Genomic DNA, 144,179 nt, shown 5'->3' with positions numbered 1-144,179 from the left:
AGCAGTCTCCTGGATTTGTCGTAATTGCCAGCACTGTAAATGAATATTCCATATGGTTGGCTACTTTCCAGGCCAAAAACATGATATTCTCATTAATTGGCCAAAATGTAGCCACCTTGGTTATAAACAAATCTTCTGACAAGGTCCAACACTTTCAATTTCCTAGTACTTTTCATCACTAAATGCCTTGGTAGCCGTATAAATCCCATTTCCTTCCACGTGTGACTTCTCCTTCCAATCTGTGTTTATTGAAACTATATTATAGAAACCGTTCATTGCTACCGACCTTCTGTTAACGGACATTCTGTTTTCAGTGGCTTGAAGAATTCACAAACTGCCGAGTATTTCTGCCCACTTGCATTGGGGACAAAATGAGTTTTCTTCAAACCTTTTCCATATTAAAATTTAAAATATTTCACGACGATTCTATTGTTTCATATTTTATTGTAACGCGGCTGGAATGCCTGTTTCTTTACACTGCTCTTATACAGTTTCCGAGGAATTTTAATACCATTGCACGTACAAGAGGTCACCAGACCTATAACAGTGCCGTGAGCAACATCCCTAGACAGTTTCGATCATCAGTCTCGTTTATCATTCCTCTGTCCCGTTCATTTTGATTAGTAATTTCTAGTTATAATTTCTTACAACGAATAAATATTTTAGACAAAGGAACTTATATTCTGAGGTCGCTGAAGATCTTTATCGTTGGTTCTGATCCGAGAATCTGAAGTCTGGGCATCTAATTTAAGACATTTGTTTTAAACTGGCATTCTCTGGTCGTTCAGTAAGGAAAAGAATCCGTTTAATTTCGTTGTCTTTACATAATACATAAAAAGGTTATAACTAAGAACATCATTCGCGCAGTTACTTTTACTAAATTTAACAGAAAACGAAACAACTATATTTCTTAACGGATACATTGATAACTACGACACGAGAATTTCATTAAAAATGGAAGAACGTCTGCCAAATATGAACCATAAAAGATGCATTATGCACTCACATCAGGATGAATCATCCATCTTGTTGACTAGCGGAAATCAATCACTCGTCTAAAGAACTGCTGTGAAGTTGACTTGGAAACGGAAAACGAAAATGACAGGCATATGCTCGAAATGATGAAATGATAGACTGTATTTTATCAGTTTGTCGTTGGCTATTACATCTGCCTAAAATAGCATTTTCGCATTCTTAAACTGTGTTGCGTTATTTTTATACCACAAGCGAAATGTAATTCAAATTCACAAAACACATGCAACCATTATAGTTCACACAGCATCAGCAAACTATGAATTTCAAAACGGAAAGTACGGTTGCTTACTTTTACTTTTAGATAGACATACACTCCGAAATAAAGTACGATAACGAAACAGTGAAAACGAATATTATATTGCAGATGAATAAGGTAAACACGAAGATTATCGTTTTTAGCTTCAAGGCACATCGTGATTCGAAGAATGATGTTAACAATGGATGCTTTTGAATAAATACTGAACTGTACATAGATCAGTTTATGTAGAACGAAGATTAAACTGAAAAAAGATAAGAAGAATGTATACTTTTGTATCAGCACTATAAGGTATTTGGGGGGGAGGAATGAAAACATATTATGAAGTTAAAAAGCAAGACCGGAAATAACGCATTCCTGAAATTATAGCATTGACTTTTACTTAAAAGTATTGCTAATATCTTATTATAAAACGATCTTGAGTTACTAAATTAAAAAAAAAGTTATAAACTAAAAAGAAGTTTATCAATAAATTAATGTGGATATCTAAAATGACACACACACACACACACACACACACACACACACACATAGCCTAGCCATCTGGGCATCAGTACAAACCGATACAGACTTCCTTGCTTCTGCGCTTTCATCAAGTCTGATAAAATCCAGCGACTAAACACTCAGAACAACCAAGAAGCTAAATATCGATGGAAGAAAATCAATGCCTTGGAGGAATGACGAACTAACAATCCTAAGAAAACGTGTACTCCGACGACTATATACCAAAGAACATACAAACAGAACTACTATAAAGCCAAATACAGCTATCAGTCCAAAATTACAAAGGCGAAACAGAATCATGGAAAAAATTCTGTACAGTTTCAACCGTATCGAATCCTTGGAATTGCATATATAAATTAGCGGCAAGTAAGAATATGACAACACCTATACTATCAACTATCAAGAAAACTGACGGCACCTACACTAAAAACTTAGCAGAAACTGCAGCTATTATGATCAACAACTTTATTCCCGATGACGATGAATCAACAGATGAAGAATTCCACATAACTTACAGACAAAGAATGAAAACAGACATAGACACTCCTGACGACGACTTATTTACATCTAATGAAATCGAGTCAGTATTAAGATCAATGGATCCAAGAAAATCCCCTGGAGAGAATGGAATAACCAGTAATATACTCCTAAAAACGTTGTCGAATTCCTCAAATTCATAACAACAGTTTACAACGAATGCTAAAAAGAGGAAACTAGGGAAAGAAACATCCGACGAAAATAACAAATACAGATGAACCAGTCTCATAAAGGTTGCTGGTAAGGTACTAGAAAAACTTCTGATAAACCGAATAATGCACTATGTCTACTCAAGATGCCTATTAAGCAGCAATCAAAATGCATTCATTTAGACCTCACTCCAGCACAGTAGACGCAATTATGGAGGTTAAAGAGTTCACTGAAGACAATCTACAGCAAAAAAAAAAAAAGACGTCCTACTGATCTCACACGATATGCAAGGAGCTTTCGATGCTGAATAGTGGCCAGCCATAATAGATTTTAAAATGTCCAGAAAAACCTATTCTACCTTATAAAAAATTATTTTACAGACAGAACAGCACCAAGACATTAAGAACCACAGCTATAACGAAAGATGTCAAACGAGGCTGTCCGCAGATTCCTGCTGTGGGCCAGGTTTCTGGAACATCCAGTGAGATCCCCTATTAAGATTTTGTTCACTACTGAAATAAAAATAATAGTTTTCGGCGATGATGCAATGATAATGATTCGGGGAAGCGACGGCTTACAGTTAGAAGTAAAGGCTAATGAAGAACTCTAAAAGTGCAGAGTTGGCACGCGAGAAAAAAGTTACCTTCAATAACACCAAGTCTAAAGTGCTCCACATCTCACGCAAAAAATCAAAACAGCCTGTAGCGGTCTTCCTAAATGGAGACGTTCTCGAGGTAGCCAGTGAGTTAAAATACCTAGGAGTGATAATAGATGAAAAATTTACCTTCAGTAAGCACATCTCATATGTTGCCGAAAAAAAGCTTACAAGTAGTAAACCTCCTAGCTACATCGACAAGGATTAAGTGGGGATTTGGGCAACGAGCGCTTAAAACAATATATACTGGTGCTATACTAACACTAATAATCTTATGCTGCACCTGCCTCGAAACATACACTAAAATCAAAGATAAACCGACGAAAACTAAACAGAGTTCAACTTATAGCCATACGTATAATTAAAGGATACAGGACAATATCTTTCGAGGCAGCTTGCGTTATTGCAGTTCTAACACCGATCTGCCTGAAAATACAAGAATTATCTCTTGCATATGACGTCACTTCTGGAAGATATAATGAAAGTTGCAACATCGATCCAAATTACTACGAAAGCCCGCTTCACCACAGTAGGTGGCCTCACCCAGCAAAGAGAACATATATTAAGGAGAAGGAAAGCTCTGAAAGCGACGATTTTCAAATATACACTGACGGAAGCAAAAACGAAGGGAACGTCGGTTGTTCTTTCATTGCATACAACAGACAGTCCATTATACAAGAACGCTTCTAGAGGCTGCATCCTCTCTGTTCCAACAACCAAGCAGAACCACTTGCTATAGTTCAGTCACTTACATATCTCCGGGAATTAGAACTCAACACCTCTCATCAAAAGACAGCAAACAATTTACAGCGATAGTAGAAGCACTATAGACGGTATAAAAAACCGAAACAACCATATTGCATTGATAGAACAGACAAGAAATCTGGTTTGGAATCTCACTCTAGACGGATGGGAAATCAAATTTTGCTGCCCATACGAATAGCAGGAAACGAGAGAGCGGATTAGTTGGCTAAAGAAGCAGCTAGAAACGAACGACTAGAAACAAGTTACTAAAAGTACTCGAAAGCTGCAATAAAAACACTTGCAGAAGAGAAAAGCCTAGACATGTGGGAAGAAGAATGGAAAATATCAAAAAACGGATCAACAACAAAAGAATTCTTGCCAAGCATCAGCAGCAGACTCCGGCTGCAAAGACACCATTTCTTCAGGTTTAACCACGCTACTAATGGAACATGAAAAACTAAGACACTACCTACACAGATTCCATATCCTGGAATCGCCATCATGCACTTGTAGACCATACCTCCAAACAGACTGTTGACCACATACTCTACGACTGTCAGCTACTGGACTCCATTCCGATGCCCCAATACAACATGTCATCACTTCCGGAGACAAGTGGCAAATATCAAAAGAGAGACTTATCGAAAAGTATTACTCAGAATTAATTATATTTGCCAATAAGCTCAACTTCCAGTGCTTGCAATCTAACATAAATTACTGATATTGTGCGAGTTATATGGTGTTAGTATATGGATATATAAAAATATAAATGTAAATGTTAATCAGTACTTGTAAGCTACACGTAATATAAGCATTGTATGCAGTGGAGCATGGAGGAATAAATTACCTCCTGGTAGGGTTACTATTAGGAGTAAAAAAAAAAAAAAAAAAAGGTTTATTATTAAACTTTGTAAAAATATACATTTTAATAACTGGAAAGAAAAAACTATTTACATTTTAAAACATATATATTACAAAGAAAAAGGATTATCAAAACATAAAGAAGACCAGAGGAAAGTAATAATAACAATAATAAAAGATCGATCTTCTTTGTAATGGATGAATCATTACATTTCTGGATTACTTTCTGCTGCATGAAGTATGCTGCCTTTTCCAATCCAAAGAATGGCATCAACTGGGTTCCAGTCTTCGTTGAAATGGAAAGAGTTCTTTTCTCGTGATAGTGATATTTAAGGGAAAGCCTGCTGTGTAGTTTTAGATGTAAGCTCCACATGAGACGTTGCTCCAACTCGGCGAAAGATATGTGTAGGCTGTAGATGGCGGCCTTGGAGCAAATAAAGAGGAAGTTGATATTCTCTGTCTCTTCTAATCTGTATGGAGTAGCTAAAAGTCTCCCAGTCTTCTTGGTTGTGTTAAGTGTGGTTGCAGATGCTAGAAGCAGTGTCCAGTGTATATATGATACTCGCATTGTTTGTAGGACTGTCAGACGTGTTTTCCAAGGTACCCGAAATGTTACAGAAGAAACAAAGATACGATTCTCTCAGCTGGAGCTACTTGATGCAGACAAGATATTGTCCCATTATCTCTATTGTAGTTGGCCTGGTTGGCCGAGTGGTGAGCGTATCCGCTCTCCAGCCGAGAGGATAACGATTTGCAGAGTGCTAATTAAGTTGTCTAGCGTTACGTGGTCAGGGTTGACGATCATGAGTTGCTTCACTCCTGCCTTCACCTTCATATATACGTTTATCCAGAAGGAAGAATCTGTATTTTTATATATTCCGTTTCCCTTTTTGGAGTATCACCCACTCTAGAGCTATGTGAGCGTGTCCTTATAGTTTATTTTATTTTATATTTAGTTTTAATATTCCTTCCAAAAGAATGCTAGGTTTGCTTTATAACGCCACTGCTTCTCTCTACTTATATTCTTGCTGGTTACTTGGATTCATTACCACCAGTAATCGCCTGCGAAGGATTACTCACCACAGCAACTGAACAGTAACTTTAATGCTCGAATAACCAACACTTTATAATCAACAGGCTAAAAACATAATACCAGGAGCGATAGTCGAGGACAGCAATTTATAATCATCCTATTTTCTAAATCTCAAATGTCTATGGGTACTTTATCCTTCGGTGCAAAAGGATATGTTTCTGCTTCATGCAATAATATACACTGCTCGACAAAATTAATAAAACACAGAAAATGCAATGTAACTCGAGTACTTTGCGATGAAGTAGGGCAAAATTTGTATGGTGGTGGTGGTGTACAATAGAAAATAACAGTGAAATGAGGGAAGCGAGGAAAGTCAGCCAAGCATCAGGAACATTAATATCAATATGGTGTATGATTTCCTGTAACTGTTAAACAGGCCTGACAACAGGTGACCATGATCAATATAAGGGTGTTTATAAGATTATATGGCAGCAGGTCCCATTCTTCTACTAGGGAAGACTAGCTCACCAAGTGACCGAGGCAATAGCTGTCAGTGTGCAACGGGAGGCACATGGGCGTCCCACATATGTTCGATCTGATTTAAGTCTGGTGATTGTATTGGCTGCGACAGTCAATGGATATTTTCAGTTTCAAGGATACTCCTCACCACTTGAGTTTTATGGGCAATGGCATTGTCATGCATGAAAATAAAATCTGGCCCAGCCTCACCGCTACAAAGTCGCACATAGGGCTCGAAGATCTGTTCTCGGTATTTCTGCACACATATGGCACTTATCAAAAACACGAAGAGTTTGCTGCCATTAATCATTATTAAACACGAGAGTGCTACCTCATCCACCATAAGTGTCCCCTTCTCTGATTTAGAGAGTTGGTACCACATTTCTTGTTCGCTTCAAATCGATTAATGCCTAGAATCCGTGTGTAGGGTAAAGCGGGACTCATCAGTGAACAGAATTGTAACTGATTTTTCAGAGCTCAAATTCATGTGTTTCTGATACTATTTTCGTCGTCAAACTCTGTAGTAGGGTGTCCTTAATGGGAAACAAACCACTGTTTCCTTGAGTAGACTCCAGTTTAATTGAGCCTTCTTAATATGATTGGAATGGAATTTTTTTCACCTGTGGCCACAGCAATTTCAAGAGAGAGAGAGGGTGACAGGATTCAGAAACTCTACAGAGTTTCTGAAATCCTACTATTAAAGCCAGATAGTGATCTATTGGCTAATGCCATGGAAACCGTGGCCAGCTCCTCTTGCAAATGGTTACCATCTCCTGCAACTGCCCATAGTGCCGAGTGAAACTTCATGACACAATTAAGCCAATCTGGCACCTTCGCGTGTGACTTCCCATCATCTCATGATATGATCTAAACGTTCAATAGGGTTTACCATTCTGAATGTACTGGAATGTGGCTAATTCACTGAGAAAGCAAAAAAAAAAAAAAGTGATGCGGTCACAACTCATGTTTTTATAGGCACGTCTTGTTTTTCTTGTTTTGTTTGTTTAATTTTGACCAAGACAGACCTATTGAGCGATAGATGAACTGATTTTGGATACTTAGAATTTGCAAGCCATAATACATCAAATATTCGCCTTCAGAGCGAATATTTGATGAACAACGTTTTGTTTAATTTTGCCGAAGAACGTGGTCCTTGACCAAACACAGAATTATTGTATAGGCTAATCTTTCTACCAGGAAGATTAGGTTTCTATTTTATCAGCAATGGATGGCATATTCTTGTAAATTTCATCCTTCCAACTCAAAAACAGTATGGAGAAGGGATCAGCTTAGGAATCCATCATCAATCCTCCTATAAACTAAAACTGATTGCCGACGAATTAGCACATTCCTTGTATTATTGCAGTGAAATATTCTGGAACACAAGATTATGGATATTTCCAATATTTACATACCACAGCAGGATGCTTTAGCAACAAAAATAATAGAATTAATCTTTCCAACATGTAGCAAGAGCCTCTCATTATAGCCAGGCTTTAACTGCACTTTTGACCAAGATAGACAAGCTGTAATGTGCTGACCATCCCATCTCATTAATAAAGAAACTTCATGCAGTGATACAGAATAAAGAATTCACTGAAGTCTTTGCACGACATCCAGAAAAGGGGCCTACGCCAGGAACTCATCTCTCTCTCTCTCTCGCTCTCTCTCTCTCTCTCTCTCTCTCGCTCTCTCTCTCTCTCTGACCCAATCAGATACACCCCCGAAATACGCTCTGCACCTCTAATTAGCAACATTATCGTATCACTTCCTACATTACTGAAAGCTGCTTCATTAAACAGTAATTTGTATTATCCACAAAGGCATCAAAATCAGAATTGGATTTTGAATGACTCTTTTGAAAGACCAAGATTATATACTCAACTTTGATTCTTTCATAACCTCACTCATTAAATCAAAAAAGAAAACAGAACCAATGAAACCATCGTGGCTTCATCTAAAATTACAACCAATATCCTTTTACACACCTCTATAATGAGAAAATCAAGACGAACATCAGAAAACAACTTTAATAGTGATCCCAACACGGACATTCAAAATTATATGCGAAAGGCACTTTACTTAGATCATGGTTTACATTTAAAAATATCTCACATCTTCAACAAAGTACTTTCTCCCCAAAAAAATCAGGGGCAAGAAATATATCTAAGATGGACTACAAGTTGGCAACATCACAGAAGATTCAAATATGTTTTAATAAGGAAATACCGTGAGAAGACATATGAATTCAAAAATATAATAACGGAACAAGTCACGTAAAATATTATTTATTAGTATAAATTTCCTAACTTAACTAATAGTTAAGTTAGGAAATTTATTGGCCTTTTTAGTTATCTTACATTAGCCACTTAGGTGGCGCCCTTTGGAATTGTCAGTTATCGTTCAATTAGCTTTATAAATGTAATGAAGATGCCTGCAATACACAGGCGAAAATTATACTAATAGCCTGTGTAGCTCAGTAGAAATGGTGTTTGCACTCTACGGCGCTTGACTGCACGAAGAAAGGATATTTGATGGTTCAAATCTAGTCGCCGACTACAGCAAATTTTTCTAAGCCTTTTTTCGACCGGTTTCCGAATTAGTCGATCTCTAGCAAGGGATAGCGAGTTTTTTCTCCCGGAAACCAGGGTTTTTCGTCCAGTAAACTCAAGAAAATCGACCGTCGAACCCACACTATTTTCAGACATTAAAAATATTGTGTTAGGGTTAGAGACCACGAGATGGTGTTACTAACCGCCTTCTTCACTGCGTACCGATGAATCAGTGATAGCCTTGGGCCAGCTATCTCTCTGATTGGCTACCAGTGGAGATTGAACTGCCCACTCAGTCTCCAAAAAGTTAAATAGGGTAAACGGCCCCCGCCTACTCCCTTACGGGAACAGATAGGCGTTAGCTGATTTTTTTTTGTTGATGATAATATTTTACGTGAGTTGTTCCGTTATTATATTTTTGAATTCAAGAATCAAATATCTTTTTTAATTAAAATAACAATCATATATAAACGTATCACAGAGCATTTCATTACAAGCTTTTCTCGCATCTAAGCAGAGATTTATAAGTGCAGTAATTAGATGTTTAATTGATCTAAACAGATGAAATATTTTACTTGTTCTATAAGTTCTCCACTGAGCACATAGTCGATGTTCTCCATGTAGCATTCCTGCCTATTTTAAGTTTTTTTTTTTTTTTTTGTGTATATCTTTTTCTTTCTTTTTTTTTTTTTTTTTGCTGATTTTCATGCGAAATTTGCGTACAGTCCCTTTCTCTCTTTGCTTCTTAAGACTTGAAATCTGGTACTGGATTTACTTAGAATCATGAAGAAAAGTAACATTAAACTTGATATCAAAATAGGAGAGCTGAGTTGAATATCTCCGGTTTTGAAATAAGGTTTAATGCACTTTACTTCAAAATGTGATCCATATAGATTAATGGAAATATTGGGGTCATTTTTGTCGAATACCTGATTCTGTCAAACTATCATACTGCTGACAACTGAAATACCGAATACGAGTGCGGCTGAAGATGGCTAAAATATTTAAATCATTGTTCTCTATTTAGAACAATCATCTTTTGTGAATGAAATTCAAAACCTATTGAACTTTTTTTAAAATATGTTTATTGAGCAAGAGTTGCAATGTTTTCAGGTTATTCTTCTCTAAGTCTTTCTGAGTTGCATGGTAGCACTTATAACTCTATTTCACTGTTTCTGATGTCTCGAAGATGCTCCAATCTGACTCCCAACTAACAAAGTGCCATCCTAGCTACTTCAAAATTCATGGAAGTCACTGTATGTATATAAAAATTAGAATAAAATTCGCATCTATCACTGCATCTCCTGATAATCCTTGAGAGTATACAATTTTCACGCTTATTTCATATTGCTTGGATGAGACTTCGAGGAAAAGAATTACAGTAATTCTATAAACCATGATTGGTCTACTAAATTCCTAGTATATTTTCACCCTTTCCTCTTTTCTTTCTCTCTCTCTCTCTCTCTCTCTCTCTCTCTCTCTCTCAGCTTCCTGAGTGCCTTTTTCTTGCACAGCTCCGCCATCAGCTAATTTTGTGTGGTCAATACATGTTTTGATTGAACATAATGATAGCGCGAAGCAATGTTTCGGATAACGATGGATACTTTTTGCCAAAAAGGATTGGATTGGCAAAAAGAGTCTGAATAGTAGAATGTTATGAGAAGTGTCACACTAGGGAGCCTAAATCCAAGTATATCTTTACTTTTTATGCCCTTCATAAGTAACTTTGATTTTCAAAATTAAAAGCACAGCAGTCAAAAATGGATAGGAGGCAAAGAGAATCTATCTACAAAAGCCCCCCCCCCCAAAAAAAACTCTCTCCCCAATAGCAAAAAAATGATTAAACACATACACTACTTGGATAAAAGTCAATGGACATTAAAGAGTCAGGAACAAACAGCCATAGCATCCATCTTAATAAGATGTAGGGCCTCCTTTCACTGCAATAACTGCAATCCCATGGGGACATACTGTCAACAAGCACATGGTAGTGATCAATGAAAATTTGGGACCATTCTTACTGTAGATAGATAATGAAGTCCTGGAGTGCTCAGGAGTGAATGTCCCTTGGCCTCACCTGACACTCCAGTTCACCCCAAAGATGTTCAACAGATTAGGGCTGTGTGGAGGCATCAACTGTGGTAACGTTCATGTGCATAAACCACACAATACAGCAGAAAACTTATGAGATGGTGTATTGTTTGCTGAAGAGACAATGCTCACTCCCATAGAAACGTCACAAAGTAGGAACATTGCATTGTTCAGAATGCTCAGATACCTCTGCCTCTCAGAGGTATCTGGCACTATAGAGGTCCGAGGCCAAACTAGGAAAAACAGGACCATACCATCACACCGCCACCTGCGAATTTCATAGTTGGGGTTACACACTCTAGCAAGACGTTTACCAGGAATCCATCCCACCTATCTATCTGCTGGGTAGAGGGTGCAGTGTGCTTCGTCGTCCATAACACAGCTTTCCAAGCTTCCATGTGCCACTGTACAGACTCTTTATACCACTGAAGACGACTCTGCATGTTGGTTCCAGTAATGTGGGACAGCATATTGCAGTCTTTCCATGGAAACCCATGTGATGAGCCTCGGTTCTGAATGTTTTGTGCAGATGTGTCCCAGTCAATGCCCGGAACTCCGCATTCAACGCGTCGGCCGACGAATGGGTTTTTACATATTATCTTTATAGCACCCTATGGTCATATTCGGTATTGTGGATCGTAGTTTTCAACAATTTGCTAAACAGATAGGATTGCAACATGGCATCTTATCAGCCCTTTCAAACTCCGTCAGTTCCCTTCTTGCAGCCATTTCACCTGGGCGCAGTCGCACAGACTTGGGAGCATCATATTGCTCCACTTTATACCAGACCAGCTACATACACCATACTCGTTACATGGCATGATGCACCTTGCCCATGGGGGGTGTATGTTACCTAAATTGCAACTAAACAAAGTTGTTCTGTAGACTTTAAAAACATATTTATTGTTCCACACCAAAACTCAACTTTCAGTTACTTACCATCCATCTACCTCAACATTCTTAAATATACTATGACTGCAAAACGTCGTTTTTAGCCAGTTTAATAATAGTAATAATGGAAAAAATAAGATTTTTCCTACCAGCATGTGAGGCGTGCAATGCAAGAAAATCGACCATTGAATTCATACTATTTCAGACGAGTTAGGGAACCTAAAATGGCAGCTGATGTTTGCCATACTCTTCTTCCCTGAGGGTGAAGTCTAATTTGGCCATCAATCGTCAAAAAAACTCAAATAGCCTCGCCTGTCCTGAGGAATAGAAGATCGATTTGTAATATGAGAATCTTTCAGTTGGGCTTATTATTGTTACATTATTTTACTTCTGTGAAGTATCAATTCATTAACATCACTTACTATGATGTCAATCATGTGTCGAATTGCCAACATCTGATTACATCAGAGATGTAGTCAGACGATTAGAAGCAACAGAAAAGCTAAGTAACAACAATGGACAAGTTTTTATGATAAGTCATGTATTTATTTGCAAAAATATAATCGGAATTACTGAATGTAGATTATGAGGATATATTGAGATTATGTGGGCTTCAAGCACTGGTAAACAAGAAAAAAAAAAAGGCATATAAATTTCTGGAAATGTACTTATTATAGGATATTGGTTGATGAAATTTATAAGGAAATTAAGAAATGGACAAATGAGACATCTGTAGAAATATGTGTATGGTTAAAAAAAGAGATAACAGCAACATTCTTTCACAGAGCAGCGATTAAGTGGAACACTGCTTGTTGAGGTGCTAAGTGCATGATGTATATGACAACTATTATGGGTGATGTATGGCTTCACTCGATGAATCCTACTCCCTGGAGGTCACAGATAATATATATATATATATATATATATAGTGCATTTTTATAGTGTATATTTATAGTGCATTTTGCAACAACTTTTTTCCTCCTCTTATTTTATAGTTATATATACATTACTATTTCACATAGTGAAGTAATAATGCGTTTATAACTATAAGATGTATCAAATTTAAACGCAGAAACGCCATAAGCGCAAATCTCAACTTGTGTCAAAATTGTAGTCATATTTTTGTGTGCTTGTTACTGTTTGCAACTTCTGTCCATTTCAGCCACAACTAGATCATTTGCCAGCAAACCTCTTGGCAGCATTTTACTTTAGAATGACTATTCAGGAAACGTGAAAAATCTCTTCTGCTGATAGAAACGTTTAATTTGCTTCAAGGGTTTTACAGGATTGATGCGGAAATTTTTCAGCATTTGACTGGAGGGGATCATCCCTGGAAGTTGAATAAAGGTGTGGTTAGTATGGGTGTGAGAACTAGATTTTTTTGCTTGGATTTGTGAATGAGTGGAATGGGTTGCCAGTCAGTTGTGCTTTGTATGTTAATTGATTCAAGGAGAGGTGTGATAGATTGTGTGGATCGTTTGAGTCTCCTGTGATGAGTCTTTGGACTCCATGGAGGCGCCCATACAATAATATCATTCACAAAGCAGACTAGAAATGAATATCTGTGAATTTGATATCAGGTTTAATGCCATATGCCTCAGTAAATAAGTTCATATAGATGATGAATAATTGTGGAGATAAATCGCCCTTCTTGTATGCCTGATTTTGCACCAAACTATTTTCCTGTAGCATCTTCAATTCAACCTGCTGACTTACAACTTAACTACCGACTGTATATTGCTCTATATGATATCCCATTTATACATATAATCATAGCATGTTCATCAACTTTTCGTGGTGCTTTCTCATATGCTTTCAAAATTCAACAAAACTAAACTAAAAATCCATCCATGTTATGATCATGATTTCTCAAGCATTTGTCTTAAAGTAAAAACATGACAGTGATAACCGTGATTCCGCCTAAACCAAGCTTGTCTTCCTCAAATCTCTCTTCCAGATTTATTCTTAGTCTCTTCTCAAATATTATTATTTACGGCATCTACATGGATTCCAGAGACTAACTGTGGAAGATCCAAATCAACCATAGACACACAAATTCGATCATACCTCTCCTTGAATCCACTCGCCATCAGGGAACTCACAACTAATTCTGGCAATCCATTGCGCTCACCAATCTCCACACAAAAAATGTGGTCTGCACACCTCTACTAACCACTCTTACACAACTTCCACAGACAGCCCCTAATTTTGTGTCACATATTGAAAAATTTCACTTACGATATTCAAGGGGTTTTATAAAACCCCTTGAATATCGTAAACGTTTCTAGCATGTCCTCTCTTTTCCGCCTATCAACTAAACTTAGTAACCCACAAACTTTCAACCTGTCCTTGTAGGGAGTATTCCACAGACCTGTCATCATCTTGGTCACTTGTCTCTGAATCTTTTCGACCACCTCCTGGTCCCCAAGAGACCAAATCTGTGCACAATAGTCAAGATGTGGCTGAATCATATCCTTATAAAGGATAACTTCCTTATCGTTACCTGTCGGGATGTTTTACCAACTTCTACAATTATGCCCTCTGGAATTCTTTCTGAATAGGTCTTTTGAAATGATGCAAGGTATCCCTTGTGTAAAACTTTATATCTTACTTGAGCATTTCTGGTCAAATATCTACTTTGTTATGATCTTGGTGCCTATCTTCAAGTTATGATGATGATGAGTCTAAAAAGTAAGCTGGTGGAACAAAGTCAATATTTGCTCTGGTTTCCTGATGAAACAACAATGCATGGCCTTGTTTAACTGGAAGAAAATGTAGCCACTATGTTTCATCATGTTGCACCATCATGTTTATTTGTGGTTTAAGCTAATATATAGTTTGATATCATCAAATTACACTGGTATACAGGGTGATCAAAATTAAAGCAACCCTGTTTAAGACTTGTGGAGCACCATCCAGTGATCCAAATGCTGTGAAACTTTGCAGAAATACATTGTGTATCATGCAGAAGCAAAATCAGAGGAAAAAAAAAAGTAGTCACAAATTTTACCACCAGTGGATGTTGTAAACTCCAAATGCAAGAAATTTGCATACTCAATTCAGCTGCCAGAAGGGTTGTAGAAAGATGGACATGGAATTTTTCCCTTCATTCAGGTTGTTAATGCTGTCCACAGCGATAACACTAACCTTGCCTCGTGCTTGCTTGTGAAGCTGTACTACCTAAACAATTTCAATGCTATTGCTGCACTCCAAAAATATCCACAAGGTCCACTATCTCCAGGTACTCTGCAATGAATGATTAGTCATTCTGAAGAAATGGGACTGTTCGGAGTTAGAGCTGGCAGAGGTCGCAAACCAATCAGTTCACAAGCTGCATCAAGAGACATGGATGTGCCTTACACAACTGTCTGGAAAATTCTATGGAAGATTCAGCATTTCTACCCATTCAAGATAACCCTGACAAAGGAGTTGCACTCACAGGAGTTTGAAAGCTGACATTCACTTCAACATTGCTTGCTCAAATGGAGTTGGCACTGCATGGCCATGGATGATTTTGAGGGGAGATGTGGCTCATTTTCACCTGAATGGAGCTGTGAAATCCACAACTGCATGCAATCCAACAAATTCCTCTGCATTCGCCCAAAGAAACTGTGTGCTGCAGATTTACAGCTTCTTGTAACATTGGACCATTTGCCTGCTGTGACTTGCTTAGTTACTGCCGAGATCTATCACATAAACAATTTTGCTGTGCCACTGCTCCATACTATCTGTGCATGGATTCAGTCATTTTCATGCAGGATAGGACTCCTCCATGCACGTTTTTTAATGAAATCACTATGGTCTGTACAGGAGTTCAAGAACATTTCACAGAAGCAAGAGTAATCAGCCATGTGCATGGCCACCTCATTCATCTGATCTGGCTTCAGTGAAATGTCTTCTGACTGGTGATTTCTCAACGACAGAATTTATTGGGATCATCCTGATAATGTGTCAGCACTAAAAGACAGCATAATGCAGCATGTGCACAATATGTTTACATAATCAATCCCAACCAGCTGTGTTCTGCCTTTGAACACACTGTGCAAAGGATGGTCTGTGGCATACTAGGAAAGGCAGCACATTGAGCAGTACAGCGTGTAAATGAATAATGAAAGAGAATAAAAATGTGGTATTTATGCTTCTGCGGCATTTCTCCTTACACATGCAAAAAAATTACATCCTCATTCGGTACATCGTACAGTGCCCCCTGGTGGTGAATTTAACTACTTTTTTTTTCTCTCTCTCTCAAATATTTGCTTCCTCATTAAGCACAATGCATTCCTGCAAAGTTTTGCAGCATTTGGATCACCCTGTAACAGCCAAAAAGGTTGGTCTTAAAATAAATGATTTTAATCATATACAGAAAATTCCACAAAGAAATTAAAACTGACCAACATGCAGTAAAAGAAAAAAGTTTAAAACTTTACATACTTAGAAGCTATTATTATATTAATAGGCAATATTATTATATAGATCAGAGACATGGAAACTGACTAAAAAACAGGAAGCCAAATTGAATAGCTTTCACACAATATGTAAACATATTGTGTGAAAATTATTTTGGCCTCAAAGTATAACAAATGATGATGAATTATATATATAGCAAGAAAGTATCAGCAGTGAAATAAAATCCAGTATAGGTGAATTAGACACATACTGACATAACAGACAGGAGAGATTCCAAGAGTGGCTTTAACATGGTTCCTGGAAGGAAAAAGTAAAAGGAGAAAGCCCTAAACAAACTTGGCCTTTGTTGAATACATAGTTGAGAGAAGAAGAATTAGTGGCACAAGATCAATTTCTTCCAGATATGTCTGGAAGAAATTGATCTCAGCCTTATATGCCATGGGGAACAAAGAGGATAAGTAAGCCAATACAGAATATAATTTAGTCAGATAAGTTCCAAACTGCTGACCAATCTTCATTTATTGGGTATTTAGGTTTCTGTCCAGTTATTTAGCTTTGACCCTTAAGCACTCTCAGTACATATTTTTAGGGTACTGTCTGTTTCCATAAGAAAGAAAAAAACTTTGTTTTTTTCTTTCTTATGGAAGTTTTAAAAAAAAAAAAAAATCAGCTAACGCCTTTTTATTCCCGTATACGGGAGTAGGCGAGGCCATTTAGCCCTATCTAACTTTTGGAGACTGAGTGGGCAGTTCAATCTCCACTGGTACCAATCAGAGATAGATGGCCCAAGGCTATCACTAATTAAGCGGTACTCAGTGAAGAGAGACGGCTCAAATGTGCCGCCATCTCGGGGTCCCTAACCCTAACACAATATATTTAATGTCTGAAATAATGTGGGTTCTACGGTCGATTTTCTTGAGTTTACAGGACGAAAAACCCGAGTTTCCGGGAGGAAAAACCTGCTTGCCCGTGCCAGAGATCGACTAACTCGGGAACCGGTCGAAAAAAGGCTTAGAAAAATTTCCTCTAGTCGCCGACTAGACTCGAAACCAAGACTTCCTTCGTGCGGCCAAGCGCCGTGGCTGGCAAACGCCACATCCACTGAGCTACACAGGCTCTTGGAAGTTTTTTAATCATTTAGAAAGTTAAGGAAGGGAAAAAAATGCCTTATGTGGAGCTCATATCCATCTACTCATTATGCAGTAGGGTTTAAACCATTTGACAGAAAACACATGCATACATACAATAAACTTGTAGTTTAAGCTACATAGATCTGTATGTTCATTTACCTACAACCTAATATTCTCTTTTAAATCATTCAATGGATGTTAACGATTTTACTATATTTCATGGATGGATGTCTTCATGCAAATTGAAATTACAATCTAAATCAGAACATGCTGTTCAGTGAACATTTTTGTGTAGGCCTCTCCATATATTTATCATTTCATGATGAACTCTGGGTTACTATATTCTACACTATAAAAGTAAATTTATATAAAATTTACACTTTCAATTTTTAGATTATTCAAAATTTTGTTTTTTAATGAAATCACTATGGTGTTTACTGTACATTACATAGAGATAGAAGATCCTTGATCTAAACTATTTAGCAGATTTTCATGAATTTGTAATGTGGGAAGGATTAATGAATTGATTTTGAAATCAAGAATTTAAGCCACATGCATATTTGCATGAAGACACACTAAAATGAAGTTTTCTGTTCATAAAAAGTTTAGGTTAGGTCTGATTTACTGGAGTAGTGTATGAATTCATGTGATGAATGGCTTCTTGGGGAGCATAGGTACATCCTGATTCCTAAAGATTAGATAAGATGAAAGCAGTGATTCTCATGATACTAATACCAAATCCCAGTGTTCTGGGTTGGCTTAACATCCTAAAAATGACTAATAGTCTAAGCCAGTGGTGCCAAAGGGGTCGATATGACATTGTTAGGGGTCGATTGGGGATGGACAGAAAAATATAAGACATCATTCTATGGGTAATATTTAATTCAGTTAACTTGGATTACCTCCATGACAAAAGACACGGAGGTAATGACAACGCAATTAAGAGTGAATCGTGGGATCAGTACCTCCATCTTACAGATCCATGAATAGGACCTGTAAGATGGAGTAAGGTCATGAAAATAGTTACTGAGGCCAATCAAGTAGGCCAAAATTACGTATTTACCAATAAATGGATGTTAGTTGTTCCTGCCGGCCGGTGCAGTGGGAGCGAGATTGCAACACGTGCGTGGTTTTTATTTACTGATACTTACAAGTATTCGATCCTAGTCTCATTTTTGCGCATCGACATACAAGTGAGCGTTAACGTTCTAAAATTCACCAACATACATATTATAATTCAATCGTTATTCATTCACGAACTAAACTTTTCTATGTTGAAGAGTTGAGCAGTGCTGGTAGTAATACCAGTGATATTAATACCAGTAGTATATTAATATCACTAATAATACCAGCGATATTACTCGTGATAGTAATAGTAGTAGTAATAGTAATATAATAATATATACTATATTATACATACAATAAACACTAGCAATAAAATAAACAATCTAAAAACTCACATAAGCGTCTTTTTTTGCTTGTCCTATTATAATTACGTAATAGTAAAATATAGGGGGGGGGGTCGATAACAAGTCAAGAAACTCTTGAAGGGGTCGACAGGCAAATAACTTTGGTGACCCCTGGTCTAAGCATATGTAAAAGATAAGACCTATTTTCAACTTATGTAATAAAATTAAACTGAAAAGAGCAGTAGCAAAACAAAATGAAACCTGATGCCAAATCAAATCACTCCCACTCAATAACAGTCTAAGGAGTCAATTAAGGCTTCTTAAACTGATCAGCTTTTAAGAGTTGCCAAAATATCGGTTTGGCAGTTGGATAACAAGTATACACTAATGGCAGAAACAACAGAAATAAAGCAAGGAGTTCCTTAGCATAAGTAAATGCAAATAGACTCAATAACTTTTCGGAGCAAGATCTGGTTGACAGAAGAGAAAATCCTCACAGGAATTTAATGTGATTCAGAAAGACAGAACAGGATGGAGGGATAGCCTTTAAAGGAATGCGGAGAACCGACCAGGGGTTCTAACCTAATGTCCAATCCTCACCTTCTCGTGGTGCACCCTGTTGGGTATCTACTTGGATACTGAACGAACGAGGATGGGCTGGAAATATGGGATTTAGCCGACCAAATTGTATTCTTATTGGTTAAACCAAAATAAAAAATGATGGTACAACATGACAAAATTTCATGCTTGCTGGGGCATCGCTCGGTTAAACAAGATCCCAGTTGTTTTTGCCAGGGAACCAGGGCGAACAGCGAAAAGTCAGCTACTGGAACAAATCTGAAAACAAACCCCAACTCAACATCACCTGAGTTAAAGATCGGTACTATCAACGTAAGAAGCCTGAATGGCAAAGAAATGGAGCTAGCTGAGGAATTAGATAAGTACCAAATCAAAATAATAGGGGTGACTGAAACAAAAAAGACCAAAACTGGTGAGATCTTTCTGAGCAATAAATACAAAATGTTATATTCAGGAAATGCCAATCAAGGAAAAGAAGGAGTAGCCATAGTATTCAACACAAAATACGAGGCTAATCTTCTTGAATGGTAGTCAGTCTCAAGTAGAGTAATGTGGGCAAATATGAGAATGGGGAACTGGACAATGAGACTTATTTGTGCAATGGGGAACGGGACAATGAGACTTTGAACCTACTGTGGGACCTATGGTACCACAGAAGGTTCTACTAAGGTAGAAGTGGAGGAATTTTTTGAGGCTTTAGAAAAAGCAACTGACACAATGAAAAAGGAAAAGTTAGTCCTTGTTGGGGATCTAAATAGGAGAGTAGGAAATGATTGTGAGACATACAAAAATATTTTCGGAAAATTTGGAGAAAAGAGCAAAGATAATAATAATGGCAAATATCTGTTGGATTTCTGCTCAGGTCATGGACTAGTTATTACTAACACCATGTTCCAACATAAAAATGTGCACAAATTCACATGGAGAGAAGAGGCTAGGAATAAGAAAAGTCTCATTGACCATGTTATTGTTGATAGTGATGTTTTCTCCCTGGTGCAGGACACCAGAGTGCACAGAGGATTTGAAATTGGAAGTGATCACTATTTAGTCTTCAGCAGGATAAAATTGAATTTCACATTGAAAAGAATAACATGTAAGAAAGTTTTAAAGCGAATAAAAGTTAAGCAGCTCTCACATGTGAACTGTAGACTAAAATACACAAAGGTTATTGAAGAAAAAATGAAAGAGTTTCGAGAACAGGAATCAAACCTTGGAGATTCAGTGGCAAGCCTTGAAGAAAGCCCTGATTGATTCAGCTAGAGAAGCATGTGGTGAAGTTGTCTGCAAGGAAAGAAAAATTAGAACTCCATAGTGGAGACAGGAAGTTAAAGAGGCAGTGAAGGAAAAGAAGAAAGCATATAAAAAGTTCATGGCAAATAAGTCAGCTTGTGCTCTTAGAGAATACAGAGATAAATGCAAGAATGCTAAACACTGTGTAAAACTAGCTAAACAAAAGTCATGGGAGGACTTTGGCAAGAATATAGAAAATAAATATCAAGAAGGTGGCAAAATATTCGGGAGGTTGTTGAAGAAGCTTAGGAATGGAGGAAAGAGTGCTGTAAAAGGAGTTAGAGATGATAACGGTGACGTGAAAACGGGAGAAAAAGATATCCTTGAAGTATGGAGTAATTACTTTGAAAAACTGCTAAATGAAACAAGCAGTGACGACAGCACAGTGGTAGAAAACACAGACCAGGCATGCAGTCAGGAATGCATATCCATACGTGAAGTAGAAAAAGCCATCAAAGGCTTGAAATGTGGAAAGGCAGCAGGAGTAGATGATATTCGACCAGAAATGGTGAAGTATGGTAGTATAAGAGTCTTATAGTGGCTGCACTGCATAGTTCAGAAAGCCGGGACGGAGGAACGAATTCCCGGTGATTGGAGTAGAGCTCTAATAGTACCCGGCTCAATTAAGTTTGAGCGCGGTTAGTAGTTGGAAGGGGACCAATCGTTCGATGCTGTTGGCACACTCCCTCGATGAGTCTTTGGACTCCCTGGAGGTGTCAAATAATAATAATAATATATAAAAAGGGAAATAAAACTGAATGTGAGAATTACAGAGGCATTTCCCTACTGAGTGTTCCTGGCAAGATCTATGCAAAAAAAGAAATGGTTAAGAAGAATTGTGGAAGAAAAGCTTGGTGAAGAACAAGCTGGATTCAGGCCAAATAGAGGCTATCAGGATCAGAACTTCACTTTACGACAAATAGTCGAGAAAGCATGGGAACATAACAAAGATCTGTATTTAAGTTTTGTCGATTTGGAAAAGGCATATGACAAGGTGCCAAGAGAGAAGCTATTCAATATGCTACAGTTATATGGTATAAATGGGGCATTATATCAAGCAATACTTAGTCTTTATTTGATTTGTAAGTCAGCAGTTAGAATTGAAGGAAGTACAGGAAGATGGTTTAATGTTAAATCTGGTGTGAAACAAGGATATACATTATCCCCTCTGTTATTCATTATCTATATGGATCAGATTATGAAGGAAATTGGTATTAATGATATCAAAATTGGAGATGTTAATGTCAGCTCTTTGCTTTATGCGGATGATGTTATACTTCTAAATAAATCTGTGAAACAAGTAAAACATTTCAGTTACTTAGGCACGATTTTTAGTGAAGATGGTAAATTAAATATAGAAATAGACAACAGAATCAGCAAAGCTGATATAGTGGGAAGTCAATTGAATAAATTCATATGGAATAAGAAAGAAATTAGTCGGAACACTAAATTAGCTGTATACAAGACAGTGTTCAAACCAGTTTTAATTATGGATTTGAGAGCTGGGTCAGAAGTAAAACACTTGACCAAAGACTAGAGACCACAGATATGAGAGTCCTGAGAATGATTAGAGGCGTGAACAGATGGCATCAATGGCAATATCATATTAAAAACGAGGATATTAGGAAAGAACTAGACATTGTCAGCATCCAGGAATGCATTAGCATAGCTAATCTCAGGTGGTATGGTCACTTAAACAGAATGGGCGAAGAAAGATTAGCAAAACAAGTGTTCTCTGCCAGGTTGGCAGCAAAACGACCCAGAGGAAGACCAAGATATAGGTGCATTGATATGGTACAAAGTGCTTTAGACGATAGAAATATAAGATCTGATAATATTGGAGTCTTGACAAGTAACAGACTGATTTGGAGGAAAATTGTAGATAGGAAGTTAGTAATGATGTAATTTTTTTCATGTAGTACTATCATATCCTGTACACCCCTTGAGGGTACATGGCAGGAATTTGATGATGATGATGAGAAATATAAGAGAACTAGAGCATGGTTCTGGAAATAGTAGTAGTAGATGCAGTGGATTTGAGGCTGGCATGCAGTGCAGATGAACATGACAAAATATGTAGTCGAGTTCTGCCTGCTAAAGACTAGAAAAATATCTCTCAAGAGGAATGTAAACTGATGATCCACTATGAGGATACAGACTGGAAGGAGAAAGCATGTAAAAGGAGGAAAAGAGAATTTCTAAAGTTACTGAAAAATAACTGACTCAAGCATCAAGTGATGAAAGAGAGTTGCAATGCAAGAATATTGGATATGATAACAGCATCTGAGAATCTATCTAGAAATGAGATGACTTATGCTTCTAATTGTTAAATGTGATCATGCAGTTTGACATGGCAGGGAAGTTCTGATTAATGTTAGATATACATGGAACTATAAGATGATTATGATAAACTGAGAAGGCAGCTTAAAGTAGTGTCCTGGTATGAGAAACCACATGGTAAAGAAATCAGAAGAGTATAGGATGTAGTTAAAGGATGTCTGAAGGATGCAATATCTGATTGTAACCCCACAAGTTGGGAGAATAAATTGCATGAGAATTAAATAGATGAACAATGCCGTAAAGAAAGAGCTACATAAAAGAAGAATATTTGGATCTGAAAAGGATGAGAACAAGGCTCAGGAGCAGTACAAAGATGAGGCAGGGAGAGTGATAGCCATGGTGAGTAAGGCCAAAATCAGATTTTGAAAAGAAGTCAGCTGAACAGGCCAAAGGAATTCCAATAGAATTTTATTGCTAGGTAGCAAGTAAAAGAAAGAATGACCACAGAAGAATATCCTCAAATGAATGCAGGAGAAGGAAAAGTGACAGAGATCCGTTAAAAATAACTAAGTTGTTAAATGCTCACTTCAGCAAAGTAATTTTGATGAAAACAAAGATGAAGAATAGGCAGGGTCCATGTGTCATATGTAAATTCTCCTTTGTACATGGATCAATATCAAAGAGTTGATCACAATAATTTTCAACAGAGCTTTCAAGGAGAATAACTGATGTTTTAAGAATACATGTTCTTGCAGCAATAGGAAACTACAGCAATGATGATTTCAGCTACCAACAAATTACAGAAGATTGTAGATCTAATGAATCAAAAGAATAGTGGAATTGTTCGCTATCTGAGAAGTTTTCACGAAGGCAGTAATACATCATTCCAGGTGGACACATTAGCTCTCTGAATGTTGAAGTGGATGAAAAAAAATAGAGGAAGAGGTATTAAAGCTTTTACAAGAGCTTGATTTGAATATAAAAGTTGGATTGCATGAGATATCATCACAAACGCTGAAAGAATGTGCAAAAGAGTTAGCTTGAGGAATTATGCATATGTCTCGACATGTGCATAATTCCTAACAATATACAAAGATGGGGCTAGCAATGATGAAAAATTAAAGACTACTCAGTATCTCTGTTATGGTCACCAATTTTTTGGAGAGGATGATTAGGAATCCCATCCAGTGAAGGTGAGTAACAAGGATCCTCTACAGAAAACAGTATGGATTTGTTGAAGGTAAGTCTTTAATGATGCTTTTGAATCCTGGAAAGAAACATGACAGGATTCCACATGCGAGGTTGTTATACAAACTCAAAGGGATGTGAATGAAAATAAATTTGTGATATAACTGACTGACAGGTATCAGAAAGTCAAAGGGTGCATGGAGTGCTGGGTCTAAGAGAATTAAGGTGTACCACACAGTGTTCTGTACTCAGGCCATCATTATTTTAACTTATATGTTAATGACTAAAGGAATATATCCAGTTGATTAAAGTAAATTATACTTGACAAGAAATTATATTCTTGTTTAATACTTTATCGAAGTGTAAGCAAACAAAGTTGAGAAGTGAAGTATCTTCATGATTAAGCTAAGCAATTTGTATATACACCCTCTGTCCAAAAAGAAACCGAACGTTTTGAAAATAGAAGAAACTAGTGGCACCACCTGTTATACCTTTTTGTTGTCGAAAGCAGCAACCTTCATAAGTATTGTGTCAACTGTTTATGACATTTGTTTCATTAGAAGCCGAGTTATAGTGCCAAGAGTGACAGTGTGTTTTGACAAACGATCGGAAAATGAGTTTCAGACAGAAAGCTGCGATTGACTTTTGTGTTAAACTCGGTAAACGTTTTACTGAAATGCATCAAATGCTTCAAAAAGCATATGATGATGACGAAAAGAAGCTGTGCCATCCAAAAACTGGACTAAGCGAAGTTAACATCCAAAAAGTGTTGATTTCATTAAAGAAAACCCGAAATCGTCTGTGAGATTGAAGATGAATTGGGGATTCCAAAATCAACTGTGCACAACATTTTGACCGAGAGTTTGGGCCTTCGTAAATTGAATTCGTGATTTGTTCCCCACAAGTTGACCGACGACCAAAAAACGTATCAAATTGAACATTGCAGGGACCTCATTAAAATTGCTCGTAAGGGGACTCAAACTTCCTTGAAACGATCGTTACTGGTGATGATTTGTTCCCCACAAGTTGACCGACGACCAAAAAATGTATTGAATTGAACACTGCAAGGACCTAATTAAAATTGTTCGTAAGGACTCAAACTTCCTTGAAACGATCGTTACTGGTGACGAAACATGGTGTTTTGAGTATGAGCCCGAAACAAAGTGTCAGAGTGCTGAGTGGAGACCACCAGAAGAGGGGCATCCGAAAAAAAGTTGCTTGGAGAAGTGAAAAGTAAAGACAATGCTAATTTGTTTCTACGATTCCAAGGGCATTATCCACAAAGAATATCTTCCGCCAGGCCAAACGGTCAATGGTGATTTTATCTCGAAGTTTTGAAGCGATTGATAGTGAGAATTCGTCGTGCACGACATGAATATTGTGATGACCGGCCGTTCATCAAAACACACTGTCACTCTTGGCACTATAACTTGGCTTCTAATGAAACAAATGTCATAAACAGTTGACACAACACTAATGAAGGGTGCCGCTTTCGACAACAAAAAGATACAACAGGTGGCACCACTATTTTCTTCTATTTTTGAAAAGTTTGGTTTCTTGTTGGACAGAGGGTGTAGATGTTGATTTCACATCAATTGCCTTAGTATCCCATACTATATTCAGTTATTTGCTCATGATGCTGGAGGGTGGGTGATAAGGGACATATATATGATACAGAATCCCTGGGCCGACTTGAAGAGTAATTTTATGGGCAAATATTAATGAGTGTCAGTTTCATGTCTCTAAATGTAACATTATGTATTATGGATGATGGACATTGTAGACAAAGTATTATATATAATGGGAATTTTCTGAAAGTAATCGATGAAAACTTGGGGATTATAGTGGACTATGAGTTAAAGTTTAGGGATGGCACTGCTAAGGTGGTTAAGTTATCTCATAACTGCATAGTTAAAGAGAATGCTAACTAGTAAAAATAAAAGAAATTAAAAGATATGGCCCCAAATTGGCCAAATATGGCCAATTTGGGGCCATATCTAAGATCCAGAGGCAAGTGACCTATAGTGCACATATGAGATTAATCTGAAGGAATATGGTCTTCAAGTGTGAGAAATATACATTAAAAATAAAATAAAATAAAATAAAAAAAAAAAGTTTTCAAATTAATCTGCCCACCTTGCCTCAAACATCCTCCACATTTCCTAACCCCCGCCCCCTTCAACAGCCTAACAGCAGAAGTATGGAGAACGAAGACATCCTAACATCCAAACAAGGTATGTGCAAAATTCTTCCTCTATTAGTCTGCATATATTTACCCTTAGCACGTTGACCGCCATAATGTTAAAAAATTTTGTGATCCCCAGGCCAACTTCTTTTTGTTTTACAATTTGCTGAAAGTAACATAAAATAATCATATTTTATGACTTTTTATCTATTTCATGCAGCTAAATAGATTTGTTAAGTGCGAATCACATGTGCACTGCGCGGCCTGAGAAGAATTTTTTTATTGACTGCACATGTGATTCGCACTTCACACAAGGTCAAACTTGCATATCTATGATGCATACGAACAGTTATATGCATTTAGTGTTTTGCACAGTGGAATAAATTTGTTATAGTGATAAATATTGTTATAAATTGCCCTAATATGGGAGACTACGAAAAAGAGCAACGTCATTTAGAAGACTTCATAAATGAAGTTCTATCTGATGACGAACCATACGAATATTAGTCAGAAAGTTACAATGGAAGTGATCTTAGTTCTGTGTCTTCAGATTCTGATTCTCTCATTGCTAGAAAGAGAATAAAAGAATACAACTGGTAATACCGAAGTTTTCGCTCCTAGTACATCTCAGTTTACTGCTGCTCATTCTGTAGAACAAACAATTGATGATGTTATAAGAAATCTGCATTTGACTAATGATTCTTCCTCAGATGAAATACTTGGAAATGTGAATTCAACCGACCTACAATGGAATGAAATTACATGTGATAATCTAAAACAGTTTCAGTTTGTGGATAATAATTTTGGAATAAAACAAAATGTTATTGTTTGTTGATGAAGGACTGCTGGATCTAATGGTGCAAGAAACTAACAGATATGCTCTTCAAAAACTCAGACAATTTTACCAAAAGCAAGGATAAGAAAGTGGAAAAACACAAATCCCAATGAAATGAAGATATTTTGGGGTCTGCAATTTGGTTCAGTTTAGTGCAGATGCCAAAATTAGAGTGTTATTGGTCGAATAACATCCTCTATTCTACAGAAATCAAAAAAGTTATGTCAAGGAATTGGTTCGATCTTCTTCTCAGTAACTGGCACTTCACAGACAAGGGTGGAAATACTTCTGAAATGCTTTATAAAATTACACCTCTCATAAATCATATAAGAAAAAATTTCCAGAAAAATAATGACGTCTTTGAGTAATATTTGTGTAGATGAAACTTTAGTTCCTTTCCGAGGTCGTCTTGCCTTTAGTTCAGTACATCAAGAATAAATGACACAAATTTGGTATAAAACTATTCAAATTGTGTATTGAAGATGGATATACATATGATTTCAAGATATACTGTGGTGCAGAAAAGACCAATACCACTAATAGTGTTCCAACTTCAATTGTTATGGGACTTTGTGAGAATCTACTTGACCATGGATGCACAATATATGTAGATAATTATTATACCAGTATTGAATTAGTGCACAAACTTTTGAATAGACAAACACACTTTGTAGGCACTTTGAGAAAAAATCGAAAGGGAATTCCACAGGATGTTACCCAGAAGAAATTGAAAAAGGGCGAAATAATTGGTAAAGAAAGTGACACAAGGGTGGTGGTGGTAATAAAATGGTGCGATAAACGTGGTGCTTATGTTATCAATAAAACACACAAACAAAATGAAATCTCTTACAGCAAGAAATGGTAATGAAGCGCAAAAGCCAGACGCTATTATAGACTATAACAAAAGCAAAAGTTTTATTGATCTATCCGATCAGGTAAAAGACTATGCTTCTTGTCTTCGAAGAAGTGTGAAATGGTACCGAAAACTTGCAGTTGAAATTCTTTTAGGTTCTGCTGTGGTGAACGCTTTTATAGTATATAAGCGAGTTACTGATAAAAACATTAGCATCACAGAATTTAGAGAAAAAATCGCAAAAGAGTTATTAGGAATTACACCAAAAGAAAATAATGTCACTTTGACTTCAGACAAGGAAAAACATATTTTAGAAGAGGTTGGTACCAGTAATAGGAGAAGATGTACATCTTGCTACAAAAAGTTAACCGAAGAACATAATAGAAAATATGCAACATCTAAGGCCACACAAACACGGTGGAAATGTGTTCAGTGCAAAAAATTTTACTGTGTTCACTGTTTTACTATTGTGCATACTTTGTAATTGTTTAGTAATAATTTCACCTAATTATTTTTTTTCATATCTATTTGTCTATTGTTTGTCATTTTTTGTTTATTAGTTTTTCAATTTTTTAGAAGAAAAATTTATGATTTGACACATTTATAATGACATATATTATAAATATTTAGCACCATTGTTATTGTTTTATTCAACTTTAGAAATTTGCCTAAATCAGGTAAAAATCTCTATAATAGGCCACCTGTTGTACATTTAGTTGAAATTCTACCGTGCTAACTATATAAACCTGTTTCTGTTTACCAGGCCCCACATTTCCATTACCCATAAGCATTTCATTTAGATATAAATCACGGGTGAACTACGAGGCCTGAAAGAAAAATCTTTATGCAAAGCAAATATGATTCACGCAATGCATTGAAAAAATATAGTGCGAATCGCATTTGATTCATACGGTGGTAAACATGTTAAAATACACTTATAATATCCTATGAATTCTTGAGTAAAAAGCCAATGTATTTAAAAAAAGGGACACTCCTAAATGAAAACAAGCAAAAATAGCTGTAAAAATAATAGACAGTTCAGTGAGATTCTACACCTGCCACTACATTGTCAGTCCAGATTCATTTCACTGTGAGTACCAAATGTGCACAAGAGATACCACTAGATGTTGTGAGACTGTCTATATATTCAAAGAAAGGAATGATAGGTACTTGAAGAAGGAATGATTAAAATGGCATTCCTTAATGAATTCCATCTCCATAATAACTATTAATAAAAAAGGTAAATTGACATTAAGCATAATTTTTTTTTTATTAATCATACCAGTTACCATATCCTTTAATGTACAATAAATTAGTTGTAGATAGAACTGTATGATATTTTAACCTTTCCATCATTTCTTTACAGTATGACATTTTCATATACAGTTTGTGGCTAGCTGCCCAGCTGTCATCATTTCTTCGTGTAGTAATCCCCTGATGTTTAGTATCCTTCATAAAGCTTTTCACATGTTGATTGTTTACACTATGATTTTCTTCAATAATGGTATCTGAAGCATTATGATTTGTCCTGGTAGAAAGGGGGGTATTTTCTTTGGAAGTAGCTAAAAGTTCTGTGGTAGGGTTATTGTGTTCATTACTTTGCTTATCACAGACAACTACATTATTCTCATTATTTGTCTTAGGCAATTCTGAAATATTCTCTGCACATTTTCTTACTTTCAGAATTCCTTTTATCTGAGTAAGGCAAGGGATTGCCTTAACTTTGCAAGGCACATCAGACGTAAGAAACACTATTGGCTTTTCTTGAAATCTTACTTGTTTTTTTGAGGGAAATATTTTGCTATGTACATGCTCAAGCTGATTCCCTTCTGCATGACCTACAGCAAAATAAAAAAAACACTGAATTTAGATAATTTTAAAATGCAAATGATCAAATATCACATCTATATGAGTATTTCTAAGCAGTTGTTCTCTGTCACAATAATCACATTTCCATTTACTAGATGGTTATTTGGGAAGATATTATATAATGTTAATGCAAATACACAGAAGTTTTATATCAAATAACCAACACAGCCAAGATAGGCCATTAGTGCCTATTTCTGAATCTCACTGCTCATTTACATAATTTCAGTGATTACCAGATAGATTAGATCTGCTTTCTTTTATGCAGGTAGTTTAACTCTTTCAGGGATGAATTTCTCAATGCAAGTTTATTGCATTGAGAAATTATACTTATTTTCCATGTATAAACATGGAAAATTAATACAACTAAGTTTTCTAAATTCTCAACATTTCTTAATCTTCAGGAATCGATTATGGGAAATTGCAGTTCCCAAGAATTCCTGAAAAGTTTACTTTATTGATTTAAAATTTGCAATTTCTCTCAAATAAGAATTTTTGTGTTTAACCTAGTGATAAAACAGTATAATAATGAAGTGTATATTTTAATACATATGAAAAAAAAGTAAATTTAATTAGTATTAAAATGAATTCAAAAATAACTTACAGTTTGACAATTATTAAAAAAAAAATTATACTGATACAACATATAGATAGGTAAAATATATATTTACGGAAAAACACAAAGTTTAAGATACAAGAAATTTAAAGTATGCACTAATACTGTACACAAAAACATATAAATTGCTATAAAAATTTAACATTTGCATTCATTTTTTTTTTTTGCTGTAAGTTTATTTTTCACTTCGTCAGACTATAATAAATTTAGTTTAATCCTTTATCCAAGTGTGTGCAAACAAAGTTTGCACCTGAAAGTATCTTCATGACTGGGGTAAAGTGGTACAACACCGGGCAACTCCCAGAGCTGCCAAACAGTGCGCCACCTTTTTATTAAATTACTCTGGATTTAATAAATTTAATAAAAAAGGTGGCACACCGTTTGGTAGCTCCTATAGGAGGAGATGACCTTGCTAATGCTTCTGCCTTGGTATCTCCACTTGGGCCTGGCTCCCACTGAAGAGACCTCAATAAAAGTCGAAACTAGTCTGGGTAGTGGCCCTTCCCTTAATGCATAACATTATATATATCCACAAGGAGATGTGTTGTGCATTATGGGAGATACTAAGATAGGAGTGTTGGTAGCTTGTTCCACCTTTGCAACGAGTCGCCCGGTGTTGTACCACTTTATCCCAGTCCTGAAGATACTTTCAGGCGCAAACTTTGTTTGCACACACTTGGATAAAGGATTAAACTAAATTTATTATTTGCATTCATTGTTAAAACATAATTTTAAAACACACAAATCACTGATTGCATGGTCAGAAAATCTGGACCTTCGTTTAGTTACAAATAAGCCAGAAGCATAAAAATTTCTTTTATTCTAGGTCAGTGTTTCCCAACGTGTGGGCATATGTTCTGCAGGAGGGCAATTAGAAAATGATGTTGTATTCGTCACCTCATCACTGATATACTCAAAAAACTCACCGGCGATAAATTGTCGATGTTGCAACCCTGACTTTCCGAGAAAAAAAGCTGACATCACTAGTACAGCAGTCAACATAAATACAGTATCAAGAAGAACTCTCAGAAAAGCAAAATGATGAGTCTATTAGAAATTTATTTACCATAAAAGGAACAATGGCATGGCTTTCTGACGAGACAGAAACAAAATACCGAAATTCAACTAGTTTTGCAAAAAAAAATCGTTGCACTTTCAATCGTCATATTTAGTTGAATGTGGCTTTAGTACTGTAAATAACTTCTACTGAAAAAAAGAAATCATCTGGATATCACAAACCATGGGGATTTGAGATTGAAAATGACTAAATTAGTACCTCAAATAAAAACTCTTTGCAGCAGACATCAAGGTCAAGGATCGCATTAACTTGGATTTTATTTTCCCGAGTTCAGTTCAATTTATGTTTTATAATATACAAAGTGTAATATAAAATTTATATTCATCGAAGAAAGTCAAATTAAAAACAGTTTTACCTATGTACCTTTTTAATTTAAAGTACACATTTATATTATACTTTTTCAGAACTTGGCGGGAGCATCAAAATCTTGAGACGTTGAGGTGGGGCAAGATCCAAAAAAGGTAGGAAACACTGTTCTGGGTTGATGTAAGTCTAACCGTAAATAGCACATTTAATAGAATTTTCAGGTTCAGTGTCTACATGTCCCTTTGTATAAATTAATTCACTTCTTTCTGATGAAAATACAGTCACCCCTTGACATAAGTCCATTTGAGTTACATCCGTTCGAAGATACGTCTGTGATCCCATAAGGGAATAAATAACATTTTTGGCTATACTTACAAACAAGACGCAAGCAAGTGTAAAGTAAAAAGGTTTTTATTTAGCAACGATCATCATGCACAGTGGCAACAGCACATTCAGCAGCAACTTCCCTCGGCAGTCACCACGTGTCTTCAACAGTTCCTATTGATTTTGTGTTTGAGAAATAGGTTATTTCTGTATTTATTGTTAAATATTTTGCAATGTTTTGTGCAACATTGCCCCTACACACCCAATCAAAAAAAAACAATTGATCTTGAAACAAAGTTGCAAGTCATAAAGCAACACAAAGCTAGTAAGCCCATCAATGTGATTGCACATGACTTCAGATGGTCTCATTCTACAGTGATGACCATTTTGAAAAATAAGGATAAAATCATAAAGGCTGCTTCCATTAAATCGACAATAGTGACAAAGCTAAGACAAGGTCCTATGTGATATGGAAAAGCTACTTGCATCATGGATAGAGGACCTGAACCAAACGTGCATATCCCTTAGCACTATGACCATAACCGCTAAGGCACTAAATCTCTTCAACATGTTGAAGAACTCAATTACGACTACTAATTCAACGCTCCTTTCAGTTGGTTCATGAGAGTCATGTAGTGTTTTGCGCTGCATAATGTGAAAATGTATGGTGAATCTGCAAGTGCCGATGAGAAGGCTGCTAAAGAGCTTGTGGAGAAATTGGATAAAATTATTACGGAGAAATGTTTTGCCATAGCAAATATTTAATATGGATGAGACCTCCTTGTTTCAGAAAAAAATGCCCGAGTGGACAAAAAGCTAAAATCTATGTCTGGTTTTGAAGCTCTTAAAGATCGTATTACAATTCTGTTAGGGGATAATGTGGCTAGATATAAACTGAAACAATCTGCGATATGGCACAGTGAGAATCCATGAGCCATTGAAAACATTAGGAAGCATACTCTTCCAGTTCATTATCAGAGCAATAAGTAGTTGCGGATGACTCAAAAATTGCTTGCGAATGCCTTAATCAACTGTTATGCAAGTGAACTGGAAAGCTATTGTGTGAAAGAAAATGTAGAATTTAAAATTTTATTAATTCTAGATAATGCTACAGTCATCAGTCTTAGAACGATGATCTTCATCACGTTTAAGGTCATGTTTCTCCCTCTAAACACTACTTCATTGATCCAACAGATGGATCAGGGAGTTCTTGCAGTGTTTCACATTTCTGCCACTAAACGAAATGACCAGACTCTCATGCAATTCTGGAAAGCATTCAATATTTACCATGCAATTAAAAATATTGCTGTGGCTTGGGATGAAGTGACCTCTCAATATATGAGTGGCATATGGAAAAGACATTAAAAAGGTTTGTGCACAATTTTGAAAGTTTTGGAAAAAATGAAAACCTTTGTAAATTGAGTGAAGAAACAGTGAGCCTAGCAAACAATCTGAATCTTAAAGTGAATGATGATGACATAGTTCAACTCATAGAAAGTGCCCCTGAAGAGTTGACCCTCCAGTTCAACGAAGAATTGGTCGAACTGGAGGAACAATGTGTTCCTCCAGTTCGACCTCCAGTTCCTCCAGAAGAGGAAGAACAAGAAAAGGAAGAGGGAAAAGAGAAACAAGAAAAGCTAGTCAAACAATTTACAGTGAAAGGTCTTGCAGAAATGTTCTCTGCAATTAGTGATGTTCTCAAAATGGCTAAAGACATGGATCCCAATTTTGAACGTGACTTATTAGAAGAAACGAAAGTACATGATGCATTTGCTTGCTAAAAACAAATTTATGGTGAAAAGAAAAAGAAAAGGAATAAGCAAAGCACACTGGGCATTTTCATCAAAAAAACAAAGGTTACGGCAGAAGAGCCGCAGCCTGGTCCTTCACATAGGGAAGGTAATGAAGATGTAATTGTGAAAGAAGATTTGGGTGATTATTCTCCTGATTTATAGTGGAAGTAACACACAGCACAGTTTTATAATAAGGTTTAATAATTAAAATGACAATATACTTACTACAGTTAAGTCCCTAACCCCCACAACTCTGTTGATTTAATGTATCGACTTACGTCCTGCTGGATGGAATGGAATCCCGACGTAAGTTGAGGGATGACTGTACCTTGTTTGGTAATCATGCCATTGAAATGAATACATCTCCTACTAGTTCTGTTTGAATCTACTTCTAATTCTCCAAGTCCATAATTTTTCCATTTCTTCATTTGTAATGTTTTCTATTTCAAACTCTTCAAATGAAGTACACTTTTCTTGGAAAATTCATTCCATTATCAATTACACAGATTGCATAATTTCACTTATCAAAAGAAATATATTCATCATTAACCTTGTTTAAACAATTTTGTTTATTCAAATATTTAATAAGTGATACTAAGACTTGACATTTAAAAAGTTACTGTTTATTGTTTTTCAAAAGCTTATTACTCAAAACAGAATTTTGTTTTTCCAGATTACAAAAGAAGAATTAAAAATTCTTTTGCCTGTAAGTAGATTTGTGTCAGATTGTTTAGTGCTTCAATTGCAATGGTTTTAAATGATTTGATATATTTTCAGCAACCTTTGAATACTCCACCTTCCATAAATAGGAGAGCTTTAATTCTTGCCTTGCAAAACAATTATTACCAGTTTTAAAATCCTATCAATCATACTTTCCAGCACATTCTAACATATTTTTCAATATAAAATAACTTGTATCCTTTTTTTTTATTCTTTATTATATTTTTTTTTAAATATAAATTTCTATAAATATACATTTTCCACATTATCAGAATCTAAAACATCATTTTCTTCATCATTATTATTCAGATTCAACATAGTCTTCCTTTTGCCTTTAATTACGAGCATTACTATTGCTACCTTTCAAATTTTTTGACAAAATGCTTTTATCACAGGAAAATGAAATGTGTAATGGTAACACAACTGTTGAAAGGGCAGAGATAATTTTCTTAATTTTTTCATAACTGGAGAGTCACTAGTAGCTGTTGCATCTGTTGCAAAAGAAATCGCGTAGAACTCCAATCTTTCTTTAACTAAAGAATAGCCCTTTTCTGCAGAACGAGTACCACAAATTATTATTAAACCAAGATTTCATGAATCATCCTTGTAATATATATATGTTAAAGATACCAAGCAATTTTATAAGCTAGGTTTTAATCCTTTTTCCCAAGTAAGCAAACAGACAAGTCAGTAAAGTTTGCGCCTGCACGTAGTGGAAGTCTGAAGCAACTTGTGGTAAAGGTGGAGTAAGCTCCGATCTATATCTACATATATATATATATATATATGAAAGCTCATGTGTCTTCAGTTTTTATTATGGTCCATTCATCTATAGAAATGCTCATTTTTTTTTTTAATTTTTACATTTTATATTCTTAAAAAGCATATTAAAAAAAAAAAAAAAAATCAGCTAACGCCTTTTTATTCCCGTATACGGGAGTAGGCGAGGCCATTTAGCCCTATCTAACTTTTGGAGACTGAGTGGGCAGTTCAATCTCCACTGGTACCCAATCAGAGACAGATGGCCCAAGGCTATCACTAATTAAGCGGTACGCAGTGAAGAGAGACGGCTCAAATGTGCTGTCATCTCGTGGTCCCTAACCCTAACACAATATATTTAATGTCTGAAATAATGTGGGTTCTACGGTCGATTTTCTTGAGTTTACAGGACAAAAAACCCGAGTTTCCGGGAGGAAAAACCTGCTCGCCCGTGCCAGAGATCGACTAACTCGGGAACCGGTCGAAAAAAGGCTTAGAAAAATTTCCTCTAGTCGCCGACTAGACTCGAAACCAAGCCTTCCTTCGTGCGGCCAAGCGCGGTGGTGTGCAAACGCCACATCCACTGAGCTACACAGGCTCTTAAAAAGCATATATTAATGCCATAATAGATAATGGATTTTTCATTAACTGCAGGCTTCTTTTAGAGAAACTTTTTTTGCAAAATAAAATCTCTCTTCATGATAGTATTTGCAGAAATCCCATCTACCGCTGCAAATTTAGCTGCATCTACAAACATTGTAATGCTGCTTTTTTTTTTTTTTGGAAGCAAATGGCAATTGCATATAGTCTTTCTCTATTTTCATGCCATGAATATGTTGAGATGGGTGTACAGGATATGACAATAATACATGAAAAATTTACATCATTACTAACTTCCTATCTACAATTTTCCTCCAAATCAGTCTGTTACTTGTCAAGAGTCCAACATTATCAGATCTTATATTTCTATCGTCTAAAGCACTTTGTACCATATCCATGCACCTATATCTTGGTCTTCCTCTGGGTCGTTTTGCTGCCAACCTGGCAGAGAACACTTGTTTTGCTAATCTTTCCTCTCCCATTCTATTTAAGTGACCATACCACCTGAGATTAGCTCTGCTAACGCATTCCTGGATGCTGACAATGTCAAGTTCTTTCCTAATATCCTCATTTTTAATATGATATTGCCATTGATGCCATCTGTTCACGCCTCTAATCTTTCTCAGGACTCTCATATCTGCGGTCTCTAGTCTTTGGTCAAGTGTTTTACTTCTGACCCAGCTCTCAGATCCATAAGTTAAAACTGGTTTGAACACTGTCTTGTATAATTTTTGGAAAATTTCATGCTGCCTGAAGATCCAATAAACAAGTGAATGTCAGAGGTGACAAACTGTCAACCACCCAAAGACATTCAAAGAAAGATCCATGTCCATAGTGGGATTGAAACCCATAGCTGGTTGGTTGGAGATTGAGGATATCATCTAACCGGTCAAATAAGCTGAAAGGTTGTTTAACTTGTAACTGTTGTTACAAGTTAGCATGGAGCAAGGTTATCATCATCATCATCAAATTCCTTCCATGTACCCTCAAGGGGTGTACAGGATATGACAGTACTACATGAAAAAATTACATCATTACTAACTTCCTACCTACAATTTTCCTCCAAATCAGTCTGTTACTTGTCAAGACTCCAACATTATCAGATCTTATATTTCTATCGTCTAAGGCACTTTGTACCGTATCAATCCACCTATATCTTGGTCTTCCTCTGGGTCGTTTTCCTGCCAACCTAGCAGAGAACACTTGTTTTGCTAATCATTCCTCTCCCATTCTATTTAAGTGACCATACCACCTGAGATTAGCTCTGCTAACGCATTCCTGGATGCTGGCAATGTCAAGTTCTTTCCTAATATCCTCATTTTTAATATGATATTGCCATTGATGCCATCTGTTCACGCCTATAATCTTTCTCAGGACTCTCATATCTGCAGTCTCTAGTCTTTGGTCAAGTGTTTTACTTCTGACCAAGGTCTCAGATCCATAAGTTAAAACTGGTTTGAACACTGTCTTGTATACAGCTAATTTAGTGTTCCGACTAATTTCTCTCTTATTCCATATGAATTTATTCAATTGACTTCCCACCATACCAGCTTTGCTGATTCTGTTGTCTATTTCTATATTTAATTTACCATCTTCAGTAAAAATTGTGCCTAAGTAGCTAAAATGTTTTACTTGTTCCACAGGTTCTCCATTCACAACACAGTTGACATTTTCAATGATTCTGTCTATTTTCGTTGTCTTTTTATTGCTGACCTTCATACCATATCTATTACAACAGCTATTCAATTTAATCAGAGAATCTTGCAGACTTGTAGCGGATTTATTTAGAAGTATAACATCATCCGCATAAAGCAAAGAGCTGACATTAACATCTCCAATTTTGATATATGGTTTAATACCACATTCCTTCATAATGTGATCCATAAAGAAAATGAATAACAGAGGGGATAATGTACATCCTTGTCTCACACCAGATTTAACATTAAACCATCTTCCTGTACTTCCTTCAATTCTAACTGCTGACTTACAACTCAAATAAAGACTAAGTATTGCTTGATATAATGCCCCATTGACACCATATAACTGCAGCGTATTGAATAGCTTCTGTCTTGGCACCTTGTCATATGCCTTTTCAAAATCGACAAAACTTAAATACAGATCTTTGTTATATTCCCATGCTTTCTCGACTATTTGTCGTAAAGTGAAGATCTGATCCTGACAGCCTCTATTTGGCCTGAATCCAGCTTGTTCTTCACCAAGCTTTTCTTCCACAATTCTTCTCAACCGTTTCTCAAGTATACTTGCATAGATCTTGCCAGGAACACTCAGTAGGGAAATACCTCTGTAATTCTCACATTCAGTTTTATTTCCCTTTTTATATATGGGTACTATGAGAGCTCTACTCCAATCATCGGGAATTCGTCCCTCTGTCCAGGCTTTCTGAACTATGAAGTGCAGCCACTGTAAGACTCTTATACCACCATACTTCAGCATTTCTGGTCGAATATCATCTACTCCTGCTGCCTTTCCACATTTCAAGCCTTTGATGGCTTTTTCTACTTCAAGTATGGATATGCAATCCTGACTGCATGCCTGGTCAGTGTTTTTTATCACTGTGCTGTCATCACTGCTTGTTTCATTTAGCAGTTTTTCAAAGTACTCCATACTTCAAGGATATCTTTTTCTCCTGTTTTCATGTCACCTTTATCATCTCTAATTCCTTTTACAGCACTCTTTCCTCCATTCCTAAGCTTCTTCAACAACCTCCAGAATATTTTGCCACCTTCTTGATATTTATTTTCTATATTCTTGCCAAAGTCCTCCCATGACTTTTGTTTAGCTAGTTTTACACACTATTTAGCTTTCTTACATTTATCTCTGTATTCTGTAAGCGTAAAAGGTGACTTATTTGCCAGTAACTTTTGATATGCTTTCTTCTTTTACTTCACTGCCTGTTTAACTTCCTGTGTCCACCAGGGAGTTCTGATTTTTTTATCCTTGCACACAACCTCACCACTGCCTCTCTCATAGAAACCGAATTTGTGATAGATTGCTGCTTGCTAACAGATGGCATGGAGATTTCTGTCTGCCATATGTTATGGTTTTGTATTACAAAGAGATCATGAAATAAAATTTACAATAATAACATTATTTAACAAAATATATGCTGATTTACATAAAGGAATTACATAATCGGGTTTCCCTGCTCTACAGACAGCAAAAAAAGAGAAAATTCTAAGCTGTTCAAAGATCCAAATAAACAAGTAAGTGTCAAGGGTCAAAGCTGTATAACTGAGAGGAGACCTCCACATAGCCTTTAAAGGAATGCGGAGAACCGACCAGGGCTTCTGACCTAATGTCCAATCCTCACCTTCTCGTGGTGCACCCTGTTGGGTATCTACTTTGATACTGAACGAACGAGGATGGGCTGGCAATTTGGGATTTAGCCGACCAAATTGTATTCTTATTGGTTAAACCAAAATAAAAAATGATGGTACAACATGACAAAATTTCATGCCGGCTGGGGCATCGCCCGGTTAAACAAGGCCCCCGTTGTTTTCACCAGGGAACCAGGGCGAACAGCGAAAAGTCAGCTACTGGAACAAATCTGAAAACAAACCCCAACTCAACATTACCAGTGTTAAAGATCGGTACTATCAATGTAAGAAGCCTGAATGGCAAAGAAATGGAGCTAGCTGAGGAATTAGATAAGTACCAGATCGACATAATAGGGGTGACTGAAACAAAAAAGACCAAAACTGGTGAGATCTTTCTGAGCAATAAATACAAAATGTGATATTCAGGCAATGACAATCAGGGAAAAGAAGGAGTAGCCATAGTATTCAACACAAAATATGAGGCTAATCTTGAATGGCAGTCAGTCTCAAGTAGAGTAATGTGGGCAAATATGAGAATGGGGAACTGGACAATGAGACTTATTTGTGCCTATGGTCCCACAGAAGGTTCTACTAAGGTAGAAGTGGAGGAATTTTTTGACGCTTTAGAAAAAGCAACCGACACAGTGAAAAAGGAAAAGTTGGTCCTTGTTGGGGATCTAAATAGCAGAGTAGGAAATGATTGTGAGACATATAAAAATATTTTGGGAAAATTTGGAGAAAAGAGCAAAGCTAATAATAATGGCAAATATCTGTTGGATTTCTGCTCAGGACATGGACTGGTTATTACTAACACCATGTTCCAACATAAAAATGTGCACAAATTCACATGGAGAGAAGAAGCTAGGAATAAGAAAAGTTTCATTGACTATGTTATTGTTGATAGTGATGTTTTCTCCCTGGTGCAGGACACCAGAGTGTACAGAGGATTTGAAATTGGAAGTGATCACTATTTAGTCTTAAGCAGGATAAAATTGAATTTCATATTGAAAAGAATAAGCGAATAAAAGTTGAGCAGCTCTCAGATGTGAACTGTAGACTAAAATACAGAAAGATTAATGAAAAGAAAATGAAAAAGTTTGAGAACAGGAATCAAACCTTGGAGATTCAGTGGCAAACTCTGAAGAAAACATTGATTGATTCTGCCAGAGAGGCATGTGGTGAGGTTGTCTGCAAAGATAAAAAAATCAGAACTCCCTGGTGGACACAGGAAGTTAAAGAGGCAGTGAAGGAAAAGAAGAAAGCATATCAAAAGTTCCTGGCAAATAAGTCAGCTTTTACTTTTACAGAATACAGAGACAAATGTAAGAAAGCTAAACAGTGTGTAAAACTAGCTAAACAAAAGTCATGGGAGGACTTTGGCAAGAATATAGAAAATAAATATCAAGAAGGTGGCAAAATATTCTGGAGGTTGTTGAAGAAGCTTAGGAATGGAGGAAAGACTGCTGTAAAAGGAGTTAGAGATGATAAAGGTGACATGAAAACAGGAGAAAAAGATATCCTTGAAGTATGGAGTAATTACTTTGAAAAACTGCTAAATGAAACAAGCAGTGATGACAGCACAGTGATAAAAAACACTGACCAGGCATGCAGTCAGGATTGCATATCCATACTTGAAGTAGAAAAAGCCATCAAAGGCTTGAAATGTGGAAAGGCAGCAGGAGTAGATGATATTCGACCAGAAATGCTGAAGTATGGTGGTATAAGAGTCTTACAGTGGCTGCACTTCATAGTTCAGAAAGCCTGGACTGAGGGACGAATTCCCGATGATTGGAGTAGAGCTCTCATAGTACCCATATATAAAAAGGGAAATAAAACTGAATGTGAGAATTACAGAGGTATTTCCCTACTGAGTGTTCCTGGCAAGATCTATGCAAGTATACTTGAGAAACGGTTGAGAAGAATTGTGGAAGAAAAGCTTGGTGAAGAACAAGCTGGATTCAGGCCAAATAGAGGCTGTCAGGATCAGATCTTCACTTTACGACAAATAGTCGAGAAAGCATGGGAATATAACAAAGATCTGTATTTAAGTTTTGTCGATTTGGAAAAGGCATATGACAAGGTGCCAAGAGAGAAGCTATTCAATACGTACGCTGTATGCAGTTATATGGTGTCGATGGGGCATTATATCAAGCAATACTTAGTCTTTATTTGAGTTGTAAGTCAGCAGTTAGAATTGAAGGAAGTACAGGAAGATGGTTTAATGTTAAATCTGGTGTGAGACAAGGATGTACATTATCCCCTCTGTTATTCATTATCTATATGGATCACATTATGAAGGAAAGTGGTATTAAACCTGATATCAAAATTGGAGATGTTAATGTCAGCTCTTTGCTTTATGCAGATGATGTTATACTTCTAAATAAATCCAGTACAAGTCTGCAAGATTCTCTGATTAAATTGAATAGCTGTTGTAATAGATATGGTATGAAGGTCAGCAATAAAAAGACAAAGACAATGAAAATAGGCAGAATCATTGAAAATGTCAACTGTGTTGTGAATGGAGAACCTGTGGAACAAGTAAAACATTTCAGTTACTTAGGCATGATTTTTACTGAAGATGGTAAATTAAATATAGAAATCGACAACAGAATCAGCAAAGCTGGTATGGTGGGAAGTGAATTGAATAAATTCATATGGGATAAGAGAGAAATTAGTCGGAACACTAAATTAGCTGTATACAAGACAGTGTTCAAACCCGTTTTAACTTATGGATCCGAGAGCTGGGTCAGAAGTAAAACACTTGACGAAAGACTAGAGACCGCAGATATGAGAGTCCTGAGAAAGATTAGAGGCGTGAACAGATGGCATCAATGGCAATATCATATTAATGAGGATATTAGGAAAGAACTTGACATTGTCAGCATCCAGGAATGCGTTAGCAGAGCTAATCTCAGGTGGTATGGTCACTTAAATAGAATGGGAGAGGAAAGATTAGCAAAACAAGTGTTCTCTGCCAGGTTGGCAGGAAAACGACCCAGAGGAAGACCAAGATATAGGTGGATTGATACGGTACAAAGTGCCTTAGACGATAGAAATATAAGATCTGATAATGTTGGAGTCTTGACAAGTAACAGACTGATTTGGAGGAAAATTGTAGATAGGAAGTTAGTAATGATGTAAATTTTTCATGTAGTACTGTCATATCCTGTACACCCCTTGAGGGTACATGGCAGGAATTTGATGATGATGATGATGATGTGTCATAGGTGACAGACTAACAACCATCCTAAGACATTCAAGAAAGAATGTTTGAATCCCATAGTGGGATTCAAACTCGCAGCTGTGTGAGCTGTGTGTTTGAGTGTGAGGATATTATTTAACCTATCAAACAAGCTGAAAGGTTGTTTAACTTGTAACTGTTGTCAAACAAAATATCAAAAAAATCATGTAAAAGAATAACAGGATCATTTCAGTAAGACTTATTTACATTTTCATTCTGCTTCTTTGATATGATTTATGTCAATCTTTCATCATCATTTCCTTTAAATAAAACTGTTATATCACCCCAGTGGTAACATCAGTGTGTGTGGAGGGGGGGGGGGGGGGAGAAAGAGAGAAGGAAGATGGGTCAACAATAATGCAAGGTTATCATAGAAACAGGATTTGTGATACATTGCTGCTTGACTAACAGATTTCTGTCTGCCATATGTTATAGTTTTGTATTACAAAGAGATCATGAAATAAAACTTACAATAATAACATTATTTAATAAAATAGATTATTATGTTCTACGGCCTTTTTTTCCACTTTTAAACAAACTGTTTGTTCCCTCCATAATGTTAGCTTTGGTTTTCAGTTTTAGTACCCATAACAAAAACTACTGACACACCTAGTCTTTCTTGACTATTATAATATTTGTAAAGTGCCATTTAACATAGAAAAGGACTAACTAGTGGTTAGTAATTAGATGGTATCAAACATGGATTAAATGCTGGATGAGAGAAATAACTCATCTCTAAACTTCGATTTTTTTTATTTGCATTCAAACTACTTATGTGGTGTGGAATTATCTTGCTGGAAAAGAACCTGCATTTGTGTGACCAGTGCTAGGTAATACTATGCATAAATAGAAACACTTACATAGCTGATGACAACAGAGGTTGTCACTTACAGCATGTCAGAACCAACAAAAAGAAAGGGAGATCACAAGAAATAGCATATGTAAATAAATTATTAAATACACTTGAGAGACCATGTATTAAAATGCAGAGAATAAGCATGCTGGTGGCTTTCACTGGGTGATGAAATTCATCAATCATCTAAAGACATTTAGAAACATACAAATCTGCAATTGGATTTAAAACTCACAGCCTACTGACAATAGTGGACCAGCTATCCACTTGATCCAACAGGCTGGCTATCCAATTAAACTGACCAGATGGCCAACAAACAAAAAATGAATGCTATGAAGTATTCACAATACTATGGTCACTGCCTTCTAATGTACTCATTATTATTATTATTATACAGGTATCTCCAGAGCCTGTGTAGCTCAGTGGAAGTGGCACTTGTACTCCATGTTGCTTGACCACATGAAGAAAAATTTCAGTTCAAATCTAGTCACCAACTAGAGGAACATTTTCTAAGCTTTTTTTTCGACTGGTTCCCGAATGAGTCGATCTCTGTCATGGGCAAGCTAGTTTTTTTCTCTTGGAAACATGGATTTTTCGTCCCATAAACTCAAGAAAATTGATCGCCGTTCGGCAATCAATTTTCTTGAGTTTGCAGACATTAAAAATGTTGTGTAGGGTTAGGGATACGAGATGGCGGCACTTGTTAGCCATGTCTTCACTGCATGCCACTTAATTAGTGATAGACTTGGGCCAGCTGTCTCTGATTGGCCACCAGGAGATTGAACTGCCCATTCAGTCTCCAAAAGTTAGATAAGACTAAAACAGTCTCATCTACTCCCTATATGGGAATAAAAAGCATTAGCTAATTTTTTTTTTTTTTAAATCTCCATAGAGTGAGAAAAGAAGAGAGAGAGAGAAGAGCACTCATGAATAGGCTCGACTGTAGTCCTCCTCTGGACAGTATTAAGAATTTTTAGAGATCTGTAGTTAGTGGCTGAAGTTGTGAAAAGAAATAATATCATGTGAGAAAAGGAAGCCTTTTTTTCTTATTTAAAGGAAATGAGGAAAGTACTAATGTGCACATGCCAGGCATGGTTAAAAGTATGTATGTATGTATATATATGGAGTGAATGAACAGATATGAATTTACTGCCATAAAACATTTTTGAAAAGAATTTCTTCATATTTTCAAATGTTTCTTAATAAAATTGAATATTTGAATTATGCTATAATTAATGGCAACTATTTAAAAATACATAAAATAAATTAAATTCATAAGTAATAAAAAGAAACTTACTTGACTCCACAAATATATTCGAAACTTCAATCTTGTTCTTTAATTTGGGTATAAAACTTCTTTTTGTAGACAGTTTTTGCAAGTCTAGGTTACATGTCACACTGTGTAAATAATGGCTATCATTAATCTGGCTTTTTTCTTTAGATTCTTGATCTATTAAGAAGTCATTATTCTCTTGCCTTTTCCTTTTAACTTTGACCTTGTTCTTTAATTTGGGTATAAAACTTCTTTTTGTAGACAGTTTTTGCAAGTCTAGGTTATCTGTCACACTGCATAAATTATGGGTATCATTAATCTGGCTTTTTTCTTTAGATTCTTGATCTATTAAGAAGTCATTATTCTCTTGCCTTTTCCTTTTCTTTCCATTTATATGATAAACAGTTTTTTTTAATGATAATTCACACTCCACATGTTTTCTCTTTATTTTAATAGTATGTGTAGTTGTTTTACAGATGTTATTTCTCTCAGCTGAAAAATCTTTTAACCTAGATTTTAATAGTTCTCTTTGCTTGCTTTGATTTACTTCTTTTTGTTTAAAATGGCTATTTACAGGAACACTATGATCATTTAGTTCTGCTTTCTCACCTTTAATTTTCTTTTGTTTTATCACTAAACTGTTTTCCTGTAAATAATGATGATTCAGTAATACGTTAGCATCATTATCTTCAGATGTAACTGGAATATTCAATCCTGATGCTGGCATTAATACACCATTATCTGTCCTTCTTTTCTTGCTGGTTTTCAAGGAACAGCATAATGAATTGGAAATGGCACTCACACTGGAATTACTTATGGTAGTCGCATCTCCTTTTAATGATTCACTAGTACAAGAATCCACTATTAAATGTTTATCTCTTTTTTGATTCTCCTTTAATTTCAAATGGTGTACAGTTTGAGAAGACTTTGCGATGTGCTGACTAAAGTGAACCTTTGGTTCATCATAATGGCTAGAAACTTCTGTAAAACAAATATTACATGAATTAAAATTAAAAGTTAGATTAGAATAACAACAATGTAAAATTCAACATAAAAAAGTACTTTTAACAGTTTACATTTAGAACATTGTATATTAAGATAATCACACCCATGAATGCACTATTACTAAAGTACACTCTACAGTGTTTTTTCCAACTTTTTTTGACCACAACACCACAATAAGAAATGCATTGTGACTCAGTATGTGCGCGTGCGTGCGTGCGTGCGTGCGCGCGTGCACACGCACACACACACATTATTGTCATCATCAATCTCCTGACTGTAACCCTAATGGTTGTTCAGGTTATTATGACAGCACTACATGATTAAGTTTACATTATTATTAATCTATCCACAATTTTCTTCCAAATTAGTCTATTAAATGGAAGTACTCCAATATTGTAACATTTCATTCTTCTAAGGCAGTTCTGACTGAAGCAATTCACCTAGACCTTGGTCTTTCTCTGGGTCTCTATCCTGTCATCTTAGCATCAAACATCTGTTTTGCTAACCCTTCTTCACCCATTCTATTCAAATGGCCATACCACCTTAGATTAGCTTTGCTTATACATTCTTCTTCTTATTATTATTAGTATTATTATATCAAGACCCCCCATGGAGTCAGAGACTCATCTAGGAGGTCGTTTTGTCATACACATAGCTCATCATACCGTGCCTTAAACACACGCAAATTCTCTGCAGACACCACACTCTCAGGTAAGGCATTCCAATCATTCACAACTTTGCATGCAAAAAAAACCTGCTTCTCACATCCTCCTTATAGAGCTTCCAGGGATGACCTCTGGTTCTCCCCTGATCTTCCACTGTTTTCTGTAAAAACCTCTCCAACATTAATCTATGACAACCCCTTACTAACTTGTAGGCCTCTATCATATCACCCCTCTTTCTCCTATCCACTAGACTCTGTAAATTGCATCTTCTCAACCTTTCCTCATATTTGACATTCCACAGATCAGAAACTACTTGAGTAAGTCGCCTCTGGACCCATTCCAACACCTCTTCATCCTTTTGAAAACCAGGTGACAATCTGTGCATGCACAGTAGTCCATGTGTGGCCTAATCAAAGCCCTATACAATGAAACAAGAATCTCCTTATTTCTATAAGTCATTGTCCTCTGCATCATTTCCAGAATTCTTTGCGTTGTTCTCAAAATTTTGGCAATGTGTCCCATAAACTTCAGATCCTTATCCACTATCACCACCTCCAACAATACATCCCCACTAAGCATAAATTCCACATCCCATCTGTTTCTCAAATTTTAAAACCTTACATTTTGCAACATTGAACTCGCATTCCCGTTCACTCAATTTATTCAAGTCTTCTTGTAAGGCCACAAAACATCTTCTCTACTCTTCATAATTCGTCCCAACTTTGCATGATCTGCAAACTGAATATCCCCATTCAAATCTTAGCCAATGTCATTAATATACAGGTTAAACAGCAACATCCCTAAAACAGATCCCTGAGGCATATCACTAGTGACTTTCCTCTTCCGAGAAACTGTTCCCCCATTCACAACTTGTTGATACCTATCAGATAGCCAGTTTCTAATCCATTGCACTAATCTAATATCCAACCCCATCCGCTCTAGTTTAGCTATCAACTTATAATGTGGTAATCTATCAAAAGCCTTTGCAAAATCAAAGTATACTACTGCGTATCCCTCTCCCCTGTCCAAGAAAGCCGTCACCTTATTATAATAAGTAAGTAGATAACTAAAACATGACCTCCCTTTAGCAAATTCATGCTGTCCATCAAAGATAATACCATTGTTGTCAACCCAATTCTGAATCCTAGTGCTCACCAACTTCTCCAACAACTTAACCACAACACCCAACACACAGATAGGCCTATAATTTGATGCTTGAGTTCTATTATATCCCTTAAGAAAATGGCACAATCTTGCCCTCCTTCCACTCCTTTGGAACTCAACCCAGTGCAACTCATATTAAAATATATGTCAAGGCAGATGTCAACTCCCTGGCACATTCCTTCAAAATACATCATCATCAAATTCCTGACATGTACCCTCAAGGGTTGTATATCATAACAGGATATGAGAGTACTACATGAAAAATTTACATCATTCCTAACTTCCTATCTACAATTTTCCTCCAAATCAGTCTGTTACTAGTCAAGACTCCAACATTATCAGATCTTATATTTCTATCGTCTAAGGCACATTGTACCGTATCAATCCACCTATATCTTGGTCTTCCTCTCGGTTTTTTTCCTGTCAACCTCACAGAGAACACTTGTTCTGCTTATCTTTCCCTGCCCATTCTGTTTAAGTGACCATACCACCTGAGATTAGCTCTGCTAACGCATTCCTGGATGCTGACAATGTCAAGTTCTTTCCTAATATCCTAATTTTTAATATGATATTGCCATTGATGCCACCTGTTCATGCCTCTAATCTTTCTCAGGACTCTCATATCTGCGGTTTCTAGTCTTTGGTCAAGTGTTTTATTTCTGACCCAGCTCTCAAATCCATAAGTTAAAACTGGTTTGAACACTGTCTTGTATACAGCTAATTTAGTGTTCCGACTAATTTGTCTCTTATTCCATATGAATTTATTCAATTGACCGCCTACCATACCAGCTTTGTTGATTCTGCTGTCTATTTCCATATTTAATTTACCATCTTCAGTAAAAATCGTGACTAATTAGCTGAAATGTTTTACTTGTTCCACAGGTTCCTCATTCACAACACAGTTGACATTTTCAACAATTCTACCTATTTTTATTGTCTTTGTCTTTTTAATGCTGACCTTCATACCATATCTATTACAACAGTTATTCAATTTAGTCAGGGAATCTTGAAAACTTGTAGCGGATTTATTTAGAAGTATAACATCGTCCGCATAAAGCAAAGAGCTGACATTAACATCTCCAATTCTGATATCATGTTTAATATCACTTAACTTCATAATGTGATCCATATAGATAATGAATACAGAGGGGATAATGTACATCCTTCTCTCACACCAGATTTAACATTAAACCACCTTCTGTACTTCCTTCAATTCTAACTGCTGACTTACAACTCAAATAAAGACTAAGTATTGCTTGATATAATGCCCCATTGACACCATATAACTGCAGCGTATTGAATAGCTTCTCTCTTGGCACCTTGTCATATGCCTTTTCCAAATCGACAAAACTTAAATACAGATCTTTGTTATATTCCTATGCTTTCTCGAATATTTGTCGTAAAATGAAGATCTGATCCCGACAGCCTCTATTTGGCCTGAATCCAGCTTGTTCTTCACCAAGCTTTTCTTCCACAATTCTTCTCAACCGTTTCTCAAGTATACTTGCATAGATCTTGCCAGGAACACTCAGTAGGGAAATACCTCTGTAATTCTCACATTCAGTTTTATTTCCATTTTTATATATGGGTACTATTAGAGCTCTACTCCAATCATCGGGAATTTGTCCCTCTGTCCAGGCCTTCTGAACTATGCAGTGCAGCCACTGTAAGACTTTTACCACCATACTTCAGCATTTCTGGTGGAATATCATCTACTCCTGCTGCCTTTCCACATTTCAAGCCTTTGATGGCTTTTTCTACTTAAAGTATGGATATGTATTCCTGACTGTATGCCTGTTTTGTTTTTTACCACTGTGCCCTCACTGCTTGTTTCATTTAGCAATTTTTTGAAGTAATTACTCCATACTTCAAGGATATCTTTTTCTCCTGTTTTCATATCACCTTTATTATCTCTAACTCCTTTTACAGCACTCTTTCCTCCATTCCTAAGCTTCTTCAACAACCTCCAGAATATCTTACCACCTCTTGATATTTATTTTTTATGTTCTTGCCAAAGTCTTCCCATGATTTTGTTTAGCTAGTTTTACACAGTGTTTAGCTTTCTTACATTTGTCTCTGTATTCTCTAAGAGCTAAAGCTGACTTATTTGACAGGAACTTTTGCTATGCTTTTTTCTTTTCCTTCACTGCCTCTTTAACTTCCTGTGTCCACCATGGAGTTCTGATTTTTCTATCCTTGCAGACAACTTCACCACATGCCTCTCTAGCTGAATCAATCAGGGTTTTCTTCAAGACTTGCCACTGAATCTCCAAGGTTTGGTTCCTATTCTCAAACTCTTTCATTTTTTGTTCAATAATCTTTGTGTATTTTAGTCTACAGTTAACATCTGAGAGCTGCTCAACTTTTATTCGCTTTAAAACTTTCTTACATGTTATTCTTTTCAATATGAAATTCAATTTTATCCTGCTCAAGACTAAATAGTGATCCCTTCCAATTTCAAATCCTCTGTGCACTCTGGTATCCTGTACCAGGGAGAAAACATCACTATCAATAATGACATAGTCAATGAGACTTTTCTTATTCCTTGCCTCTTCTCTCCATGTGAATTTGTGCAAATTTTTGTGTTGGAACATGGTGTTAGTAATAACCAGTCCATGTCCTGAGCAGAAATCCAACAAGTATTTGCCATTATTATTAGCTTTGCTCCTTTCTCCAAATTTTCACAAAATATTTTTGTATATCTCACAATCATTTCCTACTCTGCTATTTAGATCCCCAACAAGGACCAACTTTTCCTTTTTCATTGTGTCGGTTGCTTTTTCTAAAGCATCAAAAAATTCCTCCACTTCTACCTTAGTAGAACCTTCTGTGGGACCATAGGCACAAATAAGTATCATTGTCCAATTCCCCATTCTGATATTTGCCCACATCACTCTACTTGAGACTGCCTACCATTCAAGAAGATTAGCCTCATATTTTGTGTTGAATACTATGGCTACTCCTTCTTTTCTTTGATTGTCATTTCCTGAATATAACATCTTGTATTTATTGCTCAGAAAGATCTCACCAGTTTTTGTCTTTTTTGTTTCAGTCACCCCTAATATGTCGATCTGGTACTTATCTAATTCCTCAGCTAGCTCCATTTCTTTGCCATTCAGGCTTCTTATGTTGATAGTACCGATCTTTAACTCTGGTGATGTTGAGTTCGGGTGTGCTTTCAGATTTGTTCCAGTAGCTGACTTTTTGATGTTTGCCCTGGTTCCCTGGCGAAAACAACGGGGGCCTTGTTTAACCGGGCGATGCCCCAGCCGGCATGTAATTTTGTCATGTTGTAACATCATTTTCTATATTGGTTTAAGCCAATAAGAATACAATTTGGTCGGCTAAATCCCAAATTGCCAGCCCATCCTCGTTCGTTCAGTATCCAGGTAGATACCCAACAGGGCGCACCACGAGAAGGTGAGGATTGGACGTTGTCAGAAGCCCTGGTCGGTTCTCCACATTCCTTTAAAGGCTATGTCGAGGTCTCCTCTCAGTTATACAGCTTTGACCCTTAAGCACCTCTTCAAAATACGTGGCGATATATTATCAAGTCCCACAGCCTTATTAACATCATGTTTGTTCAATTCCCCATACACCTCTTGCTTACTTATGAAATGGATAACTCACTCAAATATCTCCATTGTATCTTCTGCAGTAATTGTCCTTATACCATTTTCTCCAATCAATGTCATCCTTCCATTCTTTTATTTATTTATTTATTATTTTTTATTTTTTTTTTTTACTGGCTATATATCGAAAGAACTCCCTAGGATTCTTTTTGGCTTCATTAGATAACTGCTGCTCATACTTCACTTTTGCTACCCTTACCAACGAAGTCATTCACCTTGCCTGATATTTGTAATACTAATGGAATTGGTTATTACCACTTCTCTTATGCTGCCTCTATAATGCCTTTTTTCTCTGTATTGCATGCTTAATCTCTTCATTCATCCATTTCACACCTACCTTATTAAACCTTCTGGCCCTTGGAATACATTTAGACATTGCTTCTACTAGATAGTTCTTGAATATTCCCCCCAAGATGCACTGATCTCTTTTCCAGCTAACTCCTCATTTCATGCTACACCTGCAAGCTGTCTCCTGAGCTCCTTATAATCTCTAGCCTTGTAGGTCCACATATAGCCTTTTCTTACAGAGGTCCTCACACTGCAGGCAACTACCCAGGTAATCACTTCATGGTTACTCTCACCAACTGGAGGGTGATTTCACCCCTCATTTATAATTGCATCCTCTGATGAGATGATCAAATCCAAGACCCTCAATCTTCATGTGCCCTCTGTTACATACTCTCTGAGGTAGTTGTCCCTCAAAAACATTTTCTTTACTTCCAGTTGCCATCTCATCATCCCCGTCTATATTGCCATAGTTAAAATCGCCCATAATAATCACCCTTTTCTTATTTGCTTGAATAAGAAAAGGGTGATTAAATGGATGGTAGTGACTATGAAGTCACTACTTCATAGTCACTACCATCCACATTGCCAGGTCTATAACAGCATCCAACTAAGTATTTCATTCTATTTACCTCTATCTCACACCATACTACCTTAAAGCCAATGGCACTATTTCCCTCTTGCATCTCTACTTTGTATAGACATAACTCTTTTTATATTTTTGTGCAGCACAGTGTGTGTGTGAAATATATTCATTGCAAAAATTGAAGGATGTGTGGAAGGAAATTGAAATGGGAGAAAGAGTGTGTATTAAATATGTATACTCAAAGTGAGTATACATGTTTTGTTTTGTTTAGTAAAGGGTTACAATGATTGAAATGAACAAAGCAAAATAGAATGTTCACAAGTTTTGAAACTCTGCTCCATAAACCAAATTTAAACAGGATAATAATCAACATCAAATTCCTGATATGTACATTCCCAGATCTTATATTTCCGTCTTCTAACTGCATCAATTCACCTCTGGGTCTTTTCCCTACCAGTCTGGCATCAAACAGCTGTTTTGCTAACCATTCCACTCTCATTTTTAAGTGGCCATACTAACTGAGATTAGTTCTACTCATGTATTCCTGAATGCTAACAATGTTAAGTTGTTCCTTCCTAACTGTCACAGGTTTTCACATTATGTGCCCTATTATTATACTTGAACATTCTGTTCTACTTTGCTCATTTTAACCTGTGTGACATAGCACAAAAGATCAATGCCAGGCTGGATATTCTGCTCAGAATAAGCACACAGATAAGTTATTTGTTTATAACTATTCATATTTGATGAATAGCTATAAACCAGCAAGAAAAACAAACAAAACTGAGAGTCATAATACACTATATAGATAGCATTAACTGCTATCTATATAGTGTATTATGACTCTCAGAGCATTAATCGGGTTTCAAAGAAGTCAAGATGTTTGTCCATGACAGACTGTTGTAAGATTTTGTAAGAGATTTATGAATAATAAAATTACAGGTCAGTGAAGTTTAGGATAGAATAAATATAAAGAAAAAAGTTTTGACATTTTGTTTACCACTTTTTCATTCAATTTTCTTACCATCATATTTTATCTTGCTACTCTGTATGAAATAATCACTGCTAGTGGGCAAGAAAGCATGGCTGCTATCTTCTGATTTTTGCAGGATACCTTTTCTATCAGCCTGTTAAAAAAATTACCATTTATATTTATTTTAATGAAACATTCAATATATAATTAAAATATCCTCATTATGATTATCACTTATTTCAGTGTTCCAATGGTTGGTCACCTACAAACAGTGTTCCAGTGTTTGTAGGTGATCATGAAAACCATAGTTTTAGTAATGTTCTGGAGATATTGTTGACATGTTTTATTTATTATGTCTACAAATGGATGTTTGCTTTTAGGCTCATTTGCAGAGGAAAAAGATGAGTTCTGGGGTGGTGGCTGTGGGGCCCTACCTGATTACTATCAGGTAGGACCTTAATATCTGACTAAACCAGCTGAGTCCTGCATGAAAAAGGCATATAGAAAATTATTACCATCCAAGATGAAATTAGATTCTAGATCTTATTTCAAGACAAAGAATGTATGATGCAGCCAATCATACAAGAATGCATCACTCTAAATAATTTTCTCCATTTTCAAAAGTAAACAAAAACACAAATCAAATTTGACTCAAATATCATCCTTTATAACTAGATTCTGTCACCTTCTCACAAGTATTTCAGTTTTGTGTTTAAATATGTGTAGGTGCCCTTTTATATATATATATATATATATATAAGGGCACTTTCAAACTGGCTGCATCCAGATGGCATTACAGACCTCCACATACCTGATAATTTGATGTAGTCAAAAGCAGTAAATATTTCCAGTGACTTTTCCCTCCAAAAGTATATCAACATCATGTGCAGCAATTATAAATGGGCACACCTACCCTCTGTAAGTAATCACTAAACGTCTGCCAGTAATAAGGAACCGTGGCAACGTAAGCCAATTTGACTGCAGGCAGATAGTTGAGGCCCAGAGGGCAGGTGCCAGTATTTCGGAAACAGCCACACTTGTGTTAGATCCTGAATGCAGAGCTTTACAAGTAAATTATTTATTCAGGATTTAACATGACAAACTACTACTTATTAAGGAGATATCTGCACATCAACTAATAATTATAAAGTGTTGTTTTATGTTTTGTAATAATGTATTGTCTATATGTGTGATATAGTGAGAGTTATTGTTTGGTTATTTGTAATTCCCAAGTAAGCTGTCTAGTACATTGCGAAAGTCTGAGAAAAATTATAAGTAGCAATCCGGAATAATCGCGTATAATCGGTACGAGTCGAGCGTAACGATGGAGGCTATACCTACGTGGAACTATGACGTCAGAGCGCCTACCTAGAATAATGTAACCGGACAGGTTGGCGAGAGTGTAGGATCACCCAAGGGGCATGAACGATGGGGTTCGTGGGTGAAAACTGGATTGAATAGAGGGCGCCCGAATAGGGCGAATAAAAGACGAAGCACGCCTTTTAAGGGGCTTTTTGACCTTTTGATCTTCAAGTGCTGGATTCGAGTTTTAGGGAGAGTTGGTCAGAGGATTCGTGAGAGAGCAGTGGGTCTTCTACGGTAATGACGGACGGCAGGTTCTTTTCTTGAGAATGCTTGGAGATTTTCAAGCAGAGCTGATCGCGATATGACGGCCCATGTGGAATCGAGCCTGATGAGACCTCAAAAAAGGTTGAAACCGGTCTGGGTAGTGACCTCTCCTCATAATGTAAAACAGTACTACATCTCCTAAGAGCTGTGTGTTTTTACATTATGAGAAAATATCAAGAACAGTGAGGGATCTTGCTCCACCTTTGCAATGAGTTGCCGTGGTGTGGCACTACCAAGTGGTCACTTACGCTTGGATACGCTGACAGTTCGTCGGCATGAAACGTTCAGATCGTAGTTTTTTTATCTTAGTTTCGCTTACTGGCTGAAAAACAATAAGGGATTTTTATCCCCTTAACAGAAGAGACTCTTGTTCATGGAAATAATTCAAAATTTAAAAGGATACACACAATAATTTATCTCACGCTAGCGCTGTGCAGATTCAGTTAGCAGTCGTAGACCGAATCTCACTTAAACAATTATATCTAAATTCCTTCCCGCCAAAAAGGTTCAATTTCATAAGTGGTGGTTTGAATTCGTAATCAGGCATAACTCAGGTATAAGGTACAAAACATGTTTATTGGAAAACACAAAACATTTACAGCTATATAAGCTTAAATACTCAATGGATCAAAATTCACTCTAAGTTAAGGGTTATACTAAATCACAATGAATCAGAGCAAGTTAAATCCTTCAATTATGAAAGGACAAGATTAGGTTTAAGCAAAATACTACTACTATATAATTCCTTTCACAAGTTACTCACAAAATACTTATTGAACACTTTCATTAATACTCTGTCAATGATTACCTTAATTCTAAATTTCATTTAAGCAAGTCTAGCCATTCACAAATCACTGCCTATTTAACAACTCTTCTTTGTTCCACAAGGGCTTAATTAATTCAGTCAAATTCTCACTAAAAGTTCTCTACTAGTGTCCTTTAGTTACAACGCACACAAATTTCTTTTTCTTCTAAACAAATTTTTAACATAGAACGAAAACTCTTACATTACCGGATCCTTTCAAATTTCATGCCGCCATCTCACGTAGGTCTGGATTACCGTACTGCATATTCTTCGGCTGTCTTTGCACCTGGCGATGTACTACGCTTTTTCTTTTAATCATTTCCGACTGTTGCGTGCTGCCTACCGCTCCGCAGGAAACTTTCTCCAATGGGGCATTCTGCTAAGGCTCGATTCCACATGGGCCGTCATATCGCAATCAGCTCTGCTTGAAAATCTTCAAGCATTCTCAAGAAAAGAACCTGCCGTCCGTCATTACCATAGAAGACCCACCGCTCTCTCACGAATCCTCCAACCAACTCCCCCTAAAACTCGAATCCGGCACTCGAAGATCAAAAGGTCAAAAAGCCCCTTAAAACGGCGTGCTTCGTCTTTTATTCGCCCTATTCGGGTGCCCTCTATTCAATCCGGTTTTCACCCATGAACCCCATCGTTCATGCCCCTTGGGTTATCCTACACTCTCGCTAACCTGTCCGGTTACATTATTCTAGGTAGGCGCTCTGATGTCATAGTTCCACGTAGGTATAGCCTCCATCGTTACGCTCGACTCGTACCGATTATACGCGATTATTCCGGATTGCTACTTATAATTTTTCTCAGAATTTCGCAATGTACTAGACAGCTTACTTGGGAATTACAAATAACTAAACAATAACTCTCACTATATCGCACACATGGACTATACATTATTACAAAACATAAAACAACACTTTATAATTATTAGTTGATGTGCAGATATCTCCTTAATAGTAGTTTGTCATGTTAAATCCTGAATAAAGAATTTACTTGTAAAGCTCTGCATTCAGAATCTAACACTTGGTTGCTCCTGTACTAATGTATCAAGGGTGTACCAGGAATGGATTAACCACGAACAGACATCCATCAGAAGGGCTCACATTGGTCAACCATGTGTGGTTGAGCCTAGAAGTGAGTGTTGAATGTCACGACTGGTATCTCAGCAACGACGTGCAACAGTCACAACAGCAGGGCAGTTTAACCCATTTTCACATGCACCATGTACCATACCTTACTTCACCTGGGGCACCTTATTTCCTGCTGCACCCTTATGCCATCATAATGGTGCAGCAGGAAATGGGATTCATCACTCTAGATGACCTCCTTCCATCTGCCGAGGGTCCATTGCCGATGTTTCTTGGCCCATGCAAGCAGAGTTCATGTTTAGTGTAAACAGCATGAAGCTCTATCCCCTAGTTGCACAGCTGGGATTCAACAGGCCAGAGGAGGTGGTCTTATGGTCTTAGGAGCTTTTTCCTGGCATGCCCTAGATCTGTTGGTTATCATCCCACAAACACTGAATGGTGAACGTCTGCTGACCTGTTAGCTGACCATCTCCATCCATATCTGTAGGAGATCTACCCTGACCACAGTGCCATCTTTCAACAGCTCAATGCACCTTGTCATCGAGCTTATACAACTACTGAGTGGTTGCAGGAATATGACAACAAATTTGCCACATTACCTTGGCCCTCAAACTTCTCTGATTGTAATCCAATCAAATATGTGTGTAACATGCTAGAATGGGATGTGAGAGCTGCTGATCCTCCTCCAGGGAATGAACGTAAAATGAGGAATTGCTACAGTCGACATGGATCAAGTCAAGCATGGAAGATTTTTGACATCTTGTGGAATTTGTTCTTAGGCATCTGCAAGCTGTGATTGCACAGAGAGATGGAGAAACAGGTTATTGAGTGGGTGTTCCTAATGCAAAGCTAACTCAGTGTATACACACACACACACTTTCCTTCATTAAAATGCAACAGTTTAGCTGACATAAACATAGCTTGTACAAGACCCTAATGATTACAACACTGCAGTTATCAAAATGTCAACAATTATTTAAAGTTAAGAATTTCCACTTCTACGGTGTTGTAAATTTTTCAATAAAATTTGAACCTTTGATCTTAAAGTAAAAGCATTCCTTAACATTTACTTAGAAAATGTTAACAACAATGGAAATTAATATTTGTAGCATTAATCATTAGCAAATTAATAAGAAGTAGCATGTTTAAGGATAAAATAGCTATTTAAAACTTTGCTTTCAAGAGTCCTTTTCTCAGAAGCTAAGAAACAACGTAATATATATATATATATATATATATATATACTGGGGGGCTCCATCCCCCTTCACTGTCATTGAAGATGCAACAACAGTGAAGCACTTTCCCTACATCACTAGAAATATGGGAAGGTCATTTTAGATCACTTCCAGCTCAAAAGCTTAGTTAGATGCCATAAACATCACTTAGAGTATCATGATGAAATGTTAATTGCCATTATTAATTTCCTAATGTATAATTTAAATGAGCATACAGGATACTATGACAGTACTACATGATTAAATTAACATTATTTCTCATCTCCCATTAACAATTTTATTCCAGATAGTCTAGCACTTGTTATATCTTATATTTCTGTCTTTTAGGATACTCCAGACTGCATCTTGGTCTTTCCTGCCATCTTGGCATCAAACACCTGTTTCGCTAATCTTTCATTTTTTATATATTTTTTCCTTGAAACATCTGCTCACTCCCTAAATTTTTCTCAGAAACTTTCAATTTCTGGTCTCTAGTCTTTTACCAATTGCTTCATTTCTAACCTCACTCTCAAGATCCATAAGTTTAGCAATACAAATGATGCTAAACAAAAATTGCAATACAAATACATTGGTTTGAACAGTGTTATGTATGCTGCTGGTTTAATGCTTTGGCTAATTTCTCTCTTATTTCATATAAATTTAGTCAAAATATTAAACTAGCAGTATACACAACAGAGTGAGCAAAGCTCACTCTGTTGTCAATTTTTATATGTAATTTGCCATCTTCACTAAAATTATGCCTATTCGAATTGATGAAATACTTTACTAGTTCTATAGGTTTCACATTGAGAATGCAGTTGAAGTTTTCTGTGTTCTTAGCTATTTTTAGTTTTTCTGTTTATTGCAGATTGTCATGTCAAATTTGTTACAACTGTTCTTTAATTAAGTAAGCGAATTCTGTTTTTTGTTTGGATTTGTTTAGAAGGATACATCATCTGCATAAAACAAAGAGCTAAATTTCACATCTTCAATCCTGATATCAGGTTTAATGCCACTTTCTTTCAGAATGTGATCCATACAGATGATGAACAACATTAGAGATAATGTACAACCTTGTCTTGTAGCTGCTTTTAAGCCAAACCATCTTCCTGTACATCTTTCAATTCTAACTGCTGGCTTACAACTTAAATATAGACTATGTATTGCTGTATAATGTTCCATTTATCTCATATAATTGTCACATTTTAAAAATGTTTTCTCTTAGTACCTTATCACGTGTGTGTTTTCCATATCTACAAAACTAAACAGATATCATTGTTGAATTCCCATGATTTCTCAACTATTTTTTTTCATAAAATGAAAATCTGATCTTAACAACCCTTATTTAACCTGAACCCAACACCAGTACTTTTCCAAGTATTTCTTTCACAAGTTTTCTTAACCTCTTCTCAAAATATTTATGCAAGCATAAATTTTACCTGAAACACTTAGTAGGAAAATTCCTCTTGTAATTCTCACACCGTTTTATTTCTCTTTTTATAGATGAGTACTATGAGAGTTATACTCCACTGTAAAACTTTTATACCTCTATATTTGAACTTTTTTTTTTCTGATCAAATATCATCTATTCCAGCTACATTTCCACATTTCAGGTTTTTAATGACCAGTGGCATTGCATGCCCATTTCAGTTGGGTGCTGTCATGTGGTTTATACAACCCACACTATAAAATTCATGTCAATTTGACCATATGATTGCATTTTTATCGATGTATGAAAGTGTTAAGAGTACATAGTGCATCAGCGCTCATCTTAACTGGTCCAATGCAATTAATTGTAGTATAACTTTGGATACTTCAATTTATCAATTAATTGTAACAAACCTGCATAGAGAGGGAGACGTGTCTGTTTTAAGATATATTAGAAAACAAATAATGAAGGAGAATGCTATATTTATTATTACAGAGAGAGACCTCCAGGGAATCAGGTACTCATTGAAGAGGCTATATTTGGTTGGTATATTTGAATTGCTCAAAGGTGTAAATATAATAGTATATTTGGAAAAGAAGGACAAGGCTTACCTCCTTTGACTACAATCATACAATCTGCAACTCTTGCAGAAAATGGGACATTCAGTAGATCGTCAACACTGTTTCCCATTGCAAATATGGGCAAAATAGTTAAAAATTATTTATTGAAAATTCTTCTTCTTCTTGGCTTCATGTGTTAGGCAATTGTTTGACTGTAACATTTTCAAGGGTTTAAAAAGTCTTCTGCCTATCTCCTCCTGGGTCTTCCTCTTGATCAGTATCCCTTTGGTTTATATTTCCAGGCAATCTGTCCTCATTCATTCTTTCTATGTGGTTTTTCCCAGTTCTCTGTATAGTTTGTGATGTCTTCTATTATGTTAATTATGGATAATTGTTTTCTTATTTCTTCATTTCTTATCTTGTCTATTCTTTTATAGCCTGTGAGCAGTCTTAGCAACTTCATTACTGCAGCTTCCACTTGTCTTTTATTTCATTCTCCCAAAGTCCATGTTTTGCTGCCATATTTCAAAACTGGTTTGGCTATTATTTTATATAGTTTTATTTGGGTTGTTCTAGACATCTGTTTATTGAAGTGTCTGTTCAAGGTTCTGATGACTGCGAGGAATTTTTGCTTTTTTATATGCAATGTCGATTTCTGCATTGGGGCTTATGTAATTCCCTAGATATTTAAATTTGTTCACTTGTTCTATTACTTTGTTGTGGATGACTGGTTTGCATCTTTTAATTTCTTTACCTTGAAATGCTATTGATTTTGTTTTATTTATTGAGATTTTCATGTCATACTATTCTATTGTTTTGTTCGATACATGCAGATTTTTCTGTAATTGGACTTCATTTTCAGCAAAAATAACTTGATCGTCAGCATACAAAAGGCTAGTTAATTCTTTATTTCCTATTTTAATTACTATGATTTTGTTTTTCCTCCATGCTCTTGAAATTTTTTCCATATACAGAGTCCATCAAAAAATGTATACACACTTCAGCAAAAGAAAAACCTGTATAAAAATTGTAATACTAAATTTATACAGATATCAAGGGATGAATACAAGTTACCTATGACTTCTACAATTACACGAGCTGCTCAAAGTGGCTACCATTATTACGACAAACTACTGCTTGGGCAACACTGGCCAAAGTATCCAGTGGGATTGCTGTGCATGCCGTTTCAATTTCTTTCCAAAGGGCCACCAGTGTAGCTGGATTTCTACGATACACTACATCCTTTAGAGTCCCCCCATTGGTAGAAGTCCAAGGGTGTTAAATCAGGAGAATGTGTTTGGGGGGGGGGACTCAACTGCACCTCTTCATCCTATCCACTTCCCTGTAAAGTCTCATCGAGGTAAGCTCTCATGTCTCGGTGGTAGTGGAGGGGGGGGTGCACCATCTTGTTGGAAGAGAAATTGATCATTCCCATAAAGTACACGAATGGCAGGTAAAATGGATGTGCATAGCATGTCTAGGTACACTTGACCAGTAACAGTACCTTCAAAAAAGAATGGTCCTATTACACCCCTAAATGACAATCCACACCAGACATTGAGTCCCGGTAAATTGACTGCCTTGTCCACATGAACGCCTGGATTTTCTTGAGCCCAGTAAACACAATTATGCCAACTGACTGTTCTGTTAAGCTTAAATTGTGCTTCATCAGACCAAATCAACTTCCTCACAAACCCCTCATTCTCATCTACCATGTGTTGAAACCACTCACAGTACTGCATTTTTCGATTAGGATCGTCTTCATTCATTGCATGTAATAATCTTGGGATGTAAACTTTCCATTTAGCTGTTTTAAGACTGCGCCATATGTTTGCACTGCTAACTCCTGTCTCATGTGCACATTGTGTGGTAGACTTCTGTGGCAAGCATGTAAACTGTTCCAACATCATAGCCGAGGAAGCAGGACTATTTAATTAATTTACTTTTTTCTGTCTAGAGCTGAAAAGTTCTCTTTGGTATTTCTTATTCACACTTATATTTATGTTTATCCTTTTGAAAGATTATGATTTAGCAATACAAATACAGGATAATCTTAGAAAGTAAATTCTAATTTCTCACAACTTAAAAGATTCACAAGACATGATGCTATGTTATGTAATGATGCATAATGCATGTAATTCTTTGCATGCATTTTTTTTTTTCTCCCCAAGTCCTCATCTGGTTTCAGGAAGCAATAAAGTGAAGTGATTTTTCTTCTGCTCCTCTTTCTATAATTTTTTCAATGACTGCTCAGTAACATAATGGCTGCATATCATAACAGTTACATATTTTAATGCTTAACAGTTGGCCAATACTGATTTCTATCATAATTATAATTACTAGGAAGACTGCATTAATGTGGCTAGGGGTATATTTGTATATGTAGGATATAAGCGTGCAGCAGGAGATGTGAAATAGAAATTCATCACCATTTCTGTTGGAAAAAAAAAACATTTAAGAAAGTTTTTATACCAAGTGACAGAGTTAGTTTTTATGCTCCAATGCTGCCTAAAAGATAATGTCAACATATTTTTATTATTATTTTATTAAGTTGTTCATTAAGTAAATTACATTGCATGTTTCATTTATTTTACATGATTACACATTATGTATGGCCTTTATATGAGTTGCTTTGTTGTTAATTCATCTTTGACCAGACTGAGTGTATGCTGAAGTGTGTGGTTCATATATATTGTTGAAAGCAAAAGGAAAGGCAATCTGCTTTCAAAGTTTCATGGTTTGAAAACAATGGCAAAATTTGAAAAAAAATATGAAACTCAATAAAAGAAGCATGTGGTAAAGTTGTCAAAAACATAAAACAAAAATAACAGCTCTTGATGGCAGCCCAAAAAAAAAAAAAAAAAGAAAGAATACATAGTGGAAACTACAAGCAATACAGAAAAGACACGGGGATGCTTATCAAAAGAATACAGAAGATAAATATCATGAAAATAGCAATGTTTTATCAATTACTGAAAAAAAAAAAAACCTAAAAATGAAAGAAAGAAGTGCACATAAGAATTTACAATGATTAACATGAGCAGTCAGGATACCTGAAATAATTATTTTCAAAAATTATTAAATAAGATAAACAGCCTTGTTTGCCAAGTGGACTGCTTCACCCCCCCCCCAACTAATATTGTGAATTCAAATCCCACAAAGGGCATGGATGTTTGTAAGTGAAATATGAATTCCATTGCTCAGCATGAGACCACTACTAGACCATTAGCCTGCTTATTGAAGGCCTGAAGTAGTTTGAAAAAAAGTTCCATGTTGGTCTCTAGAGCAGGGCTTCTTAATTATGTAAAAAATAAATAAAAGATATATAAAAAAAATGAATGAAACAAACTTAGCCCACCCATGATACTAAAATACAAGTTGATAAACTTTGTGGGTGGGAGTAAAAAAAAAAACTGGTAGAAAATGTTCTAGAGAAAGAATGTGATCATGAAAGTATTTGAAATGTTAATTATATTTGATATAAAAATTGAACAGTGGCTGCACTGCAGATTTTAGAAAGCACTCAGTTACTAAAATATAGTTCTCATTGTACCTACAAATAAATAAATAAATAACCTGAGAATTATAAATGAATTTCTCTAGTGAGCATTCAAGGAATTGTTTATGTAAGCATACTTGAGAAGAGGCTAAGAAAAACTTGGTGACAAATATGCTGAGATCAAACTAAATAAAAACTTTAAAACAAATATTTGAGCAATCATGGAAATATGCTCAGAATCTCTAAGTTTTATAGATCTTGAAAGGACATATGACAAGGTGTGAAGGAAAAATTTGTTTAAAAAATTAAGATTGTATTGTATAAATGGACCCATATACAGAGTGATATGTCATTTATAATTAAGTTGCAAATTAGCAGGCAGATCAGAATACACAGGAAGATAGGTTTGATGTATGAGTGCACATGATATTCATTGTCATTTATAAAGTACAGTACATCATATTCACCTTAATATATTAAGCTAAGTAGCCTATCATATAAACTTCATTACCGTCAAGATAAAACAATCGATTCTATCTACATAATCTTCTGGGAGAAAAATGCTATCCATGTATGACACTAATTCATCTTCAGCTAAAAAAACCTTATGAACATTCTGGGTGTCTCCAGATGGAATTCAAATCCCAATCTTTATATTTAAAGGACACTGTCTATCAATGAATTCCGGAGACTCAATCTACATTATGCAGATATAATATCAAAACTAATGTCAACTCACTCATTAAAACAAATACCAATAAGTCTCAACCATAACTTAAATAATAACATAATACAATGCTGAAGGATATTCATCACAAACTTTCTAGAGTTATAAACTAGTCCTTTAGTCCCTGCAATTCACTATAGTAACAGTTGATTATATTACACTCAGTTCTTGATTCTATGCAGTTCATTTCATCCTCTTCATTAAATCTGCTACAAAACTTCAAGACTCTTCAACCAAATTGATAACTGCTATAAGAATTAGGCAGTAAAAAGATCACTGGCTACGAAACTATGATGATGTGGAGGTAAGGAGGAAACATCACTTAAATTATCAGTAAGGTAATGTGTGTGGACAACAAAGTATCCTCAGATTCAACCATTCAAGATTAAAGCAAATCATCTTATTGGCAATCATACAAATATAGCTCCTCCACATGATTCAATTACTCAATCTCCTGCTGGAGGGAAGCATCTTCATGTGTCTTCTGTTTTAGCCAATCTTATGCATCTCTGCTCAATAAATGCCCATAATACACACACACACACACACACACACACACAAGATCTATCAGAAAAGTAATGAGATTTTTTTTTATCGTGACAACCAATAGAACTGTTAAACCGACAATGACAGTACAGTGCTATCTCGTTCATCTGAACTAATAAAAACCGTGCTCGTTCGGATTAGCGAAAAGTTCGGATTAGTGAATTTTCCCCCAAGAGACAACAATAACTAGCATTTAAGACAAAAATAATCAGATTCTAATGGTATATCAATTTAATTCTGTAAATAAATGAAGTATCTGATAGAAAAAAGCTACTGTACTGTAATGTAAAACTTAAAAAATAATACAGAACACAAGTTTATTTCAGTAAAAATTTAGTTTGTAAGTACCTGTATTGTTGAGGATTCTGATTTAATAAAATTGTATAGTTCAGTACATAACTTAATTTGCATAAAAAATAGCACTTTCTTGTACACAACACAAAAAAAGTTTCACAAAATAACACAAAAAAGTTTTATTTCTTTGTAAAAAAGTCACTGATTTTCTTTTGCTTCATGGAAGCTAAACTTTTTTCGAATGCTTCTTCTCAGAGTTGCATTAGCAATAAAATTTTGTGGAATGGCATAACATTCTGCTAAGCCCATTCTATACACATATTAAAATTGTCAACTGCCTCTTCATGTTTTACTTTTTTTTTCTTCTGGTTGTTTATTGTCAGCATCGTCTTCTACTTCATTCTGTAGTGTCATATTTATATTTATAATTTCAGCATCTAATTTGATTTCGAATTCACTTTCGGTTCTACCTGTAATCCATTCCATAACACCTGTTTGTGAAATTTCAACATCTGGATTTATATTTTTAACCAAATTATGCACGTTTTGAATTTCCTCTTTTTGTGTATCACTGTAGTTATCTTGGTAAATTCTAGAAGGCCACAGTTTTTTTCGTGACGTTCGAATTGCCTCAAGTTCGACAGCTTCCCAAGCAGCAGCGACTGAGAATGCTACAGCCTTAATTATTAACAGTACACAAAATAATAATATGTAATAAATAAAGCTTTTTTTCTTTCAAACCCAGTTCGGATTACTGGAGGGTTCGGACTAAAGAGGTTCAGATTAGTGAGATACCACTGTATATTATAGTGATTCCCACTCCTGTTTCTCGTCGGTAGGGTAAACAACCATAGAGTTATTGTTTCCAGTAAGTGCATGTCCGCTGTGTTCATCAAAAAATGGAAAAATGAAATCTTGAATAACATTGTGCGATTAAATTTTGTGTTAAACTGAATCACAGTTCTACCGAAACATTGGATAAAATTAAGCAGGAGTATGGTAATAATTCTTTATCTCATGTGCTCAAGCGTTTAAATCGAATGGGCAAGTCTAACAGAAGGTTACAATTGTAATCTTTTTTTTCAATAGACATGATGTGGTCTGGTGAGAATGTGTGTGTTCTCCTGGAGCAACTGTCAATCTAATTTACGACGGTGGTATGAAAAGTTCTCAGACTCGACCATAGATGGCAACACTATCGGCAAGATTTTTTTTTTCTAAGTTGGTACATCTGTCATAAGCATCCATGTGAAATTGCAAGTCATTCTATCAAGTAGTTTTTTATACAGCTGTCTGAAGCAAAAGTGTTGTCTGTATCCTTTGAAATGGACAAAATTGAGTATCATACGGTTATAAAATTCTTTGTAAAAGACAGTTTAACGCCAAAAGAAATTCATTCGAAGTTCATAAAAGTTTATGAGCACTCTTCTCCTTCATTTTTGACAATTAAGAAATTGGCTGCCGAGTTTAAACCTGGTCGTACCAGCCTTGAAGATGATCCATGTGAGGGACATCCAAAAAGTGTAACAACACCAGAAATCATTGATCAAGTGACCGGCGAGTCAAAGTGTGTGAAATTGCTGAGACTACAGGCATTTCAAAAGAACGTGTAGGATATATCTTGCATGAAGAATTGCATACGAAGAACTTTTTTTGTGCAAAGTGGGTGCTGCGCTTGCTCACAGCAGATGAAAAACACACTCACATGAAAATCTCTGAACAGTGCTTGGAGCGTTTTAACAAGAATAAAACTAATTTTGTGTGTCGATTTATCACTATGGATGAGACTTGGATTCACCATTACACACCAGAATACAAACAGCAGACAGAAGCCAGTTGTTCAGCGCCAAAGAAGACAAAGTCGGTTCCATCAGCAGAAAAGGTCATGGCATCAATGTTTTGGGATGCTAAAGGCATTTTGTTTATTAATTATCTTGAAAAGGGTAAAACACTAACCAGGAAATATTATTCTGATCTTTTAACCAGACTAGATAAAAAAAGTCTTGAGAAAAGACCCAGTTTGCAGAAAAAAAAAATCATCTTTCATCAGGACAATGCACCTGCACACAAAGGTGTTTTTACAATGGGAAAATTAAGGGATCTGCACTATGCATTGTTGGAACATCCACCCTATTCCCCAGATTTGGCTCCCTCTGATTTCTATCTCTTCCCAAAACTCTTCCTCGCTGGTCAAGGTTTTTCTTCAAATCAAGAGGTGATTGCAGCTGTGGAAGGGTATTTTGTAGATCTTACTGAGGACCAGTACAGGGACAGGATAATGGCACTGGAACATCACTGGAATAAATGTATTAGTCTGAAGGGAGATTATACTGAAAAATAAAAATAATTTTGAAATTATAAATTCGTTTTTTCATTGTTAGGCCAAGAACTTTTTAGACCACCCTCGTACTACAAAGAAATCCTTGAACAGTTACAAAAAAAACGCATCTTGTGAGTGCATTCAGAGATTGCAAATAACTGAATCTTGTATCTCAACAATGGGCCTTCTCATTGTGTACTTCTGAATTCACAAGTCCCATTTGTGTGTTATCTCCTATCTAGAAGGTTGACTACTATGATGTGACTCATGGTTGACTATGGGGATAACGACATGTGGTAAGGATCCTAACTCTTTCACATATTGTAAGTATTCGTGGCTGTAAATCTATGTATGTTCACAGGGCTGGTTTGCCTACTCTAAGGGATGAAAAACCAGAGCTTCCTGGTGGAAAAACTCTTTACCTCCATATGAGACTAGCAAACTCACCTTTAGTCAAAAGAGACCCGATCACAAGTATTTAGTCAAAAAATGCGTTCCTGAACAGCCATCATAATCATTCAACATGTCTTCATGTGACTTTTTTCCTTTTCCTCATGCTCAAGAAAATGTACTTTGTGCTGCTTTAATCAGTGACAAATATAACAGTACAACATGTCATGCTGCTGGGTTCGAATCCCGTCGTGGGCATGGATGTTTGTGATTGTCCTACAAACTTTGTATGGAAAGGGAATCTGCGAACCTACCACTTATTCTAGCAGAAGATATCATTGCCAAAACCATGTGAGGTATGGCAGTGACCATACAGTGTCTATGGATGTCAAACGTGAGGGGAAAAAAAAAAAAGGTTTTGTCAGAAATCGAACTTGAATGATGGTGTACCCCATGCGACAAATTAAAGGTTAAACAATTTTTAATAAAGGATTTACCTGCATACCAGTTTAGCCAGCTTAATTTAGTGTAAGTGATTCTGTTTTTTTTATTATATAACCACTGTTCATACTTCTGTTCTCTGCAATAATTTTCTATCTCATAAAAGAATGTGATAAGCAATAATGTGACTAATGCACATGTTGGATGAATCAGGCTTTAATGCTGTTTCAAGTACTGAGTCTACTTGCCCACATAGCTTCAAGATTAAAACTTCTGGTTGAAACTTAATAAAAAAAGTTTAATCTCTTGAACAGCTACTTCTGCAGTTATTCATGCCAATGATCTTGAAAATGACAATCTTTCTTTTCCCATACCTGGCACCACTTTTTGTTTACATGATCTGTAAATCTGTTATATTTCCATGATCAGATTCATGCAACAGAAGCAGAAAAAAAAAAAAGAAAAGAAATTTAATTGCTTAGATTATAGTTGTGTTATAAGCTTTAAAACCACAGTGTTGTTGTAGTTAAACACATTAATTTATTTCCTTACATGTAAATGATTCCTGCATGTGTTCTGCCAGCTGTAATCTCAATATCCATCTCGATATGGATATAGGAATGTCCAATATGAAGATTATATATGTTGTTTTTCTTGGCACTTTCTGCATATTGTTAAATGTCTTTTCATTCTCTTGGTATCTGTATTTATTTTGTTCTGCTTTCTGTATTTTATTTACAGTGATGCCATGAAGTGTTCTTTTCTAGTCAGATTTTGCACTAAAAGTAAACCAAATGCATAAAATTCCTGCATACATTTTAAACAGACTGTGATATGAAAACATACTTATCAATTATCCAGCATAATTACAACTTTATTGTGAGTTTGAATTATCATAAGTACACTTATGGTTTAAATTTACTCTTTAGAAATGAAACATTAGCAAACAAACAAGAAATCATAAAAAAAAAAGATTTAAAATACGAGGTGTAGCTATTAAATAACAAGACTGGTTGCAAAAGTGTGGTTTATTATTACAATTGTACAACTTAATTGTTATCCCCTTCAACATACTCCCCTCCTCTATCTATACACCGTTGCATATGAATTTTCCATTGTTGGAAGCAGTGCTACAAGTCATCAGGTGTTATCTGCTTCAGTAGCATTGCCATTTTCTCCTTTATCTCATCCACTGACTGACTCTCCTTTACCTTATCCACACCACCAGAAGGTCAGACAGTTAACCAACATTATTACCTTGAGGTTCTGGCCAAGCCGAGAGAATGAGTAAGGAAGAGGAGACCCGATCTGTGGAAGAACAACACTCCAGCCCACAGTGCACTGACTGTAAAGCAGTATCTGGCTGATAAGAAGATCCCACTGTTGGACCATCCACCTTACTTGCCAAACTTGGCTCCATGCGACTTTTACCCTTTTCCAAAGTTGAAATCTGCATTGAAGGGTATCCATTTTCAGTCAGTGGATGAGGTAAAGGAGAAAAAGGAAGAACTACTGAAGCAGATAACATCTCATGACTTGCAGCACTGCTTCCGACAATAGAAAATTTGTATGCAACAGTATATAGATAGAGGAAGGGGGGAGTATGCTGAAGAGAATAACAATTAAGTTGTACAATTGTAATAATAAACCACATTTTAGCAAAGTCTTGTTATTTAATAGCCACACCTTGTATGTTAGATTGTGGTTAATGAACAGCAGACAATTAGTCCAATATTACAATTTAAATATATTACTGAGAATGACATATTATTAATTGTAATTCAAATCAATACAAAAGCAATGCATTAATAAAAATAGCAACATCATAGATTATTAGTATAATCAACTGTTATAATAAATATCAACATTATTACTTTTCACCAACTTACTTCACTCTCTGAAACAAATTTTTCGGTATTTTTCTTGCCAAAAATGCATTCCATATCATTTTCAGTATATCTGCTGATATCTTTTCCTCCCAATTTATGACAACTATAAAATTGAGATATTTTAATATTCCTAACATTCTGCACTTTATGGGAACATGTTATTTTGAAATAGATCAGATTTTTTTACAAGAAAAAATAAATAAATAATAAATAAAATGGTAATTGCAAAACATTTTATACATCAAAAAATAACTTAATTTTAACTATATTAAAAATCCCAAACCCAAATGTATATTTTAATACCAAAAATTGCTGCAATTATTAATGAGGTCTAATATTTCCTATTCTGACATCCAGTTTAACATAGCTTTTCTTCATAATGAGGCTGGTGTAGATTATAAGCACAACAAGAATTAAAATATCCTGTTGTGTTCTGATGAGGTATTTTGCTATTTCTGTCTCAAGCCTCCACAAACACATCTGTAAAAACATTCTTGCCAAGTGCAGATATCAATAAAAAAATTTTCTTCCCCAACATTATTTGTTGGGACAAAATGTCATGAAATGTTAAAATCATGAAATCATGTACCTACAATGATCCAATCTGTGTAAAGACATATGTGACCATAAAATGGAAAATGGCTGCAACAGTATAAGGTTGCCAATGAACAAAAGTTGCAAACATATACCAGTAGAATATTAAAGTAGAAATGAATGTTCTGGCCAGCTCAGTCTTGACCATCCTAAAGAATAAATTAAAGTCAAGTGTGTGCACAAAGACTCATGCTCATCAACAAAAGTCAGTAGCATCATGATATCACTTTGAAGCTACAATTAACCAGAAAAGTAATCTTATATCGTGAAGTGATCAAATTTATAACTGAAAGTCTGATGATGAATACTCAAATATGTTTTCAGATACCAATAATTTTTGAGTTTTTCTGACCCTAGAGTATACGAAGTAACAATACTAATCTGTAAAAGTGCTTAGAATGAACGTGGTAAACTAGCGTATCTTCCTATTCCACCCAGAGTGTGTCACCTCATAGGTTACATGTGACCTAGAACAGTGGAACTGTATGGGTGTAGCAAGTATTTTCACTTGCTCAGAAAGTTAATTATACATGACAGGAAACCATACTTGTTTTAATCCTTTACCCAAGTGTGAGCAAAGAAAAGCTTGCAAATGAAGTATCTTCATAACCAGGCTACTTGTATATAGAGGCTGCTGACGACAGTTAATATGAAGTTAGTAATGATGTAAATTTTTCATGTAGTACTATCATATCCTGACCCCCCTTGAGGGTATATATCAGGAATTTGATGATGATGATATTTTCTCTATCTGTTATTTTTCAGAAAAAATTACTTCGATAAATATCAACTACACGTTGCCAGCAAGCCTGTCATATGCTACCTTCCCATTATAGAAATCAACTTTATCCATTATCCTTCCCAGACATTTATAAAATGACTTGTGGTTGCATATCAGTATGTTGCCATCCATTATGAGAAAAATTCACAAATCAGACTGGATTCAAATCTTTACTGAGGTCTCATCAGTCACAGCTAGACCCATGAAAATACTGAGAGCTCGATCAATTCAAAAGTAGCAACATGGTGTATCACCATTAATAAACTACTCTGAATGATAGTTGTGACAAGTTTTTTCACTTGATCATAAAGATACCTCAAATAACTTTTTCATTTGCTCATACTTGAGTAAAGGATTAAAACAAGAATAAAACAGGAAGCAAACCATGCTGGTTAAATCCAGCCAAGAAGATCAGCTATCTTCATTTGATAGCTGATCTTCTGGTCTGGCTGAAACACACTGATATGCAAGCACAAGTCATTTTATAAATGTCTGGGAAGGATAATGGATAAAGTTGATTTCTATAATGGGAAGGTAGCATATGACAGGCTTGCTGGCAACGTGTAGTTGATATTTATCGAAGTAATTTTTTCTGAAAAATAACAGATAGAGAAAATATCATCATCATCAAATTCCTGATATATACCCTTTCAAGAGGGGTCAGGATATGATAGTACTACATGAAAAATTTACATCATTACTAACTTCCTTTCTACAATTTTCCTCCAAATCCATCTGTTACCTGTCAAGACTCCAACATTATCAGATCTTATATTTCTATCTTCTAAGGCACTTTTTTTACCGTATCAATCCACCTATTGTATATCTTGGTCTTCCTCTGGATCTGTTTCCTGCCAACCTGGGAGAACATTTGTTTTGATAATCTTTTCTCTCCTGTTCTGTTTAAGTTACCATACCACCTGAGATTAGCTCTGCTAACACATTCCTGAATGCTAACAATGTCAAGTTCTTTCCTAACATCCTCATTTTTAATATGATATTGCCACTGATGCCATCTGTTCACACCCTAATCTTTCTCAGTACTCTCATATCTGTGTGTCTCTAGTCTTTGGTCAAGTGTTTCACTTCTAAACTAGCTCTCAGATCCATAAGTCAAAATTAGTTTGAACACTGTCTTGTATACAGCTAATTTAGTGTTTTGACTAATTTCTCTCTTATTCCATATAAATTTATTCAGTTGACTTCCTACCAGCTTTGTGGATTCTGTTGTCTATTTTCATATTTAATTTACCATCGTCACTAAAAATCATGCCTAAGTAGCTGAAATGTTTTACTTGTTCCACAGGTTTTCCATTCACAACGCAGTAAACATTTTCAACGATTCTGCCTATTTGCATTGTCTTTGTCATTTTATTGCCGACCTTCATACCATATCTATTACAACAGTTACTACAATCTTGCAGACTTGTAGCAGATTTATTTAGAAGTATAACATCATCTGCATAAAGCAAAGAGGTGACATAAACAACTCCAATTTTGATATCAGGTTTAATACCACTTTCCTTCATAATGTGATCCATATAGATAATGAATAACAGAAGGAATAATGTACATCCTCTGACACTAGATTTAACATTAAACTATCTTCCTGTACTTCCTTCAATTCTAACTGCTGACTTACAACTCAAATAAAGACTAAGTATGGCTTGATATAATGCCCCACTGACACCATACAACTATAGCGTTTTGAATAGCTTTTCTCTTGGCATCTAATCATATGCCTTTCCCAGAACTACAAAACTTAAATACAGATCTCTGCTTTATTCCCATGATTTCTCAACTATTTGTCGTAAAGTGAAAACCTGATCCTGACAGCTTCTATTTGTCCTGAATCAGCTTGTTCTTCACCAAGCTTCTCTTCCATAATCCTCAACCATTTCTCAAGTAATATACTTGCATATATCTGACCAGGAACACTCAGAAGAGAAATACCTCTGTAATTCTCACATTCAGTTTTATTTCCCTTATTATATGGGTATTATGACAGCTTTACTCCAATCTTCTGGAATTCGTCCCTCTGTCCAGGCCTTCTGAACTATGCAGTGCTGCCACTGTACGACTTTTATACCTCCATACTTGAGCATTTCTGGTCGAATATCATCTACTCCAGCTGCCTTTCCACATTTCAGGCTTTTGATGGCTTTTCTACTTCAAGTATAGATATGTATTCCTGACTGCATGCCTGCTGAGTGTTTTTTATCATGGTGCTGTCATCACTTGTTTCATTTAGCAATTTTTCAAAGTAATTACTCTATACTTCAAGGCTATCTTTTCTCCTGTTTCTTGTTACCTTTATCATCTCTAATTCCTTTTACAGCACTCTTTCCTCCATTTCTAAGTTTCTTCAACAACCTCCATAATATCTTGCCATCTTCTTGATATTTATTTTCTATGTTCTTACCAAAGTCTTCCTGTGACTTTTGTTTAGCTAGTTTTACACAGTGTTTTAGCTTTCTTATATTTGTCTCTGCATTCTCTAAGAGCACAAGCTGACTTAATTGCCAGGAACTTTTGATGTGCTTTCTTCTTTTCTTTCACTGCCTCTTTAACTTCCTGTGTCCACCATGGAGTTTTGATTTTTCTATCCTTGCAGACAACCTCACCACACGTGTCTCTGGCTGAAACAATCAATGTTTTCTTCTGGGCTTGCCACTGAACCTCCAAGGTTTGGTTCCTGTTCTCAAATTCTTTAATTTTTTCTTGAATAATGTTTGTGTATTTTAGTTCTCATCTGAGAGCTGCTCAACTTTTATTCCCTTTAAAACTTTCTTACATGTTCTTCTTTTCAATATAAAATTCAATTTTATCCTGCTCAAGACTAAATAGTGATCGCTTCCAATTTCAAATCCTCTGTACACTCTGGTGTCCTGCACCGGGGAGAAAACATTACTATCAACAATAACATAGTCCGCTGGTGGCGAACCTTTTTATGTGCACGTGCCAAAAGTTTACAAGGCAAGTTCTGACGTGCCGGGCAGTTTTTATCAAGGGGAAAATTAATAGAAAATTAATTTATTTATTTATAATATAATATTTTATAAATAATATTTTATTTTATTTCATCATCATCATACGTATCAAGGATTTAGGCATAGTATGGCCTGTTCCGGCCTTAGAAGTCATCGTTGAATCGTTTAAGAGGATGTCATGGTTTTCTTTTTCTTGTACTTTGGCTTGTACTTTAAGGCTTGTTTTGGTAATCTTTCTGTTTTCATTCTTTGAACATGTTCCATCCATCTATGTTTATATTTTTTAATTTTTTCAATTACTGGTTCTTGGTTTAATTCTTTCATAATATCTTTGTTTCTTTTGTGATCAAATAGGGTATACTTTGCAGTTTTTCTCATAAACTTCATTTCTGCTATTGTTAATCTTTGTTTGTCTTTTTGTTTTATTGTCCAGATTTCGCTTCCATACATTAAGACCGGTAGGGCTAATGTATTGTATACTTTTAGCCTGGTTTGTTTTTGAACTAGGTTTGGTTTAAATATAGAGTTAATTACTCCTGTTATTTTTAAATATCTTGCAATTTTTATGTTTATATCTTGCAATTTTTATGTTTATATCTTTTTCATTTTCATAAGTGATCATACATCCTAGGTAGTTAAATGAATTCACCTGTTCTAAGATCTTGTTATCTAATACTATTTTAGTTCTTGCTGGATCTTGTCCTTTAAAGGCCATAGTTTTTGATTTTTCCGTTGATATTATCATACCATAATCTTTGGATATCTCGTTTAGATTTAAAATAGCTTTCTGTAAGTTATCTTCAGAATTTGTAATTATTATTTGGTCGTCTGCAAAGAGGAGAGTGTTTAAGTTAACTGTAGGTGAAAGTTTAATTCCTTGATGTAAATTTTTACTCCATTTTATTATTATTTCATTTAAGTAGATATTAAAAAGAGTTGCTGAGAGGGGACATCCCTGTCGGACCCCTTGGTTTATCTCTCTTGTATATGATAGCTCATGATTTAATCTTATTTGTATTTGATTATTTTCATATATACTTGTGACGGCTTTTAGGATATTATTTGGTATTTGTCTTTCTTTTAATATGTTAAATAATATGTTTCTTTTAACTTTGTCAAATGCTTTTTCAAAGTCAATAAATGCAATATGTGTTTCTAAATTATATTCTCTTCTTTTCTCTATTATTAATTTTAGGCAGAAGGCTGGGTCTATACATGATCGTCCTTTTCTAAATCCATTTTGTACCTCTAGAATAAAGTTTTCGGAATATTTCATTAGTTTGTTATTTAAGATTCTGCTGTATATTTTGTAACATGAATTTAGTATACTGATACCTATATAGTTTTTAGGGTCATCTCTATTACCTTTCTTAAAGATAGGAATTACGATTGCTTTTTAACATTCTATTGGGGGGGATAATACCAGTTGAGTAAATTTTATTTAAAAATAATAAGAGTCTTCCTTTGAATCTTGTTCCTGCGTATTTATATAGTTCTGAACCTAGCTTATCTTCTCCATTTTATTTATAATATTTATTTATATATAAATTTATAATATTATTCAGTGTAAAAATTGATTATTGTATTATTAAAGTGATTTTAATGTTGGTTTGGAAAATTAAAAAAAAAAAAAAAAAACGGTAGTGAGAAAAATATTTATGCATTGTAACTCTCCATACAAGTCAGCTGAGCAGGTGGTATTGCCCTAGCATATAACTCGCACCCCTGATTTTACTTTACGAAAAAAGACATTAAAAAGTTTTGCATATACCTCGCACACCAAAAATGTTTAATCGAGGCGATAGTAACTCGCTCCCCACAGTAACAACATGCCCTCCCCAACAGCCATTATACTGCAAATACAAGAAAAATAAGTAGTTTTATTGTATCCCTGAATAAGGTACAGTGGCTTTTGAGTCTGTGTAATATATTTCTCAATAAATAGTGTGATTCAAATAGTTAGCACCGTTTATATTCCAGCTGTCTCTAATTGCAAATAAATTCGTGGTAGAATTTATTTGAAGTTAGCCTTTGTGATCTGTCATGATGACATCGAGAATTTCAAATGCAATAAAACAAACATTTATTTCATGTAATTGAAAAATTAGACAATTGTTTCAGTGCAACATATGGTTTTGCTTGAGTCTATACAGCATAGATATAATGGAAAATTGAAATTCTTGATGTCCTTACGACACATTACAAAGGCTAACTTCAAATAAATTCTACCACGAATGAAACATGCCATATAATTATGGTGACCATACGTCCTTTATTTAAGAGGACAGTTTATTTCACTGCTCTGTCTTTTAGATTTTTTTTTCCCTAAAATGGGCATTTTGTCCTTTATTTTGTGAACTGAAATAGTAAATTGAATATTGATGCCAACATATTTAAAGATGTAATTCATAAATTTTACCAACTTGCATTGATCATTTAAATACAGTGGTACCTTGACTAAGGAACCGAATTCGTTCCTGACCCCAGTTCGTATCTCGAAACCGAATTTTCCATTATATTTTATGGGAAATCAATTAATACGTTCCCAGATTCAAAAATTAAAAAAAAAAAAAAAAAAATCCAAAAAAAACTATTCTCAACTAAATGAAAATGCAAAGAAATGGAAGGAGCATTTTTACACTATGAATATGCATTTTGTATACCATCACATATTAATTTTTATTTATGAAACCTTTGGTTTTACATGATTAGTATGAAAATCATCTCCATTAAATTGTAAAAAAAAAAAAAAATCAATTTTCTTGTGGTTGGTTTTGTGGTTTAGGAATTTTTGATTTGTTGTCATTAGTTGCTTCTTTTTGTCTCTTAGGTGAGGGAGGTTTAGAAGCCTCTCCAACGTTGACTGAATCTGTCGTTTCCTTAACGTTTGAAGTGATTAATGTCATTTATCACTTCAAAAGTGATTAATGACATTGTCATTGAAGATATTGGTGGCTCTAGAAACAAGACCTTGGTTTGGATGCAACTTGTTAACCAATAACCAATTCTTGCAATTTGCCCCAGTGCTGCAAGAATTTTTTTGTCACTTGTTGGAATTCCTCCCTTTTTCTGTTGCTTTTTCTTCGTCCTCTGAAGATATTTGCTTTTCCTCCTCATCCCTTTCTTTTTCCTGCTCTCATCTTAACTCCTGTAGCACTTCAGTGGTCAGTTCAACGTTCTGTTCCTCTACCAGTTCCTCTACATCTGCTTCATCAACTTCCAAATGCATGGTCTTGCCCAGGGAGACAACTGTATCTACAATGTCAATTTCGCTTTCAGGTCCTTCCAATGCAGTTCCTCGGACACAGTCAAGCTATGACCTTTTCCAGGCAGATTTTAGAGTTCTCACAGAAACATCTTCCCATGTCTGACTAATAAAACGCAAACAATGAAGAATATTGAAGTGATTCTTCCAACCCTGAGGGTTAATTCTGTGTCAGTGATAACTTCGAAACATTTTTGGAAAAGAGCTTTGGTATAAAGTTTTTTGAAGTTGGAAATAGCATATTGATCCATTGGTTGTTGGAGTGGTGTGGTATTAGAAGGCAAGAATTTTGATGAAATTAAACTCTTCATCCAAATCTTCTTCTTCCAACTGTGGTGGATGTGCTGGGGCATTGTCCATTATAAGAAGAACTTTCTCTGCAGAACCTTTTCTTGTAGATACCGTTTCGCTGTGGGAGCAAAGACCCCTGTCATCCACTCACAGAAGAATTGCCCGGTTATCCAGGCTCTGCTGTTACCTCTCCACATAACTCTGAGCTTGTGCCTGTTAACTTTCTGCTTTTTAAAGATTCTAGGATTTTCAGAGTGGTAAACCAACAGAGATTTTATCTTCACGTCACCACTGGCATTAGCACAAAAAAAGCAAAGTTAGTCTGTCTTTCATTGGCAATGGCATTTCCTCCTTAGTGATGAACGTTCTCTTGGGCATTTTCTTCCAGAAAAGCCCAGTTTCATTGCAGTTGAAGACTTGTTCTGGTCTGTAACCTTCTGACTCCATTAGTTTCTGAAATTCCTTCACGAACCTTTCAGCGGCTTCTTTGTCAACACTAGCACCTTCTCCATGTCTAACAACACTATGGATACCGGTTTTATTCTTGAATTTCTCAAACCATCCTTTGCTAGCTTTAAACTTTTCGCCAATGTCTTTGTTACTGCTAGTGGATGGCAACTTCTGTGAAAGATATTTGTAAATTGTTTGAGCTTGTAAACAGATCATGTTTTGAGATAAACTATCTCCTTTCAGTTGCGTCATTAATCCAGAAGAGTAGCAAAGTTTCCATTTCTTCCATAATTTTGTTTCTTCGAGATGACACGATAGATACGCCTTTGGCCACATCCAGTTCCTTATAAAAATCTGCTTTCTTGACAATTGTAGCTATGGTGGATTTGGACAAGTTATACTGTTTACACAGATCACTTTGCCTGACTCCTTTCTCATATTTTTCCACAATCTCTTTCTTAATTTCTATTGTGATTTTCTTCTTTCTTTTTCTTAGTTTTCTTTGGCCCTATGTTTGAAAATAATATGCTGATCAGTGAAATGACGCTTATCTGGTAAATTATTCAGAAAATAAATGTGAAGCTACAATACAATACGTCACTTATAAAAACAAATACACACAGTGCACATCATAAATACAAACCTAAAAAAAATCTTCACAAAGTGTATTGTTTGTTTACACAAATACCGAAATAGATACACAAAAAAGCAAACGTGCAGTATTCATCGTCATCATCATCATCATCAAATTCCTGCCATGTACCCTCAAGGGGTGTACAGGATATGACAGTACTACATGAAAAAATTACATCATTACTAACTTCCTATCTACAATTTTCCTCCAAATCAGTCTGTTACTTGTCAAGACTCCAACATTATCAGATCTTATATTTCTATCGTCTAAGGCACGTCTAAGGGGTGCTTAAGGGTCAAAGCTGTATAACTGAGAGGAGACCTCCACATAGCCTTTAAAGGAATGCGGAGAACCGACCAGGGCTTCTGACCTAATGTCCAATCCTCACCTTCTCGTGGTGCACCCTGTTGGGTATCTACTTTGATACTGAACGAACGAGGATGGGCTGGCAATTTGGGATTTAGCCGACCAAATTGTATTCTTATTGGTTAAACCAAAATAAAAAATGATGGTACAACATGACAAAAAAAGTATTCATCGTATTTCAGATAAATACGACATAATAACAACAATCGTTACACTAGAGACAGTTCAGCGCACGCTCAGCAAGACATGCATAAAAAGTTTAAAAAGTATATGTAAAACAGGCTTTAGTTCATTTGAAAAGAAAAGAATCACGGTTCGTATCTCGAGTCTAGGTATCTCGTATCTAGAGGTCAAAATGGGATTTGAAAGTTCATATCTCGAAAAGTTCGTATGTCGAGTGGTTCGTAAGTGAAGGTACCACTTTAACTGGAACAGCTATTTTGTGGAAATGGAAGTAAATTAAATGGGTCCTACTATGAGAAATCCCTTTGCAGGCAAAGATCGAGGAAAGTGTTCTGTTCATTTCCAGTCACTGGAACTTAAATATAAATGACGGCTAACTATTTGATGACGTTTCCTGTATTAAAATGCATGTCACCAGTGAAAAGATCAAAGAATGGCGACAAAATTACGAGTGTTGCCGACATAGATGTGTTGAAATTTTTAAATATCATTTAAATATTTTTAAAAGATACATGTTTATCACAGATAAACATGTATCTTTTAAAAACATTTTAAAAATCACTGAATTTTGCTTATGTCTCCCTGTATCTAATGCCCCACTGAACGAGTATTTTCATTAGTGAACAATATGTGGACCTGTGAGAAAACCCAACTAAAAATCGAAACATTGAAAGCATTCGTTGATATGAAATGCAATTTTGACATGAACTGTATACAGTTTTGTGAATTTTTAAAACACAAAAAAGTTCATTATTGTAAAAAGTATCAAAATTAAATTTTTTAAAGTAATAATATCATTGTTTAAAATGCTATGTATATGCTTATATTTTACAATAAACGTTATAAAGCTTTTTTATTTATTTATTTATTATGAAACAATTTCTGATTTGTTCTTTATTTTCTCAAATTTTGATGTGCCATAACAAAATTATGGTCACTGTATATATAATGTGTGTGAGAGTTCGCCTGCCAGCTCAAACGCAAACAAGCAGGAATAAAATTCAACCAAGGATTGAAACTTGGAGTGAGTTGAGCCTGCCAGTAATGAGAAGTTCTGTCGGAACGATAAACGACGCCCCGTCGTGAATGTGTTAAAACTAAGAAATATATAGGGAATGTTATGACAGTTTCAGATGTTATGGAATTCGATTGAAGAGAATTAGCATTTCAACTCAACGATTGTAGGTTGCCTTTGTCTTTGGGTCATGTGATCTTTTATTAATACCGCACCAATCATATCCACGTCTTCATAGTAGCTGCTCTCTCGTTTATAACAAAATTTAACTTGTATTTATTGTAATATTTTTTTTTAAAAAGTTGAATAATTTATAAGCGTATAAAAGGATATCACCTGTAAATCGTTGATGTGCCACCTCTGGCACGCGTGCCATAGGTTCGCCATATATGACATAGTCAATGAGACTTTTCTTATTCCTTGCCTTTTTTATAGTTTTGATCTTTTTATTGATGATTATCATGCTAAATTTGTTACAGCTGTTATTTAATTTTGTTAGTGAATCCCCAATACTTTCACTAGATGTGTTTAGGAGTACATCATCATCTGCATAAAGCAAAGAGCTAAGTTTTACATCTCCAATTTTAATATCAGGCCTAAGGCCACTTTCTTTCATAATGTGATCCATATAGATGAAGAATAAGAGTGTCGTGTATTTCCTTCAATTCTAACTGATGACTGACAACTTAAATATAGACTATGCATTGCTCAGTATAATGTTCCATTCACCCCATATAATTGCAGTGTTTTGAAGAGCTTTTCTCAGGTAACCTTGTCATATGTGTCTTTTCTCAATCTACAAAACTTAAGCACAGATCCTTGTCATATTCCCATGATTTCTCAACTATTTGTGTTAAAGTGAAAATCTGATCTTGGTCTATTTGGTCTGAAACCAGCTTGTTCTCCAAATTTCTCTTCTACAATCTTTCTCAACACCTCTTTTCAAGTATATGCTTGTATAAATCTTACCTGGAACATTCAGTAGAGAAATTCCTCTATAATTCTCACATTCAGCTTTATTTTCTTATTTATAGATGGGTATACTATGAGAGTTCTACTCCAATCATTGGGAATTTGATCTTCTGTCCAGGCTCTCTGAATTATGCAGTCACTTTGTAGCCACTGCAAAATTTTTATACTTCTATACTTAAGCATTTCTAGTCGAGTAATCATCTACTTCAGCTGCCTTTCTACATTGTAAGTTTTTGACAGCTCTTTCCACTTCAAGTCTTGAAAATTTTCTAGTATGGTTCTGTCACTGTGTCCTGGAAAAGAAGAAGAAAGCATATGAAAAGTTCCTAGCAAATAAGTCAGCAGATGCCCTAAAAGAATACAGAGAAAAATGTATGCAAGCTAAGTATGTGTAAAAGTAGCTAAACAAAAGTCATGGGAACACTTTGGTAAGAGTGTGGAAAATAAATATCAGGAAGGTGGCAAAATGTTCTGGAGGCTATTGCAAAAGCTTAGAAATGGAGGAAAGAGTATTGTAAACGGAATCAAAGATGATAAAGGTGACATGAAAACTGAAGATAAGGATCTTCTCCTCCCAGTTATTTGGCTTTGACCCTTAAGAGAAGGGTCAAAGTGTGGAGAGAAAGGAATTCATTTTGTGATTGGGAAGGATGAATCTGAGGGACGAATGAAGCTGTATAAAAGAGACATTTAAATGAATATGGCGTGAGTCAGCTGAAAAACTGTTACTGCAAGAGAGAGAGTGATGAATGAATAAGTAAATGGAAGAACTCCAGACATCTAGATATCCTTCCTCATATCCTTATATCACATCCAGATATCCTTATCTTCACCTTTATCATCTTTGATTTCTTTTACAATACTCTTTCCTCCATTTCTAAGATTTTGCAATAGCCTCCAGAACATTTTACTACCTTCCTGATATTTATTTTCCATACTCTTACCAAAGTGTTCCAATGACTTTTGTTTAGCTACTTTTACACATAGCTTAGCTTGCTTACATTTTTCTCTGTATTCTTTTAGGGCATCTGCTGACTTATTTGCCAGGAACTTTTCATATGCTTTCTTCTTCTTTTCCAAGACTACTTCAACTTCTTGTGTCCATATTCTTATTTTTCTGTCCTTGCAGACAACTTCACCACATACCTCCACAGCTGAATCAATCGATGTTTTCTTCATAGTTTACCACTGAGACTCCAAGGTTTGGTTCTTGTTTTCAAACTGCTGCAATTTTTTTTTCAATACTGTTCATAGTTGAGTATACAATTTACCTGTAAAAGCTGCTCAACTTTAATTCTTTTTATAACTTTCTTACATACTGTTCTTTTCAATGTAATATCCATTTTTATCCTGCTTAGTAATGGTCACTTCCAATTTCAAATCCCCTGTACACTCCTGTATCCTGAACCAGCCTTATGATATCACTATCAACAATGTGTAGTCAATGAGGCTCTTCTTATTTCTTGTACACATCTTTATGTTGAAACATAGTATTAGTAATGATTAATCCATGTCCCGATCAGAAGTCCAGTAAATTTTTATCTGTTAATGGGTTCAAGGAGAGGTATGATAGATTGGGTCTACCGCGATGAATCTTCGGACTCCATGGAGGTGCCCATATAATAATAATAATAAATACTTTCCAATATTATTAGCTTTGCCCTTTTTTCTAAATTTTCCCAAAATGTCTGCTGAGATTCATTTCCTACACTGCTGTTTAGGTCTCCAACAAGGATCACTTTTTCCATTTTCTTTATGTCAGCTGGCTGTTCTAATAATTCCCATGATTTCTCAACTCTTTGTCTTAAAGTGAAAATCTGATCTTGACACCCTCTATTTGGCCTGAACCCAGCTTTTTCTTCTCCAAGTTTCTCTTCTACAATCTTTCTCAACCTCTTCAAGTATATGCTTGCATAAATCTTACCTGGAACACTCAGTAGAGAAATTCCTCTGTAATTCTCACATTCGGCTTTATTTCCTTTTTTATTCCTCAAAAAATTCCCCCACTTCTTTCTTAGACAAATAGGGACAATAGGCAGAAATAAATTTCACTGTCCATTTTGAAGTTTTCCCACGTAACTCAACATGAAACTGCCTTCCAATCAAGAAGCTTATTATCTTCATGTTTGGTGTTGAATGCTATCACTACTCATTCCTTTCTTGATCATTATTGTCAAAATATAACATCCTACACTTATTATTTAGTAAGATCTCACCTGTTTTTGTATTCTTTTTCTCAGTAATGACAATTATGTCCATGTGGTGCTTTTCCAATTCTTCTGCAAGTTTGATTTCCTTTCCATTAATACTCCATTTATTGATGGTTCCTATCTTCAGTTCTTCTGATGTGGGGTTTATTCTCCTTCTTCTTCTAGATGTTCAGGCTGGAGCCTATTCCAGTAGCTGACTTTTCAATGTTCACTCTAGTTTCCTGACGAAACCAGCGGAACCTTGTTTAACCAGGCAACGATCCAGCCAGCATGACATCATCATGCTGTACCATCATATACATTTGTGGTTTAAGCCAATACAAAGTACAATTTGGTCGGCTGTCCCAAACTGCCAGCCCATCCTCGTTCATTCAGTACCCAGTAGATACCTACTAATGGGGTGCCCCATGTGAAGATGAGGATTAGACATTAAGTCAGAAGCCTCAGTCAGTTCTCTGCATTCCTGAAAGGCAATGTGGAGGTCTTCTCCTCCCAGTTATTTGGCTTTGACCCTAGAGAAGGGTCAAAGTGTGGAGAGAAAGGAATTCATTTTGTGATTGGGAAGGATGAATCTGAGGGACGAATGAAGCTGTATAAAAGAGACATTTAAATGAATATGGTGTGAGTCAGCTGAAAAATTGTTACTGCAAGAGAGCGTGATAAATGAATAAGTAAATGGAAGAACTGAGGAAGCAAGAACTGTCAGAGGTGACATAGAACAGCAGGTAAGTAGGACAGTAGAGCTTGTGAATGCAGAGGTGATATTAATATAGTATGATACATGTAGACACAATAAAAGATTTATTGGAAATCAGCAACAGATATTTTGTCCTGAAAATAATAATACATCAGTAGCATGTTATTTTCAGTATACTACAAATAACAGCATGCTGTAGGAGACAAAATCTACACCATTCAAGAGATCATGGGTTTGAATCCTATTGTAGATATGGATGCTAGTGAATGTCTTCAAGTGATAGATGAATTTCACTACCTGTTACCACCATACATTTATTGGAGGCCTTAAGTGACTTAAAGAAAGTTCATGTTTGGTCTCCAGATTACCTGATCCTCAACACAGTACTAATGTACCACAGATTTATAACCTTTTATGTGTGTGTGTGTGTGTGTTTGGGGAGATATAAACATTAAAACATGAATAGGAACAAAATGGAAAGTAAGAAGATTATCTTCCTTTGGGTATGCCTGAAGACAAGAGAAAACACTGGGCTTCAAGGTATGACTAAACAGTTTCTTCTATATGTACACACTCAGACTCCTTTCTGATACATCTAGAAGAGTAGCCTAAGTTATGTAAATGAACTAATGCATGGAGCAATGAAAATTATCTACCAATGTCCATATGGAATTTCTGGAAAACAGAATATGCTTTGGGTTAAAAATACTTGCTGTTCTCACTCACCCCATTATCCCTTTTGTGGAAACAAGCCATATCACAAGAAGACAGGGCAAACATTTGACCAGAAAGTTTACATTGCGCTTTACTTCATCATTAGTTTATTATTGTTAAAAATGAATATATATATATTCATTTTTAACAATATATATATATATATATATATATGTGGGATGGTGCAAAAAAAAAAAAAAAAAAAAAAACAGTACTGAACTTCTGCATCCTCTTCAGTACATGTGCTATGAGATATGCCATTCAACTGCATGTACATTAACAGAAGAGCACACACATAGAGTCTACACTATTACATTTAGCTGTAGCAATGGTATAAAAGACATTTATTGTTTAGCATTATTTTCGTTCATACAGAGTTGACAGAGCAAATGGTCCAAGCCTATGACATGTTTGTGAGCAGTTTGTTCGTCATATATCCATAAGCATGCCCCAAGCAATAGTGTCATCACTGTTCTGACATAGTGGGAGTGTCCCCACAATGCATTTGGGGAGATCACAAACTGTTGACACAAATGAGAATCATGGGCATATGCTAAAGAAAGTGTTACATTCTCCAAAATGCAGTCAACGTCGAAGTGGTAAAACATGATACCAAGGTGAACAGAGAATTCTTAAGGAGATGGGTCCCTTTTTGTATGTCATTGAAGTGAGTCAGTGTATAATTAGCAATGGATTATGCTGCACAGCAGGAATCCATGCACATGTGCTGACCAATGTCTAATGAAGATCCATAACATTACAGCGATCATGAAAACAGTTGAACCTACATGTTTCTTGAGATTTGAATTTGTCATCACACAGTGTGTGGTTTCCAGCCACAGCATAATTGGGCCCTACGTCATTGAAGAGGGTGGTGAAACCTTGACCTTGAATAGTGAATGCTATATCGAGAACGTGTTGGTTCCATTCACCCATATTTGCATAGGATGTGTCATGAAAAAAACATTCCATTTCATGCACAGGTATTCCAACAGGATGGAGAAATCTGTCATACATCACATGGTTCTAGAGCCCATTTATCAGACACTTTGCAAGGAGGCTCATTTTGAGGTTCACAGAATTCCTGTACTCTTCACGTTCTCCTAATTTCACACCACTTGATGTCTTCGTTTTGGGTATGTTGAAGAAACTGATATTCCACCGTGACCCACCTTCAAACCTTGATGAGTTAAAGGATAAAATTACACAATAAGTCAGCAGATGTCTCAACCCTTATTCCCAAAGATGGTAGAAAACCTTCACATGCACTACAAAAACTGTCTTGAAAGACAAGGTGCCCATTTCGAGCACATAATCTACCATCGTTTATACTTTATTTGACCAAGATTCCACTGATAGTTGTGGATTTACATATCATGTAAACATTTTTTTTTTGTTAATAAAACCATATATATATCATTGATATATGGTTTTAAAAACATATATCATTGTAGTTATTCAGTACTGCTTTTTTTTTTTGCACCATACTGAATATATAAATTAATACAGCAATCCCTCGATTAATGCACCTAATGCGTTCTTTAAAACAGGCGCATTAATCGAAAATGCACTAATCGAATATAATAACCTATGAGAAAATGTATAATTTTCCCATAGGAAATTATACATTTTCCCATAGTTTATTCGTTCCTCAGATTTCTTTTTTGACCCTTGATTTTTTTTATAAAAGAATTAGGGTATGTCTCAGGGCCTATTAAAGGAAAACCATGAAGCTAAAAGACAATAAAACATATTCAGAATATAAATTTATTATTCTGTTTCTTAACAAAAATTGAGCTAACATTGTTTGGCAGGTTCTGTTTCTTTTTTTCATACAACTGATAGTATGGCCCTATTGCCTCTTCTGCAAATTTTACTGGTTCTCTCCACCAGGGTCAGTCTCTAAGTATTGCTTCTTAAAAACTTCGATTGTACGAAAACTATTTTCAAATTGTTTCTGTGAAACCTCTTTGGGCTTGTCAGTGATTAAATTTTCTTCATATTCTTCAGGATCTTCCAGCTGTGTATCTAAATTTAGCAGGTCGGAATCACTCAACTTCTCAGAATGAGATTTAATTAACTTATATCCACTTGAAAAGCCTCTAAAATCATTTGCACAATGTGGAAGATTGTGCTAAACGGCTCACATATTGCTAGCAGTAATTTCATTCAACTTTGCAACTTTATAACCAGGCTGAGATTTCTCTGATTTAGCCAGAAAAGTCTTGGAAGGCATTCGCTTCCAAAAAAAGGCCGGTTTCATTGACATTAAATATTTGTTGATCACAACAGTCCCCTTCTTACACAATTTTCTTCAAAATCTCTGGATATCTCCTTATCTGCACTTGCAGCTTCGCCTGTCATTTTAACATTAAGTAGGCTATTTCTCTTTTTGAAATAGATCAATTCCCAGCACTAACTTGGAATTCTTCTTCTTTTCCATTTGATAGCCCTTTCTTTCCAGGTTACAAAGAGACAATGCTTTTGATTTAATAAGGCTAGTGTTTAGCGGGATTCGTTTTTGGTTACAATCTTCGATCCACGTAAAAAGAAGTCTCTCTAATTCAATGTTTTCATTGCCGAAATGAAGCTTATATTAGCTCTTTATACTTAAGTAACTTAATGGTTGCACCTGTTTGGAAACTCGTATCGCAGAGTATATAAGTTCTTTTCGCTATACACTTTGGTATTAGGTCTAGCTACTCACTGATGAAGCCTCAAAAAAGGCTGAAACTGGTCTGGGTAGTGACCTCACTCCATAATGTAATAACAGCATACATTTCCTAGGAAATGTGTTTTTACATTATGGAAAATACCTAAGAATAGCGATCTGAACTTTCCCCATCTTTGCAACGAGTCATCCGGTATTGTACTACTTACATAGGGTCACTTGCATTAGCTCACGCTAAGTGATCGCCGATACTTTATAGTTTACTATATTCGGCAAGAAACTCTCTGATTCCAATCTTTGAGTTTCTTATTCGGTTTTAAAACTATGTGGGATTTAATATCCCCTTAATTTAAGTAATGTTTTCATTGCCGAAATGAAGTTTATTAGCTCTTTATACTTAAGTCTCTAATTCAATTATTATAATACTTTGATTTCGAGTGCATGCATGATGAACTTGAAGCAGCCTTACTTTTACCTTTCTCTTTGTATTCAGCAGTTGATTCACCCATTTTTGTGTTCTTGTCCTATCTTTGTGTTCTTGCTCTGGACTCGCCTTGTTCACTTTTCTTTATTATTTCAAGTTTTTTTTCCAATCAGATTACTTCTCGAATCATTTTCACACTTCTATTTTTTGCTCACTAATTCTTTTACATATGATTAAAGGTTAGGGAAATAAAAAAAAAGTAAGGAAAACAATTGCACAAGATATGATCAGCAAAATGCTATGTAAAGCAGACGACATAAATTTTGGCAGTAAATTTGGAACACAGTGTACATGGAAACAGTGTAGTATGCCATTAAAAAATAACTTTGTAAAATGTTTCAAATCAGTAACTAAATTATTTCATCCTGGTGAGTGATTTTTTAAAATAGTTAGCCATAAAAAATGTATAGATCGAAAATTTTTAAAATCTATAACATTTATTTTTAAGATGTATATAGGCGCACTAATCGAATTTGGGCATCGAAAAAAAATGACGCACTAATCGGGGGTGCACTAATCGAGGGATTGCTGTGTGTATATATATATATATTAATTTAATTTTGAATCTGATAAACAGTAAAAGATGCAAATACAAAAATAAAAAAAAATGTAATTTTTTTTTTAAATACTAACCATTAGTACTAATAATAAGCAATATGAACATGTAAGTTAATAAACAAAGTCGAAAATCATACAACTTACTGAACGATTCTCTTTATAGCTTTAGACTGTTGTTCAAAATTTTTTAATTGTACAGCAGATCCTGGATTATTTATAGACTCAACTGAATCGCAATGCTTCTCATTTAAACTTGACAATAAAGAATTGAAACTATCTTGATGAGCAGTCCAATTATTATCCTCGCCCATAAATCCCAAACCTAAGAATTTACATAAGATATAAAATATACATCTAAATTTTAGATCTTCTATATATGAATATATCACAAATAAGTACAAAAATTATTCAAAATAATCACATTAAAAAGGTGCACTATATACAAACTGTTTTCTGGATGCTTCATGGGGAAGCGGAAGCCTCACCTACCAACCATAAATAACAAGCTTATTTACAGTTGAGATAGCAGTTCAATGGGCTACAACATAACAGCAGTGCTGTACAGGAAACAATAACTGCACACTGTGTAGCTGTCAGAACTTAACTCCTCTTTACTGAGATAAATATAGAAGCATCGCATCAGTTTCTAACTTTATATATTAATTCTCTTTACTGATGAAGAATTTTGTGCAAGCTATCAATTATCTCCATTAAGTGGTATGCTAATCCTTCACATAAGTGCTCTCCTCAGTGTGAAGGATTAGCATACCTCTTAATGGAGATAATTGATTAACTTATGTTTACAGCTGCATCTCAGATACCAGATAGTACTGAAAGCAAAAAATGCACAATTCCCTACAGTGTGTAGGTAGTTGTAATTTTAAATATGGATATTAAGTTATGCAATATATTTTCATATTTCTAGACCTATTACCACATAATTATAGTTTGTTGTTAATGGCAGGACAAAATAAAAGAACTTTCCATATTATTGTAGTTTTTTTTTTAATCTTTGGGAGCAAAAAATTCATTGATGGATAATGAATGCAAAATGGATGCAATCATTTACTGCACATAAATATTATATCAGTCTGGTAAAGCAATGCAGAATCAAGTTTTATTGTAGTTAATTATGCTCAATTACACTCTGATGACTATTTTCTTAAAGAACCCTTTTCTTAATTGCATGACTGAATGTTAAAAGTTTACTGCTGATTCTAAATTAGATTTTATTTATTGTTTATAATCCTAGTCAGAAATCACTTCATAACATTCTCATAGTTTCTCCATTTCAGTGATTTTCTTTACAGAAAACAAAATATAAATCCTTTCACGCCATGACATTTATAATAATTTATAATGTTATCTGCAAATACTCTTATAAATGTTATCTCAAATACTCATTCCCCAGAATCACACATTATGAACTGATATAAACAGTTATGAAAAAAAATTATGTATCAGCTAAGGTAAGATGTCTGTATGACATGCAACTAAAGCAACATCATTATGATTTGTCATTCAGATAGTTATTTTTGATATTCACCTGGCAAATGTTGCAAGACAATAATCTTGTGCACTTTTTTTTTTAAATAAAAGAACATTGTGAACAAAATTGAATTCTGAAAAGGTCACATTCCATGAAAAAGAAAATAATGTATATTTGAAATGAAATACATTTACTGCTAGTTTTGATATCATGTGGTATTTTTGAAGTAGCTATACTTTTTTACTACTGTTTTACACTAAAATTTATAGATATATGATCAAAAAAATTTATAAATTTTGATAAGTAAAACTGTGGTTATTGTGAATGAAGAACTCATGTGGCCATGGGGTTGATTAGGTAAATTAAGCCTGACAAAAATATTGTATCAGCTTACAAAAGAAATGTAAGCATTTCTGTTTAGAATATCTGCTAATCAATCAAAAGGATGAAAACGAAATACAAAATTTCTGATATAATTACTGGTTGGGATCCTTTAGTGTAATTTCTGGGATGTGCTCTTTCTTTTTTTTTTTTTCCATTTTCTGTAGTGGTGGGTGATCTCAATTAGCTTTCAGCCTAGTGCTAGAACAGAAAGGATTATCAGCTAGCACTTCTAAGATAGGTGGCTGGAACAATTAGCAAATAAATAGTCCAGTTTTAGAAGCACCTGTTTCAGACAAAACAAAGTATTACTATTTCTTTCCTTGAAAATTATAAAATCAAGTAATGGATTTTGGATGCACAAATGTGAAATATTCTGTGTGAAAATTTTTAAACTAGTAGAAAATTATACAAATAGTAGTTACTTTAATTCAATTCCTGTTGAGAAGAGAGTGGGATGCAATTGGATTTTTTCAAAATGAGCATAAATTTTGAATCAATTTCTATATGTATTAGTTTTTTTACCATATGCATTTACAATGATTAGGCATTGACTACTATTACTGAAATAAGCATCCCTCCAAAAAATAAATGTTCATGCATAGCAATTTTAAGATGCTGGCAAAAGAGACGTTCTTCTGAAATATTACTGAATAGCAACAAGGAAAAAAAAAAAAAAAAGCATTCTCAAAATTTGAAAGAGTAATGCAATTTTACATCATCTGTTACCCATAAAAATGACAACAATTTATCTAAGACTATAAGCATAATGACAATACTAGAATTCTGCCACATATTGGCATTTTACAAGGAAAGGGAAAAAATGTTCAAACCATATTTATTTCAATAAATGTTATTTGATAAGTCATGTTATTCATTAACATAATAATTTTCAATACAAGCATTTAAAAATACAGTAAAACCCTGAAGTTACGCAGTAGGTGGGACCAATAAAAAGCACGTAAGTCGAATTTGTGTAACTCGGGGTATAATTTTGCATGTAATTTATATATACAAACATAGTTAATTGGGACCAAAAGTTTACAAAAACACCTATTTTTTTTAAGAAATATAATCACAATTGTAGTTTTCCGTACATAAAAAAAAGAAAGTTATTTCGATGTCGATGGTTTCATAAAATCTAATAGATTCATCTGATGGCATAATGTCTTTTTCTTGTCATGCAAAATTTCTTCATAGCAAGCTAATGATTTCTTTATTACCTTGTGGCTACAATTCGTTCCTCGTTAGAATCTATGTCCTCCAAAATCTGTAAACTTTTCTTTTATGATTGTTCGTACTGTGGATTCCTGTAGATCGAACTTTGCTACTCACAAATTTTCATTGTCTTCAAAATCCTTAATAATGTTGAGTTTTGTTTCCAAAGTCAATGCTTTTCTTTTCTTGCTAGCTGTAGAAGAATCGGACTTATTTCTTTTGGATGACATTATTATTTTTTATGTGATAAAATTTTTATCAAGAACATAACATTAAACAAACGCAAGGTTTGTAGACTATAAAAATCGTGTATGAATGGAGACCGCGAGAAACACGTCAGTGCTTGTTCACAGCATGTGCGACACTGGCGAATGCGGCCAGTGCCTGAAAGATACGATTAGTGGTGAGGCGTGAAGCGGGACGAGAATACGTACATATAAGAAACCTCGTAACTCCGGATTCGCGTAAGTCGGGGCATGACTGTAATGTGAAAATAATTTCTGCAGTATTTTAAGTAATATGAAAAATCTTAATAAAATATACATTTTGAAAATTATGGAGACAACTACTGTGTTAGGGTGCTTAAGGGTCAAAGCTGTATAACTGAGAGGAGACCTCCACATAGCCTTTAAAGGAATGCGGAGAACCGACCAGCGCTTCTGACCTAATGTCCAATCCTCACCTTCTCGTGGTGCACCCTGTTGGGTATCTACTTGGATACTGAACGGACGAGGAGGGGCTGGCAATTTGGGATTTAGCCGACCAAATTGTATTCTTATTGGTTAAACCAAAATATAGAATGATGGTACAACATGACAAAATTTCATGCCGGCTGGGGCGTCACCCGGTTAAACAAGGCCGCCGTTGTTTTTGCCAGGGAACCAGGGCGAACAGCGAAAAGTCAGCTACTGGAACAAATCTGAAAATAAACCCCAACTCAACATCACCAGAGTTAAAGATCGGTACTATCAACGTAAGAAGCCTGAATGGCAAAGAAATGGAGCTAGCTGAGGAATTAGATAAGTACCAGATCGACATAATAGGGCTGACTAAAACAAAAAAGACCAAAACTGGTGAGATCTTTCTGAGCAATAAATACAAAATGTTATATTCAGGCAATGACAATCAAGGAAAAGAAGGAGTAGCCATAGTATTCAACACAAAATAAGAGGCTAATCTTCTTGAATGGCAGTCAATCTCAAGTAGAGTAATGTGGACAAATCTGAGAATGGGGAACTGGACAATGAGACTTATTTGTGCCTATGGTCCCACAGAAGGTTCTACTAAGGTAGAAGTGGAGGTGGAGGAATTTTTTGAGGCTTTAGAAAAAGCAACTGACACAATGAAAAAGGAAAAGTTGGTCCTTGTTGGGGATCTAAATAGCAGAGTAGGAAATGATTGTGAGACATACAAAAATATTTTGGGAAAATTTGGAGAAAAGAGCAAAGCTAATAATAATAGCGAATATCTGTTGGATTTCTGCTCAGGACATGGACTGGTTATTACTAACACCATGTTCCAACATAAAAATGTGCACAAATTCACATGGATAGAAGAGGCTAGGAATAAGAAAAGTCTCATTGACTATGTTATTGTTGATAGTGATGTTTTCTCCCTGGTGCAGGACAACAGAGTGTACAGAGGATTTGAAATTGGAAGTGATCACTATTTAGTCTTGAGCAGGATAAAATTGAATTTCATATTGAAAAGAATAACATGTAAGAAAGTTTTAAAGCGAATAAAAGTTGAGCAGCTCTTGTGAACTGTAGGCTAAAATACACAAAGATTATTGAAGAAAAAATGAAAGAGTTTGAGAACAGGGATGAAACCTTGGAGATTCAGTGGCAAACTCTGAAGAAAACATTGATTGATTCTGCAGAGAGGCATGTGGTGAGGTTATCTGTAAGGATAAAAAAATCAGAACTCCCTGGTGGACACAGGAAGTAAAAGAGGCAGTGAAGGAAAAGAAGAAAGCATAGCAAAAGTTCCTGTCAAATAAGTCAGCTTGTGCTCTTAGAGAATATAGAGACAAATGCAAGAATGCTAAACACTGTCTAAAACTAACTAAACAAAAGTCATGGGAGGACTTTGGCAAGAATATAGAAAATAAATATCAAGAAGGTGGCAAAATATTCTGGAGGTTGTTGAAGAAGCTTAAGAATGGAGGAAAGAGTGCTGTAAAAGGAATTAGAGATGATAAAGGTGACATGAAAACGGGAGAAAAAGAAATCCTTGAAGTATGGAGTAATTACTTTGAAAAACTGCTAAATGAAACAAGCAGTGATGACAGCACAGTGGTAAAAAACACTGACCAGGCATGCAGTCAGGAATACATATCCATACTAGAAGTAGCCATCAAAGGCTTGAAATGTGGAAAGGCAGCAGGAGTAGATGATATTCGACCAGAAATGTTGAAGTATGGTGGTATAAGAGTCTTATACCACCATACTTCTGAACTATGCAGTGCAGCCACTGCATAGTTCAGAAAGCCTGGACAGAGGGACGAATTCCCGATGATTGGAGTAGAGTTCTCATAGTACCCATATATAAAAAGGGAAATAAAACTGCATGTGAGAATTATAGAGGTATTTCCCTACTGAGTGTTCCTGGTAAGATCTATGCAAGTATACTTGAGAAACGGTTGAGAACAATTGTGGAAGAAAAGCTTGGTGAAGAACAAGCTGAATTCAGGCCAAATAGAGGCTGTCAGGATCAGATCTTCACTTTACGACAAATAGTCGAGAAAGCATGGGAATATAACAAAGATCTGTATTTAAGTTTTGTCGATCTGGAAAAGGCATATGACAAGGTGCCAAGAGAGAAGCTATTCAATACGCTTCAGTTATATGGTGTCAATGGGGCATTATATCAAGCAATACTTAGTCTTTATTTGAGTTGTAAGTCAGCAGTTAGAATTGAAGGAAGTACAGGAAGATGGTTTAATGTTAAATCTGGTGTGAGACAAGGATGTACATTATCCCCTCTGTTATTCATTATCTATATGGATCACATTATGAAGGAAAGTGGTATTAAACAGGATATCAAAATTAGAGATGTTAATGTCAGCTCTTTGCTTTATGCAGATGATGTTATACTTCTAAATAAATCTGCTACAAGTCTGCAAGATTCTCTGACTAAATTGAATAGCTGTTGTAATAGATATGGTATGAAGGTCAGCAATAAAAAGACAAAGACAATGAAAATAGACAGAATCATTGAAAATGTCAACTGTGTTGTGAATGGAGAACCTGTGGAACAAGTAAAACATTTCAGCTATTTAGGCACGATTTTTACTGAAGATGGTAAATTAAATATAGAAATAGACAACAGAATCAGCAAAGCTGGTATGGTGGGAAGTCAATTGAATAAATTCATATGGAATACGAGAAAAATCAGTCGGAACACTAAATTAGCTGTGTACAAGACAGTGTTCAAACCAGTTTTAACTTATGGATCTGAGAGCTGGGTCAGAAGTAAAACACTTGACCAAAGACTAGAGACCACACATATGAGAGTCCTGAGAAAGATTATAGGCATGAACAGATGGCATCAATGGCAATATCATATTAAAAACGAGGATATTAGGAAAGAACTTGACATTGTCAGCATCCAGGAATGCGTTAGCAGAGCTAATCTTAGGTGGTATGGTCACTTAAATAGAATGGGCGAGGAAAGATTAGCAAAACAAGTGTTCTCTGCCAGGTTGGCAGCAAAACGACCTAGAGGAAGACCAAGATATAGGTGGATTGATACAGCACAAAATGCTTTAGACGATAGAAATATAAGATCTGATAATGTTGGAGTCTTGACAAGTAACAGACTGATTTGGAGGAAAATTGTAGATAGGAAATTAATAATGATGTAATTTTTTTCATGTAATACTATCATATCCTGTACACCCCTTGAGGGTACATGGCAGGAATTTGATGATGATGATGAACTACTGTGTTTGAGTAAAACTTTAGTTTAATATAAACTAAAATCCACACTCGATGTTTCGACCTTTATATCAATGTCATCTTCTGGAGCATATATACTATATACAGAGAAACAAGCTGCACTACAATCTACATGGTTTGCTAAAGTTACTGACCAACCATTACAACAATTATTAGTAAACTAAAGTTTTACTCAAACATGGTAGTTGTCTCCATAATTTTCCAAAATGTATTCTGATCACCGTGTAAGCCTCAAAGAAAGGATCCCAATAAAATATCTTGTTCAATAGCACTGCTTTCATTTCAAGAATAAAAAATGGACCAGCAGTAAATAAATTTAATGCTGTCTTTGGTCTGATGTCATATTTCAAAATAGATGTAATTTATTTTATTTTCATAAGTGTATTTGATTTTGCATTACTTGTGAACAAAACAAATAAAATATAAAACTAAATGTTATAATACTGAAAGACAAGTTCTGATATATGAAATTCCCCATAAAAAGTATTAAAGTGAAGTGGACCCAAAGGTTGCTCCACTGCAGTTAATTCATTATTATTATTATTAACATCAACAGACCACCATGGAGTCAAGTCTCATTGTGGGAGGTCCCACTCTCACATGCACAGCTCATCATACCTTGATGTCCCTGTGCTCACCACACTCTCAGGCAAAGCATTCCAATCACCCACCACTCTCCATGCAAAAAATCTACTCCACACCCCCTTGATCACACCCACTTATACAGCTTACAGGAATAGCCTCTCATTCTTCTCTTGTCTCCAGATATTCTATGAAAAATCTTATCCACATTAATCTGATAATTACCCCTGACCAGTTTATACATCTTGATCATGTCTCCTCCTCCTATCTATTAGGTTCTGCAATTTGATCTTTCTCTCAATCTGATCTCATGTTCCACAGACCAGAAACCAACTTACAATCGTCTCTGAACCCTCTCCAACATCTCATCATCCTTTTAAAAACCTGGCAATCAAATATGGTAATGGTAATTCATATGCAACCTGATCAAAGCCTTGTAGAATGGTTGCTAACTTGCTACCATCTACATACGCTGTCTTACCAATCAACATCACTAACTTGTCATTTTTGCCTGCTATCTTACTGTTACCGTTCAAGCACTCAGCCATACCATCAATTCCACTTACTCTGGTAGACATCCATGATCTTTTGTCCACTATCACTTACATTCAATGATATCTCATAATCTTTCATTCATCTTTCATTGCTGTCTTAGTTTCACTGCCATTTTACTTGCACTCAAAGCTGCATGCAAGAAACACAAAGAAATTTAACACATACATAATTAAGGACTCTTCTCAACTGTGATTAAGGAATTATCAACAGAACAGGAAGTACAAATAAAAGACAGAAAGCTAGTTATGTTTTTATCCTTGAAAATGATTAGGTGATTCTAGTATTTGATCTACTTTGGCCAGTTAGGAGATTAAGCCTTATCTACAACTGGTCTCTTATAGTTACAATCTGCCTGTTATCTCTATAATCTATGTCCAGAGAGTACCTTCATAAATGAGCAGGTTCTCTGGCTAATATATCTATTTTTCAAGAGTGAAAAAGTTTATGGGAAGAAATTCTTGCCACCTGTATATAAGACCAGCTAACTTACCTTTGCCTCAGAAGTAAGATGGAAACTGAATTCCATCCAGGATACAAAGAGAGAAGAAAGAAGGAAAGAAAAGCTGAAACTTTCCATCCAAAAGCACCAACCAGCAAAGAGAACACTAAGGAACAAATTTAAATAATTATTAGAAACAAATATTTTTCACTGACATCAACAGTGAAAGTAAAGAAACATTGACTACAGGGCCAGTCCGAGAGTATCTGATGCCCCTAGGAAAAGAAAATTTAGGCACCCCTATACATTGTCTCTCTCTATATATATATTTTGTCATACTCACACAAACATAAGCCCCGAAGTCGTAGCACCCCTAGGTGATTGCCTAGGTTTGCCTAATGATAAAACTGGCCCTGCTTGACTATTACAGATGCAGAGATTAAAATTATATATCAAAATAAGTATCTGAAACTAGTATTATGACTGATTAGAATCACACAAAGAAATGAAGGCTGGAAAGGGAGGTACATTATGTCTGTCCATTACATATTTTCTTTGGTTATGCATTTAGGCTTGGGTACTGAGGAGGGAAAACAGCACTCCCCACAAAGAAAAAATAGAAAAAAAAAAAAAAAAATCAGCTAACGTCTTTTTATTCCCGTATATACGGGAGTAGGCGAGGCCATTTAGCCCTATCGAACTTTTGGAGACTGAGTGGGCAGTTCAATCTCCACTGGTACCCAACCAGAGACAGATGGCCCAAGGCTATCACTAATTAAGCGGTACGCAGTGAAGAGAGACGGCTCAAATGTACCGCCATCTCGTGGTCCCTAACCGTAACATAATATATTTAATGTCTGAAATAATGTGGGTTCTACGGTCGATTTTCTTGCGTTTACAGGACGAAAAACCCGAGTTTCCGGGAGGAAAAACCTGCTTGCCCGTGCCAGAGATCGACTAACTCGGGAACCGGTCGAAAAAAGGCTTAGAAAAATTTCCTCTAGTCGCCGACTAGACTCGAAACCTAGACTTCCTTCGTGCGGCCAAGCGCAGTGGTATGCAAACGCCACATCCACTGAGCTACACAGGCAACTAAGAAAAAATAGTTAGGACTATAAAGAAACATAATCTCAGGACTGTTTTTAAACCCATTTTGCAGCTATCTACCTTTATCTACTCTCCTAAAGATCATTCCCTTCCCCCATCCTCTCAGTTTTGGTCATATACAAGGTTCCTTATTTTTTCCACCTGTCCAATTATGGTTGACTTGGAAGATCTGCCAACATGTCTTGAAGAACACAAGAAATTATCTGCTGCCATTATGAACTGTCAGGTCCAACTAATCATGCAATGAATCCAATTGTTGGAAGGCTGATTGCTTTGGATTTACTGCTGAAGCAACTAAGGCTATGAGGCAAGTGTACTGCATCTGTAAACTGTGTGTTCTTCTGGACAGTTGGCTTGTTTTTCAGGATGAAAACCTAAGTTTCCAGGAGGGGAAAAACATTGTGATTTCTGTATTAAAAGAATCAGATGGGTAAAAAAAAAAAAAAACTAATATGTTTCACTACAGCAAATACAAACATAAGGGCTTTTTCTTTCTTTTCTGAATCAGAAGTAGATTTAAAAACTAGCCAAATATCAACAAACACGGCTGTGTGAAACTGCCCAGATTTAAGACATAATTCTAAGACTTGCCCAATAACCAAAGCTGCTCTAGCAGCACTCACAGACATCCCTCTTAGGTGAGGCTTATAGTCTAGTATTTCTACTTGTTTTTGTATTTTAATTTTTTTTTTTTCCTCATGTGATTCCTGCCCATGATAGGTTGTAAACCTAGAGTACTGTGTGAGCTAATTATTTTTCTATTTCTATTAATTTTTATATAATATTTTTTGTATTTTTTACCATAATCCAGAAACTGTTCTCTCTAGACAAAGGTTTCCCAAATTTTTTTTCTGTGGCCCAGTTATTTTAATACTTCATCTTCTTAACCCACTAAAATTTTTATGGCCAATAGGTAAAATAAAACAGATTTGAATGTCCATAGAGTTTTCATTAATTATTATAATAAAGAAGCATTTACTCTGACAAAAATTTAAAGAAATTAAACTAAAGTCAAGTAATTTATTAATGAGAAGTGTGATGCTGTTGTTTGTTAACTAGAAACTTCAAGTTTGGAGGAAAAGATGATAACTTTATTCTTAAATCTGGTTCAACTTCCAATTGGTTTCTATATTTATTATCATCATCATCAAATTCCTGCCATGTACCCTCAAGGAGTGTACAGGATATGATAGTACTACATGAAAAAAATTACATCATTACTAACTTCCTATCTACAATTTTCCTCCAAATCAGTCTGTTACTTGTCAAGACTCCAACCTTATCAGATCTTATATTTCTATCGTCTAAGGCACTTTGTACTGTATCAATCCACCTATATCTTGGTCTTCCCCTGGGTCGTTTTGCTGCCAACCTGGCAGAGAACACTTGTTTTGCTAAATTTTCCCGCCCATTCTGTTTAAGTGACCATACCACCTAAGATTAACTCTGCTAACGCATTCCTGGATACTGACAATGTCAAGTTCTTTCCTAATAACCTCGTTTTTAATATGATATTGCCATTGATGCCATCTGTTCACGCATATAATCTTTCTCAGGACTCTCATATCTGCAGTCTCTAGTCTTTGGTCAAGTGTTTTACTTCTGACCCAGCTCTCGGATCCATAAGTTAAAACTGGTTTGAACACTGTCTTGTATACAGCTAATTTAGTGTTCCGACTAATTTCTCTTTTATTCCATAAGAATTTATTCATTTGACTTCCTACCATACCAGCTTTGCTGATTCTGTTGTCTATTTCTATATTTAATTTACCATCTTCAGTAAAAATCGTGCCTACGTAGCTGAAATGTTTTACTTGTTCCACAGGTTCTCCATTCACAACACTTGACATTTTCAATGATTCTGCCTATTTTCATTGTCTTTGTCTTTTTATTGCTGACCTTCATACCATATCTATTAGAACAGCTATTCAATTTAGTCAGAGAATCTTGCAGACTTGTAGCAGATTTATTTAGAAGTATAACATCATCCGCATTAAGCAAAGAGCTGACATTAACATCTCCAATTTTGATATCATGTTTAATACCACTTTCCTTCATAATGTGATCCATATAGATAATGAATAAGAGAGGGGATAGTGAACATCCTTGTCTCACACCAGATTTAACATTAAACCATCTTCCTGTACTTCCTTCAATTCTAACTGCTGACTTACAACTCAAATAAAGACTAAGTACTGCTTGATATAATGCCCCATTGACACCATATAATTGTAGCGTATTGAATAGCTTCTTCCTAGGCACCTTATCATGTGCCGTTTCTAGATCGACAAAACTTAAATACAGATCTTTGTTATATTCCCATAATTTTTCAACTATTTGCAGAAAAGTGAAGATCTGATCCTGACAGCCTCTATTTGGCCTGAATCCAGCTTGTTCTTCAACATGCTTTTCTTCCACAATTCTTCTCAACCGTTTCTCAAGTATACTTGCATAGATCTTACCAGGAACACTCAGTAGGGAAATACCTCTGTAATTCTCACATTCAGTTTTATTTCCATTTTTATACATGGGTACTATGAGAGCTCTACTCCAATCATCGGGAAATCGTCCCTCTGTCCAGGCTTTCTGAACTATGCAGTGCAGCCACTGTAAGACTCTTATACCACCATACTTCAGCATTTCTGGTCGAATATCATCTACTCCTGCTGCCTTTCCACACTTCAAGCCTTTGATGGCTTTTTCTACTTCAAGTATGAATATGTATTCCTGACTACATGCCTGGTCAGTGTTTTTTACCACTAGGCTGTCATCCCTGCTTGTTTCATTTAGCAGTTTTTCAAAGTAATTACTCCATTCCTCAAGGATTTTTTTTTCTGCCATTTTCATGTCACCTTTATCATCTCTAACTCCTTTTACAGCACTCTTTCCTCCATTCCTAAGCTTCTTCAACAACCTCCAGAATATTTTGCCACCTTCTTGATATTTATTTTCTATATTCTTGCCAAAGTCTTCCCATGACTTTTGCTAGGCTAGTTTCAGACAGTGTTTAGCATTCTTGCATTTGTCTCTATATTCTCTAAGAGCACAAGCTGACTTATTTGACAGGAACTTTTGCTATGCTTTCTTCATTTCCTTCACTGCTTCTTTAACTTCCTGTGTCCACTGGGGAGTTCTGATTTTTTTATTCTTGCAGACAACCTCACCACATGCCTCTCTGGCAGAATAAATCAATGTTTTCTTCAGAGTTTGCCACTGAATCTCCAAGGTTTGATCCCTGTTCTCAAACTCTTTCATTTTTCTTCAATAATCTTTGTGTATTTTAGTCTACAGTTCACATCTGAGAGCTGCTCAACTTTTATTCGCTTTAAAACTTTCTTACATGTTATTATTTTCATTATGAAGTTCAATTTTATCCTGCTCAAGACTAAATAGTGATCACTTCCAATTTCAAATCCTCTGTACACTCTGGTGTTCTACACCAGGGAAAAAACATCACTATCAACAATAAAGAAAACATCACTATCAACTTTTCTTATTCCTAGCCTCTTCTCTCCATGTGAATTTGTGCACATTTTTATGTTGTAACATGGTGTTAGTAATAACCAGTCCATGTCCTGAGCAGAAATCCAACAGATATTTGCCATTATTATTAGCTTTGCTCTTTTCTCCAAATTTTCCCAAAATATTTTTGTATGTCTGACAGTGATTTCCTACTCTGCTATTTAGATCCCCAACAAGAACCAACTTTTCCTTTTTCATTGTGTCAGTTGTATTCTCTAATGCCTCAAAAAATTCCTCCACTTCTACCTTAGTAGAACTTTCTGTGGGACCACAGGCACAAATAAGTCTCATTGTCCAGTTCCCCATTCTCATATCTGCCCACATTACTCTACTTGAGATTGACTGCCATTCAAGAAGATTAGCCTCGTATTTTGTGTTGAATACTATGGCTACTCCTTCTTTTCCTTGATTGTTATTGCCTGAATATAACATTTTTTATTTATTGCTCAGAAAGATCTCACCAGTTTTGGTCTTTTTTGTTTCAGTCACCCCTATTATGTCGATATGATACTTATCTAATTCCTCAGCTAGCTACATTTCTTTACCATTCAGGCTTCTTACGTTGATAGTACCGATCTTTAACTCTGGTGATGTTGAGTTGGGGTATGTTTTCAGATTTGTTCCAGTAGCTGACTTTTCGCTGTTCGCCCTTGTTCCCTGGCAAAAACAACGGAGGCCTTGTTTAACCGGGCGACGCCCCAGCCACCATGAAATTTTGTCATGTTGTACCATCATTTTTTATTTTAATTTAACCAATAAGAATACAATTTGGTTGGCTAAATCCCAAATTGCCAGCCCATTCTCGTTCGTTCAGTATCCAAATAGATGAAGATACCCAACAGAGTGCACCACGAGAAGGTGAGGATTGGACATTAGGTCAGAAACCCTGATCGGTTCTCCGCATTCCTTTAAAGGCTATGTAGAAGTCTCCTCTCAGTTATACAGCTTTGACCCTTAAGCACTCTTCCAAAATATATTCATTTTTTAGAAAAACCGGTGTTGAAAAGCCTGTTTCACACTTATGGGTTGTGACAAAAGGCATTAGAAATTTTATCACTTTTTCTGCTAAAACCGGGTACTCCTGATGGCAAGACAGCCAAAAATCCATCAGTGGTATTGTGTTGAAGATGTCTTTGAGTGCCGTATCACACGACAGTTCAATTATAGATTCCATATCTGAATTCGCAATTCGGTCTCAGATTCTGCATTCACTGTAAAAGGGTTCCATATCCATGCTTTGTTGCTGTTGATTGGGGGGGGGGGGATATTCCTTCATACTTGTCTGCAGTCCTAGCATATTCCTTGATAACAGCTGAAATCTCATCTGGCATGGAACTCATATTATACTCTTTTTGTAATTCTGTTAGCTTTGTAAAAGATTTGTAATTCCCTGCTTCCACACGACGGGACCACAAATTGAGTTTTTTTGTTACATCTTCCACCTACTCTTGCACTTTAAATTGAAATTTAAATACATAATTAAATTTAAATCTGACATTTAAATTATTCAAAACATCAAAAATGTCACAAAGGTAGGCAACCTTGATTAACCAATTGACATCATGAAAACTGTCTTTGAATTCAAATATTACATCCCTAGCCATTGGGGGATGTTGGTCTAAGAAGATTAAAACTTCATCCTTCATTTCAATAGGTCTTCTTAAAACATTCCCTCTTGACAGCCATTGCACCTCACAGTGTAAAAGAAGATGTTCATGTTCACTCCCCATTTCTTTGCACAACGCAGAGAATATTCTTGAATTCAATGGATGAGATTTTATAAAGTTTATAAATTGTACACACTCTTGCATAGTTGCATTTAAAACAATGGCATTCTTTAGACAGCCAATGCTTCTCTGTGAATACTACAATGCACCTATACACAGTCTGGTGCTATGGCTTTGATCTTCGGAAAAAGTCCAGTATGTGCACCTGCCATTGCGCGAGCTCCATTGCTACTCTCCCACACATTTTTTCCATTCAATGCCCTTTTCATTGATGTAAACTGCGTCACAATCGTATCTCACAAAACACATTAAATTGGCATTGTCCGATGTGTCTGTACTTTCATCGACTTGCAAGGAAAAAATATTGCACTCTTTTAAGTGACCTATAACAGTTTCTTCGATATTATCTGCCATCTCCACGATTCTATGCTCCACTGTGTTATTTGATAGCATCAGCATATTTACTTGGCTCTTGTTTTTTATCACATATTTGAGATGCTAACATTTTCATTGCTGGAACTATTAATTTCTCAGCAACTGTGTGAGGATAACCAGTTTCAGCAATTAAGTTTGATATTTTATAAGAAGCCATTACAAGGTTTAAAGACTGAGCTCCCTGCAAAAAATTCGAAGACATAGTCTTCTTGGTAGCTATCAGTTCTCTCTTTTTATTTATAAAGAAATCTATTGGCTTATTACTGCAGTTCGGATGTTTCCATTCCAAATGTCACTTCAACTTTGAAGGTCTCGTGGACTTGTTTGAAAGTGCCGCAGAACAAATAACACATAATGGTTTGTCATCAGCACCCTTGATGAAACCGAATTGTATGTAATCCTCAGAATACTGTCGGGTCCAGTACATCTTCTTTTTTTGTAAGAGTAGTAGACAATACATCGTGCAACCGTTTGTTTATTAGTGCTGTTCTCAGGACTCGTGCCAACTGCACGTCACTCGAATGTTCATTGGTGCTAATCGAAGAGTTTGTAATAGCACATTGTTTGTTTGTTGTTTTATTACCCACTTATCCATCGTTAAATGGGTAATGGCAAGCAAGATGAAGAAAGAATAAAATAAACTATTTAGAAAGAATATAATAATTATGGTTGTTCAGCCAAACCCACCAGGCAAGGTACACGTAATCAGTAAATACAAAAAAAAAAAAAAAAGCGCTCTCTTGATGCTTAACTCAAACTGAACAAGCAGAGGGAGTATGTGGCAGGCAAGTAAAAAAAACACCAGACCGCCAAACGATTTGGCTGTAGCACGATTGCCGCCACACAGCCTCGCCATTAGTTGAGCTACTTTACTGCGAACAAAGAGACCATGAAATGGCAACGTGGACGGAGTGTATTTTTCGTCTCTATTAATTAAATTATTTATTTATTAGTCCTGATTAAACGCTATTTACTTGTATTTTAGAGTTTCGTGAAAAAAAGAAAATCCAAAAATGAAACACCTAGGCTTTCAAGAGTTTTGTTAGGCGACCCGGCATTTATCGTTCATGACACGGTGCCGGGTCGTGACCCACCATTTGGGAAACACTGCTCTAGACCAAACGTAACTTTTTTAAGCACCACTTCAGGCATTCGATAAGGTGGTACCACGCTGTGCGATGAAATTGATCTCCCATTTAAAGACAATCACAAATATCTATATTCATACAGGATTTGGACCTGTTCGTTGGAGACCGCATTTGCTAGCCACTCAGCCAACCAGATCAGCATCATTGCAATTCTCAAATTGTATCCCAAATGATACCTTCTGTGACTAAGACGGAAAATTGAAACCATTAAACCTGTGTTTAATTCTTTCATTCTACTGTTTTGATCCACTAAACCTGAATGCATGTTGTCTGGTCAGTATGTAAACCTAAGTTTCTAGAGGAACACCTGAAGTAATCTAAAACCATATAAAACAACCACAATCAACCTAATGACTGCATAGTAATTTGAGGAAATGTAAACAGAATTGAAATACAGAACGTGCACTGAAAATTTAACAATTAAACAACTAAGATTAAATAAAAACTGAAGTTTTACTTCATGAAAGTAGATGAACAGAAAACAGCAGTAACAAAGTTTGAACATGAAACCTCAGTTGTAATTAAAGCCTCCTTGGAACTATTCTGTCCTGTTTCCACTTCCTTGACACTCGACCAGTTCAGAAATTTAAATGAAAGTCTGGTTAGAGACACTACCACCTCTCATGTACTACTGTCCCAAATGGAAAAGCTAATATCTCATCCAATCCCGTGGCTGTATTTACACTGAGATTTCTTAATATCCTAAACACCTAAGTTCATCATATCTAGTCTGATCTCAATCCATACCACAGAAATCATTTGCATTATCTCTGCCTGGATGATATACACTTGCAGGAGGTTGCTCGACATGTGGAAATTTCAGTCAAGAAAGGGTTTATGTAGGACTACAAAGCTGGCAATGGTGACAGACTTAGGAGACAACTTGGAGTGCTGCCACTGCATAAGAAACTACGTGGAATGAATATTATTAGTGAATGGGAAGCAATCAAGGATTGTTTGAGTGCAGCACTATAAGAGTGAATACCTAGGATCAGAAGGATGAATCAAGTAGGGATTAAGTGGATGAGTAGCAATATAAAGCAGGAACTGCAAAAAAAAAAAAAAAAAAGCATTACGGGAGGAATAAAAACAAAAAGATGATCATCATGCTCATGAGCAATATAAAGCACAAGCTAGAAGGGTAATTAATATAGTAAGGAAGGCTAAATCAGATTTTGAGAGAAAATTAGATAAACGTTGGAGTCTTGACAAGTAACAGACTGATTTGGAAGAAAATTGTAGATAGGAAGTTAGTAGTTATGTAAATTTTTCATGTAGTACTATCATATCCTGTACAGCCTTTGAGGGTAACATGGCAGGAATTTGATGATGATGATCATGATTAGATAAACAAGCCAAAGTAAATCTAAAAGAGTTTTTTCACTTGCAAGTGAGAGAAAGAATGATTATGGAAAGATAACTTTACTCAGTGCTGATGGTAGGAAAGTAACAGAAGCAGAAGAAATAATTCAGTTACTAAGTAATTACTTTGCAAGGGTATATCATCCAGGTGGCAGCTTTGCAGTTACTGATGTGAGATTGAGGTAGATGAACTGGAGGTACTCAGTATATCAAAAAGTATCAATGTAAATACAGCAGTGGATGATATGACCGCTCATGTGCTATGAGAATGTGCAAGTGAACTGGCAGTGCCTCAGACGAAGCTGTTTAATCTAAGTCTCAGCTCTGGCAAAGTTCCAAGGGAGTGGAAAGAAGATAAGATAGTTCCATTACATAAAGGCAGCTTCCAAGACAGAACTTGCAAATTACAGACCAGTTAGTATTCTGGAGTGGTGGTTCAAGTATTGGAAAAGTTGGTTAAAGAAAAACTCAGAAATGGGTGGCTAAGAACATGATGGGGACAGCATGGATTTGTAGAAGGTAGGTCCTGCCTCGGTAATTTATTCACATATTATAATAAGGTAACAACGGAACTGGATAAAGGAAATGGCTACACTGCTGGAGTTTGCAAAGTCATCTGACAAAATACTACATGGAAAAACTATTACATATGTTGGAGCAAATGGGAATAGATGTGTGGCTGGTGGGATGGATGGATGAGTGACTGATGGACAGATATAAGAGGGCATATACAAATTAACAGGCAGTACAAAGTCTTGGGGGCACTCCACTAGTTGCCCTCATTTGCCTTGATTTCACTGTACCGTATATGCCCTCTTATATCTGTCCATCAGTCACTCATCCATCCATCCCACCAGCCACACATCTATTCCCATTTGCTCCAACATATGTAGTATTTTGTCAGATGACTTTGCAAACTCCAGCAGTGTAGCCATTTCCTTTATCCAGTTCCGTTGTTACCTTATTATAATATGTGAATAAATTACCGAGGCATGACCTACCTCCTACAAATCCATGCTGTCCCCATCATGTTCTTAGCCACCCATTTCTGAGTTTTTCTTTAACCAACTTTTCCAATACTTGAACCACCACTCCAGAATACTAACTGGTCTGTAATTTGCAAGTTCTGTCTTGGAAGCTGCCTTTATGTAATGGAACTATCTTATCTTCTTTCCACTCCCTTGGAACTTTGCCAGAGCTGAGACTTAGATTAAACAGCTTCGTCTGAGGCACTGCCAGTTCACTTGCACATTCTCATAGCACATGAGCGGTCATATCATCCACTGCTGTATTTACATTGATACTTTTTGATAAACTGAGTACCTCCAGTTCATCTACCTCAATCTCACATCAGTAACTGCAAAGCTGTCACCTGGATGATATACCCTTGCAAAGTAATTACTTAGTAACTGAATTATTTCTTCTGCTTCTGTTACTTTCCTACCATCAGCACTGAGTAAAGTTATCTTTCCATAATCATTCTTTCTCTCACTTGCAAGTGAAAAAACTCTTTTAGATTTACTTTGGCTTGTTTATCTAATCATGACCATCATCATCAAATTCCTGCCATGTTACCCTCAAAGGCTGTACAGAATATGATAGAACTACATGAAAAATTTACATAACTATTAACTTCCTATCTACAATTTTCTTCCAAATCAGTCTGTTACTTGTCAAGACTCCAACGTTTATCTAATTTTCTCTCAAAATCTGATTTAGCCTTCCTTACTATATTAATTACCCTTCTAGCTTGTGCTTTATATTGCTCATGAGCATGATGATCATCTTTTTGTTTTTATTCCTCCCGTAATGCTTTTTTTTTTTTTTTTGCAGTTCCTGCTTTATATTGCTACTCATCCACTTAATCCCTACTTGATTCATCCTTCTGATCCTAGGTATTCACTCTTATAGTGCTGCACTCAAACAATCCTTGATTGCTTCCCATTCACTAATAATATTCATTCCACGTAGTTTCTTATGCAGTGGCAGCACTCCAAGTTGTCTCCTAAGTCTGTCACCATTGCCAGCTTTGTAGTCCTACATAAACCCTTTCTTGACTGAAATTTCCACATGTCGAGCAACCTCCTGCAAGTGTATATCATCCAGGCAGAGATAATGCAATGATTTCTGTGGTATGGATTGAGATCAGACTAGATATGATGAACTTAGGTGTTTAGGATATTAAGAAATCTCAGTGTAAATACAGCCACGGGATTGGATGAGATATTAGCTTTTCCATTTGGGACAGTAGTACATGAGAGGTGGTAGTGTCTCTAACCAGACTTTCATTTAAATTTCTGAACTGGTCGAGTGTCAAGGAAGTGGAAACAGGACAGAATAGTTCCAAGGAGGCTTTAATTACAACTGAGGTTTCATGTTCAAACTTTGTTACTGCTGTTTTCTGTTCATCTACTTTCATGTTTCCTACAATTTTCCTCCAAATCAGCCTGTTACTTGTCAAGACTGCAACATTATCAGATCTTATATTTCTATCGTCTAAGGCATTTTGTACCATATCAATCCACCTATATCTTGGTCTTCCTCTAGGTCGTTTTTCTGCCAACCAGACAGAGAACACTTATTAGGTTAATCTTTCCTTGCCCATTCTGTTTAAGTGACCACACAACCTGAGATTAGCTCTGCTAACACATTCCTGAATGCTGACAATGTCAAGTTCTTTCCAAATATCCTCATTTTTAATATAATATTGCCATTGATGCCATCTGTTCACGCCTCTAATCTTTCTCAGGATTCTCATATCTGCAGTATCTAGTCTTTGGTCAAGTGTTTTACTTCTGACCCAGCTCTCAGATCCATAAGTTGAAGCTGGTTTGAACACTGTCTTGTATACAGCTAATTTAGTGTTCTGACAAATTTCTCTCTTATTCTATATGAATTTATTCAATCGATTTCTTACCATACCAGCTTTGTTGATTCTTTTGTCTTTTCCATATTTAATTTACCATCTTCACTAAAAATCGTGCCTAAGTAGCTGAAATGTTTTACTTGTTCCACAGGTTCTCCATTCACAATGCAGTAAACATTAATGATTCTGTCTATATGCATTATCTTCGTCTTTTTTTTGCTGACCTTCATACCATATCTATTTCAACAGTTATTCAATTTAGTCAGGGAATCTTGCAGACTTGTAGCAGATTTATTTAGAAGTATAACATCATTTGCATAAAGCAAAGAGCTGACATTAACATCTCCAATTCTGATTTTGGAGATGTTAATGTCCACTTTCCTTCATAACGTGATCCATATAGATAATGAATAACAGAGGGGATAATGTACATCCTTGTCTCACACCAGATTTAACATTAAACCATCTTCCTGTACTTCCTTCAATTCTAACTGCTGACTTACAACTCAAATAAAGACTAAATATTGTTTGATATAATGCCCTATTGACACCATATAATTGTAGCGTATTGAATAGCTTCTTCCTAGGCACCTTGTCTAGGAAGAAGTTTCTAGATCAAAAAAACTTAAATACAGATCTTTGTTATATTCCCATAATTTTTCAACTATTTGTAGAAAAGTGAAGATCTGATCCTGACAGCCTATTTTTGGCCTGAATCCAGTTTGTTCTTCACCAAGCTTTTCTTCCACAATTCTTCTCAACCGTTTCTCAAGTATACTTGCATAAATCTTGCCAGGAACACTCAGTAGGGAATACCTCTGTAATTCTCACATTCAGTTTTATTTCCCTTTTTATATATGGGTACTATGAGAGCTCTACTCCAATCACTGGGAATTTGTCCCTCTGTCCAGGATTTCTGAACTATGCAGTGCAGCCACTGTAAGACTTTTATACCACCATACTTCAGCATTTCTGGTCGAATATCATCTACTCCTGCTGCCTTTCCCATTTCAAGCCTTTGATAGCTTTCTATACTTCCAGTATGGATATGTATGCCTGTTGAGTGTTTTTTACCACTGTGCCCTCAGTGTTTGTTTCATTTAGCAATTTTTCAAAGTAATTACTCCATACTTCAAGGATATCTTTTTCTCCCATTTTCATGTCACCTTTATCATCTCTAAGTCCTTTTACAGCATTCTTTCCTTCATTTCTAAGATTCTTCAACAACTTCCAGAATATTTTGTCATCTTCTTGATATTTATTTTCTATGTTCTTGCCAAAGTCCTCCAATGACTTTTGTTTAGCCAGTTTTACACAGTGTTTAACTTTCTTACATTTGTTTCTGTATTCTCTAAGAGCACAAGTGGACTTATTTGCCAGGAACTTTTGATATGCTTTCTTCTTTTCCTTCATTGCCTCTTTAACTTCCTGTGTCCACCATGGAGTTCTGATTTTTCTATCCTTGCAGACAACCTCACCATACGCCTCTCTTTCTGAATCAATCAGGGTTTTCTTCAAGGCCACTGAATCTCCAAGATTTGGTTCCTGTTCTCAAACTCTTTCATTTTTTCTTCAATAATCTTTGTGTATTTTAGTATACAGTTCACATCTGAGAGCTGCTCAACTTTTATTCACATTGAAACTTTCTTACATGTTATTTTTTTCAATATGCAGATGCAGATATCTTATAGGATTTAAATAAATTGGCAGTATGGGCAAAAGACAATGGATGCCAATTTAATGTTGTATAATGTAAGATAATACGCTTCAGGATGAAAAGATTACATGCTTCGTATCATACTGATGGTACTAGTTTCAGGAAATTGAGAAATTGGATGTTGAAGAACACATTGATAAGTAAAGATAGGGTAGTTGTTATCCCTCTTTATAAAGCTATGATTCGGCCACATGTTGACTACTGTGCAAGATTTTAGTCACCTGCATTTTTTGGGGATTGGGAAGAGGTGGAGAGGATTCAGAGACAGAAGATGGGTGACAGGTCTATGGAATATTCCCTATGAGAATGTGTGTGGGTTCAGAGTTTAGCTGATAGGGGAGGAGAGGGGATATGATAGAAACTTATAAGTTACTCAAGGGATTCTATAAGACTGACACAAAAGAAATTTTTCATGGAGAGTAGGGGGAAAACAAGTGGTTACACTTGGAAGTTGTCTAAGGGCATGGTTAGTAAAGGTGTGCGTACTAGGTACGCACCCAACAGTAAATGAGGTTAGAGATATATAATAGGTATTTTGTTAATGGATAGTGTGGTCTCCCACAACTGACTCCATGGAGTACCCGTGTAAATAATAATAATAACTATTTCTTCTGCTTCTCTCACCTTCCTACCATTAATGTTCATTAAAAGTATCCCTCCATAATCATTCCTCCTTTTACTCACCACAAAGGGAGAGACCTCATTGGGATTTCAATTGGCCCGATCTATGTCACTATTTATATTCTTTTTTCTTTTTCTTTCTTTTTTTGCTAACAGCTTGTTTCATGGGGGGAGGAAGCACATATTTCAAGTCAGGGAAGAACTGCAATTTTCATTTGTGAATGAAAAGCAGTTCCATGAAGTGACACTGAAGGAGGGAGAGAAAGAAAGGGAAGAAAAATATATCGTTTCTAATGATGACATGCATAACTACCTGCAAGTCAAGAAAACTTGGGGGGGGGGGGGAATGTAGGTCTCTCACTAGATTGGGTGCCAGATACTATACTTGGGCTTCTGCCAACTCTCATATCTAGATTAAGGAGAGGAATAAAATGTTTTTCTGAAGTATATTATTTAGACTGTGTATGTTTCTTGTCCACATAATATTCTTTTGTAACAGCAAAAGCCAGACAGGTGACAACTCTAGCTTGAGGGCTTTAATAAGAATTATTACACTGATATTGGAGATCTCTAGCTTATATATATATTTTTTTTTGGAACCACATCTTTGAATGAAGCTGTACTCCTCATGTAAGAAAGGAGACCCAGCTTGGGATGAGATGAGGGTGGAGAAGAACTTATATGTTCACATGTACTACATACACTTTTTCTCCCAAAATGAGGTGTGCATTAACATGTGCTGTGAGTCAGGTAACAATAATAATATTATGTGTTAGCATTTGGAGTAAGGATCACTTTTAGAGACTTTTTCATCATCATCATTATCATGCCTATCAAGGATTTAGGCCTAGCATGGCCTGTTCTGGCCTTAGAAGTTATCGTTGAATCGTTCCTCATCCTGGTTTTCTTTTTCCTAATGGCTTGTACTTTAAGGCTTGTTTTGGTAATCTTTCTGGTTTCATTCTTTGAATGTGTTCCATCCATTTATGTTTATATTTTGTAATTTTCTCTATTACTGGTTCTTGGTTTTCTTCGTTTCTTTTGTGATCAAATAGAGTATACTTTGCAGTTTTTCTCATAAACTTCATTTCTGCTGTTATTAATCTTTGTCTGTCTTTTTGTTTTATTGTTCAGATTTCGCTTCCATACATTAAGACTGGTAGGGCTAATGTATTGTATACTTTTAGTCTGGTTTGTTTTTGAACTAGGTTTGGTTTAAATATAGAGTTAATTACACCTATTATTTTTAAATATTTTGCAATTTTTACGTTTATATCTTTTTCATATGTGATCATACATCCTAGGTAGTTAAATGAATTCACCTGTTCTAAGATCTTGTTATCTAATACTATTTTAGTTCTTGCTGGATCTTGTCCTTTAAAGGCCATAGTTTTTGATTTTTCTGTTGATATTATCATACCATAATCTTTGGCTATCTCATTTAGATCTAAAATAGCTTTCTGTAAGTTATCTTCAGAATTTGTAATTATTATTTGATCGTCGGCAAAAAGGAGAGTGTTTAAGTTCACTGTAGGAGAAAGTTTAATTCCTTGATGTAAATTTTTATTCCATTTTATTATTATTTCATTTAAGTAAATATTAAAAAGAGTTGCTGAGAGGGGACATCCCTGTCGGACCCATTGGTTTATCTCTCTCGTATATGATAGCTCGTGATTTAATCTTATTTGTATTTGATTATTTTCATATATACTTGCAATAGCTTTTAGTATTACTTAAATTAAGGGGATATTAAATCCCACATAGTTTTAAAACCGAATAAGAAACTCAAAGATTGGAATCAGAGAGTTTCTTGCCGAATATAGTAAACTATAAAGTATCGGCGACACTAGCGTTAGCAAATGCAAGTGATCCTAGTACGTAGTACAATACCGGGCAACTCGTTGCAAAGGTGGGGGAAGTTCAGATCGCTATTCTTAGGTATTTTCCATAATGTAAAAACACATTTCCTAGGAAATGTATGCTGTTATTACATTATGGAGGGAGGTCACTACCCAGACCGGTTTCAGCCTTTTTTGAGGCTTCATCAGTGAGTAGCTAGACCTAATAATACCAAAGTGTATAGCGAAAAGAACTTATATACTCTGCGAACGAGTTATCCAAACAGGTGCAACCATTAAGTTACTTAAATATAAAGAGCTAATAAGCTTCATTTCGGCAATGAAATTAATTCAATTAATGTTTTCATTGCCGAAATGAAGCTTATTAGCTCTTTATATTTAAGTAACTTAATGGTTGCACCTGTTTGGATAACTCGTTCGCAGAGTATATAAGTTCTTTTCGCTATACACTTTGGTATTATTAGGTCTAGCTACTCACTGATGAAGCCTCAAAAAAGGCTGAAACCGGTCTGGGTAGTGACCTCCCTCCATAATGTAATAACAGCATACATTTCCTAGGAAATGTGTTTTTACATTATGGAAAATACCTAAGAATAGCGATCTGAACTTCCCCCACCTTTGCAACGAGTTGCCCGGTATTGTACTACGTACTAGGATCACTTGCATTTGCTAACGCTAGTGTCACCGATACTTTATAGTTTACTATATTCAGCAAGAAACTCTCTGATTCCAATCTTTGAGTTTCTTATTCGGTTTTAAAACTATGTGGGATTTAATATCCCCTTAATTTAAGTAATGTTTTCATTGCCGAAATGAAGCTTATTAGCTCTTTATATTTAAGTAGCTTTTAGTATATTATTTGGTATTTGTCTTTCTTTTAATATGTTAAATAATATGTTTCTTTTAACTTTGTCAAATGCTTTTTTAAAGTCAATAAATGCAATATGTGTTTCTAAATTGTATTCTCTTCTTTTTTCTATTATTAATTTTAGGCAAAAGGCAGGGTCTATACATGATCGTCCTTTTCTAAATCCATTCTGTAGAGAATTTTTGTGAATAATATATATAACTTACTATTCCTTTCAGATAAAAATATTTAATGGTACATGAAATGTCAATGGATTATCATATAATAGCATAACATGGAAAATGGTTAAACTATGGCCATGATATGTAATGCAGTCATGTGACCACTTTGTGTACTACCATAAACAGACAGCATTTGTTGTTAATACTGTTTAATGGAATGAATTAAACAATGGTTTAACCTCACTACCAGCCGAGGTGGATGAAACAGTGAGACCGAATTGCACTGCTTATCCATGTTATTCAATGGATGTTACAGAATCGTCCAGCTAAATGTGGACATCTATAGATGTCATGGCCAGTTGAGGAGTTAAGGCTTCTAATTATCTTTGCTACAGAATTTTTTTTTTTTTTTAATATCTAACCCACTGGATGCTGGCAAGCAGCTGCTCTTGTTCATAGTTTTTGAAGAAAGTGGAGGAGTGACAGTAGCCAATTCAGCAAGGCACTGACAATGAAAGTACCTGTACAAGAGGCATAACAGAAACTGAACATCTGTGAGAGAGAGAGGGACTGGAGTGATTCTGTGAAAGAGGGGTCAATGACTATGCTGATTGTTCTCTTCTGAATAGCATCAAGCAATACTATGGAAGCTTTGAGTGCACCACCATCCCAAATGTGTGAGCAGCATCCAATGTTGGGGTATTTGGAATTTATACAGTGTTAGTAGTCATACATGTAAAAAGTAGTGGCTGTGCAGAAAAGTATACTGAGTTTTTTGAAGAGGGGCTGGAGTTGCAGGTCAGTCCAAACAAAAAAATCTGATCATATTTCGAAACCTGCATGTTATAAAAATGTTGTGGTGTTTTAATATTCATGATACTCCTCTCCAACATGAGTTCTACCTGGTATAAGCCTTCCAGCCTGTTTAATCAAGTGGATAGTGTCTCCACTCTCTAGTCCATAAGGCTATGGGTTGGGATCTTGCTGTAATATGGATGTTTGTAAACGTCTTTCAATAAGATGATTTCAATACATGAGGTGAAACTATCTTGTATCAGATTTCTAGAGCAGGGTTCCAGATTATTCACTTTAGCCAACAATACTAATATGTTATAGGTTTCCAATTCATGGCTGGGATTGTCATAAAAAAATAAATAAAATATATCAGGTTTTTATGTGGCTTTCTTCTGCTGAAAAAGTTAAATTAACTCATGCAATGGTAGTGAGGATGATGCATATTCACTAAGGATTCTAAAATCAGTTATGAACATAAAATTTAGGTATCACGTTTTTTTAAATTATTTTTTTATAACAAGGGAAAAGGGAAGAAAAGGTTTTTAGATGTTTCAAAGGAATATTGAAAATTTTTCTGAATGAAAGGCTCTAGAGCTTTTCATTAACTTTCAGGCTATCACAGTGCATAGTAATTGTTTTAATTATACAATTTTTGAAGATTTGTTATCTATATTGTCTGTTTAATTCAAATTATATCTGGAAATTATACATAGCATACATTATAATGCACAATTGTTTTAATTATATAATTTTTAAAGTTCTTTTTAGGCTACATTGTTTTGTATAATTCAAAATTATATCTGGAATTTATACACAGCATAGAATGGATTATTCCAAACTAAAAAAGAGAATCCATACATTGCAGTTTATTTATTTTCAAACAATGTCAAATAACTTTACTAACCTTTATTGTCATTCTTATAATTCACTTTGATATGCTGAAGATTCCCATCTTCATTTTTACCTAAACCTTTGCCTTGTGTCCATCCCATTTTTTTCATAAGTTCCCATCCAGTACTTTTATCTAAAAATATGAAATAAATTAGTATTTATTATGTATTAAACTCAATTAAAATTAATAAACAATTATTTTAGTTATTATTATTTTTTCACGTGAATTCTATCCACAAAAGGTTATAAATCTAGAGTACATAGTATGGATGGGTTAAGGACTACATCAAATTTAAATGGTTTCCTGTTGACTATAAAAAGATAATAATCATCCATTTGTGTTTTATAGCTAATTTTGAAACTTTAAAAATGTTTCAAAAGTGACTGCAACCTTACAAAAATATAAACATTAAGTATTAGTTACCTGAGTGTTGCACTACTTAAAAGAAAAATACTCTGCTGAAGAACCCACATTTTCACCATTTATAAGTGCTATTTTGAATAAAGATTCTGTAGCCTGACAACTGTTCAAAATTGTTAGTTCTCAAACTAGGCAAAAACAATGCTAATTCCAACAGTAGTCAGCTCATTTGTGCAAGTTATGTATTTTTCTTAAGTGAACTCTTCTTAAGCATGTACATCAAAATTACTAAAGAAACAATCCTTGAAAGCTTCAACGAGATATTGGACCTATTCAAATGAAGAATGATAAACATTCATTACTATTTTGTAGCTAAAATGTGGTTGTACTGGGGTAAAGTGGTTGTACCACTTTACCCCAGTCCTGAAGATACTTTCAGGCGCAAACTTTGTTTGCACACACTTGGATAAAGGATTAAACTAAATTTATTATAATAACAGATATTTTTAATCAGTTTCCAATACTGCCATGTTAAAGAATTTTAGGCCTTTTCCTTTTCAATAAAATGTACACTAATACAGCAATCTGGATGTTCATGCTTACACACTGATTATTACTCAATGTTGTTTAAGGAAATTAACAATGCAGACAAGATAACTAAATAGACTTACTTATTACTTCATTCTATCAGTAAATCATTTACAGCTTTCAGCACATACAAACTACATGTATAACGTGCATATAGCAGTACTTAATGTTCAAAATGTATCCCAAAAGGGATACATTTTGAACATTTTATTGTGGTATGCATAACATCTAATGGAAATGCTGCAACTGCTTGCTCCAAATCCACCTTCTGGTTATCAATGCTCCAACAGATTCAGAGACTTTCAGACGCCAATCAGATGGTAATGTGGTCAGGCACATTCAGCTCCAACCACTGTTGTGTGGTTCTCACCTTGTATTCATGGGCTGAGTCCTGTTGGAAGATCCACTGCCTACCGTGAAACAAGGCATCGTTCAGGGCGGTACCACAGGTTCTTGCATGGTGTCTTGATACGCTTCGGCAGAGGTTTGACCCTTTCTCAAAGAGATGCAACTTGGATACCCGCACCAAATCATCACTGATGCAGAGTGGTGATCTCTCTGAATCCTGGATGCTATGGCACATGCTCTGTGACCATCTGGAGCATATACCCAATCGTTTCAGTGATTAAATGATCTTTGATGGTGAAATCGTCTCATAAGTGAAGAGGATATCTCTGTATTTGTTGTTCATGTTCTACTGCTGGAGAAGCGACTTTGATTTTATTACCCTCAGCAGCATCAGTTGTGGTGTTAGGAAGGGTCCAGTAGAACAAAGATAGGCTCACCCCAAGGTTATAAGTTAGTACACACATGATATCATTCTCTGCAAAGTGTTCATCTCTCATGACATCAATTTCTGCATTCTCATATGATTATGGTGGAGGCATGCCTCCAGTCCTCACAAGCTGTTGCGTCCTAATAAAGCATAACTGACCTGTTCTTTGGAATCAGATACATCTTCTGTTATCATTTTAATGGTTAATAGTCTGATACACAAACATCCTACTGATCCTGAGTGTTTTTAGAGTGTCAAAAACAACAGGTGGCTGCATTCCAACCTTGTGAAGTGCTATTACAGCTACACAATTCTCATAATCTCCATGCTAACCCAAACAGCTAGACAACTCTCTTTCTACTGATAAACAAGCAGATGTTGGCTGTGCACAGCACAACTTATGGGACTGGGCTTGCCATAAATACTGTGATGCACCAATGATCAGAATCAATTGGTGCATCCAATTTTGTTTCTAATTTACTATGTGAATAATGCCGATTTAAATTATTTATTTGAAGAATGCCTAGAACTTGGAATTTGTAGTAACGGAGGGTTCGTAAGAATGCACTTTTTTTTTTTTTTTCATGTGCACATCTATAAATATACACAGTCTTGCCATAAATACTGTTGCAACTTCTGCTCTCCTTCCCCCATGCTGCCCACAGAATAAAAACTAAAAAATAAAGTGCACATCTATAAACAACTGTCCAGAAGAAAAATCACCTTGCTTTGGCAAAACAGCATCATTACTGGATCATTGACCAGTGGAGATGAATAATATGGTCCAATGCTAGATTCTTCTTGGATTCCAATGATAGCTACTCCAGGGTCATGCGAAATGCTTGAGGAGCATTTAACCCAAAATGTGTCCAAAGAGCTGTGCAAAAAGACACTATTATGTTTTGGGACTGTATTTCAAGTGCTGAAATTGACCCATTTGTTGAGATGTTCGATAGCATGAAATCCACAAATTATCTGTCACGTTTAAATAATGAAGTATTGCCATCTGCCCAGTTTTTGGAACAAGAAGGACATATAGTGGATCCTGAGTTCAATATGATAACTCTTGTTTCCCCCTCGAACTAGAATTGTGCTGGATTGGTTTACAGAACACGAGAAAGATGTTCATTTCAACTGGCCATCCAATTTACCCGATCTGAATGTTACTAAAAAAAACTGGGACATGTTAGAAAGAACCATAAAGAAGAAACATCAATGCTCTGCAACTTTAACAGATTAAGGACGCTTTTAGGAATGGAGTGGAATAAACTTGATACACATGTGATAATGAATCACAGTGACAGCACATACAAAAAAAAAAAAAAAAAAACAAGCTGTAATCAAAATTTTTTGAAAACTTTTTAAACTTGGTTCTACAATAAATTAATGAAATTTATGGCAATAAACTGGCATCTTTAATTTATGTGATAGTGATATGACTCCATATTAAGGAATAAAGTTTGCATTCCATAGTTTTTTGTCCAGTGTGTTTGGCCACTAGAGGGTTACATGGTGTGTAGTGTTTGTAGAGAGCTCCAGATAAGTATTATTTTAAGTAACAATTGGTAAATTTGCTTGAATCTTACGTAGTATTATTTACATTTCATATCTTAGCATGTCTGGGTGATTTTTGTGTGTTTTCTGAGTTATTTCAATTAGCAATTTGATAGATACGATTATTAGCACGCACATGGCGCCGATAAGAAGGTATACAATGGCGTCCAGATCGCCATCTTTGTCCAAAAATTTAATATAAAGGATTTTATTCAGTGTTCCGTTTGTGAAATATATTCTTTGAAAAGGGAGGTTGGAGTCTGGTTAGACAATGATAGTGGAGTGAATGTGTGCAGAAAGTTTAAAGAATGTGAGGATTAAAGTGTGTTTCAGGTCGTGAGAGATATCATTGTTGAAAGTGGGAATGTAGAAAATAGTGATATGCCAGGTATGAATAGTGATATTTGTGAGGTAGTACCAGATAACTGTGAGAGTGGCGTTGAAAGTGAGAATGAAGGTAAAAATACAGAACGAATGAATGAATTAACGGATAATAAAAATGATGAGACAGATGCAATGAGTGAGATCGTATGATTACGTGGAGTGATACATAGGGCAAATCGGCAGCTGGAGCGTTGGCAAAAATGTTTACCGAGCGTACAACTAATAAAAGCCAAAAGTTTGATAAGAAAAATAAGAGTATGATAGTGAGTGTAAACAAAATGAAAGAGCGAGTGTTGTATGGAGATTCTTTAGTAAGAGGTGTGATAGATGAGAGTTTGACAAAATCGTACCAACCTGGTGCGAATGTTAAGGATGTAAGCGAGTCAATTAGAATGCAAAAGCAGAGGGTGAAAGAACTGATAGTAGTAGTAGGAACGAATGATTTGAATGAAGACAAAGTGGCTATGAGAGAGGATTTGAAGGAATTACTTGAGTGAGGTAGTAAAAGAGGAGTGAGAGAGTTAGGATGGTGAGTCCGTTTCTGCGGTATGACAGTGAAGAGTATAGAAGGAGGGCCAAAATTGCTAATGACTTTATGCACGGATTATGCAGGAGTTGTGTGGAATTTGTGGATGTGTGAAGTGAGTTTGATGGGCGAAAGGATTTATATAAGATGGATGGTTTTCATTTGAATGGATTTGGTGTACGGAGACTTGAAAAGGTGTTGTTGAATGAAGTAGAAGCGGATGTGCACAATCAGGGAAACTAGAGTTATTAAGGGGGGGGGGAGTAGATATGCAAACATTAGGGAGACAGTTGAGTGTATGAATGTGTGTAATATGCCCGAGCAAGTACAACAAATCAGAATGGGATAGTTAGTATAAGCATCAAAATAGGGATGGGACAAATGGGCTTCTGCAATTCATGTATACTAATGCCAGAAGTATTAGGAACAAGAAGGAAGAATTTTTGGCCTTGGTTGGCACTTCCAGGCCACAGGTTATTGGTATTAGTGAAACATGACTGACAGAAGATGATATAGCTAGTGGGACTGAATGTGAGGGGGTATGGTGTGTTCAGGAGTGACAGAGAGAATAAAATGAGGGAAGGAGTGTTAATGATGCTAGCTGATGAGCTGCATCCAAGGAGAATAGAAGTGGAACTGCAGGATAGAGAAAAGAGCACATTTGAGGCTATTTGGTGTGAGATTGAGACTAGCAGAACAAAATATACAGTTGGGTGCTGCTATAGATCAGGTGATGGAATAGATGGTGGAGATAGTATGCATAAGCAAATAGAAGAAATGAGCAGAAAGAGAGTAATTATTATGGGAGATTTCAACTATGGTAACACTGACTGGAAAGAGGAGAGGACACATGGGAGGAAGGAATTGGATTTTATGCAGTTATTAAGGGATAACTACCTGAGACAGCATGTAATGGTATATACCAAGGGTTCGAGAGTGCTTGACCTAGTAATTGCATCTGAGAATTTGACTGTAATGAATATGACCACGTTGCCACCAATTGGTGAGAGTGATCATAGGGTCTTGACTTGGGAGGTGGCTAAAGGTGTGGAATTTACAATTAAGACAGGGTACATGTGGAATTATCAGGCTGGTAAGTATGACAAGCTTAGGAGTTTGATTGGTTCAGTGCCATGGCATGTAAAACTGCAAGGGCTGGATGTTGATAGCGCATAGGAGGCGGTTAAGAAGTGTTTGCAAGAAGCAATGGCTGACTCTGACTGTATACCTAGAGTCCGAATAATAAATCAAGTAGGGGTTAAATGGATGAATAACACCATTAAGCTTGAGCTGCAAAAAAAGAAACAATTCAGGAGGGAATTTAAGGAGAAAGGTGACTGGCAGGCACATGAACGGTATAAAGCGCAGGCCAGAAGGGTAACGAGTGTGGTAAGAAAAGCAAAACCGGATTATGAAAGAACATTAGCCATGCAGGCTAAAGAGAATCCCAAACAGTTTTTTCGATATGTTGCAAGTAAAAGAAAAAATGTATATGGCAGAATGATTTTAAAGAATGCCGATGGTGGGGAGATAACCGAATCAGTTGATATAGTGGAATTACCGAGCGAGCAGTTTGCAAGAGTATATCATCCAGGTGGTGACATTGCAGGAATGAATGAACGAATAGCTTATATGGGATTTTATGTTGGAGGTTTAATGGATTTTTTACAACACTCAAAAAGAATTAAAAAAGAATTTAATACTTCCTATATTTCGTCCTAGTCACTAGGACATCTACGGGGATTACAAAAACAATTAATGTAACATGCACACAAAAACTTACAATACTAAGCCCAACCACGTGGGTGACACTAAAGTCCTATCTAGGTGGAGCGCCCTCTAAGGGCGGTAGTAGGTGGCCTGGAATGTAAGGTGGGACCTCTGGTGATGAGTGTTTCCCAAATCTTCGGAAGCTTAATGCAACCGTATTTATTAAGATTTGGTTGGTTTCTGAGAGCTGCTGCTGCTGCTGCTTTTATATAGCTTAAGTGTAGAGCTGCTGCTCTACACTTAAGTCTCTACACAAGAAAGCTTATATGGGAATTGTGGTGAATGAAGTGGAGGCAAATAGTCTATTACAAAACCTCAATGTCAATACATCTGTGAGATTGGATGGTATACCAGCTTGTGCCGTACGTGAAGCAGCTAAAGAATTGCCAGTGCCCTTGACCATTTGGTTTAATTTGAGTCTCGGGTCTGGGTTAGTCCCGAGGGGGTGGAAAGAGGGGAAAATAGTTCCACTGCATAAAGGAGGTTACAAGACTGCTGTTGTAAATTACCGACCAATCAGCATATCAGGAATCGTTGTCAAGGTCTTGGAGAAAATAGTCAAGAGGAAAATACAGGATTGGATAGATTAAAATCGGATACTGTATGGGGGACAGCATGGTTTGTGAAGGGTAGATCATGCCTCAGTAACTTGCTCATGTTTTATAACACAGTGACGGTTGAACTGGATAAGGGTAATGGGTTTACAGTGATTCTACTCAACCTTGCTAAGGCCTTCGACAGGATACCACACGGAATTCTAATCAGTAAACTGCAGCATATGGGATGGATATAGGGTTGGTGAGATGGATAGGAGGGTGGTTGATGGAGAGTGGCTTATTCAGGAGTAGAGTCCAAAAGACAACCTGTGACTAGTGGTGTGCCGCAGGGTTCTGTTCTTGGACCACTACTGTTCAATTTGTTCGTTAACGATATAGGAAAGGATCTGAGAGGAAGTGTTCATTTGTTTGCAGATGATGCAAAGTTGGGTAGAGCAATAGTGAGTGCACAGGATGTCAAAATTTTGCAGGATGATTTGGATAGTTTGGAGGACTGGGCTGAGGAGAATGGATGTCAATTTAATGTGGCAAAGTGTAAGGTTATGCATTATGAGGTGAAAAGATTAGAAGGCAGTATATCACACTGGTGGAACCGTACTCCAGGAGATTGACGAGGCCAGGGATTTGGGAGTGTTGGTGGATAGGGAGTTTAGGGGGACATCGCAAAAGTGGCTAAATCAGCTCATCAAATCACTTGGTTGCTGAAAAATACTTTAACAAGCAGAGACAAACAGGTTATTGTTCCTCTGTATCGAGCCTTGATAAGACCCCATCTAGACTACTGTGACCAAAATGATAGCAGGTCTATGGAATGAACCTTATGAGAGGGGTTGCAGAAATTGGTTGATAGGCAGAAAAGGGGTGATATGATTGAGACATTCAAATTACTGAAGGGTTTCTAAGATTAATTCAGAAGATATTTTTCAGAGTAGGACTGATGGTGGGAGGACTAGGGGCCATACATGGAAGCTGAGCAAGAGTGTGGTTAGAGCTAGGTTTTTACATGGAGAGTGGTGAATGAGTGGAATAAGCTGCAAGAGTCTGTTGTGGGTGCCATGACTGTGAATGAGTTCAAGGTGAGGTATGATAGATACTGTGTGAATGTTGAATAGTTGTTCTTGACATGATGTTAGGGCCTCCCTCGATGAGTCTATCAACTCCTTGGAGTTGCCCGTAATAATAATAATAAACAATATAATATCACTAAGATTGCTTTATATTTTATCTATCACATCTAGAAACGTGACACTATTTTATGTTTGGATCTATCATCATCATAACAATAAATAAATACGGATATAGACCATATTGGTCTGTTCCAGTCTCATTATCCATCCAATATCCTTTTTTGAGATCTACCCTGCCTTTCTTTCCAATTGGCTTATATTTTAGTACAGTGATACCTCGGCTAACGAAGATAATTCGTTCCGGAATCACATTCATTAGCTGAAATGTGATTTCTCGTAGGTTTCTATAGAAAATCATTTAATTCGTTCTGGATGTTGCCTACTATTTAAAGATAAGCTTTATAAAATAGTAAAAAACACACTATAAAAGGGCAAAAACTCACCAAAGGCTGAGATGAGCCCAATTAGATGAAGGAGAATGGAAAGTGACGATCTTTACACTATTATATACACTTTTTTAAACTGAAAATATGTACAGAACGTTTTTACTATTCTTCTTCCAAATTTTCAAAGTTTATTCAAGGTGAGTCTCCTCTTCTTCAGAAGCTGGCCTCTGTCTCTTTGTTAAAGGTGAAGTCAAAAATCTGTCCAAAGTTGATTGAACTTCTCTTTTTTTTCAGAATGTTTTTAGTGATTCAAGACACATGTCTTTAACCAAGGCACAAAGTCTGTTCATTTCAGTTTTGTTGGGATGCCACTTTGTAGCCAAAGACTGAAACTCTTCCCAGTAGTGCAGAATTTTTTTAATGTCACCTGTTGGTATTCTTCCGTTTTTATTGCTATCCTTCTCCTCTGATAAGCACTCTTTATCCTCCTTGTCTCTTTCCTGATTCAGATGCTTTTTTCAACTCTTCAAGATCTGTTGTCAGATCTTTTGAGTGTTCTTCAACTAATTAACACATACAGATGGAAAAGATAAGCTCCTGGAATGGCCTGACCGTTCATGTTTGCTGCTTTATGTTAGCGCACACATCCACTAAAACATTCGTTAGCCGAGTCCGAAAAACAGTGAAAAAAATCTTCATTAGCAGAGTCACTCATTAGCCGAGGTATCACTGTATTTGTTTAGGATATCGGGTGTTGGCCATTCGGTTTACATGTTCAATCCATTTTTGTTTATAATTGTTTACTTTTTCTTCTATTGATTTTGTTTTTAGTTCTTTTAAAATGTCTTCATTCCTTTTTTGATCTAATAATGTGCATTTTGCAGTTCTTCTCATAAATCTCATTTCACTTGTTTTTATTCTTTGTTTATCTTGTTTGTTTATTGCTCAAATTTCACTGTCAAACTTCACAAATTTCAAATTTCATATAATAATGTGGGCACTGCTAACGTATTGTATATTTTCAAGTGTGTTTCTTTTTGTACTATATTTGGGTTGAGTGTTCTATTTATCAGGCCTATAATCTGTAAAAATTTTGAAGTTTTTAATTTTATGTCTTTTTCTCCTTCATGTGATATTTCCCATCCAAGATAACTGAAAGTATTTATCTTTTCTTATTATTTTATTATTAATAACTATTTTGCTTCTAACTGGAGTTTGTCCACAAAATACCATTGTTTTAGTTTTATGTATGGAAATTTTAATTCCAAACTATAATGTTTAAATTATATATTGCTCTTTGTAAATTGTCTTCCTTATCTGATATTATTACCTGATCATCTGCAAATAATAGCTTATTTATTTTGTTATTCTGGGAAATTTCTATACCTTGATTGTTTAAGGTGTTCCACTGTATTAATATTTCATTAATGTAAATATTGAAAAGTGTTGGAGACAGAGGGCATCCTTGTCTTACTCCTTGGTTTACTTGGTTTATAGGTTGTTTTTCAGACAACTTTTCATATATTTTTATTTCATTATCTTTATATATATTCAATATTGCATGTAGTAAAATATTAGGTATATTAATTCTTTGTAATATATCCAACAGTATATATCTTTTTACTTTGTCAAATGCTTTTTCGTAATCTATAAACAAACGATGAGTTTCAAATTAAATTCTCTTCTTTTTTCTATAAGTAGTTTTAAACAGAAAGCTGCATCTATTGTAGAGCGTCCTTTTCTAAATCCATTTGACATTCTAATAATATATTTTCACTGTATATTTTTAGTTTTTCATTAAGTATTCTGCTATATATTTTGTAGCATGTATTCAATAAACTAATACCTCTGTAGTTAGCAGGTTTTGTTTTATCCCCTTTTTTAAATATAGGTATTACTATGCTTGTATTCCATTCTATTGGTATTTGTCCATTTGTTTGGATCTATGTGGATGGAAACCTCTGTTATCAGATTTCAGGGAGTTCCAGAAATAAAAATATTGGCTATAATTTATCATATAACAAATTTCATGTATATATTACATACACACCAAGGGATCTATCTCAAAACAGAACATGGTATGCCATTATTAACATAAATGTGAAAGGAATAATTGTTCATACAAAGTATTTGTATGAACAATTACAACATGTTCATACAAAGGAATCTACTTCATGATGTCAGAGTTCTTATGAATATCTGTTTAGTAACCTCAATCACAGCTCCCATACATTAACTTACTATTTACCAGCCTGCCTATTTTTAGTCTATATCCATAAATATGATGGTTTGCCCTGAAGTTATGGTGATCAAATGCACTTAATACATTCAACATATTACAACTGCAAATTCCCATGTCTGAATTCACAACTAACATATTCAAAGCCAACCCCTCTCCTAGTGGGAGAAGCATTTAATTAACAACATATCATATCGAACCTTAAATTCATTTATGCCCTCAGCATTCACATGTCATGGCAATGCATTCCACTCAACAACCACTGTCCGTGAACTTATGACAAATTTGCTATTTTTTTATGAAGAGGAAATAGACCAAGATAATAGCAATGATGTACTTTATTTGGAATTTAGCAAGCCTCTGATAGTGTGCCATATAAAAGCCTACTGGTTCAAATGTACCAAACAGGTATTAATAATTATCTAGTGATGAATGGAAATTGACTGACTTGATAGATAACATGAGGTGTTTGAAGGGGAGTCTTCAAGGAGCCCTGTTATTAACAGCAGGATACTGTATGGTTCAGTGTTAAGATCTTTGTTGTTTAATATGGTCCTAAATGATATACACATACTGACCAATGAATTGTAAACCTTTATTCTGATGTATGTAAATGCCATTTACGTGCAGCATATGTGCAAAATACTTGTTCATGTGTGTCACCATGTGTTCTAGGATACTATTTAAAAATGCTGCTGCTGGTCATGTGGTTTGATTAATCACGGTACAGCTTGTTCTGTATTGATGGTAAGCAGAGAGTTTGGCAAGAGCCCCATGAAGCAATGAACCCAGCTTGCCTTGTAAACACAACTCAAGGTTATGGAGGTAGCATCATAATGTGGGGCATGTTCTGTTGGTACGGAATGGGTTTCCTGATATTGCTGGAAGATTAGATATCCTCTGAAGAATATCTGAACATTGTTGTCGATCGAGTCCATCCTACAATGTTGCTTTTTTATACAGTAGGTGACAGCTGTTTCATGGACAACAATGCTACTGTCCATTGCACAAAAATTATTCATCAGTAATTCAACAAGCATGAAAGCGACTTCCAACATCTTCCCTGGCCACCACAAAATCTGGATCTGAACCCCATTGAGAATGTATGGGACATGTTAGGAAAAAAAATTCTGGGAGCACAATCCTCTTCTGCAGAATCTGGGCCAATTAAAGGACTTTCTGGTGAAGGCCTGGTATGTTGTAGACACAGATGCAATCCAACAACTTGTGGAATCTATGCCAAACTGTATATGTGCTGTAATTCAGGCTAAAGGAGGTTCAACACAGTACAAAATGAAAGTTCTAATTCAGTGGCCAGTATGTGAAGATTCATCTCTCTCTCTCTCTCTCTGCTAATGATGTAAAGTTGGAGAGAATAGTCAAATGATCTGATGGCCTGAGTTCTTCAGAAAATGATCTTAAAACATTGTGGAGAAGTATTGTTTCAAATTCAATGTAAACAAATGCAAGTATCCAATTTAGTAAGAATATTAGGCGGATATAAAATGAATGGACAAGTAAGCTTTAGAAAAATCTGGTGAATACAAAGATTTGGGTATTTGATTGACAGGGTTAAGGAATCATACTGGTAAGACAACTAATAAAGCTCAACAGATTGTGAGATTATTTAAAAGACATTTACATGTAGGAGAAGGGAAGTGATGATACTATTATACAATTCTTTAGCCAACCAATATTGGATTATGGATCCTAGTTTTTATGGTTTTAACTTATGCATCTGAGAGAAAGGATTATAGTTCTCAAATGCATTTGACTGGAGATTACAGATATGAGAAATCTTAGAAAAAATAGGAGAGTTTTTTTTTACAGATGGCATCAATGGCAGAATCCTATTAAGAATTAAGATATTAGGAAGGAACTTGATATTGTATTGTTAGTATTGAAGAATGTGTGAGCAGAGCTAATCTCAGGTGGTATAGTCACTTACACAGAATCCAAGAGGAAAGGTTAGTAACACAAATATTTGTTGCCAGGAACAGCAGAAAAAAAACCCAGAGGATGCCTGGTTGGCCAAGTGGTTAACGTATCCCCCACTCTCCAGTCTCAAGGTCGCAGGTTCGAATCCCGCAATGGGCACAGATGTTTGTGATTGTCTGTGAAAATACTAGTGGTGGTGGGCGGCAGATAGCGTTAGTGTAGATGATGATTATAGATGGAGACAGAGTTGTAGAGTAGGTGCCCCCTCCTCCCCCACCGATGAGTCTTTGGACTTCCTGGAGGTGTCACGTGATAATGATAATAATAAACTATAAGATATGACAATATTGGAGTCCTGACAAATAACATTAATGGAGGAAAGTTGTCAATAGGAAGTTAGTAATGACGTAAACTTTTCATGTAATATTATCATCCTATCAGAGGAGTGTATAATATCCTATACACCCTGAGGGTACATATTACAAATTTGATTATAACAATGATGGCTCCTAGCTTTACTTACCAAGGTGAGTAAAGTAACGTGTCAAGATACTAAGGGTATTAAGAGAAGAATGACTAAGTCTCTACAGGGATTGAATCATAATTATGAGATCTAGCAAGTTAGTTGCAATCTGATGAATTTATCTACAAGAAAATGGAGAGAATATTTAAGTGAATTTTATAAGTTAATTCAGGGTATATATAAGAGATATGTAGAAGATTGCTGCAAGCCGAAAATATACTACAGGACCTCATAAAAAAGATAGTGAAAAAGAGTGTTAGAACAAATGTACATAGTTCATTTTTTACTGTTCTGATAAAAAATAAGTGGAATACTCTTCATCAATGAGTTATAGAAATGATGAATTTATATAATTTTAAGACTGAATGAGATAGTTGTTCTAGCAGTTATAGATCGAAGATTGGCTAATTAAAATTTAAGTATAATGATTATTTAATTTGGCATCAGTATTGTTATGTGTCTCTATATAAATATGCATAAAAATAATAATAAACTAAATAAAAGTGAGAGAATGACTGAGAAGATAAGTTGAATGAGTGAAGTTACACAAGCATCCTATATGCCAGCCTGGTTGGCTGAGTTGTTAGCAAATCCGCCCTCCAGCCAAAAGGCTGTGGGTTCGAATCCCGCGTTGGGCATGGATGTTTGTGATAATACTAGTGACTAGTGGGGGTGGGCGGTAGATGTGTTGGTGTAGATGAATATGGTAGTTGGTGGATTGAGTGGTGGTGACAGAGAGTTGTAGAGGTGCCCTCCCTCGATGAATCTTTGAACTCCTTGCAGGTGTCACATAACAACAATATGTGAGTGATGAAATTTGTATCATCATCAAATTCCTGCCATATACACTCAAGGGGTGTGCAGGATATGATAGTACTACATGAAAAATTTACATCATTACTAACTTAATATCTACAATTTTCCTCCAGATCAGTCTGTTACTTGTCAAGACTCCAATATTATCAGATCTTATATTTCTGTCATCTAAGGCACTTTGTACCATATCAATCCACCTATATCTTGGTCTTCCTCTGGGTCGTTTTCCTGACAACCTGGCAGAGAACACTTATTTTGCTAATCTTTCCTCTCCCATTCTGTTTAAATGACCATACTACCTGAGATTAGCTTAGCTAATGCATTCCTGGATGCTGACAATGTCAAGTTCTTTCCTAATATCCTCATTTTTAATATGATATTGCCATTGATGCCATCTGTTCACGCCTCTAATCTTTCTCAGGACTCTCACATCTGCGGTCTCTAGTCTTTGGTCAAGTGTTTTACTTCTGACCCAGCTCTCAGATCCATAAGTTAAAACTGGTTTGAACACGGTCTTGCATACAGCTAATTTAGTGTTCTGACAAATTTCTCTCTTATTCCATATGAATTTATTCAATTGACTTCTTACCATACCAGCTTTGTTGATTCTCTTGTCTTTTCCATATTTAATTTACCATCTTCACTAAAAATCGTGCCTAAGTAGCTGAAATGTTTTACTTGTTCCACAGGTTCTCCATTCACAACGCAGTAAACATTTTCAACGATTCTGCCTATTTGCATTGTCTTTGTCATTTTATTGCCGACCTTCATACCATATCTATTACAACAGTTATTCAATTTAGTCAGGGAATCTTGCAGACTTGTAGTGGATTTATTGATAAGTATAACATCATCTGCATAAAGCAAAGAGCTGACATTAACTTCTCCAATTTTGATATCATGTCTAATACCACTTTCCTTCATAATGTGATCCATATAGATAATGAATAACAGAGGGGATAATGTACATCCTTGTCTCACACCAGATTTAACATTAAACCATCTTCCTGTACTTCCTTCAATTCAAACTGCTGACTTACAACTCAAATAAAGACTAAGTATTGCTTGATATAATACCCCATTGACACCATATGACTGAATAGCTTCTCTCTTGGCACCTTGTCATATGCCTTTTCCAGATCTACAAAACTTAAAGAGACCTTTGTTATATTCCCATGATTTCTCACCTATTTGTCGTAAGGTGAAAATCTGATCCTGACAGCCTCTATTTGGCCTGAATCCAGCTTGTTCTTCACCAAGCTTTTCTTCCACAATGCTTCTCAACTGTTTCTCAAGTATACTTGCATATATCTTACCAGGAACACTCAGTAGGGAAATACCTCTGTAATTCTCACATTCAGTTTTATTTTCCTTTTTATATATGGGTGCTATGAGAGCTCTACTCCAATCATCGGGAATTTGTCCCTCTGTCCAGGCCTTCTGAACTATGCAGTGCAGCCACTGCACGACTTTTATACCACCATACTTCAGCATTTCTGGTCGAATATCATCTACTCATGCTGCCTTTCCACATTTTCAGCCTTTGTTGGGTTTTTCTACTTCAAATATGGATATGTATTCCTGACTGTATGCCTGTTGAGTGTTTTTTACCACTGTGCTATCACTGCTTGTTTCATTTAGCAATTTCTCGAAGTAATTACTTCATACTTCAAGGATATCTTTTTCTCCCATTTTCATGTCACCTTTATCATCTCTAACTCCTTTTACAGCATTCTTTCCTTCATTTCTAAGATTCTTCAACAACCTCCAGAATATTTTGCCACCTTCTTGATATTTATTTTTTATGTTCTTGCCTAAGTTCTCCCATGACTTTTGTTTAGCTAGTTTTACACAGTGTTTAGCTTTCTTACATTTGTCTCTGTATTCTCTAAGAGAACAAGCTGACTTATTTGCCAGGAACTTTTGATATGCTTTCTTCTTTTCCTTCACTGCCTGTTTAACTTCCTGTGTCCACCATGGAAACAGGAAGAGATAAAAAGGAGATCACAAGACAGGATGTTGTGATGTGCTGCTATAATTGATTGATTATGAAGAAAACCATGATTGATTCAGCCAGAGAGGCATGTGGTGAGGTTGTCTGCAAGGATAGAAAAATTAGAACTCCATGGTGGACAGAGTTCTGATTTTTCTATCCTTGCAGACAACCTCACCCCATGCCTCTCTGGCTGAATCAATCATGGTTTTCTTCATAATCAATCAATTATAGCAGCACATTACAACATCCTGTCTTGTGATCTCCTTTTTATCTCTTCATAACTCTTAGTTCTAGTTAGCATCATTATGTTATAATGATGGTAGGTAACAGTATGGATGGACATTCTAAAAGATAGTAAAGTGCACAATGGCTCAATACAGCTTAGTATAAATATGAATTTTGGTATTTTGTATAGTTCATGCTTTTTTCCGCCCTAGATCTTCTGGTAAATGACCAATAATAAAAATAACAATAATTATAATTTTTCCATCTGTAATATCTTCAGAATGAGGTCAGCAAAGAAAGGTAAATAAAGAAAGAATTAACAACAGAAAAAAGGAAAGTTTTTCCTTTTTTCTTTGACCTTAATAGGAGGAATTTACCAATGAAAAAGCATAATCCTGTCATTCTTTCATTTATGTTTTATCAGCTATTTACCTTTTAACTCTTTCCTAAATCCTCCACATTAACAATGAAATATCTATGCTACACCAACAGAAATCATGCTCACAAGTGACCTTCTTATCATATAATTTTGAATTAAATTTAAATCTGAAATTTAAATAAAAAAATAAATAAATTAAAATATAAATTAATATATTTTGATTATGAGATAAATTTTATAAATTTATAATGTGAAAGAACAAATCTCTCTGGTCAAATTACAAAACTTTTTCTTATAGACATTCAACTCTGAAATAATGTTGGATTTTAATATCCATTATTTCAATATAATTTACTTTGCCGAAATGAAACCGAAATATGGCTCTTTCTTTATTAATTAATTTAACACACTGACCGAGAGTTTGCTTATGAAAAATACAATTCTCCGACATTGGATTGCGTTAGAACTGCATAACAGTTTTTCCTCTCTTTGAGTGATCATTTTTGGTCACTCAACTCTAGAATAGTCACTCCACAAATTATCCACTTTGCAGTGAGTGATCTATGAAGTGCTCCCTATGTGGGTAGACTGAGGGTTTGTGTTTCAAGTTATCAATTAAACAAAATTTAGTTGATAACTTGAAAAGTGGGAATATGATAAAAATATATAAGTAACTAAAAAAATTTTATAGAGCAGAGTGAATGGAATTATTATTATTATTATTATTATTATTCAGGCCTCCAAGGAGTCAAAAGACTCATCGAGGGAGGTCCTTCCTAAGACAAAGTCTGTCAAGACTCATCGAGGGGGAGGTCCTCCCCTGAGAAACACAAAGTCTATCATACCACTCTTTAAACTCACTGACCGTTCTCGCTCCCACCACTCCATGGCAATGCATTCCACGGCTCAACCACCCTCCACACAAAGAAACCACTCCTTACCCTCTTGCTCACAGTTTCTTTTCGTAACTTCCGGGGATGGCCTCTTGTCATCACTCCTTCCCGCTGTTCAACCAAGCGAAAGAACTCCCCAGTGTCAACCCTGTAACCACCTCTCGACAGTTTAAAAGTCTCAATCATATCACCTCTCCTTCTTCTATCCACCAAACTCTGCAGTCCACATTCTCTCAGCCGATCCTCATAACTATCCTTGTACAGTCCTGAAACCATCTTTGTCATCCGTCTTTGTATCCTTTCCACAGTTAATTTATCCCCTTCAAATCCTGGGGACCAAATCTGAGAACAGTAGTCCAAGTGTGGTCTGATCAGAGACTTATACAACGGAATGATAACCCTCTTATCTCTGCAGGTCAGTGTCCTTCTCATAATAGCAGCAATCCTCTGTGTTACCTTCACCACCTTTGCAACATGTCCCCTAAACTTCAGGTTTCTATCAATCATCAACCCCAGATCTTTTGTCTCCCCTACTTCCTCCAGTATAACTCCTCCCATAGAATATGCAGCATCCCATCAATGTTTCCCAAACCTCAAGACCTTACATTTTGCTGCATTAAACTGACACCCCCATTCATTTGCCCATCTATCTAGCTTATTTAAATCCTCTTGCAGAGCTACCACATCTGCACTATTACTAATAATCCTTCCCAGCTTTGCATCATCCGCAAACAACTGAATATCCCCCTGCAATCCACTGGCTCTGTCATTGATATAAAGGTTAAACAATATAGGTCCTAGTACTGAGCCCTGTGGGACCCCACTTGTAACCCTCTGCCTCCTGGAAACTGCTCCACCATACACAACTCTCTGATACCTAGCAGACAGCCAATCCTGAATCCAGTTGACCAATCTGACATCCAGACCCATGTGCTGCAACTTAAATATCAGCTTATCATGTGGCACCCTGTCAAATGCCTTCGCCAAGTCTAAGAAAATTGCAGTATATGCCTTTCCCTCATCTAATGTTCTTGTAACTTTATTATAAAAGGCTAGCATATTGCTAAAACAAGAGCGTCCTTTCACAAATCCATGTTGATTCTCACAGATAACATTACCCTCATCTGCCCAATGCTGTATACGGTCCCTCACTACTTTCTCCAAGATCTTAACAACTACTGATGACACACAGACTGGCCTATAATTAGACACTTCCAGTCTGTTACCACCCTTATGCAATGGCACTATCTTACCTTATTTCCATTCCATGGGCACCTTTGCCAAAGCCAGACTTTCATTGAAAAGCCACGTTAAAGGCACTGTCAATTCCCTAGCACATTCTCTCAAAACTCGTGGTGAAATACCATCCAGTCCCACAGCTTTACTGACATCCAGAGTACTCAGTATCTGAAACACACTCTCCTCCTGTACCTCCAGACCTCGAACCAGTCCTATCCCTCTAGCATTAAAACTGACTCCTCTAGGATGAAATACTCCAATAAAGTGTTCATTGAACAATTCCATTATGTCCTCTGCATCAGTCACTCTATTCCCATTTTTATCCCACAATGTCATTCTTCCACAATCATTTCTCCTCCTACCGGCCACATAGCTAAAAAATTCCCTAGGATTTTCTTTGGATCTTAGGGCCAATCTCCTCTCATATTCCAGTTTCGCTTTCCTTACCACACTAGTCACTCTTCTGGCCTGTGTCTTATATTCCTCATGCATCTCTTCACCTGTCTCCTTATTTCTCTTCCATAGCCTCTTTTTCACATGCAATTCCTGTTTAATATTGTTTGTCATCCACTTTACTCCAAATTGCGTCCTCTTCTTCACTCGTGGTATACAACTTACCATTGCTGATAACAAATATTCTTTCACAATTTCCCACGCACTAGTGATATCCCGGCCTTCCAATTCCTCCCTCCATGAAACTTCCCGAAGTTGACGTCTAAGACTATTATAATCACCTGCCTTAAAATTCCACATAAGTTCCCATCTCTTTGATACTCCTGCATGTCTCTTCATTTTCCAAGTCAACACCATATGGTCACTCTCTCCAACTGGTGGGAGAGACGTCAACTCAGTTATTATCAACTCTTCTGATGCTATAACCAAATCCAAAACTTTTGAACCTCTTGTTCCCTATGTTACATGTTGCCTAAGACATTTGTCCCTCAAGAATTCTAGAAATTCCATTCCCCTATTGCTACATGCATCTTCCTCTCTCCAATTTATACTACTGACGTTAAAATCTCCCATAACAATCATTCTTCTTGCACTTGCCAAACTTAGCTGTCTAAACATCTCCTGGTCCCCATCCTCTGTGCTATTTCAATACATTACAGGAGAGAAGAGAACAAAAAGGATCAAATCCTTGAAGTTGTGTAAGAGTATGGTTAACAAGGGTATGAAGACTAGTTTTTTTTGCTTGGAGAGTGGTGAATGGGTAGGCATGAGGTGGCCACAAATGTTTTGTCAGTGAATGAGTTTAAGGAAAGTTAATAATAGTGGAGGCATTCCAGGATTAGTCTTCAGCACCCACTCCATGCACATTCCCATAAAATAATAACATCCCCCAACAAGTTTATCAGCCCGGTTGCCCAAGTGATTAGTGTGCCCTCTCTCCAAACAACAAGTCATGGATTCAAATCCTGCTGCAGGCATGGATGTTTTTGATTGTCTTTAGGTGGGAGATGAATATCATTGCCCAGTGCGAGAAGTAGCTTGAAAATGTTCCATGTTTGGTCTCTAGAGAGGGTTTCTGAATTATGTAAAAAATAAATAAAAAATTACAAAAAATATATATATAATTGATAAAAATGGAAAAAAAAAAATCATGAGCCCACCCATGGTACAAATGTACTATAGGTTTACTAATAACCTTTCATAGTTGGGAACCACATAAAAAAAAAGTTCATAATTTGAGAAATATTTCACTGGAGCTGGATGATAAACATTAATTGCTTGGTTTCTAGTTCAAATGTACTACCTGTTTATCATCATTGAATTCCTAACATGTACTCTCAGGAAGTGTACAGGATATTATGATAGTACTACAATGTTACATCGATACTAACTTCCTATCAAGAATTTTCCCTTCAAATTAATCTGTTAGCTGTCAAGATTCAAATCTTGTCAGATCTTATATTTCTGTCTTTTAAGGTGCTTTTTACCATATCAATCCATCTACATCTTGGTCTTCCTCTGGGTCTTTTTCCTGCCAACCTAGCAAAGAATATTTGTTTTGATAATCTTTCCTCTCCCATTCTGTTTAATGACCATACCACCTGCGATCAGATTTACTCATATATTCCTGAATGCTAACAATGTCAAGTTCTTTCCTAATACCCTCATTTTTTAATATGATACTACGATTGATGCTATCTGTTTTCTCTCCTAATCTTTCTCAGAACTCTCAATATATCTGTGGTCTCATCTTTGATCAAGTGTTCATTTTCCAACTCAGCTGTCAGATCCATGTTAAAATGGGTTTGAATACTGTCATGTATATGGCTAGTTTAGTATTTTGACTAATTTCCATAAAAATTCAGTTGACTTCATACCATACTATACCAGCTTTGCTATGCTGTCTATTTCCATATTTAATTTGCCATCTTCACTAAAAAAAAACTGTGCCTAAATAGCTAATTTTTACTTATTTTACAGGTTCTCTAGCATGTCGATTCATCCTGAATGGATGCATTTTTAATCAATTATATATATATATAAGTCGGAGACAGTGGTCTCACAGCAGGGGATAATATTCATCTACCAGCTAAAGACAATCACAAATACCCACGTGCTCATGGCAACAATTGAACCCACAGCCTGTCAGTTGGAGAGTGGATATGCTAACCACTCTGCCAACTAGGCTGTATTTACACAATAAAAACTTAAATAGGGATCCCTGTTATAGTTGCTTTTTTTTTTTTTAACTATTTGTCTTAAAGTGAAAATCCTGACAACCCTGTTGATTTCAACCCAGCATGTTCTTCTCTAAGCTTCTCACCCATAGTTTTTCTTAGTTTTTTATCTCAAGTATACTTGCATAAATCTTAGGAACACTCTCTCATCGTATAGGAAATTCCTCAGTAATTCTCAAATTCTGAGAGCTCTACGCTTCTCTAAGCTTCCCACCCATAGTTTGTCTTAGTTTTTTTCTCAAGTATGCTTGCATAAATCCTAGGAACACTCTCGTCATGTAGGAAATTCCTCAGTAATTCTCAAATTCAGAGAGCTCTACTCCAATCATCTGGAATTCAACTTTCCAACCAATGTTTCTGACTTATGCAGAGCAGCCACTGTAAAAGTTTGATACTTTCATATTTGAAATTTCTGGTTGAATATCTACTCTGGCTGCCTTTCCACATTTCAGATTGTTGATGGCTTTTTATACATCAAGTATTGATATGTACTCTTCATTGCATTCTTCTTGAATGTTTTCCACCACCATGCAAGCCGTCACTGCTCGTTTCATTTAGCTATCTCTCAAGGTATCTACTTCAGATATCTAGAATATCTTCTATTTGATGGCACTTTTATCATCTGATTTCCTTTTACAGTACTCTTTCCTCCATTTCTAAACTTTTAGGCAACTTCAAGACTATTTTGCCATCATCCTAATATTTATTTATTGCCCAGTCTGGTTGGCTGAATGATTAGTGTATCCGCTCTCCAGCCAAGAGGCTACAGGTTCGAACCCCATCATGGGAATAGATGTTTGTGATTATCCTACTAACTCTGTGTGGAAAGGGCATCTGTCACCCTATCACCTCATTCCTAAAACCCAATGTGGCACAGGAGTGATCCTAAGGCATCCATTAATGTCACATATGAATAACTGACATTTATTTTCTACACTCTTACCAAAGTCTACCCATGACTCTTATTTTGCTAGTTTTACACAGTGTTTTGTTTTATACACTTTCTCTGTATTCTTGTAGAGTACAAGCTGACCTACTTGCCAGGAACTTTCAATATGCTTCTTCTTTACTTGGACTGGCTCTGGCTTCCTGAGTCTACCAGTTTTCTTATTTTTCTATCTTTCAGATAACTTCACCACATGCCCTCTCTGGCAGAATCGCTCAATGTTTTCTCCTAAGTCTGTCACTGAATTGCTACAGTTTGGTTCTTGTTTTCAAACTCTTCTTCTTCCTCCCCCCAATAATATTTCTCTATTTGAGTCTGCAATTCACCTCTGCTATTTGCTAAACTTTGATATGTTTTCAAACTTTTTTACACTTTTCTTTTCAGTATGATATTCAATTTTACACTGCTGAAAACTAAATGGTGATCACTTTGAATTTCAAATCCTCCATGTACTTGTGTCCCGAACCAGTGTGAAGATATCACTATAAAAATTAACACTGTCAATGAGACTTGCTTCTTCTCTTCATGTGAATTTCTGCACATCTTTGTGTTGGAGCACAGTGATAGTAATGACTAGTCCAAGTCCTGAACTGAAATCCAGCAGATAATTACCATTAACTTTGCACTTTTCTCCAAATTTTCCACAAACGTAATCATTTCTTACCCTGCTATTTAGATCTCCAACAAGGCTCAACTCATCTTTTTCTTTGTGCATCAGCTGCCTTCTCTAATGCCTTGAAAAATTCTTCCACTTCTTCCTTAGTAGACTTCTCTGGGACCACAGGCACATATATGTCTCATTGTTCAGTTCCTCATTCTGATATTTGCTTGCCTGTTTATTATGAGAGTAAATAGAAATTTTATCATTTATAGCTCCAAGTTTTATTTCAGTCTTTGGGTTCCTTAGAGGTGTCACATAATAACAATATTTATACAAATGATGCACAATAAAAAAATAAAAATAATAAAAAACAACTGAACCATATTAAGCAGCAACCTGTTTGGAAACTTTGCAAGCTCACCTTAAGCATGAGTTACCATGATTTTTGTCAAAATAAATAGATAAAAATAGTGATTAGAGCTAAAGCAAATTTACTGTTACAGAATGATACAGAAATATATTATAACTGAATATTTATCTTGAACAAAAATGATTAAGTTGCTCAGAATTCTGGCAAGAGAGAGTAAAGCTCTGGAGACCAAACAGGTTTACCTGTTTTGAGGGATGAAGAACACTCCATATGAGACTACTAGCTAACTCTCCACTTAAAAACAAGCCCTTAAAAAGGTATGCTGTATCCTAAACAGAATTCAAACCCCCTCTCTTTCCAATCAATGGATGTTGTCATCACTATAGTTAATACAGATGATGTTAAAATTTTGCAGGATGATTTGGACAGATTGGCAGTCTGGCCAAAGAAGAATGGATGTCAGTTTAATGTGGCAAAGTGTAAGGTTATATATTTGGGGTGAAAAGATTACCAGCTGTATACCACATTGATGGAGCTGTACTCAATGAAATGGACAAAGTCAGAGATTTGGGCATGTTAGTGGATAGGGAGCTGAAGTTTAGAGGACACAGCAAAAGTGACTCAGATCATCGGATTACTTAGTTACTGAAGAATACTTTGATGAGCAGAGACAAGCAGGTTATTATTCCTCTTTATAGAGCCTTGATTAGACCCCCCCATCTTGACTATTGTGTGCAATCTGATCACCTAGGTTTCTTGGCGATGAGGAAGAGGTGGAAAAGATCCAGAGGCAAGTGACCATGATGGTAGCAGGTCTATGGAATAAACCTTACAAGATCAGGTTGAAGATTTCTGAGTTACAGAAATTGGTTGACAGGCAGAAAAGGTGTGGCATGATTGATACACACAAATTACTGAGGGGTTTTTACAAGATCAATATACAGGAAATTTTTCAGAACAGGTCTGGTGATGAGATAACTAGGCCATCCTTGGAAACTGTGCAAGAGTGTACTCAGCAAGGGTATTAGGGCTAAATTTTTTTGCTTGGAGAGTGGTGAATGAGTGGAATAGGCTGCCAGAGTCTGTTGTGGGTGCCATGACTGTGAATGAGTTCAAAGCTAAGTATGACAGATAATACACAAATGTTGGATAGTGCTTGGCATGGTGTTTAGGCCCCCCCCCTTTGATGAGTCTAAGGACTCCATGGAGTAGCCCGTAATAGTAATAATAATAAAGGCTTACGGTCAGCTATAATATTAAGCTACCAAACTTAATAGGTAATATTAAGCTACCAAAGGTTTACAATCAGAACTGGTATAGCTGAGGTAATTATTATGTGACAGTGCAGAAAAATGAATAATTCTATTATAAGTAAAATCTGATTATAATCAGAATACTGACATTAAAAAAATACGAAAATAGCTTATAGAAATTTTAACCTAAATTCTATGCCTTTCATTAAATGTTCTATTCTATGAAAAATGGAATGGGAAGGAGAAATTATACTCTATATAATATTAGAAATAGAGGAGTTTAAGTCACAAAAAACTGACATACTTTACTGAGTATTTGTAAGATGATAAAACAGCTTAAGAAGTGTCGTTGTAATCAAAATTTTTCACTTAAAAATAATATTATTAGTATTCTATCAAGTATCTAGTCTACTAAGTGAGAACAATTACTATCGTGTTTTAACAGGCAAGACTTATTGTGTGCAAGAAGTATCATTAAAGTAATTACTTCCTAAATGAAATAAAATCCCTGTTTGGCTGGCTTGCACCACATTATTCTTAATATTATTATTATAAAAAAATCTGCATGGAGTCAAAAACTCATTATGGGAGGTCCACTGTTACACAGTTTATCATACTGTGCCTTAAATATGTTCACCGTCTCTGCAACCACCACAATCCTGGGTAATGCATTCCAATTACCACTCTCCATACAAAAAAACCTTCTCCTCACTCCCTTGCTCACACTCTTCTTATACAGCTTCCAGGGTTGACCTCTTGTTCTCTCACTATCTTCACCCATTCTATGCAAAACCTCCCCAATATTAATCTGGTAATAACCTCTTAAAAGCTTATACATTTCGATTATATTCCTCTCCTATCTACCAAATTCTGTAAATTGCATTTTGTCTATCTGTCTTCATACTCAACAGTCCAGAGACCAGAAACCACCTTAGTCATTCGTCTCTGAACCTTTTCCAATACATCTTCATCTTTTTGAAAATCAGGTGACTAAATATGTGCACAGTTATCTATATATGGCCTGATCAAAGCCTTATACTAGGGAACCATAATATCCTTAATTCTACAAGTCAGTACCCTTCACATCATTCCCATTAACCACTGTGCTGTCCTCAAAATTATTTTCAACGTTTTTGTAAACTTGTTTTTATTTTTCCAAGAACTGTCGATATTTGGGGAATTTATGATTTTAAATAGTGTAAGATGATGATAATAATAATAATAAATACAAGTACTGCACATTTTAATTTCATAAGATAAATAAAAAAAAATTTACTTTGCTCCAACTGATTACCACGTGGATTACAGTTCCATTTCATTTCTGATGTTGATTCTATAAATTCTCTAAAGATATCACAGATGCATGAATAATTGTATTAATCGTTTTACACAGTTTTTTTGGGAAAATAATTGCGGCTTTACATGAATTAATGAATAATTAAAACTTAATTCATTTATTGGGTGTTAAAAATGCATACAACAACAATAAGCAAACAAAATAAAATTAAAATATATTAAATAAACGGCTATAACATGCACTTGACCGCGCTGCATTATCATCCCATATGACTATATAGCTAAAAAATGTGAAAGGCATAATATTCGCCCAAAATACGCCTTTTATTAATCTGCTGAAAGTTAATTATGCTTTGAGATAAACATTCTTATCTTTTATTTATAAAGGGATTAGTAAACAATTGTTATAATTCATATTATTATATTGAAGCATCAATAGAATTTGATGATTCATCATGGGAGACCCAAAATATCCACATAATATGTATAGCACCTATCCTTGAGCTGATAAACAGACAAAGCACTCAAACTGACGGTCTACCCATACCATTTATGCATCATTCTCCATTTGATTAGTAAACAATTGTTTACTAATATTGATTAGTAAACAATTGTTTACTAATCCCAGTAAACATCGCGCATCACAATTGTGATTCTTAAGGACATAAAATACTCAGATCTTAAAGCGATTGTGATTTGGTGTACAGGAATGAGATGAACATTTCTCAGGGTCAACTGTCTGCATTCCTTAGTGCAGATGAGAGTCTAAATTGGAAAGGATTTTACAAAAGTTGCAGGCCAGTTCAACATTTGTCAGTATTAACATACAAGAGGAAAGCAATCCTAATTTAAACGCACAGGTCTTTTGTCGTACTAGAATACAGCAAACACAACAAAGAGAAGAACAGCCATCGTTAAGCAGGAGGAATATAGAAAAAAAGAGCCTTGGGAGAAGATTTCTTAGCGATTCTAATAATAAATGAACAAAGGGAAAGACATCTAATCTTATGCTATGATCATAGAACAGACACACCAGAAGTGCATGTTGATCACAGAGAAAGAAGGCCAGAGCAATCAGCATCTAACTGTCAATTAATGAAAGGATTTATAATTTATATAAGACAGACGATTTGCACTCAAATGGATTTGGTTCAGAAAATAAATTACTAAATTAATGCTGACAGGAGTAAACTGGAAGAGCGGGTGCAGGTACCAATAAGCAAGTGAATATGACAATATGATGATTTTATTTCTTCAGTTATGAAATCGGAATGGGATGGTCATTGGAAAGTATAATGATAGTTGTGGACACAGGAGGCTATGTGCTAATGCCAGACGCGTTCAGAATAAGAGAGAGAGAAAGTGTTCGACATATTAATGGACAAAGTTAGTGTTAATGCAACACCGTTCACAGAAGATAAGTATTGGACAGAATGCGAGGAATATCGTATTTTCCAAAGAAAGAGCGAAAATGATGACGGGTATTACAATACTAACACATTAACTGCTGTCAAAAGTAGAAGTTCAGTAGCCAAGAAAACGTAGGAATGCAATGTTTTCATAATTATTTTTGAGAACTTCAACTACAGGGATATTGATTAGAGAAACGAAAGGTCACATGAGTGGAACAAAATGGAATTTATGCAATTGCTAGCGGATAACTACTTTGTGCAGCAAAGAAAGTAGGTACCAGTGAATTGAAAGTATTAGAACTTGAAACTGCATCAGAAGATTTGTCTATAACCAAGGTGACTAAATCGCTGCCAATGGTGACTAAATCGCTGCCAATAATAATAATAATAATAATAATAATAATAATAATTATTATTATTATTATTATTATTATTATTATTATTATTATTATTATTATTATTATTATTATTATTACTCTTAGAGAGCCTGTGTAGCTCAGTAGATGTGACGTTTGCCAACCACGGCGCTTGGCCGCACGAAAGAAGACTTGGTTTCGAGTCTAGTCGGCGACTAGAGGAAATTTTTCTAAGCCTTTTTTCGACCGGTTCCCGAGTTAGTCGATCTCTGGCACGGGCAAGCAGGTTTTTCCTCCCGGAAACTCGGGTTTTCCGTCCTGTAAACTCAAGAAAATCGACCGTAGAACCCACATTATTTCATACATTAAATATATTGTATTAGGGTTAGGGACCACGAGATGGCGGCACATTTGAGCCGTCTCTCTTCACTGAGTACCGCTTAATTAGTGATAGCCTTGGGCCATCTATCTCTGATTGGTACCAGTGGAGATTGAACTGCC

At 35.8% G+C, this 144,179-nt stretch overlaps 1 protein-coding gene across 1 annotated transcript; it reads right to left on the bottom strand.

Moving 5' to 3' along the window:
• Positions 1–29,235: 29,235 nt before the first annotated feature.
• Positions 29,236–142,128, bottom strand: LOC150108755 (uncharacterized). Its single transcript, XM_090416213.1, has 7 exons — positions 141,891–142,128; positions 116,492–116,611; positions 88,921–89,098; positions 69,902–70,004; positions 53,113–53,215; positions 44,776–45,732; positions 29,236–29,822 (listed from the first exon to the last, which is right to left on the bottom strand). Exons 1-7 carry the CDS (start codon positions 141,931–141,933, stop codon positions 29,257–29,259), a joined length of 2,070 nt encoding a protein of 689 aa, XP_090272339.1. The 5' UTR covers positions 141,934–142,128; the 3' UTR covers positions 29,236–29,256.
• Positions 142,129–144,179: the final 2,051 nt, after the last annotated feature.

The sequence above is a fragment of the Typopeltis vanoorti genome, chromosome 3 (assembly GCF_054136105.1).
Source record: "Typopeltis vanoorti isolate ZY-2024b chromosome 3, IOZ_Tvanoo_1.0, whole genome shotgun sequence".
NCBI lineage: Eukaryota > Metazoa > Arthropoda > Arachnida > Uropygi > Thelyphonidae > Typopeltis > Typopeltis vanoorti.
The sequence above is the reverse complement of the archived record's forward strand: the minus strand, read 5'-3'. Positions and strand labels throughout refer to the sequence as shown.

Bases quoted from the DNA above. Each gene is read 5' to 3' on its own strand.
- LOC150108755 (XM_090416213.1), bottom strand. From the start codon at position 141,933: ATGAAATGGAACTGTAATCCACGTGGTAATCAGTTGGAGCAAA. The intron at 116,612-141,890 runs GTAAATTTTTTT...TCATATTTTTAG, and splicing joins TGGTAATCAGTTGGAGCAAA to ATAAAAGTACTGGATGGGAA. The intron at 29,823-44,775 runs GTAAGTTTCTTT...ATTTTGCTGTAG, and splicing joins GAATATATTTGTGGAGTCAA to GTCATGCAGAAGGGAATCAG.